At 42.2% G+C, this 144,179-nt stretch overlaps 1 protein-coding gene across 3 annotated transcripts; it reads left to right on the top strand.

Annotated features, from left to right (window-relative positions):
* The first annotated feature begins 45,995 nt into the window (after positions 1 to 45,995).
* On the top strand, positions 45,996 to 140,746 carry CHD1 (chromodomain helicase DNA binding protein 1). 3 transcript variants are annotated; one of them, XM_050945545.1, is made up of 38 exons: positions 45,996 to 46,358; positions 47,448 to 47,508; positions 48,233 to 48,441; positions 68,484 to 68,688; positions 69,720 to 69,821; positions 71,214 to 71,281; positions 72,858 to 73,007; positions 73,352 to 73,614; positions 75,879 to 76,104; positions 77,173 to 77,273; positions 78,334 to 78,512; positions 78,912 to 79,039; positions 83,794 to 84,010; positions 97,880 to 97,969; positions 99,077 to 99,267; positions 101,350 to 101,538; positions 101,995 to 102,157; positions 105,234 to 105,386; positions 105,782 to 105,853; positions 107,295 to 107,444; positions 109,801 to 109,949; positions 110,262 to 110,358; positions 110,451 to 110,546; positions 112,237 to 112,413; positions 112,560 to 112,720; positions 114,293 to 114,334; positions 115,194 to 115,324; positions 115,779 to 115,917; positions 116,725 to 116,875; positions 117,652 to 117,774; positions 118,130 to 118,267; positions 122,961 to 123,224; positions 123,537 to 123,677; positions 133,872 to 134,050; positions 136,861 to 136,957; positions 137,229 to 137,286; positions 138,379 to 138,592; positions 139,752 to 140,746. In XM_050945545.1, the coding sequence occupies exons 3-38, from the start codon at positions 48,389 to 48,391 to the stop codon at positions 140,095 to 140,097; spliced, it is 5,403 nt and encodes a 1,800-aa protein (XP_050801502.1). In that variant the 5' UTR covers positions 45,996 to 46,358; positions 47,448 to 47,508; positions 48,233 to 48,388; the 3' UTR covers positions 140,098 to 140,746. The 3 variants fall into 3 exon arrangements, with proteins under 3 accessions (XP_050801502.1, XP_050801507.1, XP_050801506.1); XM_050945550.1 differs by having other exon boundaries at positions 45,998 to 46,358; positions 138,382 to 138,592; XM_050945549.1 differs by lacking the exon at positions 45,996 to 46,358 and adding an exon at positions 46,756 to 47,340.
* The last annotated feature ends 3,433 nt before the right edge of the window (positions 140,747 to 144,179 follow it).

Raw genomic sequence — 144,179 nt, 5'->3', positions numbered from 1 at the left:
CCTTTACCAGCTATTTCCTGCCCCCTCCCAAGCACTAGTAGTGGTGTATATTTGGTGTAGTGGTTGATTGTGTTGGGAGAGGATAGTCTGGTGAAGAGTTATGCAGATTTGTAGTTAAAGAGATTGATGGAAATTTGGCATGTCTAGTGCGCTGAGTTAAGGTTATACACCACAAATGTTGTGGTAATGGTTTGCTGTATATTTGTGGATGCAGGAGTAGAAAGTATATGATGTTAGTTGGCTTAGTTTTCCTATTTGTGTGTGTGTGTGTTACACGTTACACAACCGAAACTGCTTCACCACAAAGTTGCGTGTATTGATAAGCCATTGCACCATGATTTAGTTATGTTCCAGGCTTGGTATCTCTTTATTGCTGATGCTCATCTTCCAATGTTGACATACTCATTCTATTCATTTCTGCAGTGGATCACAAAGCCGCAACATTGCAATTGTGATGCCGCAATATGTAGATATCTAAGAAAAACCCAAAACCTCTGTTTTCCCATTACCTAATTATCCCCGTTAGATCAGACTTAATCCTGTCTGACGACTCCTTTGGTTGAGGAAGTCACTTGGCATCTGATTCTGTTGCTCTCTACATGAAACTAGGATAATACCCACTTCATGTAGGCGTGGTGAGGATCAATATTTGTAAAGCATTTTGAAGAGAAGCACTGAGTGCTCAATAATAATAAGGCATGGAGAAGAGTTAAAAAAAATAATCTTACCAACGAGTAGGTAATAGGCAGGTGGATTTCTGCCTGAGAAGCAGATAATGTTAATGCACTTGCAGGTATTTTAGTACAAGCATCTCTCCAGTATTTATAGCTGGCATACTATATTGTAATAATTCTTGTTAGATACTTAAAATGGAGCACAGCTGATATTTCTTTCTGGCTCTTTTTACTACATTTGCAAAGTGTTGGCAACAAGTGTAAAAATCATATCCTTCATTTGCATAATCTATATAAACCAGCTGCAGTTATTTACAGACTCTTACTGAATAAAACTCCACTTCTTATGTTTGCTAATTATTTGGTAGAATGAACATGATCTGACACTCATGTTGTGAATGTCTTTAAACTACTACAGGCAGATTGGCAAAGGAAATATTTGCTAAGGGAAGCCTTCTCCCAGCCCCTGGCAATCCTAGGTATTTATATGCTCCCGCTCCCCCTGCCCCCGCCCACTCCTCAGTCCCTCCCCCCAACATCACTGTAGTATCTGAGCACTTCAGTCTTTACTAGCTTAGCATATTTCTCATCAAAACATTCTGGAAGGTAGGAACCACTATTATCCCCATTTTACAGATGGGGAATTGAGGCACTCACACTGCCCGGGACCTGGCCACCAGTCCGGAGGGCTCTGCATTTTAATTTAATTTTAAATGAAGCTTCTTAAACATTTTAGAAAACTTATTTACTTTACCTACAACAATAGTTTAATTATATATTATAGACTTATAGAAAGAAACCTTCTAAAAATGTTAAAATGTATTACTGGCACACAAAACCTTAAATGAGAATGAATAAATGAAGACTCAGCACACCACGTCTGAAAAGTTGCCGACCCCTGACATAGGTCATAGAATGTCACCCAATAGTTCCCAATAATTTATGACTGAAGTAGAGCCTATTTTCAACATACTGAATTGTGTTCGGCTGAGAACAGATTCCAGAGGGAGTGAAAAAAGTTTCTCCCACTCACTGATGCCATATTAAATTGTTTTGAGAGCTATCAGTTAACCAGCTTTCAGTCCTTGCAAGATGTGACATTGATTTTGTCTAGACTATATTTTTTAAATAAGGTGTCATACAGTACTAACTCAATAATCTAACAAAAATCAAAATATTAAATCTGTTACATTTGTCAGCCAAACTTGTGATCTCATCAAAAGCTGTGCTAGCTTAAGAACACCTGTTTTTCCATATGACCACATTCATTGGAATTAACTCTATTTCCATCGTTAGTTAAGAATTTTTTGTAATAGCCATTGCATTATTTTAGCCATGGTTATTCTGCTTACCTTTTATTGTTATTATAATATTGGCATAATATTAAATTTCTTCCATTTCCTCTAGAACTTCTCCACCCTTACAAGTGTGGCATACATTGACTGTCTTCCCTTCCTGCTGACCCCCAACCCTACCCCTCTAGTGGGTAGAGCCTAAAGAATAAAGTTTGAGTATGCAGGCAAGAGCTTATGCTTTTAGAGCCATAAACCCCAGGCTGTCCTTGCTGATAACCCCAAAAGGAGCACAGTTACATTTAAAAAAAAATTGAATAACAGTCCAAAGATCTCCTCAACCAACGCTTGAGCTGGAGCTGTTCATTTAAATGGCTTTGAATAGCACCTAGTAAAATGGAGACCAAGTCTTGATTGGAGACTATATTGGGTTCTACTCAGGGGCGGCTCCAGGCCCCAGCACGCCAAGCGCGTGCTTGGGGCGGCAAGCCATGGGGGGCGCTCTGTCGGCGCTGCGAGGGTGGCAGGCAGGCTGTCCTCGGCGGCTTGCCTGCAAAGGGTCCGCTGGTCCCGCGGCTTCAGAGGACCTCCCGCAGGCAAGCCAGCAGGAGGTCCGCCAAAGCCGCGGGACCAGCAGACCCTCTACAGGCAAACTGCTGGAGGCAGCCTGCCTGCCGTGCTTGGGGCGGCAAAATCCCTAGAGCCACCTCTGGTTCTACTGCAATATAAAAACAACAATCCTGTACAGTGTAGGGAGTACTTAGGAAAACTATAACTTGTCAGAAGGCTGCCTACTTTCTGCAGTATTTGGGTATGGCATATTGGAAATTTTACTATATCTTGAGGTAACTTTTTAAAAATAAAAATTGTAATGGATTTAGATGGAAGTAATCAGTTTATTATCCCTTGTGTTTGTCTGATAGTGTATATTAATATACAATATTTTGTTGCCTCCAAATTTTCAGTTGAGTGGCACAGATTTGTGTACTAAAAATATAGAATAAGTTTGCGCTCTTCGCTATATACTATGCAGCAAGTATAGGTAAATTAATGTCATGAACAGCATGGTGGGGGGCAAAGCCACACCAGTATTCTGAGTTTACTTTAGTTAAAGTAGATAAAGTATGAGTGGGAGCTCAGTCTTGGAGGTCCTGATGGATTTTATGTCATGTGTTCACAGGATACACAGTGAAAAAAAGTGGGACCGAGAAAGGAAATGTATTTTAATAGAGGTCATGTCCACAAGGAAGCCCATAGCCAGCCAAACAAGAGTTAGTGTAAGAAAACATGTATGTGACAGCTTCTTGGCATCCCCACCCTATTCTGATAAATGCCAGTGTGTATGCAGAATCTGAACTGTTGTAAGATAAGCTTTATAAAGAGGATGGGCTGTCCTGGAAAGTTTTTGAAACTGATTTTCTGCAAAATTATGATTCTGCCTTTCCTCCCATACGTGAGAGGGATCCATGAACATGGGTTGGAAGTTGTCTTCTTTTTCCCATTGTAAAGGAGAGGGAGATAGTGTGTGGCAGGGAAGAGGGAAACGGATCTTCTTAGAGGAGATGAGGATAGGTGATTCCCAGCTCATTCACCCGTCAGGTGTTTTTGCTGTTTCATCTTCTTGTGGAAAGAAGAAGAGCCACAGAAACTTTTCAGTTAGGTATGAGTTCCTGCTACTCTTCTTTTAGAATCCTTCTCCTGGTGAATAGATTCTGTACAGCACTAGCCAAAGAGGAGAGAGAGTTCTAGTTTCCTAAGCCAAGGAGAAAAAGGAACTCTCCTTCTACTGTTGGCAGTGAAGGAGTAGTATTCCCCTGAACATTCCCTTACTTTTATCTCAAAGCACAACACCAATAAAGTTTTGTATTGGCCTTTCTACATGTGATAGCTTAGTCCTGCTATAGAGGTTATGGCTTTCAGCTGGGGGACTAGAGCCTAGAATTAAAAGAACATTAGGCCAGAACTCTATTACTAAAATTCCTCAATAAGCGTCTTAAAAATATGGCTGGATTACATTTGAAAAGTTAAGTATTAATCCAAGGAACCAAAATATGCCTGTGAAATAATAAAGCTGCTCTGGGGGTTTTGCATTAAAATTCACTTAAACCCTGGTAAAAATTTATTAATATTTTAAATCTATATAATTAGTGCTCAGAATAAGGAAAGACAGTAGAATCAAGGGTCAATGTTTATTACTGTATGATTGAAGACAAACCAAGTATTGCTAAACAACTAGTTCAACTCTTTTTTGTGATTCAATTAGTTTGTAACATTATTCTACACTCATCTCTGGCTTCTTTGTAAGTGCTGGCCTACTCTATTATCAGTTAATATAAACATATCTATTTCACGTTGATTGAAGTTTGCTACATTAAGGGTTAAAAAAAGCCCTTGAAGACAAATGCCTTTCCCTTCAGCTCCAAGTATTCTTCCTATATTCCAAATAAGGAATTTATTTCTCAGCATCAGAAACAGTCATGTGCTGTAGCAGAGCCCATAAACACAAAAGTCACTATCAAAATAGTTTCTGTGGGGGATGATATTTTCTCATCATGCTGTGACAAGCACATAACTAATAAAGCTTCTAGAACTATCTTATGGAAGTTAAAATGTAGCAATAAAGCAATTTCACATCATGTCAACTTTTTCTGTTATTATACCATTAAAGTAATCTTGTTCATTTCCATAAAATTGGGGGTGGAGATGCACAATAATGTCATCCCGGTGATCTCTACAGCACCTATTGTGATAGTCATGGAGCTGCTATGTAATAACCTAAGAATATTGTGAAGTAATATTATAAAGCACTCTATGTTACCTGGTCAGTGAAGTAAAGTTATCATATATTGGTTATTTCTGCAGGAATGCATTGATCTGACTTAATAGTGTCCTGTAGGGAAGAATAAACAGGGAAACACCACAATAATTTTAGATAAACAATTTCCTAGCAAACATTGGCATGGAGATAGTTACAGGACAATGGCTGTACTTCCAGGCCCAGGCCAAAGTGACACTGCTGTTTTGTCAGTGCTGGGAATTAACAGATCAGAGGGCTAGTTAAAGAGTCTTGCTCAGGAGGGGAAGAGTGGTGGGAAGTGGTCAATTGCCAGGCACTGTCTAGAGGGACAAGCTGATAGAGACAGGCTCTGCAGAAGTAGTCTAAAAGAGCTGGGCCTTTCCAGATCCAGGGAACAGTAAGCCTTAGGGGAAAGCAGGCATTCATATAGAGCAGTTCATTGTTTTAAGATCCACTTTCTCATAAATCCTTTCGTTCTGTAAATAATACTTCGCTTTAAGTATGCAGTCTGGTCACAGGATACCACTGTCATTGTTCCCAGGGGGAACAGAACTGCAGACGTTGAAGGACAGGTCTGCAGAGGTAATTAGTTGACCACAAGGAAGTGTAGCCCAAGGGCCAATCTAAGAGTGTGGCACTGGAAATCACATGGATTCCACCCCAAGAGAGAGGTGATAGTAGGGGTATCCTTTAAGGAACCAAGATAGGTCAGAGGTGCTGCTATCCCCGTAACTGACACTTGTCACTCAATATCTGAGAACTAAATATGGGCAACAAGCTATTGAAATGCCCTAACCCATACTGTTTACTCTGTGGATGAATTGTCAATTTCCTAAATCACTCAGATTTAAAATTTGATTTACTTCCCTACATAAGTAAATTATACACAAAAAATATTTACGAACACGTTCATTTCAACAACTATGGGTCACGCAAAGACCACCACCCTTCCCATCCATCTTACTCAGCTTCTGTTTACTGAGAAATTAGAAAAAGATTAAAACTAAGGGGCATAACTTAGTTCTAGGTTTTTCAGTCCCCCTTTGCACTTAGGTGTGTAAGCTTCCCCTCCCTGCTTTCAGATTCTGTACTCACTCAAATACGTTTAAAAATAATCTTAAGGCAGCAAGTGCCCTCTGTCAATTCCACTTGCAAAAAAAAATGATTGTTTCTTATGAAACTTTAAAATCCTGAGCAAATAATCAGGGGTACATCTATTTGCATATGAAAAGAGATATGAGCTCAGGTACTTGTACCTGTAAAGCTTAGAGTTAGAGTATCTGTCATGGGGATGCGCTTCACTACTGTGATGCCACCTGCTGGCTTTCTTGGCAATTAGCTCTGCATGTTAGTGCACCCTCTTTAAGTGGTGCCTCATCACCATCACTCCTGCTCTAGGACCCTCATCTCTTCAAGGACCAGTGTTCTCTTCAGTAACACAGCCCTTCGGCCATGCCACACTTTGTGTTCCCCACTTCCAGGAGACCTGCAGTCCACTGTTCAGCCACTTCCCCTAGTAGCTACTGCCGTGAATTGTCTGGCCACTTCCTCATGGTCCCAGCATCCTCTTTGCTCTTGCCTCAGGGCCTCTGCCTCTGCAAGCCCCAGCAGCCAGCCAGTAGCTGACTCCCACTCCCCTGGTTCCTGCTAACAGAATGCTGTCAGTTATCTCAGTCCTCCAGAGAAAGTTTTTCCTCCTTGGGCTCCCAGTAGAGAACTGCTCTTCTCTGCCTTGCAGCTCCCTTTTTATATGAGCCTGCTTAGCCCTGACTAGCTGTTCCCTTCAGCCCTTCTCTGATTGGCTGCCACAAGCTTTTTAACCCCTTTTCTGCCAGTGAGGGGCAGCCAACCATCACAGTATCCATTTACTTTTATTATTCTTAATTATAAGGAAGAAGTTACCCTAGTGAGGCAGAAGTTAATTGCTGCTTAGACATTTGCACAATTACTGCTTAATTGTAGCTTTTATAAAAATCAATAACTTCTGCAATTTGATCCTGCAACTCTTACACTAGCAACTGTTAATTAACACACATAGGGGTTCATCTTCTGGATGAGTGGAAGACCTATGTGCATAGCTCATTAATGATTATTGTTTAAGCCTCAGGCAGATCTAGAAGAGTGTGTCTTTTTTTAAACTTGGCACCAAGCTGGGACAAACTTTCTATTTGCAGGAACACTAAGTTACCAACATTTGTGATTTTAATTGGGATTCTTGCCTTATTTCATGTTTCTTAAAGGTATGTGACATGCTGAGAATATTGGCTCCTCCCCCCACCCACCCCCCCACACACATACTTCTAGTCTCCTTGATCATGGAGAAAAGCTTCCACTAAGGGGGACACTCACCACTGCTATCACCTCGTGGTTGGGCAGGTAGAGGCAGGTTGTTTTCCTCCTGAACATCCCCCTTTTTACTACTCTGTCCTTCTTATGACTCTGCCCTCTGGCCAGGTCACATATTCAAGTCTGTCCCTTTCCGGGTATGTATATAAAGAGTCCAACAATGGGGGAGCCTTCAGGATTAAGCAGGAGGCCTCAAGGGATATGTCTTCACTGCAATTAAAAACCCAAGGCTGGCCCGTGCCAGCTGACTCAGGTTTTCAGGGCTCAGGCTAAGGAACTGTTTAATTGCACTGTGGATGTTTGGGCTTGGGATACAGCCTGGGATCTAGGTGAGAGCATTGCAGAGCAAGGACTGCAGCCCGAGTGACTATACTGCAATTAAACATCCCTTAACCTGAGCTTTGCGAGCCCAAGTCACCTGGCATAGGCCAACTGTGGGTTTTTAATTGCAGTGTAGACACACCTTTGGTTCCCCTTGCCATGGGTTGAGATTCATAGCCCCACCCCTTTTATCTTTAGGGTCATCTCCACCTACCCAAACTAGATTCCCCATGTCAGCGATAGACCTCTGTAGCTGTCCCTGTATCAGAATTGGTAGGGGAGCCCAGGCCCAATGGTAGGCAGCTAAGTCCTGCACTCTGTGATATTATGCAGCTGCCAACCTGGATCATTTCCTGCTAGTCCCCTTCCCTTCCCATGGGGTAAAGCAAAGACTAAATCAGCCTCTAACCAGAGAGAGTCATGGGTCCCTTCTTTTAGGCTTAGTCAGATCCCTGTAGCCAGAGCTCAGGCAGCACTGCTTCCCACAAACTCAGTGTGAGTCAACTCACCTTGACTGTCTGCCTACCACTGAGCTCCTCTGTTCCCATCCTCCAGCCTGGAGGTGCAGTGGGGCAGAGCCCCCTGGGTCCAGAGCAACTCTTTTAACTGCTTGCTTTCCATTGTTGAGTTCAAACACCATCATAGTGTCCATTCTGAAAACTCAAGAACCAGAAGCCAAATAAAAAGCAGACTATTTTAGGAACATCTGATGATTTTTAGCCAAAGAGGCTTTAGAGTTTTGGAGGGGCTCACTCATGATTTTCGATCACTTGGGGTGGCACGAACTGTGAGTTTAAGCTGAATAATTGAAATGCTACAACATTTCTTTACATAACGTAAAACATGCTAGTGCATGTAAATACACTTCATTAGTTTCAAATGTATAACTATCTATCGAATTAATAATAGTCTAATTCCATTACAACAGACATAGATTTTTTTTTAACATTTGGTCTGATTTCTATTGGTTGTGAAAGACTTATTTTGACCTGGGTGATGTAACTTCTCCATGGCATGACATTTCCCTCTGGTCATTGACTACTATAAATCATCCAAACATGATTCTGATCTCCACTTCTCTCATTCACTACTATAGTTCATGGAAGAAGATACATCCTATCTGTTCAATAACATGTATAAACTGATTGTCTCTCCAGGCACAGCCTTCAGGTGTGCTGTCCTGTACTTCTTATGGAGCCTCGCTTCCCTATATTGAAATAATTCATTTGCAGGATGCTACTCAGCCCTACTAGTGCCACTTACTCCCTGGTTAGGAGGAACAATGGGAGGAGGGGAACATCACGTCACTTTTAAAGATGTTGATTACACATGGATGTATAAAGTACTTCATAGTTATTACTATGTCTCCAAGTAGCATATAATATCAGACGTTAAGCTACTGCCTGCTCTGTGCGTGAGTAGGAACAGACGAAGGCACTGAGCATGATTTGGTAACTCATTTTTACATTACACTATACAGATTCCATCCTCCAACAATAGATATATCAAAATACTGACTAAAATACTTTGCCTTGTTTAACATATATACTTCAGTAGCATCTCAAGGCCACAGCTGTGTATCGGGTGCTGTGTTAAAGAACAGTGTCTCCCCAAATAACTTGTGACCTAGAAGACTTAACAGGTAAATGAGACAAACAAAAAATAAGGTAACAAATAGGATATGCATAATTCTTTGCCGGTCAGTATTATCACTGTTCTTCACCAGCCTAATCAGTCTTCATCAGGTTGTACTGTACCGTGTACATTTTTGAGCTGTTGAAAAACTGTTTATGGAAAAATGGATTTTTAACAAGATGAAATATTTATTGAAAGAAGTGCCATCATTCTGTGGAAAAAATACATTTTTTGGAGGGGTGGGGGTTTGAAAAACAGAATGCCTGAAAACCAAAATACTTTGATTTAAAAATGCAGCAAGGTGTGTTGTATTAATTTTGATGGAATAAAAATGCCCAAGAGTCAAAGATGTTAATATGATCCTGTCTTTGACCAATATTAAATAGTGTTAAAAAGGTTCAGAGTTTGGTATAGAGACCTCAGCCTGCTTAATCCCATAGCAAGCACAGTGTAAAAAAAAATCTTATTAAAGGTACAAAAAAAGGAAAGACAGTTAAATAGTTGTTAGATTTTCTTTTCCTCCCAAGATTCATTTATTTTAAGGATGCCAAATGGTAGTGATGGGTGGAATAGCCCCTTCCCTCATTTTGGTCACCAGTTAGGCCTAATTTCTGACAAACCAAAACTGATTGATTAATTTTAGATTCTGCACTTGTCTTGTTCACCAGACATGATCTTAACAGTACTTGAGTTATATCTGCAGGCCTTTTTGTTTCGACTAATTTAGTCTGTCTCCCTTTCATACCTTTTCCTATTAACATTTGTTAATGAACTTTTGTGTACTTTTCGTAATTGACCTCACAGTTTGGGCCTACACTTTACCCTATTATTAGAATAGATGTCTCATGGGAATTGTACTTTTGTTGCCTCACGTTTTTCTAAGGGAAAGGTTCCCTGTCTCCCATAATGCATTATGGCCAAGGATTCCCATTATTCACTCTCTCTCCTCTCCACAAGAACAGATGTGAAGCACCATGGGACATTTAGCCCAGCCTATAGAAGGGAAGGGGAGCATGAAGCACTTGCATTGCAACTCCCATGAGGTACTTCACCAGCATTTCCAGACTGAAATTTTTCTTTTTGGCCAAAATTCTTCAGTTTTTAGATTTCTACCAAAATATCAAAGTTTTTCCCCAGTTAAAAAAAAGGTCACCCTTTTTTATTTAAACCACATCTGGCATGTTTTTTGCATCCTTCCTTATTGTGTCCTTAGTGTTCTGCATTTTCACTTTTTTTTTGTAAAAAAAAAAGGGGGGGGGGATTTTTCTGTATTATTTTCCAAACATTAAAATTGGGATGAAATTGGGTTAAAAAAATAGGGGAAAATTGGGGGCGGAGACCTTTAATATACACATTTTACTACAGTATAATTGAAACTTTATATAAAAAGGTATTTTTTCTCTCTCATAATTATTATTTTTTCCGTAATCCCAGTTTGCACATGATCTCATAATTTTCTTCAAAGTATTCTCCCTCATGTTGAGCCTCTTGCTGTTGTGGAAAATTTTAAAAATAAGCAATTTGCATCAATAGATCCAGGGGATACACTCGAAGCTCACCATGCCACTTTGCTGAAGTTGAGAAGTGTGTGTTGACTGTTCTATAAAAGTCGCTTCTCTACATTGAAATAATTCACATGGTCAAAGTTAGGCTTGTTCATTTAAGTAGTAAATTCCCCTTTCAGATTTGAAATTTCATCTTCAGTGGCAAATGGTTGAAATACTGTGGGATAATGATCATAGTCTGCTGTAAAATTGACTTTGAGGAAGGAGTACAACATGTGGGAGACATTCCAAAAACAATCTTCACCATCAGATACATCTGGGTTCAGATTATGGACCACAGTCATCTCCCACTTCTCACTGAGCATTGCGTGGAAGGTTTTGAATGCTTTTTTGGTTTTCTTGTGTCAGAAGGATTTCCAGAAACAACAGAGTTTTTCTTGCCATATGTTTCTCCTGCAGCTTTTGTGCTCAATTCAGCTGAGATTCTGGTTATCAGAATCCAGTAAGTATCTCTACTAGCAAACATTTTGGTGGTAGTCAGAGAAAATTCCGGTGTTTTCTCTGCACCACACAGTGATTCCAACTTTTCAACAATGAACATTACCATCGTGTTCAGAATCTGGTGGTCATTTTGGTTATTTGGCAGTCTCTTTGGAGTCTCTGCTTTAGAACCAACAAACTCAGGATGCTCTAGGAGATGAATTAGCACAGTCCATGTTATTTACATGTCAGGCAGCAAAGTATAAGCTCATCCACTGATGTGGCATAACAGGGGTAGGTAATTGGCAGTTGGCTCTGCACTAGTCTTGCACTATGTAAAACAAAGCCTTCAACTTGTTGTAGAACTGATAAATGAAATTGTTTTTAATTGTTCACTTTATTAATGTAACTTCTGTTCACCATGCACTACACTTGCCTACACTGTAACTTCTGTTACATATTGTAATTCAAACCCCATTTTAAAACACTCACTCCATTTTGTAAAAGCTTCCTCCAACCTTCATTTTTGCAAACCCTGCTGTAATCTTATTAGTTTAGTTTAGATGTGTGAATGAGGTATGTATGAATGATGGAATCAACCTCCAGCCCCAGCCTGTCCTGATGAGATAAAGTTCAAATACCAACTGCTGAAGACCTAGACAACAGCCCTAAACAAAGTAAGAAGCATCCACCCTAAAAAGAAAAGGGCAAGAGAACAACAGAAAGAAGATCAAAGCCAGGTTCAAGGCTGAAAGTCACGCCTGCAATTGATGGGTGATCAATCTAAACCCAGAGGCAGCGTGACACAGCAAGACCTGTAGACTTTGAATCCAAACTAAAAGCCTATTAAAAAAGAAGGGTGAGATGAAAGACTCTGGGTAACATTCTGCTGCCAACATGGAAGAACATCGGTGCCTGCCCAACAGAGATCCAGCTCGGCCTTGTGCCCAGCTTTCCTGACCAATTAGCCACCACAAGCTATGAACCCAAGCTGCAAAATCAAGCCATGAACTTAAGCTATCTTCAGGACTGGTAACTATGCAGCAGCTGCAGAACACCTGATGAATGTGGGTGTGTGGGTGAATATGTGTGTGTGTGTGTGTATAGGTATTAGGTATAATGTGAATGTGTGTGTGTGTGTGTGTATAGGTATTAGGTATAGTGTGTGTGTGTATAAGAATTAAGATATTAGTTATTAGTCATAAATCAAATTGTTATCATAATAAATGTGGCATCTTTGTCTTGTCCCCTTTAATAAGATCCTGCTGGTTTTTACTGGTCTAATATAATTGATATAACATTGTTCACAACCTTGAAAATGGCCCTGAATCCAATGACTCGAGATTTTACGTCTTTCATTTCTTCTGTAGCAGGAGCTGCTGACAGTGCAACATTAATCAGGACAGTTAATACATAGCAAGCTCAACATCAAGGGCACAAGTCCTGCATTCAGTTCTATATGGGAAGATTTTGCCCTTGTGGAGCCCCACTGATTTCAGCATGGCTCTGCATAAGCAGTCTATCTGCATAGATCACATTGCAGGATCGGGGGCTGTCATAAACAGATAGCTGGGGGTTAATGTTCTTTTACCTGGAAAGGGTTAACAAAGGAACCAAACACCTGACCAGAGGACCAATCAGAAAACAAGATTTTTCAAATCTGGGTGGAGGGAAGTTTTGGGTGTGAGTTCTTTGTTCTTTGTCTTGGTTCGGTGACCCTCTCGGCTCTGAGAGTGATCTTTCTATCTCCAGGCTTTCTAATCTTCTGTTTCCAAGTTGTAAGTACAAGGATAGTAAGACAATAGGTTTATATTGTTTTTTTTGTATTTTCATGTGTGTAGTTGCTGGAATGTGTTAAATTGTATTTTTTTTGGATAAGGCTGTTTATTCATTTTTTCTGTTAAGCAATTGACCCTGTATATTGTCACCTTGATACAGAGACCATTTTATGTCTTTTTCTTTCTTTTTATATAAAGCTTTCTTTTTAAGACCTGTTTAAGTGTTTTTCACTGGTTAAGGCTAAGAAACGAAGGGAGGGGGAACATCTCTTTGTGTTAGATTTACAAAGCCTGACTTTGCATACCCTCTGGGTGAGGGGAGAGAGAGATTTGATCTCTCGGTACTTGTGTTTCAAGGACTTGAAGAAGGGAATCTCCTAGGGAACCCAGAGCGGGGAAATCTGGGAGGAGGTAAAGAGGGGGAAGGGAAGTGGGTTATTTCCCTTGGTGGTGAGACTCAGGGCATCTGAGTCTTGGGGTTCCCGAGGGAAGGTTTTGGGGAGACCAGAGTGAGCCAGACACTGGAATTCTGGCTGGTGGCAGTGATATCAGATCCAAGCTGGTAATTAAGTTTGGAGGTTTCATGCTAGCTTCTCATGTTCTGAACTCTAAGGTTCAGATCTGAGTAGGACAGTTATGACAGGGGCTTACCTGTCAGTCAGGCTGCAACAGATGTATTAAACGGACAAGGAGGGGAGGATGAGGTAACAAAATGCGCAAAACTTAGTGTGAATGCAGAAGATTCAGCCTGCCACTTACTAAGCAATTTAGAGCCTGATCCTACAAACTTAACTCCTGTTAGCAGTTCCATTAGTTTAAATGGGACAATTTGCATGAGTAAAGGCTGTATGATAGATTTATTCAATCTTATGCACGATCAGAATGCCATTATTGTTTCTTTGCATCTATCTAACCCCTATCATTTTAATGATTAATAAAATCTTCTTGATTTAGTTTATTCTGGTTTATTGTCTGGCTTAAAACAATATCGTCAAAACTGCTGCCTGTGGTTCACCTTTGGTCCTTCAAGAAATAACAAGTCACTCAAATCCTCACCAAAAAGTGAGTGATTATAAATTAAACACTTTCCCTGTGCTGTAAAATGCAAGAATCATTGTCCCTTGGCTACAGGGGTGGAGGTGGTGGGTTGCCAATGTTATGATATGTTGTTGTCTTCTTACAGGCTTAGGCCATTTTCTTACAATGTCCACTTCCAGACATGATAACTTATGTGTCACATAGGACTAGTGAACACTTCCAAGTCCTAGTTTCACTATCTCATTTTTTCAGACTGCTGTTTAAAATGAAAAGGCATGATCCATTTTCCTTTTTCAAGTTGCCTGAACAGGAATAAACTGCATCTGACAGATATTATAATCTTTTGGGGTTCTCTGCATTCGATTTCATGCTGGTTTGAAACTCAAAGCTATAGTGTTTCTTAAAATAACATGAAATATATTTGTGATTACTTTCTCATCCAAGAGTTCCTTTACAGAAATGATGCATAAATAAATAAATTACATTATGGTGAGACCTAATAAATAATCCCACAAAAGTGTATTTTGGAGGATTAATTTACAGCATCTGTAAATTAATTAATTTATATATATGTATTATAATTGGACTAGAATAGTATTAAATTCAGTAGCAGTGTGATTGACAACTATTCTCTAAGACATGCCTGATAAAAATCAATCTTTCACATTACTTTTTCCTCTGACTCTGAAGAAGTGTCAAACTGCAAAATGGGAGGGGAGAAGTCAGATTTGTATTAAAAAAACTAATAATAATGCAGTTGGTTACAATAACAGTGAGGACCTCAAAAATTAATCCATTCCTACGATTAATGTCTGACCTGAGGTGAACTCTTCCAGTCTGTCATGAATCCCTGGGAAGCTCCCTGTGTCTCAGCCATTGGAGTTTAATTACTGGGTTAGGTTTAAGTATACCAGTATAACTGTGTCTCTTACTCCTTCAAGTGAGAGGTTAACGCATTTGCTCCTATAACTCTATGACAAATGAAACTGTGTTTTGCATATAAATAGTTGGATACAGTGTAAATAGTTGGATACAGCTCTGTCTTCATGGCACAAGAACATTGGGATGTTTAATGAGTGCAGTTGGTCATGCATGCCCACATTGCAGTTGGCTTCTGGGGTGATCTTGCATGAGACAAAGGCAAGGTAGACACCCAGGGCACATAATTTAGGGGAACTACTGGAATAACTCCTTCCCCCACCCCACTGGAATAAACTTGGTGGTTCCCTAATAGACCAGTCCTCCTGAAATGCTCTTCTCTGGCTGCAGAATTTCTTCCCACCTACTTAGCCTTTAAAAGGGGATGTCCCTGTTTTGTTCTGTCTCTGGCCTGGTCTAAACTATGCATTTAAACCAATTTTAGCAGCGTTAAACCAATTTAATGCTGCACCCGTCCACACAATGAGGCCCTTTATATCGATATAAAGGGCTCTTTAAACCAGTTTCTGTACTCCTCCCTGACAAGAGGAGTAGTGCTGAAATCGGTTTTACCATATTGCATTAGGGTTAATGTGGCCGCAAATCGACGGTACTGGCATCCGGGCAATATCCCACAGTGCACCATTGTGACTGCTCTGGACAGCAATCTGAACTTGGATGCACTGGCCGGGTAAACAGGAAAAGCCCCACGAACTTTTGAATTTCATTTCCTGTTTGCCCAGCGTGGAGCTCTGATCAACACAGGTGGCGATGCAGTCCCAAATCCAAAAAGAGCTCCAGCATGGGCCGTACGGGAGATACTGGATCTGATCACTGTATGGGGAGACAAATCTGTTCTATCACAGCTCCGTTACAGAAGACGAAATGAGAAAGCATTTGAAAAAATCTCCAGGCTGTGAGAGACAGAGGCCACAGCACAGTGCTGTGTGACAAGCGTAACGGAAAGCCAAAGAATCAAATGGATGCTCATGGAGGGAGGGAGGGGGTACTGAGGACTCCAGCTATCCCACAGTCTCCGAAAAGCATTTGCATTCTTGGCTGAGGTCCCAATGCCTGTAGGGTCAAACACATTGTCCGGGGTGTTTCAGGGTATATATCGTCAATTTACGCCCCCTCCCACCTGGGAAAGAAAAGGGGAAAAAATCGTTTCTTGACTTTTTTATATGTCACCCTATGTCTACTGCATGCTGCTGGTAGATGCCGTGCTGGGGCAATGAATAGCAGCATCCTCTCCCCTTCCCTCCCTGGTGCCAGACGGTACAATATGACTGCTATCCATCATCATCATCAGCCCATGAGTGCTCCTGGCTGGCCTCAGGTGAGGTTGGCCGGGGGTGCCTGGGTAAAAATAGGAATGACTCCCGATCATTCCCGGTAGATGGTACAGAACGGCTGGTAACCGTCCTCATCATAGCAACTGGGGGCTGAGTTCCATCAGCACCCCCCCACCCTTTCATGTCTAAAGAAAAGATTCTCTAGTGCCTGGACTATCATAGCAGTGGGATGCTGGGCTCCTCTCCCCCTCACAGTTTAATGTCCTACCTGGACTATCATAGCAGCTGGAGGCTGCCTCCCCCTCATTTTATCTCACTAAAAAGTCAGTGTTTCTTATTCCTGCATTCTTTATTACTTCATCACACAAATGGGGGACACTGCCACGGTAACCCAGAAAGGTTGGGGGAGAAGGGAATCAAAGGGTGGAGTTGTTGCAGGGGCACCCCCCGTGAATGGCAAGCAGCTCATCATTTCTGCAGGATCTGACATGGAGTGGCTGTGCTCTCTGGTTCTCTGATACATTGGTTCTCTAGTACACTTGCCTCATATTCTAGGCAGGACTGACTCTATTTTTAGATAAACCATAAAAGAGGGATTGACTCGGGGAGTCATTCCCATTTTTGTCTTTGCGCCCCCGGCCGACCTCAGCCAGGAGCACCCATGACAGCAGCAGACGGTACAGAACGACTGATAAGCGTCATCTCATCGCCAATTTACAATGGCACAGCAGACGGTACACAACAACTGGTAACCATCTCTGCTACGTTGCAATGGCAAATGAATGCTGCTGTGTAGCACTGCCGTGCCGCCTCTGTCAGCGGCATCCAGTACACATACGGTGACAGTGACAAAAGGCAAAACGGGCTCCATGGTTGCCATGCTATGGCGTCTGCCAGGGCAATCCAGGGGAAAAGGGCACAAAATGATTGTCTGCCATTGCTTTCACGGAGGAAGGAATGAGTGACGACATTTACCCAGAATCACCCGCAACACTGTTTTTGCACCATCATGCATTGGGTTCTCAACCCAGAATTCCAATGGGTGGGGGTGACTGCGGGAACTTCAGGTTCAGCTGATCGCAGTGGTTTGCCGTTCCAGGCCAATGGCGGCTGCGGGAAGCAGCATCGGCCGAGGGATGTGCTGGCTGCAGCGAACTGTGGCCAGTGGGAGCTGCTATCAGCTGAACCTTTGGACGCTACAGGTAAATAAACCATCCTGGCTCACCAGCAGATTTCCCTGATGGGCTGTGTGCCAAAGGGTGCCAATCTCTGACCTAGCCCAATGGGGTCCTGATCTGCAACTAGGGCTTCTAAGTGGTACAGTAACACAAATAATAAATAACAGTAATTCAGCACTGCTTCAGCTGTAGGTATGTAGTCCTAGTGCCTCCTCCTAACTTATATAGCACCACCCCATGTGGAAGGAAGGCTGATTGTGGTGACTTGTCCTATTACTAGCTAAAGCTCATTAAGATGTGGGGGGTTGAGAGGAATAAAAGAGTTAGCAATTATTGTTCCGTAGGTTGTGAAAATGGTTGTTTCTAATTCTCTTCTACTTTCCTATCCCTGTTTTTGTTTTCTACCGAAAATATGAAACTTAAAACTTATGAGGAGAAGCTGAGGGAACTGGGTTTATTTCGTCTGCAGAAGAGAAGAGTGAGGAGGGATTTGATAGCAGCCTTCAACTATCTGAAGGGGAGTTCCAAAGGGGATGGAGCTAAGCTGTTCTCAGTTGTGGCAGATGACAGAACAAGGAGCAATGGTCTCAAGTTGCAGTGGGGGAGGTCTAGGTTGGATATTAGGAAAAACTACTTCACTAGGAGAGTGGTGAAGCACTGGAATGGTTTACCTAGGGAGGTAGTGGAATCTCTATCTTTAGAGGTTTTTAAGGTCCTGCTTGACAAAGCCCTGGATGGGATGATTTAGTTGGGGTTGGTCCTGCTTTGAGCAAGCGGTTGGATTAGATGACCTCCTGAGGTCTCTTCCAACTCTAATCTTCTATGATTCTATGAAAAACCAGACAACTAAACTTCATTTTCCAGTTTTGTTAGAAAAAAAGGGGGAAGTTTCAAGATAACTTTTCCACAACAGTTTCTGAATTAAAAAAAGGCTGTTTTTCAAACAACAAACACTTGTTTGAAAAACTTTTGGACAACTCTAATAGCAGCTCCTGTAATAAGAATTGTTCAGTACAGAGCTTAAAAACACAACAGAGCTTTAATAAACAGGGTTTAAAATGATCTGAACCTAAATACAGACTGTGAGAGAAGACAAGAAAATAAATATATTTATTTCTCCAAAACTTACTGACAACTCTAATAGCTTCTCAGAGCAGGGCTTCTCCAATTGCTCATTCTCAATATTGAACTTTAGTTTTTAGTGTACTTGAGCTTCCCTGAGAACTCTTCCTATACAGAACTTTCCCTCCTTGAGCACTTTGTATAGAGAGACTGTCAGCTATAAGCAAAAAGAACAGGAATACTTGTGGCACCTTAGAGACTGATAAATTTATTTGAGCATAAGCTTTCGTGGGCTAAAATCCACTTCATCGGATGCATGCAGTGGAACATACAGTAGGAAGAGATAAATACACCTCTACCCTGGTATAATGCTGTCCTCAGGAGCCAAAAAATCTTACCACGTTATATGTGAAACTGCATTATATCGAACTTGCTTTGAACCTCTGGAGCGCTGCTTTACCACATTATATCCGAATTTGTGTTATATCAGGTCGCATTATATTGGGGTAGAGGTGTATACACAGAGAATATTAAAAAATGGGTATTGCAATACTCACTATAATGAGAGTGATCAGTTAAGGTGAGCCATTTCCCAATGCTTATGTTCCCCCTTACTGTTATTCACACCTTCTTGTTAACTGATGGAAATGGGCCATCCTGATTTTCACTACAAAAGGTTTTTTATTTCTTCCTGCTGGTAATATCCCACCTTAATTGATTAGTGTTGTTATAGTTGGTATGGCAACACCCATTTTTTCATGTTCTCTGTGTATATATCTCTTCCTACTGTATTTTCCACTGCATGCATCCAATGAAGTGGGTTTTAGCCCACGAAAGCTTATGCTCAAATAAGCTCGTTCTTTTTGCTGATACAGACTAACACGGCTACTACTCTGAAACCTGTCTGCTATAACAATTTTCTTAGGTTGTTGTTGTTAAGAAAGAGCCTATGAATCACTTTTATATTCCCACTTCTACTAGATGGATACCTGGACCTCCCAGCAGCATTTCAAAGAGATAAAGGAAAGAGAGTCCTGAGATTCTGGAAAGTCAATTCTAAGGTACGTATTCCCAAAGGCTAATTCCTTAGGATAAGATTCTTTTTCTTTTTAAACTTCTAAGTCACAGGGACTCTATCAAATCATTCTATGAGTTAATTGTTGGTTCTGTTTTTCCTAGAATCTCCTACACATAGATTTTTTGGTACAGAGAGGTAGCTATAAGCAAGTACATTTAAACAAGGAAAGGGAAATGGGGAAAGAATGGTGTAAATACGTGAACAGAATATGTCAGCTCTTAAAACAGGGAAGTAGCAGAAAGGGAGAAGGAAGAATGACAGATTTATCTCTTCAAGAAGGTGTCTTAATTTTCTTAGGAGAAGGTGCAGGTTTCATGTAGGAGGGTTTCTAGTAGTGCAGCTGCACCAGATGGGGATTGGATTGAAAGCTTTGCCTATCCCCTCACTGGGACTCTGTTGATGTCTTTCTTTGGCTGCCTAGCTCATCTTCTGCCTTGGGAATCTGCGTGCATAAGTGTGTGCTAGGAAAATCTTTTAATAATCATAGCTCTGTAAGAGAGACTAATTATGTAGCATGATGTAGCTCTAGATTCATTTATATCAGAAAGAAGGATGAGGGTTTGCCAATAAAAAGAGCTCTGATGGTGTGCATAGACCCCACACAGGTGTGACTAGGTGCATTGGTTTGTCTTAACTAAACTAAACGTATTGCAGGGCGTCTCTTTTGGTAAAAGTGACTTCTTGTTTAACAATTATATGGATGTCTGTTCAATGGTAATAATTATGGTCATTTTGGGCTTCCATTTAAAAACATGCATAGTCTTGCAAATGACTGTTTTGGAACACAAACTATCACACTTTTGCTTTTGTGTTTGGAATAGGCCAGTCCCTCAAAGTTGAGATGGCAGCAGTTTGGTTAATGCACAGAACTGATTCTCTGGGGACAGCAGCATTGCATTAATCAAAGTTGTTATCTGAATAATTCAATATTTGTCACTTCCCCCAAACTTGATTCAGCTATGCATCTGAGAACATTCTTGCAATAAGCATGAGCTTCCAAAAATTGGTTTTCCATTTGGGTATCAATTCTGCCACTAACTTTCTTTCAGAAATGGTAGCTGCTAACTGACCATGTATACTGCTCACTCGTTGCATGATAAGTAATGTATGCAGTATTCTTCCAATCACTGAAGCCTTTGCAGAACATTCCCCACATTTTGGTATCAGGAAACAGGCAGCAACAAAAACAATACACTTTCTTTTTAGAAGGTGAATAGATGAACCATTCTCACTTGCCAATCTGTTTGTTATGCTTCACCTAGTCAAACACTGAATTGGTCAGATAACAATTTCGGTTGGTGCACTCTTGCTTTGTCAGTGAAAGGTCAGCATCTAGATTCTGGCATTTCTGTGGGCCCTACTTGGTCCAATATGCAAAGAGATCTTGAGAAGTCATGTCTTACTCGTCTGGATCATTGGAAAAAGATATTTTTGTATTACTATCACTGGGAAAATCTTCAGAGGAGCGGGGTGAGCAGGGCCGACGAGGGTGGGGGGAAGCCGGTACAAATTCCGGGGCCCGGAGGTCCAGAAAGGGGTCCGGGGCCTGGCTTGCCTGGCTTCGTCAGCCCTGTTTAGCTGGTCCGCCCTTACTGGGGGGGCCCAAAATTTTTTTTCACCAGGGCCTAAATCCACTCTCAGCAGCCCTGGGGATGAGACTGCAACTAGAGAAATCACAGGAGGTTCACTTGGGCTGGTATTCACCTGGACTTCCTCACCACCAGACTTAGTAGGAGGGAAAAACATTAGGAGAGAAGGAGTACCTTTCAGCACTACATCTTGTCTTTTCTGTCTGTCTTTCTGCCATCCTCTTTTTTTTTACATGGTTTTTATTGTCCAGTGTAGGCCTACAGTGTACAAAGTTCAATATTGCTTGCCACACAAACACCTACTTAGCCCACAAGGACAAAAATCACAATCACCATAAACTGAATTCACAATCTTGATGGATTCATTCATTTGTATAAAGCAATATTTAATGAGACACAAAATTTCTGATGGACCTGCTATCATCACTCAGCTGTTACTTCAATATGGAATGGAGGGCCTATGGTAGGGCCTAAAAATAGGAGGATTAATCCGGCCCTGCTTGCCCAGGGTTGGGGTGGGGCTGAAAGTGGCACCCTGCCCACGTCCCTGCCCCCCTGGTCTCCTGACCAGGGAATGTAGAGTGACCCAGGCTCCCCACAGCTGCCCACACCGCTCTGTCCCCGATCTGGCTCTGGCCAGGGGATGGGTCCTTGGAGTTGCAGCCTGGCCATGATAAGATATAAGAGCCACGCGGAGCTGCAGTGAGGACCCTCCACCTGTCCTGGGCAAGGGCTCCCAAGAACAGCCCTCGGCCCATGTCCCTGCCCCCCCAGACTGCTTGCCTAGGGCAGGTGGAGGGTCCAGGCCGTACCTCCCCACAGCTGTCCACGTGACTCTTACCATGCTGGGCTGCAGCTCCAAAGACCCCGTTGCCCCCTCCCACACTGGAGCCGGATCAGGGACAGAGCTGTGTGGGTAGCTGGCATGGAATTGTGGACCCTCCACCTCCACCTGCCCTGGGCCAGGCAGGGAGCTCGGGGTGTGGGGACACGGGCTGGGGACTCCTCCTGGGACTCCTCCCAGGCTCCTCACATCACAGGCAGGTGGATGGTCCACACAGCTCCCACAACTGCCTGTGCTCCCCAGTTGGGCTCCAGGCTGGTCTGGCCGAGGACCACAGGGGGAAGAGGAGGGGAAGGGGCAGGGTCGTGGATGAGTCAAGCCCATCCACTTTCGAAAGGGAAAAGGGTAAACAGTAAACAGTGAGGTGGCAAAGTTTGCTGATGATACTAAACTGCTCAAGATAGTTAAGATCAAAGCAGTCTGTGAAGAACTTCAAAAAGATCTCACAAAACTAAGTGACTGGGCAACAAAATGGCACATGAAATTTAATGTGGATAAATGTAAAGTAATGCACATTGGAAAAAATAACCCCAACTATACATACAATATGATGGGGGCTAATTTAGCTACAACAAGTCAGAAGAAAGATCTTGGAGTCATCGTGGACAGTTCTCTGAAGACGTCCATGCAGTGTGCAGAGGCGGTCAAAAAAGCAAACAGGATGTTAGGAACCATTAAAAAGGGGATAGAGAATACGACTGAGAATATATTATTGCCCTTATATAAATCCATGGTATGCCCACATCTTGACTACTGTGTACAGATGTGGTCTCCTCATCTTACAAAAGATATACTGGCACTAGAAAAGGTGCAGAAAAGGGCAACTAAAATGATTAGGGGTTTGAAGAGGGTCCCATATGAGGAAAGATTAAAGAGGCTAGGACTCTTCAGCTTGGAAAAGAGGAGACTAAGGAGGATATGATAGTGGTATATAAAATCATGAGTGATGTGGAGAAAATGGATAAAGAAAAGTTATTTACTTGTTCGCATAATACAAGAACTAGGGGTCACCAAATGAAATTACTAGGCATCAGGTTTAAAATAAATAAAAAGAAGTTCTTCTTCACGCAGCGCACAGTCAACTTGTGGAAATCCTAACCTGAGGAGGTTGTGAAGGCTAGGACTATAACAGTATTTAAAAGAGAACTGGATAAATTCATGGTGGTTAAGTCCATAAATGGCTATTAGCCAGGACACATAAGGAATAGCGTCCCTAGCCTCTGTTTGTCAGAGGATGGAGATGGATGGCAGGAGAAAGATCACTTGATCATTGCTTGTTAGGTTCACTCCCTCTGGGGCACCTGGCATTGGCCACTGTCGGTAGACAGGATACTGGGTTAGATGGACCTTTGATCTGACCCGGTACAGCCGTTCTTATGTTCTAAAAAGTGGAAATGCCATGGCCCACTGTCCCCCTCCCATTCCGGCACCACTGCTTGAGAGTACTTGCTGTGCAAGAGGGTATGTCTACACTACAAGATTATTCCGATTTTACATAAACCGCTTTTGTAAAACAGATTGTATAAAGTTGAGTGCACTGGGCCACACTAAGCACATTACTCTGGCGGTGCGTGTCCACGTACCGAGGCTAGCGTCGATTTCCAGAGAGTTGCACTGTGGGTAGCTATCCTGTAGCTATCCCATAGATGCTGCAGGTAAACAAACTGTCCCGGCCTGCCAGTGTATTTCCCTGATGGGCTGCATGCAATAGTTTGCCGATCTCTGTGCTAGGTGCTAGTTGCCTTTCAGCCTTGTTATGATGGGATTTTTCAGGAAATTTCCCACTGGTGTACCACCACCAAATTGTTCTTTATCTCTTTCTGCTTCAAGTGCACATTATTGGTAACCTCTCTGATTCTATTTATACTCTTTTCAGTGTGCATTTTGTTCTTTTGCTACCTTTCTTAGTTTTATTTTCATTTTGTTTCCTGTTTGTGCCTACAGATTAGTGCTGGCCAGCTTGAAGCATGTGCTGGTTTTCTCTCTCTCTCTCCTAGTCCTCCTGAAGTCATCTTCTTTTTCTCGTCCTCCTTTCCCGTCCCCCTTCTACTTCTCCTTTACTCCCATCCCTTTGACGGTCCCAAATATAGTAGTGCACTAAGAGCAGCCATTAATCAGGCTGAGTTGCTCATGCCATACTGAATCTTGACTTTATTCTTCTCAGCTGTGCAAAGAACAGCAGATGTTTCTCCTCTGGCTATCACACAGGAGTAGGTTGGGGAACATGCTGCTAGCATCTGGCTTTGCTGGGTAGTATTTCTTTTTGTTCTTCCCATTCTCTGTAGCAGGTGTTGTTGTATTCTTCTAGAACAGGCCTGCACAACTCGTAAAGCGGCGAGGGCCACATTACTCCAAAGAAAACAGCTGAAGGCCAAAACCCCCCGGCCCCGCGGAAACACCCCCTCCCCAGGACCTCCCGGCCCCGCGGAAACAGCCTGCCCCAGCACCGCCCAGCCCTGCAGAAACAAACCCCCCTTCCCCAAAGCCGCCTCACCAAAACAGCCATAGGCCAAAAAGGAAGGTTGGGGGTGGGGAGGTGATACTTAATTTTAAATCAGCCAGGGGCTCCCAGCTGAAGAGGTAGCTGGAGCTGTCAGGGGCAAATTAAAGGACCCAGGGCTCCGGAGTCTGGGGGAACCTGGAGCTTTGCGGGGCTAGGGCAGGGATTTAAAGGGCCCAGAGCTCCTACCGCTGAGGGGACCCCGAGTCCTTTAAATCCCAGCCCCAGCCAATCCGCTGGAGCTGCAGCCGGGATTCAAAGGGCTCTGGGCTGCCTGCAGCCGCGGGGAGCCCTGAGCCCTTTAAATCTCAGCTGCAGCCGGGATTCAAAGAGCTCTAGGCTACCTGTGGCGGCGGGGAGCCCTGAGCCCTTTAAATCTCAGCAGCGGCCGGGAATCTCTGCGGGCAGCCCAGAGCCCTTTGAATCTTGGCCGCGGCTGGGATTTAAATGTCTCTGGGCTCCCCGCGGCTGCAAGCAGCCCAGAGCCCTTTGATTCCCCACTGCAGGCCACATGTTGTGCAGGCCTGTTCTAGAACTATTGTTGGTGCATTGTAGGGCTAACCACACCTTTTCAGAAAACTGGTAAATAAATCCACAAAAATAACAATATAGGGAAACATGGGTGCCTGTGCTGAAGTAGAAGAAAGTGCCAGGATTTTTTTTTTTTTAATTTTCATAATTACTATTTAGGTGCTGGTATAGGCCTCATTACCATAGTATCCAACTGTCCCACAATTTTTAATGTGTTTATCATTGCAACACCCCTGTGAGGAAGAACTATTCCTAATCTCATTTTACTGGGGGACTGAGGTGCAGAGAGATAAGACCAGGTCTACACTAGAAACTGTTCATAGAATATCAGAGTTGGAAGGTATCTCAGAAGGTCATTTAGTCCAATCCCCCTGCTCAAAGCAAGACCAATCTCAAGACAGATCCCTAAATGGCACCCTCAAGGATTAAGCTCACAACTCTAGGTTTAGCAAGCCAATACTCAAACCACTGAACTATTCCCTGATCCCTAGTATAGTAGTGTTTGTTAGGAGTGTGATTTTTTTTTAAATGAGACAATTCCATACCAACAAGTCTTCTTAATATAGACACAGTTATATTGGCAGTGGTGCTTTTGTCAGTAAAGCTTATTTCACCTGAGGAACTGGTATAAGTTATACTGGTATAAAGTATAAAACTGCATCTACACTAGGGGCTAGGTCCACAAAGGTGACATAATCTCAGCATTTCAACCTTTAACTTTAGGCCTCCTGCCACCCAATGCAATCCATAGGCCTGAATTCGGTGCTCAAGCTCTCTACACAATGCATGGGGAAAGTAAGGAATCTAAGAATGATGGACTTCACAAAAGCCAGCAAGTTGAGCAAGAAGCCACCCAAACTAGCCAATAGGAAATGCCAAGGTTTAGGTCTCACTCAGAGGAAGTTACGTGTCTTTGTTCAGACAGGAGGAGCTCCTCCCTCCACAATCATGAACCATCCCCTAGAGATAACTGCCTAAACACTTTCGCACAAAAATGACAGTTATACTAGCATATCTTTTCTAGTATAGCCCTGGCTTAAGTGACTTGCCTTCCATCATACAGTAAGTTTGTGGAAGAGCAGGAAACTGAACCTTAGTTTCTAGCATTCTCAACTCTGGACCTTCCTTCCTTCCACAGGAAAGAAAAGACATTTGTATTAATGTGGTTGTTGTTAATTTCTTGTTTTGATGCACTAAGGAGAGGTCAGCAAAGTCTGGAGACAAGTGACAATGAGAAGCATAAGAATTAGGAAAGTCTTAAAACATATGTAGCACACTATTTTTAGAATACTGTTGAACTATTTCAGAATTGGTTCCCACGTGTTCAGTAATGAAATCATTGATGTAAAATTCAGACAGTGAAGAGAAGAAATATATCTGTGCAGAAGATAAAATACTAGAGATCCATCTCCAAGATAAGGGAAATTCAGAACTACATGGTTCTTTATTCTGTAAAGGGTCACATATAATACATTAAATAGCTTGGAATTATTTTCTCCGGTGTCTCCTGGTTGTGAATTGGAACCAAAAGTATTTCTCCACTAGAGGGACCCAGAATCTGTTATTACTTTTTGCCAGGCATCTAAAGCAGAATTAAATGTTATGTGTGTCTCATTCCCATTTCTCTAGTTCTTTATTAATTAGGGTGACCAGAGAGCAAGTATGAAAAATCAAGATGGGGGTGGAGGGTAATAGGAGCCTATATAAGACAAAACCCCAAATATCAGGACTGTCCCTATAAAATCAGGACAGCTGGTCACCCTATTATTAATAGTTATTGTGACAAACAGCAATTCAAGTAGTTAGCTGCGGTTTACCCAGTTACCTTCAATATCTGGTTGTTCCCTCTTGTCAGGAAGAAGAAAGGCAGATGCGAGGGAAAAAGGTACTCAGCCTCCTGGCTTGGTCTTACCCACAGTCCAGCCCCTTCTGTATCATAGAAGGTCGGAAGGGACCATTATGATAATCTAGTCTGACCTCCTGCACAACGCAGGCCGCAGAATCTCACCCACCCACTCCTTTATTAAACCTGTATCTGAGCCACTGAAATCCTCAAATCATGGTTTAAAGACTTCAAGATGCAAAGAATCTTCCAGCAAATGACCCATGCCCCACGCTGCAGAGGAAGGTGAAAAAGCCCCAGGCCCTCTGCCAATATGCCCTAAAGGAAAATTCCTTCCCGACCCCAAATATGGTGATCAGCTAAACCCTGAGTCTGTGGGCAAGACTCACCAGCCAGACACCCAGGAAAGAATTCTCTGTAGTAACTCAGCTCCCACCTCATCTAACATCCCATCACAAGCCATTGGGCATATTTACTGCTAATAGTCAAAGACCAATTAATTGCCAAAATTAGGCTATCCAATTATACCATCCCCTCCATAAACTTATAAAGCTTAGTCTTGAAGTCAGATATGTCTTTTGCCCCACTACTCCTCTTGGAAGGCTGTTCCAGAACTTCACTCCTCTAATGGTTAGAAACCTTCATCTAATTTCAAGTATAAGCTTCCTGCTGGTCAGTTTATATCCATTTGTTCTTGTGTCCACATTGGTACTAAGCTTAAATAATTCCTCTCCCTCCCTGGTATTTATTCCTCTGATATATTTATAGAGGGCAATCATATCTCCCCTCAACCTTCTTTTGGTTAGGCTAAACAAGCCAAGCTCTTTGAGTATCCTTTCATAAGACAGGTTTTCCATTCCTCGGATCATCCTAGTAGCTCTTCTCTGTACCTGTTCCAGTTTGAATTCATCCTTCTTAAACATGGGAGACCAGAACTGCATACAGTATTCCAGATGAGGTCTCACCAGTACCTTGTATAATGGTACTAACACCTCCTTATCTCTACTGGAAATACCTCGCCTGGTGCATCCCAAGACCATATTAGCTTTTTTCACGTCCATATCACATTGGCAGCTCATAGTCATCCTGTGATCAACCAAGACTCCGAGGTCCTTCTCCTCCTCTGTTACTTCCAACTGATGCATCCCCAGCTTATAACAATAATTCTTGTTATTAATCCCTAAATGCATGACCTTGCATTTTTCACTATTAAATTTCATCCTATTGCTATTAATCCAGTTTACAAGGTCATCCAGATCTTCCTATATGATATCCCGGTCTCGTTACCAGGAATTTTACTACAGCAATCACCATTTTCTTTGATGGTTTCCTGGTAACGAGAGAAGGATATCCCGGTGCTTCTCTGTATGGGCAATATTATCTCCATGTGACAGATAATGGGTCTGATTCTCCTCTGACTTTTACTCTAGTGACACTCCGTTGTCTTCAGTGAAGTAATTCACAAAATCTGAACCCAGATTCCCTTAGAAGCTTAACCACAAGACTATGCTTCCTCTCTGATTATGAAGTCAATCACTTATATTCAGAAAAGAAGAGGGATGGTCGTTTCAATTTCTATTTTTAGATGAGAAAAAGTTTTTTTTTCATAAGAGAGTAGAAGTCTGTCTTCAGAATTAGATAATTAAAATAATGTCCCCACTTTTAAATCAGATTTTTTAAACTAAGTTTCTGGATGCAATATTTTCACAGGCCCGGCCTACACTTAATTTAGATTAACATAGCTATGTCATTCAGGAGTGTGAAAAATTCACATCCCTGAGTGCTGTAGCTATGCTGACATAGTTCCTGGCATAGACACAGCCAGGTTAATGGAAGAATGCTTCCATCATCCTAGGTATCACCACTCAGGGAGGTGGATTATCTACAGTGTTGGCAACTCTCCTTCTGTCACTGTAGGAAGCATCTACACTATGGTGCTACAGCACCATAACTGTGCCACTATAGTGCCAAAAGTGTAGAAAAGCCCACAGTAACTTCCCAAAAGACTAAAACTGAAAATAACTCCCTTCCACTGCTGCCCACTCAACCCCGTGTACAAATTGTGACTTCGGAGAATGATGAGACATTGTTTTGTAACAACCTGATCGACGAAGGGAGGAAGCTTACCACAGTGGGTTGCGTAAAGATAAAATGCCTTGTAATTTCTTGTCTCTCTTCCTCCAAACAAGAACTATTAACTCTTATTATTCATGAAAGCTATTTTTCATTCAACACTGACAACATGCTTGATATTTTTAAAAAGCATAGGGCCCACCTATGCTACAAGAATGAGTATGAGAGCACACAGTTCTTTGCCTTGGCTAGAAGAGCTTGTGTTATAAATAATACAGATGTTTATTGCCAGTGTGGATGGGAAAAACACAGTTTTATAACTTTCTTAGGGAAAGTTGAGCTCAGGTCTTTGAACCACATTGTAAACAAGGGCAGAGGAAAGTTTCTGCAAGAGTTTTCTTACAAAGAATAACATTAATTCTGCTCCCCCTCTTAGCTTTAGAATCTCATCCTCACCAGTTTGGAGTGAGAGGGGAATTTGTTTTTATCCTTTTCAAAGGGGTCAATACTATCATTAGGAACAGAAGTCTGGGGAAGTAGTATGGAAGTACTGTGACTCCTAATAAATACCTTACTTTTCCAGAATAGCTCAAGATCTGATCTGAGTGCATTGAAACTTGCAGTGGTTTTTTGAGTTTTCTGCAGGTCTTTTCGGTGTAGGACATGATCTGATCCATAAAGCTTTGACGATCCTGTCAGAGGACCTAACAACTCTATTATCCACTTTCTAAAGTGGCTTTGAGGACTGTATTCTTGTGGTGTGGATACCATCTGAGAGGACCAGCATAGACCTGATGGGCCCCTTAGAGAAGAGTGCAGCACATATTAGACTATGCCATATGGTACCCTGAGGCAATTCCGCTCTGCTCCAAAAGGTGGCAGCCCTTTTCCCATAGCTCATAAAAATATTCACCCAGGTGAGGATCCTTCACAAGATAATTATGGATCATGGTACCAACTTTATGTCCCATATTATGAGGGAGTTGTGTGGCTTGCTGAAAATAAAATTCTGAAGGATGTTAATGTATCATGCCCAATTGGATGGTTTGGTGGGGAAATTCCATAAGACTCTGAAAAATATGGTGTGAAAGTTTGTACCTCTGGAGTTTCACCACTGGGACCAATTGCTTTCACCTCTTGTGTTCTCCATCTGCAAGTTTCCGCAATTCAAATTACTGTATGGAAGACAGCCAAGGGGAATACTAGACCTCCTTCGGGAGACCTGGGAGGAACAAAGTTCCAAAGCCACTAACTTGGTACAGTATGTGCTGTGGTTGAGGAAGAAATTAAACACCTTAGGTGAGTTCATGAGAGAGAACCTAGTGAAGGTAAAATAGAGAAAAGTGTAAGCCTACGGCAAAGGAACCTGCATCTGGGAGCTCTATTTACGGAACTAGATATTACTTATGCTCCCCACTTCAGAATCCGAACTGTTTACCATATCACAAGACCCCTTTTAAGTGATCAGATAGATTGGGCAGTAAACTATGAGAGTCGCCAACCAGGTAAGAGGGAGGACTCTACAGTATACTATGTCAACCTGCTAAATGCCTGGAAAGATTGGGGGGTCTCCAGGTAACACCATTTCCCCCAGAACTAGAACCTGGATCACAGGCCCCTGTAGCCCCCCAGTTCTGATCAAGCTGCAGTGAGAGGGGACTTGTAGACAGAATAAAAACAGAAGATCTGAAAACTTGCCCAGTTCTTCACTTTGATCTTTTCTACAGTGCCTGGACAGGCTCACCTGCTTTTCACCTGCTGTTTCACCACATAAATACTGAGCCGGGGGAAAAGTGAGAGAGTTTTAGACCATTGCTGACACGTGTGCAAAACAGTGTGGAAGGAGCAGCAGGCTACAGTACCTCAGAGTAGTCAAGTAGCCATGCAGTGTGCAGCAAAGTCCCATAGCATTGGTACCAGATTCTGCATAGACTTCCAAAAAGTCAATGCAGTGTCAAAATTCAACACCTACCCAATGCAAAGTGTGGATGAGTGGTTATAGGCTGCCAGTTATATCACCAGCCTCAGTAGATCCCCTGGGCCCCAGAATATGGAGAAAAGACAGCTTTCTACATGCCATTAAGATAATGCCCTTTGGCTTACATGGCACTGTAGTCACCTTCCAAAGGCTGATAAATAAGGTGCTTCAGCCTGATGACCAAAATGAGGCAGCGTATATTGATGACATCACCACCTATAGCAAGTCCTGGAATGAGAATCTAAAGCATGTGGCAGAGGACCCCAGGACTTACAGCTAACCCATTCATGTGGGTGGTGACATACCAGGGAAATATGGTAGTGAGGGGAATGCCTACACTCATTGGTGGGAAAGGTTCAAACCCTAGTGGAATGGCCCGAGACCACAACAAAGAGGCAGGAATAGCATTTCCAGGGATAGCATTGCCACAATTGTGACCCCACTGATGGACCTACTGAAGGATGAGCCCGCCCCCCGCCCCGCAAAGAAGTCCAGTGGTCTAAACACTGTGCCACAGTCTTCAGAAAATTTAAGAATCAGCTGACTTGGAAATCTATCCTGTTCCATTCTGATTTTTCAAAACCCTTCATCTTGCAAATGGACACTCTAACATCAGCCTGTCCCAGAATATGGAAGGAGATAACAAGAGTCTCGTTACCAGGAATTTTACTACAGCAATCACCATTTTCTTTGATATTTCAAGACCAATTTTTCTTCTGTCTCAGCTGAGGACTAATATTTCAGATTTGTTGATGTTGAATTTTATAATCCGATATTTTCACAAATTCTGTCCAAATATAAAATCATAGGGAAAGTGGACAGCAGATGTTCCATATATAAAGTTATATATGTGTATTTGAGATGTGATGGGATTTCTCATTGATTAAGATGCACATTTTCTGGGTCTGCAGTTCTGTAAATGTGTGACTAGTAAAGTTGAATCAGTTTGTAATTTTTAATATTAATGTTGTAAGTCACCATTTTACAACTGTAAATATAATGACTTTGTGATGCTTTGCATGGCTGTTAAAGGTAGTGGGAGTGCATTAATTGCGTATGCTAATGAATTGATTAAGAAACAGAGAAGTTTTTAAAAAGAAATGAAGCTGCAATTAGGGAAGGAGGTCTTGTTATTGTGCTCACTTTCTATGCCTTCCCTACAATAAAGGTGTATGAAAATGGCTATCTTGATGTCAAAATGCATATTTTGCAGAGAAGAACATAGCCTCTGATGAAGAGTGGAATTTGCAAGGCAGCAAAACTCTATTTCAGTGGCAGAATTAGGAAATGGAAAGGCTGTGATTCAGTGTATATTATAACTCCATTTAGGCTAGAGCATTATACTAATTACATACCAAAAACTGCTTTAAAAGAACACTGAGGCTGCAAAGTCAAGCACTCAAAAGTTAGGAAATGCCATAATTAAGGTTTCTTGTTCCAGTTTAATTTGGTCTCCTTATGCATATGGATTATCATACAGTCTCTAATTTCATGATCACACACTATTTTTGTCACAGGACCCCTGCCTCATTTAGTGCACAGAATGGATGGTGCTCAATGAATAAGCACTTATTCAGAATTCTGTTTTATCCTCGTGGTTCAGTGTGTGCTTTGTGGCTTATTTACTACACACTTTCAAACCCTGCTCTGAATACAGAATTATTAATTTCCCTAGGGGCTCATCCTTATAGCATCTGAGTGCTTCACAAATATTAATTAAGTTATCTGCACAAGATCCCTGTGAGATGCTTATTACTGTAACATCTGAGTCCTTCACAAATATTAATTAAGTTATCTGCACAAGATCCCTGTGAGGTGTGGCATATTATTATCCTTTTACACAGGGGGAACTGTGGCACAGAGAAATTAGGTTCAAAAGTATCCACGAATTTTGGGTGCCTAAACTGAGATGCCTATGGCCTGCTTTTCCTTAGCATTTTTATGGTGCATTATTTGTACAGAATACAACAGCTCTCCCTGTGACTGCAGTTGCAGATGTGAGTGAGAATTCTGCAAATCAGACCCCAGATGTCTCAAGCTGGATATCCGAAAATGGTTAGGCCAGGTCTATGCTACAGACTTCTGCCATTATAGTTTGTTGTTTCTATTACTAAGTGCTGCTGGCTTGGGGAGCTCCTGTGTAACTTTCACCAGCAGAGTGTGTTGTGTATTTGGTTGTTATGGTTTTTGTTCCTATGGCAACTGAGTTAGATTATTAGGGGATAGTCCAGCCAGCTTCGGCTGGTTAGGTGAGCTCTGTGTCTGTAAATAAATGGCAGTTTTGTTAGCTGTCTGCTGTCTGCTCTCAAGTGATTTCTTCCTAAACCAGCTGCCCCCAAGGATATAACAAGTGGTGATGGAGGATGGGATTCCAGTGCTGCTCCAGTAACAGAAGGAAGTAAAAGTCAAGGTAAAGAACAAACAAACAAAAAAACTGCTTGTTTGCACTGACTGTGAAAGTGAAACTAAAAATCATGGCTACTCTGACCGGGCCACTGGAACCTTTTGATGAGAATATAGTGCAGTGGCATGTGTATACTGAGCGTTTTGAGCTTTTTGTTATTGCAAATGACATTACAGAAGCGAAGAAGGTGCCAATATTCTTAAGTGTTGTAGGGGCTAAAACCTACTCCCTGCTACGCAGCTTACTTTAAGCCTGAGACAAAATCTTACAGTGACATTGTGGAAATCCTGGGGTCCCATTTTTCCCCAAAACCACTGGTAGTTGCTGAAAGATATCAGTTCCACAAAAGAGACCAAAAAGAAGATGAAACAGTTACAATTTGTAGCAATTTAAAAAAAGCTAGCAGAACACTGTGAATTTAAAGAGATGTTAAATGATGCCCTGCATGACAGGTTAGGGTGTGGCCTCTACAGTGAAGCTATATGGAAGCGCCTACTGACAGAGGCTCAGCTTACATTACAGAAGGCTGTTGATATTGCTGTCTCCATGGAACTGGCTACAAGGCAAAAAGTGTCTCAAGAACCTACCCACAAAACTGTGCAGAGTCAAGAATGTTACTGCTATGGTAAGCCAGGTGAACAGGCATCAGAATGCTGGTGTAAGGACCTGGTGTGTCGACACTGTGGCAAAAATGGACACATTGAGTGTGCCTGTAAACAAAAGAAAAAGAGGCCTATGGTCTGGCCGACAAAAAGAGGAACCCTGCATACCCTAGAGCAGACCCAGGATGATCAAGGTGACACCTCATCACAAGAGGAAGTGCCACTGCATGTTTTGTCTTTGGCGGTGGGCTCACATGAATACTGAGTAACCCCGTTGTTGGATGGCAAACCTATACTCATGGAACCGGACACCAGTGCACCCACTGTTTGTGGTGAGAGGTAACTACCCAGCCTTGATGGGTAGGTCTTGGCTTGGGAAGATTCAGCTGAACTGGGCAGAAGTGCACCGGATGACTGAAGAAGAAACCAATCTAACCCCTATACTAAGGAAACATGCTGCTGTTTTTGGAGATGATTTGGGAAGTATGAAGGGAATCACTGTGACATTGAACATTAAACCTGACAGTCCGCCAAAATATCTGAAAGCCTGAACTGTGCCATATGCCATCAGGCCAAAAGTTGAAGCAGACCTGGAGCGCCTGGTCACCAATGGAGTCCTAATACCAGTTACCCATAGCTCATGGGCCACTCCTATCGTTCCAATAGTGAAGAAAGATGGCTCTCTCCGGATCTGCGGTGATTTTAAAGTCACTGTCAACCCAGTGTTGTGTGCAGAGCAATACCCGCTTCCCTGCATTGATGACCTCTTTGCAAGCCTGGCTGGGGGACAAAAGTTCAGTAAGATTGATCTGAGTCAAGCATATTTACAGATGCACGTCGATGAAAAGTCCCAAGAGCTGTTGACTATTGTGACTCATAAGGGGCTTTATCGATACTGTTGCCTACCCTTTGGAATAACGTCTGCTCACTCCCTGTTCCAGAGGGCTATGGACCAGATCTTGTGTGGCTTGTCAGGAGTTCAGTGCTATCTGGATGATATCCTGGTCACTGGAAGGAATGAAGAGGATCACTTAAAGAATTTAGAGGCTACCCTACAAACAGTGGAAGAGTATGGCCTACGAGTTCGCAAAGACAAGTGTGAATTCTTCAAGCTCTCTGTTGAATATTTGGGACACATCATTGATTCTGCAGGTCTTCATAAGGCCCCTGCAAAAGTTAAAGCTATTGTGGAGGCTCCCCCACCTCAAAATGTAAGCCAGCTGGGCTCGTTTCTAGGACTACTGAACTATTATGGAAAGTTCATCTCACAGTTAGCCACACTGCTAAAATCACTTCATGAGCTCCTGGGGCAGAACAAGGCCTGGAAGTGGACTGAAGCCTGTGATGTTGCATTTAACAAAGCTCAGGAAGCATTGCTAAATTCTGAAGTTCTAACGCACTTTGATCCATCCTTACCTCTACAATTGGCCTGCGATGCCTCCCCTTATGGAGTGAAAGCAGTCGTGTCACACATTATGCCTTCAGGAGAAGAGAGACCTATTGCTTTTGCTTCACACACTCTAAGCAAAGCAGAAACTATCTATGCCCAAATCGAACGTGAGGCATTAGGAATTGTTTTTGGAATTCGGAAGTTTCATCAGTACCTGTTTGGGCAAAAGTTTACTCTTCTCACAGACCATCGACCTCTGATGTCAATTTTTGGACCCTACACAGGCATTCCCCCATTAGCTGCTAGTCGTATGCAACGTTGGGCATTGTTACTTTCAGCACACACATATGAAATCAAATATCGGAAATCCACTCTGCACGGCAATGCAGATGGCCTCTCAAGGTTGCCTTTGCCGGTCAAACATCAAGATAATGCCCCAAAGGAAATCTTCTACTATGAACAGGTAGAGAATACACCCATCACTGCTACTCAGATAAAGTAGGCAACTCGCGTTGACCCAGTATTGTCCCAAGTTATGGACCTGGTGATGCATGGAAAGTCTCGACAAACCTCTCCGGTCTCACCCGACCTTGTTACTTACATGTCCAGGAGGACGGAGTTATCGGTCCAATCTGGTTGTTTGTTGTGGGGGAAACGTGTCATTATTCCATCACCACTGAGATCACAGATGTTAGAACAGCTGCATTCCGGTCACTGTGGAATAGTGCACATGAAGGAAATTGCACGAAGCTATTTTTGGTGGCCTGGATTGGACAGTGCTATTAAGAGAAGGCAAAAGCTTGTATGTCATGTCAGGGTGTGAGGAACACACCCCAGTGGGCACCCCTACACCCATGGGACTGGCCTGAAAACCCATGGCAACGTATTTACATTGACTTCGCTGGCCCCCTTGAAGGAAGCATGTTCTTGGTGGCAGTAGATGCCCATTCTAAATGGCCAGAAGTCTCTATAATGCAGTCCACTACTGCAGAGAGTACTATCCAAAAACTACGGGGACTCAGTAGTCGTTCGGTCTACCAGAACAATTTGTGAGCGACAACGGACCGCAGTTCATCTCTCAGGAGTTTCAAAATTTTATGAAGGCAAATGGGATACTGTCATAACTCTCCTACTCAGATCTGAACCTTAGAGTTCAGAACATGAGAAGCTAGCATGAGACCTCCAAAGCTTAATTACCAGCTTAGATCTGATATTGCTGCCACCAGCCAGAAGATTCCAGTGTCTGGCTCACTCTGGTCTCCCCAAAACCTTCCCTGGGGGACCCCAAGACTCAGATTCCTTGAGTCTCACAACAAAGGGGAATAAACCATTTCCCTTCCCCCTCCTCCCCTCTAGGTGTTCCCTCCCTGGGTTCCTGGAGAGATATACAGATTCAAGCTCCGTGAACCTAAACAATGGGATTCCACCCTCTTTACCTCCTCCCAGATTTCCCTGCCCTGGAGACCCTAGGATACTCCCTGCTTCAAGTCCTTGAAACACAAGTACCGAGAGATCTAATCTCTCTCCCCCCTCACCCAGAAGGTATGCAAAGTCAGGCTTAGTAAATCTAACACAAAGAGATTTTCCCCCTCCTTTCGTTTCTTAGCCTTAACCAGTGAAAAACACTCAAACAGATCTTAAAAAGAATGAAAAAGGACATAAAAGAGTCTCTGTATCAAGGTGACAATATACAGGGTCAACTGCTTAAAAGAAAAATGAATAAAGAGCCTTATCCAAAAAGAATACACTCCAGCAACTACACACATGTAAATACAAAAAAAACCCAATATAAACCTATTGTCTTACTATCCTTGTACTTACAACTTGGAAACAGAAGATTAGAAAGCCTGGAGATTCCTGTGGTCACTCTCAGAGCCGAGAAAGAGAACAGACCAAGAACAAAGGACTCACACCCAAAACTTCCCTCCACCCAGATTTGAAAAAGTCTTGTTTCCTGTTTGGTCCTCTGGTCAGGTGTTGTTTGTTACCCCTTTCCAGGTGAAAGAGACAGTAACCCTTAGCTATCTGTTTATGACAGATACTCCACATCACGTCAGCATCATATCATCCATCCACCAACGGATTAGCTGAAAGATTTGTGCAGACAATGAAACACGCTTTGAAATCAGCAAGGGGACAACACTCCATTCAAAAGCGTCTGGATACCTTCTTACTTTCCTACAGAAACACATCTCATGCTACGACCCAGGCATCCCCGGCCTTTCTAATGATGGGACGACAGCTGGGCACTTGCTTTGATCTGCTGAAACCTTCTGAACCCTGACAAATTGTGCAACATTAGCAGCAATATCAAGTCATCAGATGGGCACCCAGAGCAAAAGATCGAAACTTTAGCCCGGGACAGCCAGTATTGGCTCGGAATTATACTTCCAGAGCTAAATGGGTCCCTGCCACGATCATCACTCAGACAGGACCTGTTTCCTGCACAGTCCGGACTGCAGAGAATCTTACCTGGCAGCAACATGTAGATCAGCTGTTGCCAGGTCATGCCAGTCCTCAGGATACATCTGCAGTTGAGTAGTCTGACTTCACCACTTCTGGTGAGACACTGAATCACAAATCACCTGTTCCTAACTGTTCTCCTCCATTACTGCCGGTGGCTGAGATACCCCTTTGCCCAGCACGAACTGATACCACCTCCTCACTTGTTCGTGCTGCGGACCCTGAACCCATTGTACTTTCGGGTGCAACAACATCAGAAGTTCGCCGTAATCCACCTAGAGACAGAAGGCCTCCTCATTGGCTGGATCTTTAGCTAGGGCGAACCCACGGTTGTGGGGCAAAATAATCCCCAGGGTTTAGCTGGGAATGGAGGCAGTCTACCCTCCTTCTCTAGTCTAGTGTGTATTTTATTTAGGGGATGTTCTTATTGCGGCGGAGGAATATGTTGTATATTTGGTTGTTATGGTTTTTGTTCCTATGGCAACTGAGTTAGATTATTATGGGATAGCCCAGCCAGCTTCGGCCAGTTAGGCAAGCTCTGTGTCTGTAAATAAATGGTAGTTTTGTTAGGTGTCTGCTGTCTGCTCTCAAGTGATTTCTTCCTAAACCAGCTGCCCCCAAGGATATAACAGAGTGCAGTGTGCTGAAGTTACAGGGCATGTGGTGACAGAATCCCTTACTGAACTGGAAGATCCCCAAAATATTACAACCATCTTTTCTCTTCTTGAAATCCCCTGCCACATTTACTATTGCCTGTGGCATTGTGGGCAGGGCTTGCCATTGCTGCTGTGGCTGCTGCTAGAGGAGGAGGCAGCTGCTAGCATTGCTGCTGTGCTACCCCATATTTCATCCATTCTTGCTCCTGGTGTTGAAGACCATCTGCTGGCCTACTTCCTTGCCAGCCTCCATCACCTACCCTGGGACTACTAGTGCAACAGGGACTCTTATAACAAGCACATGTGGATGCACATCCCCTCCCTTGGATTTTCCATCCCCCTCTCTTCCCCCAGTTTGCATTTGGCTGAGGGGCCGCCTTCTTTTCCTTCTGTCCGTGCCTGCCCACCAGACCCCCTTTGTGGTTGCAACCCCTCCAATCTTGCACAACCTCCCTCCCCTATGCAGTTCACTGCCCCCAGCTCAGGTGCTCCCCCTCCTCAAAGCTTGCTGCTTTCCCCATCCCCCAGTTTGGTATCTGCTTCTACTGCCCTGCCCTAGGCCCCCATTGCTGTATATTTGCCTGTTCCTCTTGCCCCACACAGAGCCCCCTTTGCTATTTTGTTACCTGCCCTGCCCAGAGCCCCTCCTTCACTGTTTGATTCCTGCCCCACTCAGGCCTCTTCCCTTTGCTATCTGGTACCCGCCTTACCCATGCCCCTACCTCATGGTTTTGTATTCACCTTCCAAACCCAGCCCCCTCCCCTTTTGCTATTTGTTTCCTGCACCACACAGGCCCCCCCCTTGCTGTTTGTTCCCTGTCCCATGAAGCCCTACTTGCCCCCATGCTGCTGTGATTGCCCCCCACCATTTTGTTTTATCCACTGTTCTCTGCACTCCCCCACATTTACAGCTGCCACTAATCCAGTGCAATCAGTAGTAATTCCCTCCCAGCAACACGGCTCATTGTGCCCTATGCCCTTCTTGCTTTATTTCATTAACCCCTCCAGTTTGTTTGCACCCTTCTCCCCTACATATAGTCTCAATTTTCCTTACCCTGACCTGACCCTTTCCTTTATCATTTCTACCCTCCCTTCCAATGGCTCTTCCTGCCACCTGCCCTCAATGGTGGATACTGACTCAACCACGCATGTGACTTTTGCTTCGGTGGCCTCATCCATGGGGAGTCTGAGGGAGGGGAATCCCTGGCCACCCCTTGGTGCATGGCACAGTAGGCTACCTACTTGTGGTGCACCACACTTTATAGCTAGTCAAATACTGCTGGTGAGTATGCACAGCGCTGACACAAGTAGCCAAGTATTCATATGCCTAAGCAATACAGAAACTTTGATGGCTGTATTTCAAAGTAATTTAAGTTGACCAAACTTTGTACTGTAGACATGGCCACACTATCAAGATTGCTGAACTCCCTGGAACAAATAGGACAAGTCAGGGCTGGTCTACACAGAGTTTTTCCACTCATCTAATTTACTCAGTTTAGCTAACGTGGACACACTTCAATTAAAGTTGTTTTGTATCAGTGTAACTTGCGTTGGTAAACCAGGATAAGGCCATGTCTACACTATGGCAACTATACCGGCACAATTATGACATTGTAGTGAGGGCAGCATATATTGTGTTTTTTATTTAGATAAAAATAGTGCCACATCATTCACTCTCTGTGCATGACTGATCATATTTCATATATTTTAACAGATCCCATAGCTACTTTTAGAAGAGGAAAAGGTTTTTCCCTGTCTTTGGCCAAAATGTAGTATTCTCCACTCCTCAGTACTGAGCAATGAACAATTAGGCCCTAGATGAGAAGGGGAGTCCAGGGAGAAGAGAAGTGAGAAGAGACTTGAATGGCAAGAAGGGAAGCAATTGAAAGGACTAGAATAACAAAGTAAATATGAACAATAGAGAGAAAGGTAAGAAAGACGAACTACTTCCATACAATGACAAACACCTAGATAAATTACCATTGTGGAGCTCCAATGGCTATATAAAAGAAAAGAGAATGATGCTGGAAACAGAGAATGCAAGACTGAATGTAATAGCAACAGGGGAATAGAAGACTGACAAGAAAATAGACAAGACCTTGTTTAAGGCCATGTAGACCACTGATTTTCAATCTGTGGGTCGCGACCAAGTACTGGGTCGCAGAATGTAAGGCACTGGGTCGTGGTGGCTCTGGTCAGCACTGCCAACCGGGCTGTTAAAAGTCCCATCAACAGTGCTGTCTGGCTAAGGCAGGCTAGTCCCTACCTGTTCTGATACCACACTGAGCCCCAGAAGTAGCCAGCAGCAGGTCCGACTCCTAGGCGGGGGGCCCACGAGGCTCCGCAAGCTGCCCGCACCCCAAGCACTGGCTCTGTAGTCCCATTGACTGGGCTGAGGGAGGTGGTACCTGAGGGCAAGAGATGCTCGGAGCTGCTTGTGCACGTCCGTCTAGGAGCCAGACCTGCTGCTGTCTGCTGGCTGCTTACAGAGTGCAGCGTGGTCTGCGGTGTCAGGACAGGCAGAAGCCTACCTTAGCACCCCCGCTGCGCCACTGACCGAGAGCCGCCCGAGGTAATCCCCCACCCCAACCTTGTGCCCCAGCTTTGAGCCCCCCCCCAAATCCAGAGCCTCTTCTTGCACCCCAAGCACCTCATCCCCAGCCTCACCCCGGAGCCTGCACCCCCAGCCCAGAGCCCTGATGCCCTCATGCACCCCAGTCCCCTGCCCCAGGCCAGAGCCCCTCACACATCTCGAACCCCTCATTCCCAGCCCCACCCTGCCGCCCTCACCCCCACACCCCAAGCCTCTGCCCCAGCCCTGAGCCCCTTCCACACCCCAAACCCCTCATGCTCAGCTCTGTTGGGTCGCGGGCTTCAACAATTTTCTTCAACTGGGTTGCCAGAAAAAAAAGTTTGAAAAACACTGATGTAGACAAGACTTTTTACTTAAACTGTAAGCTGTTGGTGATAGAGATCAGCTTTTTATGATGCTTGTATTATGTGTAGCACAGATAATTAATAACAAAAGACGTAATAAAGAAATGGAGGCACTACTTTTCAAAGAAAAGGTACAACGCTAAACTAATGGTGTTAAAAATCTGGCCCAAGGGCAGGTATACTTATTATTTGTGTAAGTTATTTATCTCATCCCATTAAAGACTGCAGCCTTTAAGCCTTCATTTTTAAAATAAAAAAGTATTTATGCCTATTATGAAGAAAAGCTTTGTAATATGAACTGATTTTAAATCAATGCAAAATTGTCTTCCTTCATCTGCAGATAGTCAGAGAAGTGTGAACTGGCACCTTTAATATCAAAAGGATATTACATTTAAATGATAACTTCAAGAGACAGATTTTAAAATAATTTAAGTGTTAAGTGCAAATCTGTGCCCCAATTGACAATGTGTGTGCAAAACATGCAATAACATGCTAACAATCTAATAAACAAAAGGCAGAAATAGCCCCTGGTTTTAGGAGTTTTGTATCACTTTTCCTAATGAGTGATGCTGTATGCAACAGTAACGTCATTAAAGTCCTGATCCTGGAAACACTTAGCATGTGACTGCACTAGGAAAAAGGGCATGTTCTTGGGTCCTTTTAGAACATACAGGGTAACACAAGTCAAAAGCCCAGCAAAGACCACACACTTTGTAGCTTTCACATGTTAGCAAGTTAAGGTAAAGACTACGGGGAAGCATTTTTTCCCAGTGAAGAAAAGGCCTTAAGCATTCAATTAGCCTACTCACTTGCATGAAGTTATACACTTGCTTAAAGTATTTCCGGGCTAATGCTTTGATCCTTCAAAGAAAACTTTGCAGGTGCAGCCCCAGTCAGCTATGTACAGATGGTTCTTTTTCCAGGATTGGAATTTACGTGAAGAAATTTAGATCATGTGTGACTAAATCATTATATTTTTACTTTTGTTTGAAAATGTAATTTTTTCCAATTAATGATGGTATGGATTTTTAAACTAATCATTTTATTTGGAAATAGTGCCTGATTTCCATCTCCTCTATATGACTCTGTCATCACTGTAGATATAACTGTAGATTTAAAAAAAATAATTGTTTGGCAATAGGCATTTATCCAGTGTCTTTAACACACACCAGCTTTGAATTTATTTAGTTTTAGCTATCTTTTCTATTGATAGCTAATGCTTTTCTACATATACACTTCTGATTTGGAACAAACAGAAATGTGTTTTGTTTTGGATAATCAGGAGCATATAAAAGATTTTAGAACTGAGATGGGAAAGTAGAAGGATTTGTTGGACTAGCATTTGGCAGGGCAGCCCAGAGGATTCAGGGGGCTTGGGGCAATTTTGGGGGCCCCTTCCATAAAAAAAAAGTTGCAATACTATAGAATACTATATCTCATGGGGGCCCCTGGGGGCCCCGGGCGGCCTGGGGCAAATTGCCCCACTTGCACCCTCCCCCTGCTCCCTCCAGGCGGCCCTGGCATTTGGTATCTTTGGTGGCAGTTAAAGTTTGGATGCTTATTAAAAGAGCCAACTGTATCTGTAATTAAATAATTGAAGTTGTCTTGGCTGTCCACTTTTTGTTGATATTGGTAGGAATTTGTTTTCTTCTTCCTTCCTTGGGCACTTTTGATATATCTTTGGATTAGACACAATGTAAGAACTGCTTGATGCCTACAGTCCCTTTCTCTTTAGTGGATACCTTTTATTTCCTTCCTCTGCTTTTATTTAGGGGTGCATGCATTTCTGAGGGTCTGCTTACTTTCTGAAGGTGTTCATAGTTCTGTGGACCATGTTTGTTTGATAGAGATGAACTCAGTTAAGGCTTGTTATTGCACCATTGATGCTGGGGCAGTTTTGCAACTGACTTCAGGGGGAGCAGGATAAAATCCTTTACAAACTCATCATCATGACACCTGAGACCCTCACAAATTTATCAACTGTACTTGTACAATTCCATAATCATAGATTTTAAGGGCAAAAGAATCATTATGATCATCTAATTTCACCTCCTGCATAATACAGGCCATAGAATTTCCCCAGTAATTTCTGCACTAAACCTATAACTTCTGGTTGAACTAGAACATATATTTTAAAAAGACATCCAGTCGTGATTTAAAGACTTCAAGTAATGGAGAATCCATCACATCACTAAGTAAGTTCTTCCAATGGTTACTTTTCCTCACTTTTCTTTGATAAGAAGTTCAACCTATTTAGTTTAAGTCTCTTGTAAGGCAGATTTTCAAGGCCTTGAATCATTGTTTTTTGGGGTGGTTTTTTTTCTAAACACTTTAAAATTTTTCAACAAATTCCTTCTCTCTTCCCTTCAGGGGCTGGGCTTTCTTAATTTTGTTTTGTCTTTCAGTGCTGTTAGTGTAGTATCACTGTAAGGTTGTGAGGAGTGGAATGGTGGCTGCCCCTTCCCCAGTCTCTATCTCCACTTTGAAACCTCTTTGGTTGAGGTGGCAACTTCATTATAAGCTACAGCCAATCAGACATGCCCAGTTCCAAGATCAGCTCTAGAGTTCTAAAGAGGGGCTGTTGGAGATCCCAACTGTAACCTCCGTGGATGGTGGACAGTTTAGTTGTCCAGTCTCTGCAGTGGAGCAGCCAGGTCTGGGCTTTCCAGCCACATCCCTTCACTTCCTGCCTAGCCACTGCCTGCTGCCTACCCTACCCTTCCCATCCAGCTGGCTGTCACCCACCCTCCCATCCCCTGCTGTCGCCTGCAGTCTACCCTCCACTTCCCTTCCCTGCTGTTGCCTGCCACCTACCCTTCCCTTCCCTGCCATCACCTCTTGCTACCAACCCTATCCTCCCCTGCCAAGGCCGGCCACCTACCCTCCCTGTCCTGCCCAGCTGGCTGTCACTCACGCTTCACTGCCATCGCCTACCCTCCACTTCCCTTCCCTACCCATCCGCCACCTACCCACCCTTCTTGCCCAGACATCTGTCATCCACCCTTCCCTCGCCTACCCTCCACTTCCCTTCCTGGCTGTCACCTGCCACCTACCCTACCCCTCCTTCCCACCCAGCTGTCACTCACTCTTCCTTGCCATCTCCTGTCACCTACCCTACTCCTCCTGCCCAGGTGGCTGTCACCCATCCTTCCCTTCCCTGCTATCGTCCACTGCCTGCCCTTCACTTCTTACCCCGCCAGCTGTCAACCACCTTCTCCTGCCCAGTCACCTGCCACTTATCCTTTTCTTCCCAGCCCCTACCCTTCCCGGCCATTGCCCACCGCCTACCCTTCCAGAGAGGTAGCAGCCATCAGGTACGTGACAAATATCTGACTCCATATATTCAGTCTGAAAGGTTCTTTTGGCATTAGTTGCTGCTGGCTCAGACTGTGCTGCGCTTCTGCTTTCCAGACCAATAGAGCCCAAAAAGCAGAGAAATATTGTACAACTTCTTCATTCCAGTTACTCTAATAATCCGGCAACTCTCTTCTAGTACCCACTTCATGATACTTCCCTTTTGCTATCTTCCTGTCGATTGGCAAACAATACATTCTTCTGACCCTGCTCAACCCTTGAAGGGAGAGAATAGAAACGCATATCTCTGGTTACTAAATATCTAGTAACACTATGAATGAGACCTTTTCTTTAAGCATTTGTGATAAAAGTTTTAATAGCTGTCACCACAATTGTCCTATGGCGCTGACCCCGTAAGTAACAACCACCAGGTAAGTAACAACAGGAAGATGGAGTATTACAGAATATAAATCTATATAATTTTTGAAGGTACAAAATGGCAGGTGCATAGAGACAAAGGCCAAGTCTGCACTAAAGTACCAGTATACTATCCCAAGAGGTGAGGACTCTATCCTGGCAAGCAGGGACTCTCAAAAAAGATTTGGGGGTCATGGTGGAGAATCTGCTAAACATGAACTTCCGACGTGATGCTGTGACTAAAAGAGCTTATACAATCCTGGGATGCTGAACAGAGGAATCTTGAGCAGGAGTAGAGAAGTTATTTAACCTCTGTATTTGGCAATAGTGCAACGGCTGTTGGAATACGTGTCCAGTTCTGGTGCCCACAATTCAGGAAGGATATTGATAAATTTGAGATAGTTCAGAGAAGAGTCATGAGAATGATTAAAGGATTAGAAAACATGACTTAGAGTGATAGACTCAAGGAACACAATCTATTTGAGAAATGTTGGTCTCCCTCATGAAATCTGTGTAGTAGGATAAAAGCACACAGAAAACCAGATTTCATGGTCTGTGACACGTTTTTCACGGCCATGAATCTGGTAGAGCCCACATATAAACCCAGAAATGGTGTGGGAACTAATGACCTTCCTGTTCTACTGAGGTTCCTTGCAAACCTGGAAGAAGACAAATGGAGATAAACAATTTTAAGCTTGTTTTTAAGGTTCTTGGTAAAAAGCAAAATTGAGCCATGATTTTTAAAATAAGTGAGGTTCACATTCAGAGCAGATTAAAGTTCCTTAAAGCTGGTACATTGCAACAGGCCAAGCTTTAAGGTTCCCTTTCCTGGCAGCAGCACTCGCTGGTTCCCTGGCGCTCTGGAGGTAGCAGGCCCAACAGTGAATACCCCGCTGACTTTCCCCTGCCCTGTGCCCTTCTTTCTGATCCCAACCGCCTTGCCGCCCTGCAGAGTCCGCCACCCTCTCCCTTGGTCCCCGCCAGGCCGCCAACTTCCCCTCATCGCTCGCTCTCCCGACTGCTGAGTCCTGCCCCCTTGCCTAGCTCCTCCCTCCGCTCACACTGTCCCAGGGCGCCGGGCTGACATCACGCCCGGGGTTTCCATCGGGCCGAGGGAGGGGGAGACTAGACTGTACTGAGCGGCGGTAGCGTGATGGCGGCGGCCGGGAGGACCTAAGCGGTGGCGGCAGCGGCGCAGCGCGCACCCTGCTTCTCTTCCCCTCCCGGTTCGGGCTGCATTGTGCGAGCGCCGCGGGCCAGCCCGCCGTGTAGGTCAGCGAGGGGCCCAGTGCGGCCGGCGGAGGAGAAGCGGCCCAGGCCTGGCCGCGGTGGCCGGAGTAGCCCCCGAGCCCGGGCTGCAGGCAGCACTTTCCTCTCCACTGGGATAACGCTGTGTCCCGGCAGCGCGGCCCTGGGGAGGCGCGGCCGAGACACGCGCAGGTAGGAAGCGGCCTGTCCGCGCCGGGCTCGTTAGTTTCTCGCAGGTCTGGAGCTGGACTCACGGCGGCTGCCGGGGCTCGGCGGCCAGGCCGGGGGCTGAGTGGGAAGAAGCCGGGAGCTGGGCCTGTTTACCGCTGCCAGGCGGGGCGGGGGTGATGATCGCGAGGGAGCGGGGCTCGCTGGCTCCCGGCGGGGGAGCTGCTTGGGAGGTGAGAGCGCGGCCCTCACGCTGCCTTGGCGATGTGAGGAGCGTGCAGTGCGGGGCCTGAGTCGGCCGGGGAGCCGTGGCCAAGAGGGGCGCCAGTGCAGGCCGCGCCGGGAGCGGGGAACTGTCCACGGAGGAGGAGGAGGAGGGAGACCGAGCATTGCCCGGCGGGGCCGGGGCCAGGGCGGTTCTGACCCGGGCTGTCCTGGAGGGCGGGTGGTTGGGAAAGGAAGAGGCCGCTGCGTTTCTGGGATTACAGCCAGAGAAGCTCTTTGGCCCGCGGGTCCCCCAGCACAGCATGGTGCATGGTGGGGAGAGAGAGCTGCGCCCACCGGCCTGGGCGGGTAAATTTGGAAAGCTGCCGAAGGCCGAATGGCTGAGATGGGGATGCCGGTGAGTGGCTTTGGGATGGCAGGGCCGAGGAGCCCGGCCCGCAGCGGGCGCTAGCCAGGCCTCCTAGCGGGCAGCTTTGTTGAACCACTAGACTCCCCAGGTCTGTAATCGACAGGGGCGCTCCCGCCGCAACAGCGCCTGGAAGTGCTGCATCGCCCCATGGACGCGCTGTTCCCCTTGTCTCTGATTCCCAGTCGGGTTGGGCTTGTGGCTGGGGCAGGATTATCGGGTTCCTTGGTCGCTCATACCCTCCGCCATGTCCTTTGTGTACCGGCCTGGATGAGAAACTGTGACGCCTGAGAGTAGTAGTAGCCTGAGGAAACCCCAGCAGCACAGACTCAGTCGGATCACTGCGGGCAAACGAGGAGGTGGAGGGGCGGACGGGTGAGCTGTGTATGAAACCCTCTTCTCATTCACATCCATTCAGTGCCTTCGGGGTACTCTTCATTCGTTGATTTGTTACAAGGTTTATCATTGTATTCCTACTGTAGGACACTTACAGTGACCTCTGATGCTTCGGATACTTGAGTGCACACAGCTCTGGTTATCGTGGTATGTGAAATATTGACCATTACAGCTGTGGGGTCTTGAGTTAAGAGTTAGCCAATAACAAACCTGACAAGCATAACTTTTTAAATGTGTGGCAGTTAGGGTGGTTGATAATTAGAGAAAATGTTATGCTTGAACCTGGAAATGCTTTTACAGTATGTTTATAGTATTTCTTTACTGATTTGATTATTGTTCCATCAGTTGAAATAAAATACTTGCCTTTGTAACCTGTACTTGTTTAAAGTTTATTATACAGTAGCGCTTAAAAGCCAGGTAGGTCTAGATCACATTGTTCAGCCCTTGATACATACAATAAATTACAGTTCCTGTCCCAAAATGTTGACCAGTAGTATCTTCTCACTTACTATACATTAGAAAAATACTTTAATTTATTTTCAGTTTGTGTACTTTTTGTCACAGTATTTTCAGTTTAACAGTTCCTTTGTATAGACAGTCCTACTCTGTTCTTTGTGTGGGCCTTTCATGGAGCAATGGGAAAGAGAAATGTTCTTTAAACGAGAAAGTGTTGTTACAAAAATATCAGCAATTGCAGCGGGTAGTGCCAGAAAGTACTTTTAACTTTTTTAATGAAGTAGATTTCATATTTGATCCTTTTAAATGTTAGTTTGTTAGGTCAGTTATCTTTAGCATCCTTAGAGGTTGTATGAAACCAGGCAATATTTAAAATCATATTCTTAACACTTTTGTGTATCTAACTGTGTTTTAGGTAATTTGGGAAAGGATCTTGAATACCTTCAGTGAACAGTCGAATAAACAAGTCACCTGTAAAACACGTGGAGTACAAGGAAGACTATAAAGGGAACTTTTAATATCCGTCTCAAAAACTGAGTGGACTTATATTTTAAACTTCTTAATATTTACAATGAATGGGCACAGTGATGAGGAAAGCATAAGAAACAGTAGTGGAGAATCAAGGTAAGCACTAATCATTTCAGATCTATGCTATATAGTCTTGTTTGAAGACAGCTTGAGTTTATAACTTTATTGTGGACAGCTGAAACTCTTTGGCATAGATGCAGAACTTAGTTTTTAGGTCTCATTCTATTCTCTTCAGATTCTTACATAATGCCTGTCACCTTGGTATTTTAATGCATGTTATATTATAAGCATATAGTTAGCGCAGGCTAAATACGAATAAACTATCTACATTTGAAAAAAAAAAAACCAGCTGTCTTGGCATTCTTTATTAACTGTCAGCATTGTTTTATAAAAACTGTAGACCTTAGTATAGGAAGTTATTTTAGTGTGTTAAATTTAGTATTAAGTAATATAGTTAGTCCAAGAGAAGAGCTTTACTGTTTATAAAACCAATTTTTGTCCTGCCTAATAAATTTGAAGGTGGAAAAATGTATTCAGAATATCAAAATAAGCCTCGGATATTGGAAATTCAACCTGTGCACTCAGATACCATGCTGATGGGTGCAATATAAAAGCCCAACCTAACCTGTAAGGGGAGGTTGATCTTTGATTTTGTTAGGTAATCTGTAGTTTTTCTTAGTTGCTGAGCTACAAAAGCTTTGGGGGCTTCACCAGTGTGAAATAACCAGGCAGCAAAATTGCCTGCTCAAGTACAGCTATTGATTCATTGCCATTTTGAATTTAACAATCTGTAATCTAGAAGTTACTAGTCTCAAACTTTGTTTTGGTGTTTGAGAATGTATACTGCTTTTAGTTGTTTAGAAGGCTTTCCTCTTGCTATAGGGAAGTTTATTTAGTATAATACAGAACATGTCTTTCAAACCAAGCAAAACAGTCCTCATGGAACCTCAAAGGCTGTTTTTTTGGTTTTCATAAATTAAAGTAAAATTAAAACTTTGTGTGTATAATTTTTATAAGTTATGTAACTTTAAAGTCTCTCTGGATTTCTGATAACCTCCATGGCTGTTTTCTGTAGTAGAAATACAACTTTCATCTGAAAGCTTCTCTGCTTGGTTGGAGAGAATTTGAGCCAAATTGTTCCTTTTAAAAAAAATTTTTTTTTTCCATCTTCTGACTGAAATAGTTGTGAAGGAGGTTTAAACTACCTCTTTCTTTCAGTAGGATGTTAACTAGTTCTCATTCAAGCTTCAATGTGTAAATATTAACTATTTAGCTAAAATCAGTTTAACAGAACCTCCCCGTTAATGTATTTAAGCACTATGGGCAGGAATTAAAATTTGTTATCCTACAAATGTGCTTGGTATGGTGTGCTTGGGGATTGGTCCTTTTGTGAGCAGGGGGTTGGACTAGATGACCTCCTGAGGTCCCTTCCAATCCTGATATTCTATGATTCACAGCTTTGTATGACTGTAGGAAGTTCAAAGATTTCTATTTAAATTAAAGTAATATAATACATGCTGCACATGGGAGGCGACAAGACATACAAAAATGTATTTACACAGTAAATGTTATCATGCCTCTGTGTAATGAGAACTTCAGTAATACCTAGAATTAATAATGTATATGCATTTTAAAAAGACAAGTTTGAAATTGTTGTTTTAGTGCCTGATAATGATAATGATTCCCTCTAATGTTTCTCAAGGCTTACTTGAGTGAGTAGACAATTAACTTGCTTTTATTGGAAGCAGCAAGGTTGTGGAATTTCAGCTGCAGCTTAATACCATAACATTGCACAAGTTCAGAGCTATGCTTATTTTCACTTTCCCAGAAGAAAGTAGTGTCAACAAAGCTTGTCCTCCTGAATTTCAAAATGTTGTAAATCAAAATTCAAAAACTGTGGCTAACTTGTGTGGAACATCTCAAATGTTTTTGCAAGTGTATGGGATTGCATTGCCTACTTAAAAAGAAATACAAGCCATCCTAATTAAAGATAATGTAGGAAGAGAGATGCCTCATATCAAACTGAAACACTGCACCTGCTGTGTAATGTATATTGAATAGCAATGTATGTGTGTCTTCTTGTTTAGAAAAAGGTAACATACATGAAAAATATTACTATTAAATAAGCTGTTACAAGTATTTCCAATAACCTGATTAAAAGTGAATATCAAGCAGAGATTCTAATATACTTAATCAGCTTGATTATTAACTGTAGAGTCAAATTTCATTCTGCATTTAAACACAGCTTGTTTAAATGTATTATTTATTAACCATATAGCCTAATAATGCATGAACAGAGCTTAAACAATCCACCTGCCTAGTTGCAAGCAGGAAGATTTCCTTTATGAATGGTAGATATACATTTTCACTGTAAAAAAGTTTTGAGCCCTAGTTGTGAAGGTAATCTGAACTGAATGTAAATTCCAGCAGTACAGTCTAGCTAAAATCTAACAAAGGGTTCTTAAATGTGTGGTCCACCCATGTAGTTTTGTTATACTGTAATGCTTTTCAGAGTCTCCAGAATCTAAGCTTTTTTAAAAGGGCATCTAATCCTCTTTGTTGCACAGATAAGCTTCCAAATGTAACCAACGCAGTGATATCTGCATTCAGCCTATAACCCAGAGATATGAACTCCCGTGTTCCCTTTTAATCTGACTAGAAGATCAGCGTTAAAGCCCAGCGATGACACTTCACTGTCAACATTAACTATTTAATCACAGATCATTTTAGTGGATGGAATGGAGTTGGGAATAAGAGTGAAGCACACTGGTTAGGTAATTGGGAGTTGCTTCAGGGAAGGAAATGCAGAGTAAAGGACAGAGGAAGCACTCAAAGACGGGAAATGGGGGCGAGAAACTGATAAAAAGAGATTGGGGAAGGAAGAGAAACAAAGAACAGATATAATGGTGAATCTAAAAGGGTCTTTTATCTTCTTGGTGACAATGCAACAAATAAGGCATATTCTCCCCTTGACCCCTGTACAAACTTTGTGATATTGCTGTGTGTTGCAGGGAATATGTAGACCTCAATGTATATCCTGGTCCATGGATCATAATTAAACATAAAATGAGTCCTCTCCAAGTGAGTTTGTCACTCTTGATCTAGAGTGCTGTTACTGGTTGAGAGAGTTGAGCGGTGACTGAGTACAACTGGACCTAAAATGGAGCTTGTAAAGTAGCAGCCAGGAGGCTGGGTAACAGTAGATCATCAGATAACCTCTTTTGCTGTCTATCACAATAATTAGAAAGCTCTAGAGTGGGAGGAGCAGAGAGAGAATTCAGCTTCTTCCCAGAAGAGAAGGGTACTGGGGGAAACATTAGTTATGGACTTCAAATTTCACACATTAGCAAGAAGTTGTTGCGTAGGTGACACTCTCAAAGATTGTTCCAGCAGCAGCCTGATAATGGAATTCCAGCTGTCTTCCATTTCCCTCTATTGATGATGGGGAAGGAAGGAAACAGGGATCTTGCTTATGAAGAGTACAGATCTCCCTTACTTTTGTGTCCAGTCTCCACCCCATCCAGAGGCTGATTAAATTTATCATCTGGCTTTTATATCCCTGTCTACCCATAGCAGCTGCCAGTTAGGAAAACTTTATTTTACCACTCATGAAAAAAAATGTAACTTATGTTCATAGTCCAAGCATTTGCCAAGTATTGCATATGAACCTTGTCTATGGTAGCAGCCTTTGTGCTTATAATTTACTGCTGGTGCTGGCAATGATGGAAGCTGTTGGTTGGACAAGACTAAACATCCTATCATCTAACCCTGCTTTCTGTCATCCCAGTGTTCTGTTACATAATTATTATGGAGACTTCTTTTCTTCCTGCTTATTCTAGTATGTAAAGACAAAACAAAGGATTATGGAATGTGTCCAAAGCAGTTAACTGTAACATCACAAATTGTTGTTCCTCTGAGTAGGAAGGAAGCATGAGCAGATAAATTCAGTAACAATAATACTGTCTTTGTGCAAATGGCCTTTGCTATAAAGAAGGAAAGAAACTTTTTCAAGAACACCTGATTCAAACAAAGTTTTCCTTAGGAGAGTGATAGCTCTTTATGGGGGCTCAGCTACAATTGTCTGCTAGTTAGTGTCAAGAAAAGCTTAGCGAGCAAATTAGCGCAGCCTCTCTGGGGAACTTCAGTACTGCATTACCTACTCTTGAATTGCATAAGGATAGTATCAACACTAATGGGTTGAACAGAGGGTTGCTGTGATCTGGATTCCATTTTTTCTAATCTTACTGTGTGCTTCAGATAGAACAGGGCAGTGAAGCATTGAAGAGTGCATGGGGAAGGGGGAAAGGAGAAGTGTCATTCTCCCCACTAGTAGTCAAGAAATTACCCTGGGTAGTGTTGTCCCTGAACCCCTCTCTGTGTGATCATTGCATACACTCATTAGCCAGAGAACTAATTCTGCTAAATGAGATCCCATACTTAAATTCTACTTTAAAGCCAACCCATTCCCCTGGCCCAAACTGGAAACAGATTTTTGGGGGAAATGGGGAAACAAAACACCTATTACTACAGACAAGACATTCTGTGGAATTCCAACACAAATCAGAAAGTAAAAGCAGTTTGTGACACCTTTCCATAAAAAGATTCAATATTTAAAAAAACCCATGAAAGAAGATGCTATAAATCTAAGGGCAACCTATGGTCTTCATGGACCCTGCTGATTTTCACCGCAGTCCTCCATATAGGGGAGAGACTCTTTCTCTGTTGCTTAGTTACCAAGAGGTAACTATAACAAGACCGCTTGGAAATAGTGACCATAATATAATAACATTTAACTTCCTTGTGGTGGGAAGAACACCTCAACAGCCCAACACTGTGGCATTTAATTTCAGAAAGGGGAACTATGCAAAAATGAGGGGGTTAGTTAAACAAATTAAAAGCTACAGTGACTAAAGTGAAATCCCTGCAAGCTGCATGGATGCTTTTCAAGGACACCATAATAGAGGCCCAACTTAAATGTATACACCAAATTAAAAAACACAGTACAAGAACTAAAGAAGAGCCACCATGGCTTAACAACCATGTAAAAGAAACAGTGAGATAAAAAGGCATCTTTTAAAAAGTGGAAGTCAAATCATGATAAGGTAAATAGAAAGGAACATAAACACTGTCTAATTAAGTGTAAAATGTAATAAGAAAAGCCAAAGAGGAATTAGAAGAACAGCTAGCCAAAAACTCAAAAGGTAATAGCAATTTTTTTTTATGTACGTCAGAAGCAGGAAGCCTGCTACTCAACTTGTGGGGGCCCTGTACGATCGAGATACAAAAGGAGTGCTTGAAGACGATAAAGTCATTGTGGAGAAACTAAACAAATTCTTTGCTTCAGTCTTCATGGCTGAGGATGTTAGGGAGATTCCCAAATCTGACCCGGCTTTTGTAGGTGACAAATCGGAGGAATTGTCAGAGATTGAGATTCACTAGAGGAGATTTTGGAATTAATTGATAAACTTAACAGTAACAAGCCACCAGATCTATTAACTATGGTTTGTAACCTGTCATTTAAATCGGCTTCTTTACCCAATGACTGGAAGATAGCTAATGTAACGTCAATATTAAAAAAGGCTCTAGAGGCAATCCCAGCAATTACAGACCGGTAAGTCTAATGTCAGTACCGGGCAAATAAGTTGAAACAATAAAGAATAAAATTCAGACACCTAGAAGAACATAAATTGTTGGGCAAAAGTCAGCGTGGTTTCTGTAAAGGGAAATCGTGTCTTACTAATCTATTAGAGTTCTTTGAAGTGGTCAGCATACATGTGGACAAAGGGATCCAGTGGACATAGTGTACTTAGATTTCCAGAAAGCCTTTGACAAAGTCCCTCACCAAAGGCTCTTACGTAAATTAATTTGTCATGGAATAAGAGGTCCTTTCATGGATTGAGAACTGTTTAAAAGACAGAGAACAAAGGATAGGAATAAATGGTAAATTCTCAGACTGGAGAGGGGTAGGACCAATCCTATTCAACTTATTCATAAATGATCAGGAGAAAGGGGTAAAAAGTGAGGTGGCAAAGTTTGCAGATGATACTAAACTGCTCAAGATAGTTAAGACCGAAGCAGACTGTGAAGAACTTCAAAAAGATCTCACAAAACTAAGTGATTGGGCAACAAAATGGCAAATGAAATTTAATGTGGGTAAATGTAAAGTAATGCACATTGAAAGAAATAACCTCAACTCTACATACAATATGATGGGAGCTAATTTAGCTGCAACAAATCAGGAAAAAGATCTTGGAGTCATCGTGGATAGTTCTCTGAAGACATCCACACAGTATGCAGCGGCAGTCAAAAAATCAAACAGGATGTTAGGAATCATTAAAAAGGGGTTAGAAAATAAGATGGAGAGTATCTTATTGCCCTTATATGGTATTCCCACATCTCAAATACTGCATACAGATGTGGTCTCATCTCAGAAAAGATATACTGGCATTAGAAAAGGTTCAGAGAAGGGCAACTGAAATGATTAGGGGTTTGGAATGGATCCCATATGAGGAGAGATTGGAAGAGAGGAGACTAAGGGGGGATATGATAGAGCAGTGGTCCTCAACTTTTTTGTCTGGCAGGCACCAGCCGAAGACCACAACAGTGGCGGAGGACCCGCAGAAATGCCACAGCGGCGACGCCTCTTAATGGTGCAACTTGCCGTCAACATGTGACGTCATCAAGAGGCGTCCCTGCCGAAATTTGGGAGCGACGCCTCTCGCTGACATCACTTGTCGGCGACAAGCATCGTCATCGAGAGGCGTCCCCACCGTGGCATTTTGGCGGGTGCTCTCCCGGGGGCAGGACGCGGCCGCATTAAGATGCCCCTGTGGGCGTCATGGTGAGGACCACTGTGATAGAGGTATATAAAATCATGAGTGATGTAGAGAAAGTAAATAAGGGAAAGTTATTTACTTGTTCCCATAATATAAGAACTAGGGGCCACCAAATGAAATGAATGAGCAGCATGTTTAAAACAAACAAAAGGATGTTCTTCACACAGCACACAGTCATCTTGTGGAACTCCTTACCTGAGGAGGTTATGAAGGCTAGGACTATAACCGCGTTTAAAAGAGAACTAGATAAATTCATGGAGGTTGAGTCTGTTAATAGATATTAGGCTGGATGGGTAAGGAATGGTATCCCTAGCCTCTGTTTGTCAGAGGGCTGAGATGGATGACTGGAGAGAGATCACTTGATTATTGCCTGCTGGGTTCACTCCCTCTGTGGCACCTGGCAATGGCCACTGTTGGCAGACAGGATACTGAGCTTGATGGTCTTTTGGTCTGACCCAGTACGGCCATTCTTGTGTTCTTACATAACATTAGTGTTAGCGAATGGAGTTTAAAGTGTGTTGGTGAGAATTAGTACCTCTGTTCAAAGAGCCTCTTAAGTTTCAAGTATACTATCACAAGTGGTTTTGTTTTTGTTCTTACACTCCATTACAGTAAAGTTAAATCAGTGAGAAATTCCCCATATGTCGTCTGATGCCAGAGTTCTTTTTTTTTTTTTTTTTTTTTTAGGTTGGAAAAACTCAAACTGGGTATTTGAGATACAAAAGTTTTTAAAACAAAGTGAGTTTTTCACTTCTGAGGTATTAGTAATGCGTGGTAATGCTTATCTCAAACAATCAGAACTGGCCCTTCCAATTGTATTTAATTGTGTTGGATTCAGTAAGGACTGGAACCACTGTCTAGTTTAGGAGTTTAATTTAGCTATTACACAATGTATTCAGCTGCATTTGCTCTGATACAGGTATTCTAATCCTGTGTAGGCATGATCTAACACAGAGGTGGGCAAACTATGGCCCGTGGGCCACACCCGGCCTGCGGGCCCCTCCTGCCCGGCCCCTGAGCTCCTGTCCTGAGAGGCTAGCCCCTGGCCTCTCGTGCTGTGGCCCCTCTCCTGCTGTTTCCCCTCCCCAGCAGCCTGAGCTCACTGCGCTGCCGGCGCAATGCTCTGTGTGTTGGGACTGTGAACTCTTGCCCGACAGGACAGCTGCAGAGCCAGTCTGATCTGGTGCTCTGGGCAGCGCAGTAAGGGGGCAGGGAGCGGGAGGGTTTGGATAGAGGACAGGGGAGTTCAAGGTGGTGGTCAGAGGGTGGGGGTGTGGATAGGGGTCGGGGTGATCACATTAAGTGGGGAACAGGGGGGTTGAATGGGGCTGGGGTGCTAGGGGGGGAGTCAGGAAGAAAAGGGGGGTTGGATGGGGAGGCCAGGGGCGATCAGGGGACAGGGAGGGGTGGATGGGGCAGGAGTCCCATGGGGGCTGACAGGGCACGAGAAGCAGGGGGGGGTTGGATGGGGTGGGGGTGGTCCACACCTACCTGTATGGGGAGGCGCAACTTCCCATAACTGGCCCTCCGTACAATTTGAGAAACCTGATGTGGCCCTCAGGCCAAAAAGTTTGCACGCCCCTGATCTAATGGGTGTAGATTGTGGGCCATGGACTTCTCATGGCTGTCTTGTGAGCCGATGCTCCTCTCCATATATGGAAGGCCAGTGAATTTGATCAGGGTGGCAAATGGATGGCAGGGAGCCTCATGGAGATAAAGGAGTTTAGTGGGTTGGGGTGGGAGGGAACTGGGAAGCACAATAAGAGAGCCATATGGGGGTTTTATTGGGTTACATGGAAATGCTGTGGAGTTTTTGAAGTATGTGGTTAAGAGGGGTGACTGAATTGGGAGGATATCTGTAGGGAGGAGCAGCAGAGTTAGTGTTTCTGCATAGGAGCAAAGCAACAGATGCTCAGTACAGAAATTATTCATGCTGTCATTTATTTTGGAAAAAAGTTTAAGCTTGAACATTCTTATTGGTAACTTCAGAGGAATATGGCTTAAGGATACTGCTTTTTTTAAAGTTTGGATAATGAAACTTAAATTTACACTTACATTTTTTTAAAAGCATTGGAAGTATGGAAGTGGACACTACTGTCTTGTTCCCTTTGTGCCAGGATGCTATATCTTACATAATGTACTTTCACACAGATAAGTTAATTTAAAAACTCTTATGAAAAAGTTTCTAGATGAGTTTTCAATTTTTAAGCTGCATGTGTCTGCAAAATTTTGTCTACGAAATTATGTCAAAGTGGTGGCTCCATCATACTCACATTTCAAATTTCAGTTTAACAAGGATGTAGTAGTGGCTTACTTATTCTGGATATGGGTGTCTCACTCCCTCTGTTTTCCCTTCCTGAGGTCTCTAATAATAGCATAGTCTTTGTCGTTCAAGTACATTCTCCTTGGGGTTCTAGTTTATTAAAATAACAGTTCAGTGTGAATGAAAGTCAAAACCTGTTTTTTCCCAGCTCCTACATTCTTCAGCCAATTGTTTCTTCTTTTGGTTCTCACTCCTATCTGAATTCACGTTGCCCTTGTATCCCCCAGCAGACCTGGCTTCTAGTCTCATACTCCTGTCAGGTGACCATGATGCGGAGTGGTAAACTAAGTCTCGAGTGAGGCAGAGCCCAGGATTCTCAAAGGGCAAGCTCAACCTGTGACAAGGAGTTGAATCTCATTGAAATGGCAGTTTAAAAAAATGGAATGTAAACTGAGTAGTATTTATTTTTCATTATAGTTCAATGAAAAATGGATTGACACAGAAAGAATAAATTACTGCCAACTTTTCACTGGATTGTCATGCTTTTCTTTTTACCCCTTTTTTGCAAGAAATCTAAACCACTCTGGGAAATGTTCTTTTTTCCACACTGTTGCTCCTCGTGCTGATTCTGAAAATATCAGTTATACATGTGAAAGGGTCTTTTCAAACATTGAACATGAAATGAAACTTTTTAACTATACATTGTGCACTTGTGCACCAAGCTCCACTTGATGACATATAATAGCCATTGATGGCTCTGTCCTCCATGAACATATCTAGTTCTTTTTTGAACTCTGTTATAGTCTTGGCTTTCACAACATCCTATGGCAAGGAATTCCACAGGTTGACTGCTATGTGAAAAAATACTTCTTTTTGTTTGTTTTAAATTTGCTGCCTATTAATTTCATTTGGTGACCCCTAGTTCATCTGTTATGAGGAGGACTAAATAACACTTCTTTACTTTCTCCACACCAGTCATGTTTTTATAGACCTCTATCATATGCCCCTTTAGTCATCTCTTTTCCAAGCTGAAAAGTCCCTGTTTTATTAGTATCTCCTCATATGGTAGCTGTTCCATATCCCTAATAATTTTTGTTGCCCTTTTCTGAACCTTTTCCAATTCCAATATATCTTTTTTGAGATGGGGCAACCACATCTGCACACAGTATTCAAGATGTGGGTGTACCATGAATTTATATTGAGACAATATGATGATTTCTGTCTTATCTATCCCTTTCTTAATGATTCCCAATATTCTGTTTGCTTTTTTTTTGGCTGCTGCTGCTGCACATTGAATGGATGTTTTCAGAGAACTAGCCACAATGACTCCAAGATCTTTCTTGAGTGGTAACAGCTAATTTAGACCCCATCATTTATATTTATAGTTGGCATTATGTTTTCCAACATGCATTACTTTTCATTTATCAACATTGAATTTCATCTGCCATTTTGTTGCCCAGTTACAGTTTTGAGAGATCCTTTTGTAGCTCTTTGCAGTCTGCCGGGGACTTAACTATCTTGAGTAATTTTGTATCATCTGCAAATTTTGCCACCTCACTTTTTCCAGATCATATATGAATCTGTTGAACAGGACTGGTCCCAGTACAGACCCCTGCAGGACACAACTATTTATGGTCTCCATTCTGAAAACTGATCATTTATTCCTACCCTTTGTTTCCTATCTTTTAATCCATGAGAGGACCTTCCCTGTTATCCCATGACAGCTTACTTTGCTTAAGAGCCTTTGGTGAGGGACCTGGTCAAAGGCTTTCTGAAAAGCTAAGTACACTATATCCACTGGATCCCCCTTGTCGACATGCTTGTTGACCCCCTCATGGAATTCTAGTAGGTTGATGAGGCATGATATCCTTTTACAAAAACCATGTTGATGCTTCCTCAACACATTATGTTCATCTATATGTCTGAAAGCAGCAAAGAGTCCTGTGGCACCTTATAGACTAACAGATGTTTTGAAGCATGAGCTTTCGTGGGTGAATACCCACTTCATCATGCATCCGACGAAGTGGGTATTCATCCATGAAAGCTCATGCTCCAAAATGTCTGTTAGTCTATAAGGTGCCACAGGACTCTTTGCTGCTTTTACAGATCCAGACTAATGCGGCTACCCCTCTGATACTTGACATCTATATGTCTGACATTTTTGTTCTTTATTATAGTTTCAACCAGTTTTCCCAGTACTGGAATCAGGCTTACTGGCCTGTAATTGGCAGGATCACCTCTGGAGCCCTTTTTAGAAATTGGTGTCACATTAGCTATCCTCCAGTCATTTGGTACAGAAGCTGAATTAAATGATAGTGACAGACTACAGTTAGTAGTTCTGTAATTTCACATTTGAGTTCTTTCAGAACTCTTGGGTGAATACCATCTGGTCTTGGTGACTTATTACTGTTAAGTTAAGGTTCCAAAACCTCTTCTAATGATACCTCAGTCTGGACAGTTCCTCAGATTTTTCACCTAGAAAGAATGGCTCATGTTTGGGAATCTCCCTCACGTCCTTAGCTGTGAAGACCGATGCATAGAATTCATTTAGTTTCTCCTCATTGGCTTTATTGTTCTTGAGTGCTCCTTTAGCATCTCAATTGTCCAGTGGCCCCACCGATTGTTTAGCAGGCTTCCTGCTTCTGATGTACTTAAAACATTTTTTGCTATTATTTTTTGAGTCTTTGGCTAGCTGTTCTTCAGTTTCTTTTTTGAGCTTCCTAATTATATTTTTACACTTCATTTGCCAGAGTTTATGCTCCTTTCTATTTTCCTCACTAGGATTTAACTTTCACTTTTTAAAGGATGCCTTTTTGCCTCTCGCTGCTTCTTTTACTTCGTTGTTTAGCCACGGTGGCACTTCCTTGGTTCTCTTACTATGTTTTTTAATTTGGGGTATACATTTAAGTTGATCCTCTATTATGGTGTCTTTAAAAAGTGTCCATGCAGCTTGCAGGGATTTCAATTTCTGTGCTGTACCTTTTAATTTCTGTTTAACTAATTTCCTTATTTATGTGTTGTCCCCCTTTCTGAAATTAAATGCTATTGTGTTGGGCTGCTGTAGTGTTTTCCCTGCCACAGGGATGTTAAATTTAATTATATGATGGTCACTGTTACCAAGTGGGCCAGTTATATTCACCTGTGTTCCACTTAGAACTAAATTAAGAATTGCCCTCTTGTGGGTTTCAGGACTAGCTTCTCCAGGAAGCAGTCATTTAAGGTGTCAAGAAACTTTATCTCTGCATCCCATCCTGAGGTGACGTGTACCCAGTCAATATGAGGATAGTTGAAATCCCCCATTATTATTGAGGTTTTTTTATTTTAATAGCCTCTCTAATCTCCCTGAGCATTTCAGTCACTGTCACCATTCTGGTCAGGTGGTTGGTAACACATCTTACTACTATATTATTATTAGAGCATGGAATTACTATCCATAGAGAGTTTTTGGTCTCAGTAGATGAGACTGACATATACCTAGTTTCACTCTGTTGCTGTTGTGTTTAAGAACAGCTGAAGCAAAGATACAATCCTCTCCATTGCTGCTAGGAGTTCTCTGAAGTGAGGGGGAGGCAAATGAACAAACTGACGATGACATCTTTTCTTTCCACTCTCCTCCTCACGTAAGAACACCTCCAGCAGCGGCAGAAGGTCACAATCCCAGCAAGAATAACAGAATGAAAACTTCAGGTTCAAGTTAATTTCCTGATTTTGAACAGCATGAAACAGATATGATCCTGGAGCAGTAGGAGAAGAGTTGAACCCAAATAGAAGTTAAGGGAAGAGGCAAACATGGAGAAACTTGCATTGGTGAACTAAAGCATATTCATTTGCAGTAGTTCTATTCAAGGATATTTATCCCTGTGTCAGACTGAGTGACAGCATTTTGAGCTCCTGGGTGAATGAATGTTTCAGTGGTCTCTTGAACTATGAGAGTGAGGGGTACAGTTTTGGAACCTTAACTCATAATGAGCAGTACCTGTTCAGGTGAGTTTTCCCATACAGCTCAATAGGACTGCTTGCATGAACAGGTAGTATTCATTGTGAGAAAGAGTTGCAGAATTGGGCCTAACTAAAGAGGCAGAGTTGATAACAGTGACCAATATCCATCACTCTTCAGCTGGGAAAGGGAGTTGCTGGCATAAAATGCCTTTGGAGAAAGTGGAGAAGGGTAGAAAAAAGAAAAGGAAATAATATATTAAGGAAGGAACCCTGCTTCTAAAGCAGGGCAAACCTCAAGCAAAGGAGGCATTAAGATATAGTTTGGATTCACACCTTAACATCGTTGTCACAAAGGGAGCCCACGTACCGTTTTATTGTAATGTTAACGTGGCTGTCATGTTGTTGTTCTCCAGTAAAACAATTATTTTAAAGGTCAGGTTTGATATAGTGTGAAACACTACCAGTAGTAGTTCAGTTAAAAATGAAAGCTTGTAATAATTCTTTCTTGAAACATATTGATCACTTCCCTTCTAACATCACATCTCTCCTTTTCCACTTCAAGAAAGATTAAACCACTTCTGGCACTGTCACACAACTTAGAGAGAGAGAGGGGTCTTTTAATTCTATAAATTCAGCTTGTCCATATTTAAACTTTTTTTTCAAACTGATTTAGCTTTGGGAATAGTTTCCTCTTTCTCTTCTGTAACTAAAACTGTTGGAACCGGAAATAGTTTGGAAGATGAAGTAAATCTCATTTGTGGCACTAGAAATCTGGGTGATGGATTTCTGATATCCATTTTTTCTGATCTCATTTTTTGTTTTAAGAAAGCTTAAATGCTAAGTTTCTTCAACCACTCAGCAAAAAAATTGAAAATCCATTCAAAAATTGAATGGATGCACTGCTTTCCTAAGGCCAGTCAACAGTGAGGATGTTGGAGATGGAAAAAAGCACTGGTCTAGAACCATATTATGTCAAGGCAGTTGATCAAGATAAGTCTTGTATGCTGCACTAGGAAAACTTCAATTTTATTCATTCTGTGGATCACTTAGCACATGTGTACATACAGAAAAACACTTTTTGGGTGGGAGTTAGTGTTATGCTAGAATGTCTTTACTCATTCTTCACTGACAGTTTTGATGGCTCAGACTACTGCCTCTATCATCTATCTGTCAAGCTGACTGCAGATTGGCATGCAAGCTGCTCAAACCCAGTCTTCCTGTCCCAGTTCAGTGTTTGCCTGAGACCAGCCAAGATGGAACTCTACTGAAGTTGGCTTCCGTTGACTTCCAGTGGATGCATTCCCCATTCCATCTCACAGAGAAACAATGAAGGGCACAAAAATAGCTTCAAGTGCAATGTAATTTAAACCTGTAACTTCTGGTATGTATATTTTGTTCATGGAATTCCACCTGGAAACATCTCTCCTCATGAAATGAGTATTTCAGACACGAACTCCCCCTCTCCCTATACGAGTGGGACTGCTACAACTTCCAAACCTTTCTCTTAGGACCATTTCCCATATCCCTAATCTCTGAAAAACAGAACAGAGGCTTTAATATGTATACCCCAGACTGTCTTTTCACCCTTCATCTCTGACTGCAATCTCAGCCCCTTGTTTGCCCATTTCCGGTTTTTTTCTTCTTCTTCTCTCTTCTCTGCCTTCCCACCTAAAGCAATGGAGGAACTGGGTGGGGTGCATGGAATGTGGTCAGCAGAGGTTTAGGCTTTTTATCATGGTATCTGCAGTGAGTAGGAGGGCATAGCTTCTGCCCCTCAGCATCAGATGAGCAATTCCTCCTGGAGGACAGCACCATTCAAAAGTGACAGCTAAAACAAAAGTATGTGAATAAGTGCACATACATACACACACTATATACTGTAGAGATTATACACCTGCTGCAAAGTGCTCTGCTGGGAAATGTGGAATAGGTACCCAGAGAGGGAGAGATGTGTCAGCGGCCAGAACACTAGTATGCACATGGGACAAAAATGCAAAGAAGCTACCGTTGAAATAGCATGACTGATGTGAATTCACTGCATTGTTGGTACTTAACGCTGGTGCTGGTTCACTTTCCACTGCTTCACTTACCAGTGCCTCAATTCCCTTTTTTGTACATGTTGCCTAAGAGAGCAGGTACTGGTTAAAGAGAAGGCTGGTGGGAATGGAGAATAGTAGGATCTATTCTCCAAGTCCTAATAGACCTGGGGAGGAATGCCAAAACCCTGATCTTCTACTCCAGTCTTACCATCCCAACTCTCCAAAACCTTCCCAGTGCACACAGAAAAACCCTGCAGTCAACCCTCTACTTTTTTTTCCCTCCAGACAACCCCTGCATCTTATGATGACTTTCTAGGTCTTGGAAAACTTGTCAACTCTGCTTTGCTACAAAGGTTATTTCAGAATTAAATGAGGTACCCCATGAACACCAATGTTTGTTGACACAAATTACACACTGTTCTCAGACCCTACAAGCCTATGAAGTGGGAGTCTTGGCTAGAACTATTTCTTTGGAGTGAGATGTGTCAAAGTTTATTTTTAACCTTATTAATAATTTGAATGATTGGCTCTTCATTACTGTTACTAAACTGCAGGAGTAGATGAAGTAGACTTTCAAAGTAAATAAATAAATCCCTCTGACTTTTGCGAACTTTCCAACTTAATTCTGTTCCTCTCATTTCTTCCGGTGATATAAATGGATTCTTCTCTCTCCTCCGCGCACCTTTTCTTTCCTCTTTCTTTTCTCCATCAGCTTGATTGGGAAGAACAAATCTCTCAGCAATTGTGTTAGCTTGAGAAAAATAATTACTGTCATATTTTAGGCAGAAGCTGTGAATTGAAATATGGATGGAGTGTTATTCTTCCTAAGATAAATCCCTTCCTCCCCTCTCACCTGCACACACAAAGTAAATTTTATAACTTAAACTTTCATAGTACATTCATATCTCAAAGCAGTTTACAAATGTAACTATACTTTGGGTTGGATTGTTCTTGGGGGAAAAAAGCTAACTGTCCCTTTCCAGATGTGAAGGGTATTCTACCATCAGAAGAGAACTTGTCAGGTTTCAGTGATTCAGTAGAACTCGGGGACAAAAACGAAAGGTCAGTTGGGGCTGTAGTATCAATCCAAAGGGATGCTACAGTGGTCCATGTTGGCATAAACTATTTATCAGTTCTTCAGTGTACTGCAGCAGAATAATCCCCCTATTAAAGGTAAACTGAAAAGGGGAAAAAAGGGTTTGTCTGTTGAATTTTTTTTTACATTAGAAACTTAGATCTGCTGGAGGACTGCCTCTGTTGTGTGTTTTGTCTCATGTTTCCAATCTAGGAAATGACAAGCCCTTGAGCAGGGAATGGGGAAGTTTAGGAGCAATCTTAATGCCTTGTTTTCTTTCCTTGGCAAGGATGCAGAAGCTCAATAGCATGTTTCTCCACACGCCCACTTCAGGGCACTCAGGCCTGGTCTGCACCTAAAACTTAGGTCAACCTAGCTACGTCACTCAGGGGTGTGAAAAGACCCATGGCCATGAGCCCAGAGCCTAGGTCAACTGACTTAGCTTGCAGGGCTTATGCTGCAGCACTAAAAATATCTGTGTAAATGTTGGGCTCGGGCTGGAGCTTGGGATCTAAGACCCTCCGCAGGTTCTTGAGCCCCCAATATCTGCACTGCTATTTTTAACCCTGCAGTGTGAATCTAAGTTGACTTGGGCTCTGAGACTCACCACCTCCTATTTTTCTCCTGTGGAGACATACCCAATGAGCACTTTATAGAAATAGTTAATTGTTCCTCTAGGTAACAGAAACATTGTTTCTCTCCCACTGGGCTAGGCAAAGGTAGGAACAGAGGTAGCTTTTAACATTGTCCTTTAGACTCAGGGTATGGCTACACTTGAGACTTAGGCAGCGCTTTGAAGTATGCGTGTGGTCGCAGCGCCAGTGCTGGGAGAGAGCTCTCCCAGCACTGCACGTAAACCACATCCTCTACAGGTGTAGCTTGTAGCGCTGGGAGCTGTGCTCCCAGTGCTGCGGTACTGATTACACTGAGGCTTTACAGCACTGTATCTTGCAGTGCTCAGGGGGATGTTTTTCCACACCCCTAAGCGCAAAAGTTGCAGCGCTGTAAAACGCCAGTGTAGCCATGGCCTTACTCTAGGATAAGAGACCAGGAGAGAAAAGCACTGTTGGGCTTCACAACTCTTTATGGGGCAGTTGTAGATAGTAGAGCACTTCCCTTCATATCCACAACAGCTACAACCACCTACATTAAGAATACTTTATGCTGCATATGCAGTGTTGTTGTAGCCATGTTGGTCCCAGGATATTAGAGAGACTAGGTGGGTGAGAAAATATCTTTTATTGGACCAACGTCTGTTGACGAGAGAGACAAGCCACACAGAGCTCTTCTTCAGGTCTGGGAAAGGTATTCTGAGCATCACAGCTAAATGCAAGATGGAATAGACTGTTTAGCATAAATAGTTAGCTCATATTCTAAGGGACCATTCAAGGTAGAGTGGCCTGTTAACACCTCTGTATAGGACTAAAAGAGGGGATTTAGTGAGTTAAAGATTGTTATAATAAGCCATAAATCCAGTGTCTCTGTCGTATGCTGCATATGGCACTTTAAACTGAGGATATCAATGTTTTTTTTTCCTAAAGTTGGATATTGTCCCCTTTTAGACATGGAAAAAGTAAGGTGCAGTGGTTAAGGGCCAAATTTTACACGATTGCCTCGATTTTAGGATGCCTAATTTTTGAAGGCTGAGGTGCTTTAAAGTCAGAGATGCCGAGCATGCACAGCTCCCATTAACTAATAGCTAATTGTTTAGTGCTAATATTGGAGGGATTCACTCTCAGTTCATATTTGGAATGCTTTCTTGGCATCCATGAGGGCATGATTTAAAAAAAAAAAAAAAAAAAAGCATTGCTCCAACCACATTTCATTGTAGAAAACATGCTCTTAATAAATATGCAATTAGATTACATAGACTTTGGTGTTTTTGTTTGTTTTTTAAAATAAAGCTTCTAGTAGTCTTTAAAATAGTTACTGCATGCTTTGTAGTCTTATGTATTCATCAGTCACTGATAGAGAGGCACGCAACTTGCATACATTGGTTCAAATAGTTTTAGCACAAGGGAAAGTTTGTTTAAAGTTATATGATAACAGTTTTTTTTTAAAACGTGATGCAACTGAAAGTCTGTTAAGAGGATGGATTGACTTTTGTAATTGGTTTTTTAAATATTACCTGTTGTATCAAGATGCTTATTTACAGTCTAGTATACATTCTTTTTAAATTATTCAGGTACTTTAAAGGCAAAATTGTCCCTATAATGCTTTCCATCAAGATGTCTGTCTAAAAATATTGGGGCTTCCATGTTAAATTAATACAACTCTACCCCAATATAACGCTGTCCTTGGGAAGCAAAAATCTTACCGCGTTATAGGTGAAACCGCGTTATATCGAACTTGCTTTGATTCGCTGGAGTACGCAGCCCCGTCCGTCCGCCCCCCCCGGAGCACTGTTTTACTGCGTTATATCCTAATTCGTGTTATATCGGGTTACATTATGTCGGGGTAGAGATGTATTATGGTTTTTGTTTTTTTTTTTAATTGTTTTGAGAAACCAGATTTGTTTGTATCTTGAACATAGTTCAGCATATGTGCATATAAAAATACTGTTGCAAAATGTTATGTACACTAATTCATTCTTTTTAAACTAAATAAATTATTTGAAGTGTGATGTAACTAAAGGAGGAAGAGAGAGAGAAGGGGGCAGTCAGTCATCTCAAGCATAACTATGTACGTAGGGCAGGTGACTTGGTGGTGGTTATGCAGTAGTTTAGTGGGAGACTCTGAGCTTTTTTAAATGGGGAATTTTACTGGCATAAGTATGTCAACATGGAGAGTTACATTTGGATAACTATACCAGTAAAATCATGCAAGTATAATTATCTATGTAGGTGAGCCCTCAGGAATGGAATCCAAGGGTCCTGATAACTTTTCGTGATAATCCTGTCTTTGTATAAATCACCAAGTCCAGATTTGCAACACAAGGCCTGAAATGTGACCTACAAAGGATTTTATTTAAATTTAATGGTTTGTCCTATTTTGGTATCTTTATGAAATATAAAGAAGGGCTGAAATATGTGTGGTTTTTTAAAAGTTTTGAAGTTTTTTCTTTTTACTTCAGAAATATTAGGAAAGATAATCTGATCTATCCTGCTTTTGCTGGAAGACCTCTTTGCCTGACAGTTATGGGTGATACTGAAATTATATAGATATTATTTAAAACAAATAATTGAGATGGATGTGAAATGCAGTGCTATTAGCATTCTGCCTGCTTGGACTGTTTGCCCTGATCATGGATGACCTGTCATATCAGGGTGCTGTCCCTGGTCCTTGCTTGAAGCATAATCTTTTCTACAAGGTTTGGCTAATAGCTCTGAGTTTATCAGACCCCTTTCTCCTTTCCTGTTGTCTGGAAGGAGGAGGGATATCTCTGATCCTTTCTTTCCATCTCAGTTCTCCTTTGTGCATTAGCTGTTAATTAACTGCAGGGTGAAAATCATAGTACATGTCTCTATCAGAAACCCATCGTATAACCTACACTATACATGAAAGCTAGAACTACCTATCCCAAAGTTGAACTTTATAGAAGTTGTGTGTAGGGCTTTCACAGTAGCAAGATGATCATTCTACAATTTCCTCTTACAGGGAATAGGTGGATACCTCTCACTTTGAATTTGGCCCTATTTATAAGGATAAGCAAGGCATGTTTGTTTTCCCCATTCCTTTCAATGAAAGTAAAACTGTGGAATTTAATCAACTGGCAAAGTCTTTTTTCCTCTCTGAAGCTGTGGGCTGCAGGGGAGCATATGGATATATTATTAATTGACCCAACTTGTGAAGTGCTCCCAGTTATAACAGCATGGAGGTCCTATAAATGGATGTAGTGTGTTATTTAAGAGTAGGCTATTATATGCATGCTTGGCTAATTTCAGAGTTAATTTTACAGGTGAAGCTAAATTATTTCTTCTATCTTCACTTCAATTTTATTCTACTACTCAAAATGCTGTATAATATTGTTTTATGTCTAATTACAGCCAGTCGGATGATGATTCTGGTTCAGCATCAGGTTCTGGATCTGGTTCAAGTTCTGGAAGCAGTAGCGATGGAAGTAGCAGCCAGTCAGGTAGCAGCGACTCTGACTCTGGTTCAGAGTCGGGCAGTCAGTCAGAATCAGAGTCTGACACATCTAGAGAGAAGAAACAAGTTCAAGCAAAACCACCAAAAGTTGGTGGAGCTGAGGTAAAATGCACAAATAAACATTCTAGTGAAAGATATTAGACTTTATGTGGTTATCTCCTATAGCTGTTTTCACTATAGATAAACTATAGATAAGAACTGGAATGAAAGACTTCTTAAACTGTTAGGATTTGAGCTTGGATTGATTAGTAAAATATCTGCATACCATGACTAGAATATCCTGGAAAATATTAAAGCCAAGATTTTCAGAAATAGATACATGAAATTATGCTCTTAAATTCTTACCAGGGTACCTAAATAAATAGCCTGATTATCAAAAGCGCTGAGCACCCAACTGCTCCTGTTGATTGTAGTAGATTGATAGTCCGCTTTTCAAGATCAGGCCACTTATTTAGGCCCCTGCGCTACTAAATCCTTTCTTAACTCTATTCATTTTTGAAAATCATATCTGTATATTTTAGCTTGCCGTTATCTGATAAACTGTTGAACTGGAACACTTCAAATTTGCATGTAGTTAGTCTTCTATGAGGAAGAAGTTTGCAAAATTTCAGAAGAAAATCTAAATTGTTCAGAAAATTTCTTCTGAGCATATCCTGTGAGATAAAATAACCTCAAATTTGCTCTAGTTGCTTCTGTGTGTAATATATAAAATTTGTAAAGTATTATGACTCTCCTTGAATGAAAGTATAATAAATGTAACAGAATATTAAATAACATAATTCTGCTTAAAACTCAATTTTTCCTCTTCATTCATTTTTTTGTTTGACAATTGTACTAACTACATTCTTCATTGGAATTATGTGAGTTATAACAACTTAAAATTGAAATGTGTTAGCAATGGCTATAGTATATGTATTCTTCTGTGTTAATATAATGGTTCTTAAATTTACTGTAAAGCATGCTACATTTTGCATTAAAATGCTGTAACAAATTGAAATATTCTCCTCATTCTTTAAACCGAAAATAGATAATTTTATTAGCAAAACTTCAGTTAGGGAATTTGACTGTATTAAATCATTGTAAAGTTTCACCGTATTTGTCTGCATGACTCTTCTATTTCACTTCTGTTTCAGTTTTGGAAATCAAATCCAAGTATTTTGGCTGTACAGAGATCAGCAATGCTCAGGAAGCAGCAGCAGCAGAAAGCAGCTTCATCAAACAGTGGGTCGGAAGAGGTGAATAGTTTATTTTGAATCTATGCTTTACATGTAAACAGAGAGGTTTTATAACTCGCTTCGTATGTATGTGTGAAAGTCTGTTTGATGGCAATAAGCACTGTGTACACACATCTCAGGAGAGAATTTTGCTTTTCTAGAGAAATGTTAAATCATTTTTAATTTCATATATTTGGGTAAGTGTTGCAGAAATTACCTTTCTTAGAAAGCACTTTAACCAGATGTTGTCAAATTGTGATCCGTGTACCAAGCTGGCAAGTCACGTATTACTGACTCTCATCTTGTGTTTCCAGTGACTAAATTACTTAAAAGCATAAAAGTACTTTCCAAATATTACTTTTCCATGTAAGCAATTGCTGTCATTTCTGAAAGTATGTTATGCAGTAGTGAATGGGAGGAGATGTAGCTCCATGCCAATCCCTGTGAGAATATGGTCCACGCTATTTATTTTAAAAAAGGTTGAGAAACCTTGGCCTAAACTTGTCAACTCTTCCAAGGAATCACATTTTCTTCTTGTAGTGATTTTAGAATTATTCAAATAGAAGGTTTTAAAATCTGAACAGTTGATTTTATTTGAATCTAGGATGCGAACATATGTTTAAAGGGGATGCTAATGAGGTTAGAGAGTGAAAGTTATCTGTTAAGCAAAAAAGTTTGTGGCCATCTCTCCTCAACTTCTAAAGAATAATTAAACAGTATGGTCAGAAGTATCTTCTCTCATAATTTCTCCCATTTTCTTCTTCTGTTACCCTGGACTTCTGTTTTTGGATGATCAGGTGTTTTCATTTTTAACTGTTTGTTTAGTTTTATGGTAAATGTAAGTTAAGATTTTCTATGTAAACACTTACAAAATCTTAAGTTACAGCTATTGCTAAATGGTTCTTTCTAGAAGTTTCTTTTCAAGGATGAATTTTTTCCAGAACTGTTCTCTGCCTGAGTGAGAATTATTTTAGGGAAGTCTGAGCTGATATGGTCCATCCAATTTTTTGGAGAGTAAAGGTAGTGAGGAGTCAGATATATTTTTGCCTTTCTTAAAAAACAGTTTAAACAGTTCTAGGGCCTGAGTGGGTAAAAGGGTGATATTTGGTACAGGGCTTATCTTTAAACTACAAAGATTTTCAGTCTCTTGATGGAAGTTCATTTTGACTAACTTATGACAGATTTTAAAAAGATATTCCAGTAGAATGCATAGACAACTGTGATGGATTTTGAATCATACTAAAGTGTTGAAACCCTAGTCATATTCAGTGCATCATTGTGTACTGAAGGAGACAAGTAATCAAACATGAAAAATAAATGTATACCAACTCAAGAATGGAAGCCAGATTGCTAACAGTTGCACTGCTCTTTTAATATTTGATAACAAATTCTATATATTTGCTTTCTCTGCAGGATTCCTCTAGTAGCGAAGACACTTTGGATGACTCATCCAGTGAGACCAAGAGGAAAAAACATAAAGAGTAGGATATTTTACATATAAGAATACTGCATAAAAATGTCCTTTCTACTTGCATATTTTAGTATTTATATATACTTCATCTAATATATAAAAGTATTTTAGTTCTACTCTGACTTCAGGTTGGTTTTTGGACTTGATTTTGTCACTTCTCACTCTTGATTAGAATGTTGGGATATTTTCTAATACATAGATATTTAGATGCAACATGTATTTCAAGTTGAGTCCTATATGTAAAACAGGATGTTAAATTCCCCAGTTAGTACAATACCCTGTACCAAGTACACTTGTATTGATAGTGTCTGTTCAAAAGCACCTTCAGCAATGCTTTGTAGAATCTTACAGTGCAGCGTATTAGTTGTAACATACTTTTTCTGCTCAATATCCTATCCTGAAAATTATCTATATATGGCCATGGTAATTGGGAATAGTTATATAGGTCATTTTATCTCCAGGTCACTAGTTGGAATTAAGCAGATAATGACAACGTTGTTACAATTTGACATCTTTTTGAAATATCAAGGGCAAAAATGACCATCATGTTTGATACTGATTGTCAACCTTATTGGTCTCAGTTCAGCAACCAAGGATTGAATGACCTATGGAAATTAAAATTATCCTATTAGCCTGAGAAGCATGCCCTTCACTTGGTCAGCGTTGAGGAATGTTAGAGGTGCAGTGTAGGGAAGCTTGTACTGTCATTGCCTGTCTGATACAGGTTCTGTGGAAAATAAACCCCTTCAATTTCTAGGACTGTCAATCTGGCACTTTTCAGGAACTCTCTTTTTTTATAACTCTTTTAAAGTTAGTGTGTAATTTTGTATGTTTAGTTCTTTTTGGTTGTGATTGACTAAAGTTATTTATTTTCCCCTATCCTTTGTAATTTTAAAAATTCACAGAAATATATTAGAGTATGGAGAACCAAAAACTACTGTTGAATTTTATAGATCTAATTGTTTTGTTCTAAGAATATTTTAACTAGCGCATTTGTTTGTGTCTCTTACCAAATACCCAGAAACCTCTGTCCATGTTTCTTGAAAGACAAATTTTCATAGCTGTTTCCTATTTGTCCAAATAGTCACTTGCCAACCTGCGTATCAGTTTGTCAGGATGCCCAAAATCAATATCCATGCTAGAAACCCTGATTATAGTAGGTTCACGTAACACTATAGCATTAAACTCCTGAACAATTGTCCATTTACTGGACCACTGAACATTGGAAAATATAATCTATCTTGTTTCTGTAAGAGGTGAAGGAAAGTGTTTCTAGCATCATTCTATTACAGATGCTTAATGAAAAGGCATCTGACATGGTTTTTATTTTCCAGAAATTGGATGGTGTTCCTTGTTTCCAGATGCAGTATCCATGTTTATGGCAGTAGAGAGATCAATGAGTTTCATAACATTTCTGTCTGTTCTTAGTAATTTTCTATCCTTTTAATGACCCTGAATTATTAACTGCCTTAATGCTTATTTCTGTCAACAAGATTATTCGTTTTTGGCGTTCATATATACAGACTTCACTGTGATGCTTAATATTCTAATTCTTGACTTTTCTGCCTTTTAATAAATATATGCAGTGAAGACTGGCAAATGTCTGGATCAGGATCTGTCTCTGGGACTGGTTCAGATTCTGAATCAGAGGAGGATAGAGAGAAAAGCAGTTGTGAAGAGAGTGAATCTGACTATGAGCCAAAAAATAAAGTGAAAAGCAGGAAACCTCCAAGCAGGTAAGAATTCTGGAAATTAAGATACGTTATGATAAGATTTCTGATGAGAATATGAATGTCTTTTTTCTTTCTCGGTCTCTCTCTGTCTCTCAGTTCAAATCCAAATGTAACTATTTATTAGTAGAGTTCTGTATCCCAAGAGTGGAAGTTGTTTTTTGAAGTTACAAAAGATGTTATCACAGCAGTGAGTCATAGTGAATGTTTTCCCCTACATTATCTAATTGAGTATGGTACAGTTGAACAATCACTGTGAACTATTAATTTTCTGTAAGAAATGGCAGAACATTTGTGGGTATTTCTGTATTGAAAACATCTTTGTTTTGTCAACTCTTGTTCTTTTTAAGAATTAAGCCAAAAAGTGGGAAAAAGAGTGTAGGACAGAAGAAGAGGCAACTCGATTCATCTGATGAGGATGAAGATGATGATTATGATAAAAGAGGATCTCGCCGCCAGGCAACAGTCAACATTAGTTACAAAGAAGCTGAAGAAACAAAGACAGATTCAGATGACTTGCTGGAAGTCTGTGGAGAGGATGTCCCGCAACCTGAAGAAGATGAATTTGAAACAATAGAGAAGTTTATGGATAGTCGTGTTGGACGAAAAGGAGGTATTTTTGACCTAGATTTTCAAAATGCTACTTCAGTGAATCCAAGAGCAGTTTTTACAACTTTTATGTATTTGTTACAGTTTCTGCAGCATCGAAACTTTCATTTAAAAACCAGTTTCTAGCTTAATAAATGCAAAGATAACTTCCTTATTTTGAATTCAGAGTAAACAAAAGGAGTATTTTTGCTCACGCATGCATGCTTGGATACATGTTGGATGTTAGCGCCAAAGTGTAATGATAATGGCTTATGTATCTGCGTTAACTGTTGAATTGCTTAGTAGTTTGGGGGGTAAAATGGAGAAGGGTATGGGAATGAAACCATTGAAGGTGGGAATTGGAAGTTGCTTCCGGGGAAAGAAATACAGGTGTTGTCTTCACTAAGAAAAATTGTCCTTTTTAACGTGTGTTAACTGGTCAAAGAAAACCCTAGTCTCAGCCCTAGGGTTGACCTCAACTAGCTAACATTTTAAAACCACAATTTACGCTGTCTGTATTAGGATTTTAACATGTGTTTAGTTAACATGTGCTAAAATACACCATTCTTCCTAGTGTTGATATGGCCATGAGGGAATGGGGGGGAGAGAGGATGAGAACAGAAGGTTAGAAAGAATGATGGTTGTAGAGGTGAGCATACTTCCCCACTGAGTGATGCTGAATGTGACAATAAGATAATGAATAAATAACTAAAACTTTAGTTAAGACGTAAAATACATATTTTAAATTTTTGTGTGTGAAAACTTTCCTTTGATACTAGTGGGAATGTTATGTGGATTATGAGGGTAGTATATGGAGTTCAATATTTGTGCCCTGTCCCACAGCCATAATTAAAACTGCAATTTGGCTCTGTCCAGAATGAGTTTTTGATAATCCTGTTTTAAATTCTTTTTAAAACTTTTGTTGTAACTTACAATTAAACAAAAAAAATTTTTACATTTCAAAATATGTAGCGTGCATAACTTTTTTATGTTTGTCATCTTCCTCCAAAATAATGTTAACATACCTTAGATTTAAAACACATAGTGAATTATTTCTCCTTGCTAGTGAAGTATTAAGAATTTTGAGAAAATACAGCTTCATATTTTCAATTTCATAGAATCTTTTCTTCTTTAGACTTGATAGGCCAGTTGGAAAGGGAATTCACAAGCGCATGTATGTAGTGTGGGAGTTCTCAAACTTTATTCAACCACAACCCCCATCTGACAACAAAAATTATTACATGACCCCAGGAGTGGAGGACCGAAGCCTGAGCCAGCCTGAGCCCTGCTGCCCAGGATGGAGGGGAGGGGGGCAAAGCCTGAGTTCCAATACCCTGGGCAAGGGGGCCAAAGTTGAAGCCCAAGGGCTTCAGCCCCAGATAAGGGACCTGTGATCTGAGCCCTGCCACCCAGAGCTGAAGCCTGTGGCCTTTGGCTTCAGCCCTGGGTCCCAGCAAGACTGAGCCAGCTCTGGTGACCCCATTAAAATGGGGTCACGATCCACAGTTTAAGAACAGCTGACGTAGTGAATAACCTTGATCCACACCAGAAATTCACCACTGCTGCTGTCCCCTTACATTTTAATATGTGCTGTTTTATAAATTATTTAAATTATAAATATAAAATCACATTTCTAATTGGATGAGCCTAAACATATAAAGAAACAATAAACTTCATAATCAAAGATATGCCAAATTTAAGTTCAGATATGGGTTCTGTATCTTCCTTTTCAAAAGTCTGTGGATGATACCTGAATGGATACCTAATATGGTCTATTGATTTATTTATTTCCTTTTTTATCAACGCTTTGCATTATTAGTGCTCTTCCAGACCATATTCAAAACCAGTTCAATCTGCTTTACATTTTCTATGCAATTCCAAAACAAAATAAAATTTCATCACAAAAATGTGAATTCATCCACTCTTTCTAAAAGGAAGAAGGTTACATGTAGTAGCAAAGCCTTGAACATGTTAAGGGCTGTCCACCGCGTCCTTTCATCCACTCTCCTTTCACCTTCAGTTAATTTAGATGCTCAGTTTTATTGGTTAAATTGTCTTATTATTAAATCAGGTCTTTGAGACTATTTATTGACTGGCATATACTTCTACAGCAGAATTATGCAGATAACACTAGGGGGAAGAGAACTACAGAAGTAATTAATCGTGTTGATAAATGCTCATATTATAAAAAAAATTTACCAATTGAATTATATTAATATCAAATTCATTGTTGGGTGATTTACCGGTACTTATGATCTATTAAAACTTACGTTGTGATTTCCTTTTCAGCCACTGGTGCTACAACTACCATCTATGCAGTTGAGGCAGACGGTGATCCAAATGCAGGGTTTGATAAATCAAAGGAGCCAGGAGAAATACAGTATCTGATTAAATGGAAAGGCTGGTCCCATATCCATAATACATGGGAGACTGAAGAAACCTTGAAACAGCAGAATGTTAAAGGAATGAAGAAACTGGACAACTACAAGAAAAAGGATCAGGAAACAAAACGATGGTGAATGTTATCAATAGCCATCTTTCATAGTACAGATTTTTTTACCAGCATTTGTGCTTATGTAGTATTGCAAGGGGATTGATCTGCATATGAGAATATTTTTCCATAGTGTATGTTCAACAAGAAGATAATACATGATCTTTTTATTGTTAAAACCACCTCGCGTTTTAAGTTCCTGCAAGGTGTACAGCATCCTCAACTTCATTCCATTGCGTGAATGATGATATGCAGCATCTTGCAGGATCATGCCTTTAATAAATAGCTAAGCCTGCTTGGAAGTTATTTTTCTTAAATGTTTATAATTCGCATAGTATAAATAAAATATTTACACCATAAGCAGTATGCATTGTTTACTGTTTACTCAAATGGCCTACCATTTGCTTTTCTTGACCATGGTACTTTAAGCAGAACTGTTCATAACATTCTCCACAGTAATACTTAAATCTTTTTTCTTAGAAATTTACCTAAATTCTATTGCTATAGCTTTCCAGTTCTGTTGTCTCATTTTTCTGCCCATTGTCTGGATCAACACACACTCTCCATCAGTGTTGTTAGAAGTCCTGAACTAAATGTTTGGGGAAAATCTTTACCTTCCGCTGCCTTCTTTTGATACTGGTTTCCAGTGGGTTATTCAGTGTCCTATATGAAAAGTGGTGGTTCTTGTCCTTTTACTTTTAGGAATGGTTGAGATGGATTTCTCTGGATTTAACCGTCTTCAAGTGTTCTGCTCATTTAAATGAAAAAAGTGTCCTACAGAGTAAAATACCTTAACAGTTGGGAGATGATGTTCTGTATTATACATACATTAGTTATTTTTTTTATCAGGTGTAGCTGCCACTAGTAGTCTTTCAGTCATTTTCCTCAGCTTCCAGGGAGGGAACCTAATTCAGATAAGGAATTTTTGTAGCCGGTGTTTTTTCTCCACTGAGTTATCCCTTAGTTCTTTTCTCAAAGAAGCGTTTCCTGCAACTTTCCTCTGGTGCTCATACTGAAACCTTTAGGACTGTCAGATTGTTTTAGTTTTAGAATGAAACAATGGGATGACTATTTTCACAATTTCCATTCCAGGTTGAAAAATGCTTCTCCAGAAGATGTGGAATATTATAATTGCCAGCAAGAACTTACAGATGATCTGCATAAACAATATCAAATAGTGGAGAGAATAATTGGTAAGTGACAAATTGGAGACTGGAAATAACAATAAGGATAATATACTGTCATTGATACTATTTTTATAGATTCTTAAAAATGTAGGGCTTGAAGCAACCTCAAGAAGTCATCAAGTCCAGCCCTTGGTGCTATGGCAGGACCAAGTAAACCTAGACCATCCCAGGTGTTTGTCCAACCTCTATGGTGGAGATTCCATAGCCCCCCTTGGAAGCCTATTCCAGAGCTTAATTACCCTTGTAGTTAGTGCGTTTTTCCTAATATCTAACCTAAATCTCCCTTGCTGTAGATTAAGCCCATTACTACTTATCTGACCTTCAATGAACATGGAGAACAACTGATCACTGTTCTTTTTATAACAGCCTGTAACATATTTGAAGACTTACCAGGTCTCGGTTCAGTCTTTTTATTTTAATTTTTCCCCTCAATACTGAATATGCCCAGTTGTTTCGACCTTTCCTCATGAGTCAGGTTTTCTAAACCTTTTATCACTTTTGTTGCTCTCCTCATTACTCTTTCCAGTTTGTCCCCATCTTTCCTAAAATGTAGAACCCAGGATTGGAAACAGTACTCATGCCGAGGCCACACCGGTGCTGAGTAGACTGTGACAGTTACCTCCTATGTCTTACATATGACACTTCTGTTAATACAGAATAGTAGCCTTTTTTTCCTGCTCCATTGCATTTTTGACTCATATTCAATTTGTGATCCACTAAACCCACAGACTCTTGTCAGTAGTAGTACTATCTAGCCAATTATTCCCCATTTTGCAGTTGTGAACTTGTTTTTTAATTCCTAAGTGAAGTACTTTGCACATGTCCTTATTGAATGTCATCTTGTTGAATTAAGATCCAATTGTCCAAATTTTATATTTTTGGATAATACATTTATTAGAGTTCTTAATTATTTTACTTTCAAATTAAAATAATATGGATATAAATTAGGATGAAGGTTAATTATGAGTTCTTTAATTCTGAGCACTTTGTCCCTTGATTGTGTCACAAAAATGAATTAAATGTCTCATCAAAATTATTAATGAAGTATCTCAAATTTATTTGACAGCTCATTCAAATCAGAAGTCAGCAGCAGGTTATCCAGATTATTATTGCAAGTGGCAGGGTCTCCCTTACTCAGAGTGCAGCTGGGAAGATGGTGCTCTCATTGCCAAAAAATTTCAGTCATGCATTGATGAGTATTTTAGCAGAAATCAATCCAAGACAACTCCTTTTAAGGACTGCAAGGTGAGTGAGATTTAAGATAATTTTCATAGACATCTGAGAATTGAAACAATAAAAATGTTTGTAGCTGGCTGTATTGTTCCTGGATTAGGGATGGTATACATTATAAACTTTATAAAGTTTTTCAGATCACAGAATGAAATATTAAAATTGCTTAGGTTAGTAATGACTGTTAAGGTATATAACTTGAGTCAGTGGTCTTATTAGTTCTAAGTAGACAAATGTCCCCATTGTATTTATTTTCACTCAAAAGTGGAATTATGTTAACTTTTAGAAGTTAAAATAGTAATGTATATAAACATAATTTAAATTATTTTCGATTTTCTCCTGCAACTTCAGTAAAACTATATCTTATCTTAAAACATTCAGTAGTAGGGCTAATGTTCAGTTTCACTTTGATAGGTTTTAAAACAGAGGCCGAGGTTTGTTGCACTGAAGAAGCAACCATCATATATTGGTGGGCATGAGGGTTTAGAGTTAAGAGACTATCAGTTAAATGGACTAAACTGGCTCGCTCACTCCTGGTGCAAGTAAGTACTTCTGAAAGTCTGATGCTTTTCTGTTGCTTGTAAATGATAGAAATTCATAAAACCTTTGCAGAATGGATTATTTTGTCATTGGAGTAGTAAATTTTAAAGTAAAGATTTGAGAGGGATTGCTTTCACCTGCAAATACATAAATTTAGCACATAGTTGATTTGTACAGGCAAGACTTCCATGGTTTTCCTTTTTCCCTCTGGTGTGCTTGTAGGTGAAATAGAAAATAAACTACATTTATCCTCAAATATCACACATTGAAGTTTATTTTTAAAATTCACGCACAAGAACTATTTAGTAGCTTTATGTAGAACAAAGTATCAGAGAGGTAGCCGTGTTAGTCTGGATCTGTAAAAGCAGCAAAGAATCCTGTGGCACCTTATAGACTAACAGATGTTTTGGAGCATGAGCTTTCGTGGGTGAATACCCACTTCCTCAGATGCATGTAGTGGAAATTTCCAGGGGCAGGTATATATATGCTAGCAAGCAAGCTAGAGGTAATGAGGTCAGTTCAATCAGGGAGGATGAGGCCCTGTTCTAGCAGTTGAGGTGTGAAAACCAAGAGAGGAGAAACTGGTTCTGTAGTTGGCAAGCCATTCACAGTCTTTGTTCAATCCTGAGCCAAACTGGACAGTCTTTGGGTGCTGAAAGTTAGGTTCTCCATAATTCTTTACTGAGATGGACCTTTGGTTCTCTTGCGCTTTCCACGAGTCATCCAATTCTCTGTTTGTAGAACAAAATTTATCTTGGGACCCTTTTTACCATTTGGTTAATAAAGGATTTTCAAACTGACAATGACAGTAATTAAGATTCTTCTTTGAATGATTGCACATGTCCATTTCACTGTAGGTGTCTGTATGCTCCAGTGCACATTGTCAGAGAGTTTTGCCCTCTAAGGTCTCGTGCACCATGTGCAGACATAAAGGGCTGAGCTGCCCTTGACCCCCCCTCAGTTCCTTCCTGCTGCCCATGTTGGTTGTTAGAGATCCTTTTCCTTCTGAGTCTGTACCTGTTGTTGTCCTGTATTGTTAATATAGTTTAATAGTCAGAGTAGTAAGTAAATATATATTTTTTTTTTAATTGTGAGCTTGTGTTGATTTGGCATCCCATCTGGATACTGGGGTACCAGAGATATGTCTTGCTCTCTGGGTTTCAAGCTTTGCCACTCTTGTGGTAAGGCAATACCTAACAGTGACCCTCACCTCAGCTGCCTTAAGCACTTGGGGAAGGCTCATTTGAATGACAAATGTGCTAATTGTAAGGGCTTTAAGCCCTGCTCCAAAATGGACAGGACAACTAGACTGAAACCTGCTGCTGGAATCAACGCTATGTCCTCTATCTCAGCTGTCTACCTCAATCCAGATATTGTCATTGCTCAGCACCAGTAGCACATCTCTGGCATTACCAGCAGAGAAAGGTAGATCGGCATGGCTGTTACCAAGGAAGAGGCACTGTAAATTGGACTCGGTACCAGAATCTTCGAAGGATGCAAGGAAGTTGAGGTCATCTAAGGACTCAGGAGGGTGCTAAGGACTCTAAGCAGGAGAGGGCCTGTTGAGACTGGCTCTCAAAGCACCATCATTAGGATTGCCTTACTCCCCAGTACTGGAGAGTACTTTCCCAGAACCATCTACTCTTGAGGCATTTGAGGCTGTGAGAGCATTGTTGAGTCTTGCCTGGCACCAGTGCCCAAGATACTGGCATTAGCAGCTTTCCCTCTGCACTGGGCAGATCCAGCTGATTTGGTCATCAGGGTACCAATCAAGATGGTACGGTCTAGGGAAATCTAGGTGATCTACAGATCACACAGAGCTGCCTCCCGCCAGGGACTGCGAGACGTGCCAGCAGCTGGTCGTTTCTGCGAGTGGCGTGGGGCCATGGCATCCAAGCAGCCTGCTCAAGTCCTGCTGTGCTAGGACCCCTCTTACCCCCCTGGGCTGCAGGCCCTAAAGTACCTGCATTAATCCAGCCCTGTCTACAGTTGTGGCATGACCTCTGCCATCACGATGAGGCACTCATCTGGGTTATGCTCTTCTGGCCTCCCTCCAGAAATGCAACCAACAGTCCAGGACCCCAATTTGAAGGGCCATCACTTCTATCACAAAAAGCTGATGAGAGGAGTCCTGAAATCCCTGCACATTTACACCCTTACAGTGAAGCAGAGGGTATTCTGTCCTCACCAGTCCCAGCGTTTTCAGTGGTTTGCCCCTTGATACTAGGATCTGCCAAAGAGAAGGAGCAGAATTTATAGAAGACACCCACAGCCACCATCTGCTTCTGCATCTGCCAGTTTATTAAGGCAGATGGCATCATCCATTATGTTTATGCTGAACAACTTCTCTGTGATGTGGATCAACCTCTTATCACCAGTCATCCCGGTAAGGAAAGACATCCCCTGACCACCAGAGAAATGCTGCTACCATCGTCATACACTTTTTAAATACGTACAAGGCAGACAAGAGACCAAAGGGGAGCACTGGGAACTGATAACGATGACTGCTGACAGTGAATCTCAGAAACTTTCAGTGTCTCTGGTGGATTGTCACATGGAAGTAAACGTCCTTTAAATAGAGAGCTCATTTGATGGGTGGGTCAAGAGCAGCCTACCCCTTCAAAGAGTTCCATTTTTTTCTTCCCCAGTTTTTGCAAACTGCCTGTCCCATTAGCATCATTCTTGGGCCCACATCAAAACAATTTGGTGGGTTCTAAGCATGGTGGATATACACTCCAGTTTATTCCCACACACTCTCTTTGCCCATCCCTCTTCATGGACCTCTCTCATAAGGCAGTTTTTCTGCAAGAGATACAATCACTTCTCCTTGTAGAAGCTATAGAAGAGGTCCCTCTTTTGTTCAGGGGAAAGGGGGTTTTACCCCAATATTTCCTGATTTTGAAAGCAAAAGGGGGACTCCGGGTTATTTTAGATCTAAGGGAGTTAAACAAACTCCTAAAAAAAAATTGAAATTTCAGTCACTCTGGCCTCCATATTCTCTTTACTGAGGCCAGGGGACTGGTATGCTGCTCTTGACTTAAAGGACGTTTACTTCCATGTGACAATCCATCAGAGCCACTGAAAATTTCTGAGATTCACTGTCAGCAGTCGTCATTATCAGTTCCCAGTGCTCCTCTTTGATCTCTTGCTTGCCTGGCATGTATTTACACCCACAATCCCTCTTCCGCCCAGATCAAGCAGGATGAGGCCAGTTTTACACTGGTTGCCACTGTGTGGCTTTCACAGCTCTTAAACCTCTCAATTAGTCCCCCACTGTTACTCCCACACCATGCAGATTTGATTTCACAGAACTATGGCTGCCTCTTCCACCCCAGCCTTCAGGCCCTTCACCTGACAGCAAAGAGGTTTCGTGGTTAACTTAGGCAGGAGTCCTGCTCTAGAAAATTTCAGAATATGCTGCTGAATAGTAGGAACCATCCACTAGAATTACTTACTTGGCTAAATGGAAGACGTTTTCCTCTTGTTCCAGATGGAAAGGGGTTTCCCTCTGTTCTTGCTTCTGTTCGGCACACACTGGACTACTTTCTGTCCCTGAAACATCAAGGATTAGTGATTATCTCAATTAGAATACACATAGCATTTATCTTGGCATTTCACCCATCTGTGGGTAACTGTTTTCTTTTCCAGCCTGATGGCTGGAAGATTTTTAAAGGGTTTGGACAGACTGTTTGTGTAGGGGCCTTCTTTCCAAACGGTCAGTAACAATATTGCTCAGTTAATATGAAAAATAATAGTAAGTAGTAAAGGAGAGGAGAGACTACACACTCTGTCTGGATGATAGAAGAGTTTTAGCATTTTATCTAGGACAGACTAAGCTTTTCATGTCTTTCTCCCTATTACTCATTACATTTGTGGACAGAAAGAAGGGTATTCCTGTGTCCACACCAAGGATTTTGTCTATATTTGACTGTGTTACCAATTGGCTGTGAAGCTGTCAGATAGTGTGTTGGTTCATTTGACTAGGTCCCAATTGACCTTTGTGGCTTTTCTGGCTGATATGCTCATATTGGATATTTGCAAAGTGGTAACTTGTTGTTCATGTCACACGCTTGCCTCTCGCTACTCTATCCCTCAGTAATCTAGAGATGATGTTTTTGGACAAGTGGGCCTCCGGTCTCTGTTCAGATAGACTCTGAAATCACCTCCAGTTGAGCCTGCTTGTGAGTCACCCATAGTGGAATGGACGTGTGCTGTCACTTGAAGAAAAATGGTTACTAACTTTTCCATAACTGCTGTTCTTCAAGGTGTGTTGCATATGTCCATTCAATGATCTGCCCTCCTTCCCATCTCTATCCGAGTCTTTTGGTAAGAGAGAGCTGAGGGCAGTTTTGTGTGGCTTGGCTCTCTGTGCCTCTGCGTGAGGCAGCAGAGGGCACTTGTGCTGCCCTGATGGGTGCCACTAAGGGAAAAATTCTGTCAACTGTGCACTGGAACACTCCAGTTGAATGAACACGTGCAGTCCATCTCAAAGAACTACCATTACAAAAAAGTTTGTAACCACTTTTTTCTGAATTGGTAGCATGAAAACATTCTTTGCTTTATTGCTGAATATACAGTTATAAGGAATAGTCCTCATAATCGGTGAGCTAATTAAATTTCCTCAGAGGATATATATTTGAAAAATCTTGCAAAACATCTTTGAACTTCTGTTTACAAATTCTTAAAGGAATGTAATTTTTATCCTTTTGATTAGCAGTATGGTACTATATAAACATTTTTACGTTTCATTTTGCAGAGGGAACAGTTGTATTCTTGCAGATGAAATGGGTTTGGGTAAAACAATACAAACTATTTCTTTTCTGAACTACCTGTTTCATGAACATCAGTTGTATGGACCTTTCTTGCTTGTTGTGCCGCTTTCTACTTTGACATCTTGGCAAAGAGAAATTCAGACATGGGCTCATCAGATGAATGCTGTGGTTTATTTAGGAGACATCAATAGCAGAAACATGGTGAGTACATTTGAACAGTAATGAAAAGCACAGTACTATAAAAAAGGGTTCTTTCAAACATTTGCCTAGTATTCATCTTTGATGTGTTTGGTTAAAAATTAGAAAACGTGTATTTGCCTGAAATACAATATTTAATATGCAAATTTGAAAGTTTAGATTTTATGTAAAATAATTACTTTCATATGTTCTTTTATTTTCTTAGTCTCTGCTTGCTACAATTAGGGAGCCTGTTAAAAAAAAAATCTAAGCTTCCATTTAAAAATAAATTTTCTCTCACCCTTGTGGTTGAGAAGATAAAATTGTGAACAGAGTGTAAAGTAATACAATGGCATCTGTCCAGGTGTGGAGACAGTGTAAAACAGTAACTTTAAAAAGTGCAAACTGACCCTATTCACATCAAGGGATTGTTAACTAAATGTCATAGTTGGCTGTTTCATTGCTGTTCACAGCACTTACATAAGATCTGATGTGAGTGGAGTCACAGGGTTGAGTTTTGTTTGTGGCTAGAGTTTGGAAGAGAACCACTTTTTTCCCCTTCCAGTTCAACCTCTGGCTGTAATGTTCTGAGTTGTGAATTTCTTTCAGAATGGAAGTTTAAAAAACAAGAACCTTTAATTTTTCATGTTAGCCTTTTCATCTCCCAGGAAATTCATGGAATGTTCTGTAAGTAAGCACTCTCCACATATCACCTATTACTTTTTCTCCTTTGCAGTTAAGGAGGCTTTAGCCAGTTCTTATTTTACTAAAGTAACAACGAAGTAGCCAAGTTGTTGTCTTCGAGTGATTGCTCCTGTGTATTTCACAGTAGGTGTGCATGCTCGCCACATGCACTGGTGCTGGATGTTTTTCCCTTAGCAGTACCCGTACGGGGGGAGCACTGCTGTGACCCCTGGAGTGGTACTTCTATATCGCGCTATAAGGGGAGCTGCACACTCCCTCCACCCTCAGTTCCTTCTTGCCACCAGTGAAGGTAGTTGGAACTTTGTGCTCCAGCTTTGCTGTAGCTCTTCTGGTAGCCTTAGTAGTACTCAGATTCTCCGATACTTGGATAACTTCTTAGCTAGTAGCCTGGTGTGGGGCATGCCCCGTGCCCCAAGCTTCAAGTCGTGCTACTCCTGTCGCAGTTGTATGCCAAGAAGCAACCCGCACACTCACTGTCTTTGCTGCTTGGGAGAGACTCACGTAGCCGATTGCTGTCAGATCTGTAAGTTGTTGAAGCCGCGAACTAAACGTGAGAGAGAGATCTGACTCCAGGCCCTGTTTATGGAATCTGCATTGGCCCGGCACCGGCGCACCGATCGGACTCGGCACCGGGTACCGCGTCCTCAGTGCAGAGCAAGGCTTCCTCCACCAGCCGGCACCACTCCCCCCTTCTAAGAAGCAGGGGAAATCTCAGCAGTGTCAGCAAAAGGACAGAGGTGAGGCCGCACCAGAGTTAGGCAGCCCATGATCCCCCTCGGGACCCAGACCTCTTACCCGTGCTGAGCGGAGTAGTCTGGTCTCGTCCGCACATACCTCTCCCGTGGTGAGGATGCCGTTGATGCCGGAGGCTGCACAGACTGCATGTGACATCCTCTCCCTTCTGCTCCTGGGTGCGCTGCTCAAGACGGGCCCCCGGTCCCTAGGGAAGCTGCCATTGGGAGCACATCAACCCTCCCCGGCAGGACACAGTCCACGCTCCGAGGACCGTGTGCTGCCCTGCTCGGCGAGGTCCTCACATAGCTCACGTCAGCCCCCCACCCCACTCAGACTGGCTGACTCGCCCGCACAGGAGTCCCGAGGGTCCTTCACTCCCCATTGGGACCACAGGCACCATGACAAGAGGCATTGACACTCTTCAAATCGGAGCTACAGGAGTAGATCTCGACGCCACTGTTATAGATGCGCAGGCTCGAGTACCCGCTCCACCAGACATCATGTTCGGAGCTCCCCTTGAGCATTAATGGCATCAAGGCGTCATAGCTACGATCGCCGTGATGACTGAGAGCAGCACTTTGGTTGAGTACAGCTCCTCATCTTCGTGAAGGTCCAGATATCGAGGTCGGCACCGGCGTGACCATACACTCTCTCGCCGCTCTCAGGGTACCATGCAGTTGACTGTGGCCTCGGCACCTAGCCGCCTGTCCCCTAATCATACCGCTCCCCAAAGGCAACCTCCACCACTCGGCGCCCAGGCCGGTCAGTGGCAAGCGGCACTGTGGCAGGGCTAGTGGTGTCAGTGGGCACCGTGGCTGCAATTGCCTGTCCAGGCGAGACCCTGCTCAGTAACTGGAGCGTCCCAAGCCCATTCAGTGTCGTCCCCCGGACAGAGTCAAAAGTCAACGGGCACTGGGCCTGGACATCGGCACCTCCCGACGCGCTGGGAGCCGTGGTAGCCCTGGCACTACCTCTCCACCAAGGGGTAGCCAACTTATCCACCACCCTGTGGCAGAGCCCAGCTTCCTTGGTGCCCATGTCCAAGAAAATGGAGAGAAAATACTTTGTTCCAGCTAGGGGATATGAGTACCTGTAATCCCACCGGGCACCCAACTCTTGGGTCGTGGAGTCAGTTAACCATCGGGCACGCCACGGTCAGCCTGCACCCACCCCCAAGGACAAGGACTTGATTCTTTTGGCCGAAAAGTTTATTCTTCCGCGAGCTTTCAACTTAAAGTGGCCAACCACCAGGTCCTGTTGAGCTGCTATGATTTCAATTTGTGGGCCTCGCTACCGAAATTCCAGACTCTTCTCCCGGAGCAAGATAGAAAAGAGTTTAAGACTCTGGTCGAGGAAGGGTCAGCTGCGGCGAAAGCAGCCCTCCAGGCTGCCTCAGATGTGGCTGACACGGCAGCCCGTTCGATGGCCTCGGCCATATCCGTGAGAAGGGCGTCATGGCTTCTCCTGTAGGGTCTATGTGCAGAGTCCCAGTCACTGATATAGGACCTTCCCTTTGACGGGAAAGCGTTGTTTGCGGACCAAACTGATGTTCGCCTGCATGGGATGAAAGACTACCACCCTACAAACTTTGGACCTATATGTCTTGCCAACAAAGGATAAACCTAGGCCACAGACCTCCATTCCTCCTGCTAGGGGCAAATATGAACTCCTTCCGAAGCGACTGAGGGAGCAGAGACACAGGTCTCAGCGTCAGTCCCTCTCAGCCCCGTGAGGCAAGTGGCAGGGGAAGAGGTGGTTTTGACTCTTTGCTGGGGGCCACTTGGCCTGTTACCATGGATGCCCCCCCATTTACTAAAGTTTGTGTTTTGCAACTGTTTATTTGCATTCTGGGCACAGTGGTCCCATATAACATCAGACCAGTGGGTCCTCAGCACGATTTCCAGGGGCTACATGTTGCAGTTCGCCTCACCCACCCTCCACCTCCTCCAACCCCGGGAGAATCTCGGGGACCCAGAACATACTCCCCTTCTAAACCAAGAGGTGGAGTGCCTCCTCATCATGGGCATGGTGGAGAGGGTACCAGTAGAATTTCAGGGCAAAGAGTTTTACTCCTGCTATTTCCTGATCCCAAAGGCGAAAGATGGGCTCCGGCCCATCCTGGACCTGTGGAACCTCAACAGGTTTATGGTCCGCTACAAGTTCCGCATGGTATCCCTGTCCTCCATCATCCCCCTCCTTGGACCCAGGGGATTGGTTCGTGTCCCTGGACCTCAAGGATGCGTATTTCCACATCCACATTTTTGAGGGTCACAGGCACTTCCTCCGCTTCCTGGTAGGGTGGGACCATTACCAGTTTGCGGTCCTCCCTTTTGGCCTTTCCACGGCCTCCAGGGTTTTTACCAAATGCATGGCAGTGGTAGCAGTTCATCTCCAGAGGAATGGGCTGCAAATTTTCCTTTACCTGGACTATTGGCTCCTCAAAGGCAACTCCCGGTCCCAGATACAGGCCCAGATGCAATTCCTGCTGTCCACATGTGCAGGTCTGAGCCTAGTGGTGAATGAGACCAAGTCCACACTAGTACCGGTTCAGTGCATATACTTGATAGGGGCTCTGCTAGACTCCCTAGAGGCCACAACCTCTCTTCCCAGGAACAGGTTCGAGACACTTAGAAGTCTCATAGCCTCAGTCACGGCCTTCCCCGTGAGAACTGCAAGGGTGTGCCTTCAAATCCTAGGCCAGATGGCAGCATGCACGTCCGTGGTGCGACATGCCAGACTCAGAATGAGGCCTCTCTAACTCTGGTTGGCCTACCAGTATTCCCAGTCCCGGGACAGCCTGGACAAGGTCGTCACTATGCCACACGACATGGCAGCCACTCTGCAGGTGGAGCCTATATATGGGATATTCAAACCCAAGACAGATGGTTGACCTTGGAATTGTCTGTGCACATAAACTTTAGGGAGCTCAGAGCAGTGCGCCTGGCTTGTATAGCATTCACTTTGCACTTTCACTGGAAGGCGGTCAGAGTCCTCATGGACAACACAACCACGATGTATTACATCAACAGGCAGGGGGGCACGCATTCCTTGGCCCTCTGCTAGGAAGCCCTGGATCTATGGGAGTTTTGCATAGCCCTTGATATCTCACTACGGGCTTTCTACCTACCTGGCACGTACAATGTGCGAGCCAATCACCTCAGCAGGGTGTTTTCCCACCAATATGAATGGTCACTCCATTGGGAAGTCACCCACAGCTCTTCTGAGAGTGGGGAGTTCCCCAGGTCAATCTCTTCTCTACCGCTTAGAACCGACGTTGCCCCCAGTTCTGCTCCAGGGCAGGAGCAGACAGGGGGATGGTCTCAGACTCATTCCTCCTCCGGTGGTCAGGCCAACTGTTCTATGCCTTTCCACCTTTTCCACTGATAGGCAAGGTCCTGCAGAAAGTAAAGGCAGACAGGTCGAGGGTTATCCTCATAGTCCCGGATTGGGCCTGCCAGCATTGGAACAGGACCCTCCTGCAACTGTTAGTGGCCCCCGCGCAGAGACTGCTGCTCCACCCGGATCTCCTCTCCCAGCAGAGGGGATGCCTTTTCCACCCCCAACCTGGCTGCGCTTCACCTGACAGCGTGGTTGCTCCATGGTTGAATGAGGAGGAGGGAAAGTGTTCGAAGGATGTCAGACAAATTCTGCTGGAGAGCAGAAAACCGTCCACACGATGGACCTACCTTTCCAAATGGTTTAGGTTTTCTAGGTGGGCAGGGGAACGGGGCACTTCCCCGTCATCTGCGTCCGTCCAACTTATTCTGGATTACCTCCTGTCCTGTCAGGGTGCATTTGGTGGCCATATCAGCCTTTCACCCTCTGGTGCAAGGTCACTCGGTTTTCTCCCATGAGATGACCTCCTGCTTTTTAAAGGATCTAGACCATGCATTCCCATACGCCAGGGCCCCGGTCCTGCAATGGGATCTGAACCTAGTGCTATCCCGCCTCACAGGTCCTCCCTTTGAGCCCTTGGCCACTGTAATAACCTTAGTCCCAGATTTGGACCTTAGCGTCCAAAATATGGGGGTTAGCATGAAAACCTCCAAGCTTAGTTACCAGCTTGGACCTGGTACCTGCTGCCACCACCCAAAAAATTAGAGTGTTTTGGGGCACTCTGGTCCCTCTGAAAAACCTTCCCTGGGGACCCCAAGACCCAAATCCCTTGAGTCTCACAACCAAGGAAAATAATCCTTTTTCCCTTCCCCCCTCCAGGTGCTCCTGGAGAGATACACAGACACAAGCTCTGTAAAACTACACAGAGTGACTTCCCCTCCCTGTTTCCAGTCCTGGAAACAAAAAGTACTTTCCTATTCCCCCAGAGGGAATGCAAAGTCAGGCTAGCAATCCAACACACAGATCTCCCCGATTTCTTCCTCCCACCAATTCCCTGGTGAGTACAGACTCAATATCCCTGAAGTAAAGAAAACTCCAACAGGTCTTAAAAGAAAGCTTTATATAAAAAGAAAGAAAAATACATACAACTAATCTCTCTGTATTTAGATGATACAACACAGGGTCAATTGCTTAAAAGAATATTGAATAAACAGCCTTATTCAAAAAGAATACAAATCAAAGCACTCCAGCACTTATATTCATGCAAATACCAAAGAAAAGAAACCATATAACTTACTATCTGATCTCTTTGTCCTTACACTTGGAAACAGAAGACTAGAAAATAGAAACTACTTCTCCAAAGCTCAGAGAAAGCAGGCAGCCAGAAAAACAAAGACACAGACACTCAATTCCCTCCACCCAAAGTTGAAAAAATCCGGTTTCCTGATTGGTCCTCTGGTCAGGTGCTTCAGGTGAAAGAGACATTAACCCTTAGCTATCTGTTTATGACACGCCCCCCAAATTGCAGACAGTGGGGAAGCTCACTGGCGGCGATTTCCTTCTAGAACTTGAAAATAAACAGATTAATACAACACATGCACCTTTACATATACTACTAAGTATATAACTAACAGACTTCTACATTTTAAGAACACTTTTTAACTACTGAATTTTGGGAAACTCTCACGGGAGAGTGCATCAGCTACTTCGTTAGAAGCTCCTGTGATGTGTTGAATTTCAAAATCAAAATCTTGGAGAGCTAAACTCCAACGAAGAAGTTTCTTGTTGTTCCCCTTGGCAGTATGAAGCCACTTTAGTGCAGCATGGTCAGTTTGTAGTTGGAACCGCCGTCCCCAAACATATGGGCGTAGCTTTTCCAGGGCGTACACAATGGCATAGCATTCCTTTTCACTGACTGACCAGTGACTTTCCCTCTCAGACAGTTTCTTGCTGAGAAACACGACAGGATGGAAGTTGTGATCTGTTGCTTCCTGCATGAGCACTGCTCCTATACCACGCTCAGATGCATCCGTGGTTACTAGGAATGGCTTGTCAAAGTCCGGGGCCCTGAGCACAGGGTCAGACATGAGCGTTGCCTTAAGTTGGGTAAAGGCCTTTTGACACTCATCAGTCCACTTAACTGCATTTGGCTGGGTCTTTTTGATCAGGTCGGTCAGTGGGGCAGCGATTTGGCTGTAGTGTGGTACAAATCGCCTGTAGTATCCGGCCAAGCCTAAGAAGGATTGGACCTGCTTCTTTGACTTTGGGACAGGCCACTTTTGGATAGCATCCACCTTGGCCTGTAGGGGGTTTATGGTTCCTCGACCCACCTGGTGCCCCAGGTAAGTCACTCTGTTTTGGCCTATTTGACACTTTTTGGCCTTAACAGTTAGTCCTGCCTGCCTGATGCGCTCAAAGACCTTTTCCAGGTGTAGTAGGTGTTCGGGCCAGGAGTCTGAAAAAATGGCCACATCATCGAGGTAGGCAACTGCAAATTCTCCCAGTCCAGCTAGTAGACCATCTACCAGCCTCTGGAAGGTGGCGGGTGCATTTCGAAGGCCGAAAGGAAGGACATTGAATTCATACACCCCCGCATGGGTGACGAATGCTGACCTCTCCTTGGCAGGTTCATCTAGCGGTACTTGCCAGTACCCCTTGGTTAAGTCTATTGTAGAGATGAACTGGGCACGTCCCAACTTTTCCAATAGCTCATCGGTGCGTGGCATTGGATAGTTGTCCGGACGAGTTACCGCATTTAGCTTACGGTAGTCCACGCAAAAGCGTATTTCCCCATCTGGTTTGGGTACCAGAACCACTGGAGATGCCCATGCACTGGTAGATGAGCGGATTATACCCATCTGTAGCATCTTCTGGATCTCCCGTTCTATAGCAGCTTGGGCATGAGGAGACACTCGGTAGGGTGGGGTTCTGATTGGGTGAGCATTACCTGTATCAATGGAGTGGTATGCCCGTTCAGTCCGTCCTGGGGTGGCTGAGAACAATGGGGCGAAGCTAGTGCACAGCTCCTTGATTTGTTGCCGCTGCAGACGTTCCAGGGTGGTTGAGAGGTTCACCTCTTCCACGCCACCGTCTTTTTTTCCGTCGTAGTAGACACCGTCAGGCCACTGAGCATCATCTCCCTGGACTGTAAACTGACAAACCTGTAAGTCTCTGGAATAGAAAGGCTTGAGAGAATTAACATGGTACACTTTAGGCTTTAGTGAGGAATTGGGAAATGCTATGAGGTAGTTTACAGCTCCCAGGCGCTCTTGGACCGTGAAGGGCCCTTCCCATGATGCTTCCATCTTATGGGCCTGTTGCGCCTTCAAGACCATAACCTGGTCTCCTACCTTGAAGGAACGTTCTCTGGCATGTCTGTCATACCAGGCCTTTTGCTCTTCTTGAGCATCCTTTAGGTTCTCTTTAGCAAGGGCTAAAGAGTGTCGGAGGGTGCTTTGTAGGTTGCTTACAAAGTCCAGAATGTTAGTTCCTGGAGAAGGCGTAAAACCCTCCCATTGCTGCTTCACCAACTGTAATGGCCCCTTAACCTCGTGACCATACACAAGTTCAAATGGTGAAAACCCTAAACTGGGATGTGGTACAGCCCTGTAGGCAAACAGCAACTGCTGCAACACTAGGTCCCAATTATTGGAGAATTCGTTGATGAATTTTCGTATCATGGCCCCCAAAGTTCCATTGAACCTTTCCACCAGGCCATTGGTTTGATGGTGATATGGGGTGGCAACCAAGTGATTCACCCCATGAGTTTCCCACAGTTTTTCCATGGTCCCTGCCAGGAAATTAGACCCTGAATCTGTAAGGATGTCAGAGGGCCAACCTACCCTGGCAAAGATGTCTGTTAGGGCCAGGCACACAGTGTTAGCCCTGGTGTTGCCTAGAGCTACTGCTTCTGGCCATCGGGTAGCAAAGTCCACTAAAGTCAGTACGTACTGCTTTCCTCTGGGCGTCTTTTTTGGGAAAGGGCCCAGAATATCCACAGCTACTCGCTGAAATGGGACCTCAATTATGGGGAGTGGCTGGAGAGGGGCCTTGACCTGGTCTTGAGGCTTTCCCACTCTTTGGCATACCTCACAAGACCGGACATACTTGGCAACGTCCTTGCCCATCCCCTCCCAGTGGAAGGACTTCCCCAACCGGTCCTTGGTTCTGTTCACCCCAGCATGGCCACTGGGATGATCATGAGCTAAGCTTAAGAGCTTCTCCCGGTACTTAGTTGGAACCACCAACTGTTTTTGCGGCTGCCATTCTTCCCGGTGTCCACCAGAAAGAATTTCCTTGTATAAAAGTCCTTGGTCTATAACGAACCGGAATCGATTAGAAGAGCTGAGAGGCGGTGGGGTGCTCCGTGCCGCCGCCCAAGCTTTCTGAAGGCTGTCATCTGCTTCCTGCTCAGTCTGGAACTGTTCCCTTGAGGCTGGGGTCACCAGTTCTTCCTCAGACTGTGGACTTGGGCTTGGTCCCTCTGGAAGCGATGTAGGTGATGGGGTTGTTTCCGTTGCTGGTGAACCGCTCTCCGCTGGTGCACCTGAGGGTATTTCAGGCTCTGGCTGAGCCTTTTGGGTATGGCTGTCTTTTGCTTCTGCCAGTTCTGGCTCGCTGGCGCCCTCTGGCGTTGAGTTTGAAGATGTGGTTGCACTTGCTGGTGCTGGTTGCTGTTCCAGTTCCGGGCCTGGGACTGGAGGTGCTGTGGCTGTTTCAGTGGTTGGCATGGAATCCGGGTCCACAACCTCTGTCTGGGTCTCCGGTAACACAGACGGGGCCTCTGTGGACGGTTCAGGAACAGGAATGGGTCTGGAAGCTTGCCTGGTTTGGCTACGTGTAACCATTCCCACTCTCTTGGCCCGCCTCACCTGGTTGGCCAAGTCTTCCCCCAGTAGCATGGGGATAGGATAATTGTCATAGACTGCAAAAGTCCACATTCCTGACCAGCCTTTGTACTGGACAGGCAGTTGAGCTGTAGGCAAGTCTACAGCTTGTGACATGAAGGGGTAAATTGTAACTTTGGCCTTTGGGTTGATGAATTTGGGGTCAACGAAGGATTGGTGGATAGCTGACACTTGTGCCCCCGTGTCTCTCCACGCAGTAACCTTCTTTCCGCCCACTCTCAAATTTTCCCTTCGCTCCAAGGGTATTTGAGAGGCATCCGGGCCTGGGGATCTTTGATGTGATGGTGGTGTAATGAATTGCACTCGCATGGTGTTCTTGGGACAGTTGGCCTTGATATGTCCCAGTTCATTACACTTAAAGCATCTTCCATCTGATGGGTCACTGGGCCGAGGTGAGTTACTGGAGACTGGTGAGGTTGAAGGGTAGGGTATCTGTGGCTTTACTTGGGTGGTATGTGGGGTCTTTGGCTGTCCTCGGTTGTAGGGTTTATGGTCTGTGTGCCCCCTGGGGTAATCGTTCCCCTTGACAGTAGCTTTCTTGCTTTCTGCCAGTTCCATCCATTTGGCTCCAATCTCCCCCGCTTCAGCGATATCTTTGGGATTTCCATCTTGTATGTACCGTGTGATGTCTTCAGGAACACCATCCAAGAACTGCTCCATTTGTATGAGGAGGTTCAGTTCTTCCAAGGTTTGAATGTTGTTTCCTGTTATCCAGGCCTCATAGTTTTTTGCAATGTAGTAGGCGTGTTTGGGAAATGACACCTCGGGTTTCCACTTTTGGGTTCTGAAGCGCCGACGGGCATGATCTGGGGTTATCCCCATTCGGTATCTGGCCTTGGTTTGAAAAAGTTTATAGTCATTCATTTGGTGCTTAGGCATTTCAGCTGCCACCTCTGCTAAAGGTCCACTGAGCTGTGACCTCAATTCTACCATGTACTGGTCTTCGGGAATGCTGTACCCAAGACAGGCTCTTTCAAAATTTTCCAAGAAGGCCTCGGTGTCATCACCTGCCTTGTAGGTGGGAAATTTCCTGTGCTGTGGAGCAATATTTGGCGCCGGGTTGTTAGGGTTGGCTGGAGTCTGTTGCTTAGCCTTTTCTAATTCCATGGCCTGTTGGTGGGCTTCCCTCTGGAGTTCTATCTGTCTTCTGTGGGCTGCCTCTTCTTCTGCTTGCTTCCTTCTGTGGGCCACCTCTTCTTCTTCTTGCTTCCTTCTGTGGGCCAACTCTTCTTCTGCTTGCTTCCTTCGGTGGGCCACCTCTTCTTCTTCTATTTTTCTTTTGTGTGCTGCCTCTTTGATTTGTTCTTCTCTTTCTTTCATCTCCATTTGTCGCCTGTGTTCAGCTTCTTTGAATTGCTCTTCGGCCTTAATTTTTTCCTTAGAAGTCATGATTCCTGTTTTCTTGTGTTGGGGTGCCCTCCGGTGTTTATTTTCTGAACTGCAGGTTCTCTGTTGCCTCCTGAAGTCTGCCTAGCAACAGTGTTTTTTTCCTTTTCTCTCTCTAGCTAATGTTCAATGAAGGGAAACCAGAAAAACCACTTTATTTGCATGCCTATAAGTGCTGGTACTTGCCTCCTAATGGGAGGGCTATTGCATGACAAAAGACCCTTAACATGCAAGCCACAAACTGCGAGAGAGAGCAGAAAAAAAAAATTCTCTCTGGTTCCCTTTTAAAACCAACTGCTTCTCTCTCTGCTAAAAAGCCCTTAGCAGAGAAAAGAAAAATATAATATTTCTACTGGCTTCCGGATTCTGTCTATATCCCACCGCTGCTACACCATGTAATAACCTTAGTCCCAGATTTGGACCTTAGCGTCCAAAATATGGGGGTTAGCATGAAAACCTCCAAGCTTAGTTACCAGCTTGGACCTGGTACCTGCTGCCACCACCCAAAAAATTAGAGTGTTTTGGGGCACTCTGGTCCCTCTGAAAAACCTTCCCTGGGGACCCCAAGACCCAAATCCCTTGAGTCTCACAACCAAGGGAAATAATCCTTTTTCCCTTCCCCCCTCCAGGTGCTCCTGGAGAGATACACAGACACAAGCTCTGTAAAACTACACAGAGTGACTTCCCCTCCCTGTTTCCAGTCCTGGAAACAAAAAGTACTTTCCTATTCCCCCAGAGGGAATGCAAAGTCAGGCTAGCAATCCAACACACAGATCTCCCCGATTTCTTCCTCCCACCAATTCCCTGGTGAGTACAGACTCAATATCCCTGAAGTAAAGAAAACTCCAACAGGTCTTAAAAGAAAGCTTTATATAAAAAGAAAGAAAAATACATACAACTAATCTCTCTGTATTTAGATGATACAACACAGGGTCAATTGCTTAAAAGAATATTGAATAAACAGCCTTATTCAAAAAGAATACAAATCAAAGCACTCCAGCACTTATATTCATGCAAATACCAAAGAAAAGAAACCATATAACTTACTATCTGATCTCTTTGTCCTTACACTTGGAAACAGAAGACTAGAAAATAGAAACTACTTCTCCAAAGCTCAGAGAAAGCAGGCAGCCAGAAAAACAAAGACACAGACACTCAATTCCCTCCACCCAAAGTTGAAAAAATCCGGTTTCCTGATTGGTCCTCTGGTCAGGTGCTTCAGGTGAAAGAGACATTAACCCTTAGCTATCTGTTTATGACAGCCACGTGTTCCTGGTCCCACCTGTCATGGAAAGTGGCATTTCTGGTGGCTATCATCTCAGCCTGTTGTGTCTCGGAGCTTAGGGCCTTGACCTCGGAACGGTCTTCCATAGGGAAAAAGTCCAGCTTCGCCCATGCCCTGCGTTTCTCCCAAAGGTGGTCTCCGCCTTCCACATGCATGAAGACATTTTCCTGCTGGTACTCTGTCCTAAGCCCCATTTCTCCAACGAGGAACACCGCCTACACACGCTAGACGTACGACGGACGCTAGCCTTTGACCTGGACCGAACCAGGCCATTCAGGAAATCCTCACAACTATTTGTTGCGTTGGCTGAGGGGACAACCAGTTTCTACCTAGCGCCTTTCCCGCTGGATCACCTCGTGCATGAGCATGTGTTATGACTTGGCAGGGGTTCCCCCACCACCTATCGTAAAGGCGCAGTCTACGAGGGCACAAGCCTTGTCGGCCGCCTATGTAGTCCACATCCCTATCCAGGACATATGTAGGGCTGCCACGTGGTCCTCTGTCCACATCTTTTCCTCACACTGTGTGATCGGCTCCCAAACGAAGGATGATGCAGCGTTTGGTAGGGCGGTACTCTGTCCTGCTAACCTTTAAATTCCTACCTACCTCCATCAGATATAGCTTGGAGTCAAGAGTGGAATACACAGGAGGAATCACTCGAAGAAGAAAGGACAGTTACCTGTTCCGTAACTGGCGTTCTTCGAGATGTGTTGCTCCTGTCTATTCCACATCCTACCCTCCTTCCCCTCTGCCGGAGTTGTCTGGCAAGAAGGAACTGAGAGTGGAGGGAGTGCACAGCTCCCCTTATAGCGCGATATAGAGGTGCCGCCCCTGGGGTCGCAGCGGTGCTCTTCTCTCCCCCTCCTCCCCCCGCCCCCCCCCCCCCCCCCCCCCCCCCCCCCCGCAGGTACGGCTAAGGGAAAAATTTCCGGAACCGGTGGACATGGCGAGCGCGCACACACCTACTGTGGAATAGTCAGGAGCAACACATCTCGAAGAACGCCAGTTACGGAACAGGTAACTGTCCTTTTAGCTACAAACGTGCTTTAGGACACAGATTAGCGATGCACGATGAACATACAATAACTTTTTAAATAATTTTTATAATACTAAATAGATTTGTATCGTTTCAGGGAACAGATTTTATGAGTTGATTACTGAATGTTTACATGAGAAATAAAATCATTTGATGGCCAGAAATAACATTATAGCTTGTCTAGGCTATTATTTTGGAATACATTGCTAATGTATCTGAAATGTTTTAGTAGACCGAAGGTGGCATATACTTCAAAATGGAAAATAGTTGACCAATTCTTTCTTCACCTTTCTCCTTCAAATGCTACTTCTAATTTTAGAGGAGCAAATTATCTTCCTGGTTTTCTTTGATCACTTTGACATCTATTTTGTGCTTTTTTAATCACGTTATTGTATATTATTTAAGATTCATACTTCTGTAGCATTTAAAGTTAATCAGGTTGAAAATGACCATCCCAACTTTCTATCTTAAATTTCTCATGAATTTATAATATTTCTTTGTAGATAAGAACTCATGAATGGATGCATCCACAGACCAAGCGGTTAAAATTTAATATTCTTCTGACAACTTATGAAATTTTGCTAAAGGATAAGGTAAGTCATAATTTTAAATTATTTTATTTTATTTTCCATTAATAGAGATCACCATTTATCCTGTACTACAACATATAGAGTTGTACTTGCCGTTACGTTTATTTTGGTTCCTGGAAGTGTGCGTCCTTTATTTTATAAACATGATAGATTTTCTATAGCAGTTTAGATTTGTTTTTCTTCAAATTTCTGAGACACATTGATTTGTTTCTCCAAGCTATTAATGCTACTACTACCCACTGCCATTCTTTCAATTTTGATACTGAACCTTGAGGAGTGACATCAGAATGCCACAGATACGGCACAATATCCTGTAATTCAATTGCAGTGTTTTGTCAATGTGTGTTGATGATGACCGGCAGTGTTTTCATACATCACTTTGAAGGCACTCTAATTAAACATGTGGACTTCAGAGTACTTAGAACTTCACAGTTGAACTTTAAACAAATAACTGGTTTACACCTTAATTATCAATACAAACATCACAACAGCATGTCAGAGCACCATGCCACAATTATTTTGTGGTTAACTGACAGGTTTTTTTCTCTTCTTCTTCTCCCTATTCCTAGCAGCAAGTGGTGTGTTCTCTCCCCTTTTTCTGTTTTATATATTCTGGGAAGAAGGACCATGGTTATTTCTTTTTGTACTGTACTTTGTACTGCCTCATGTGTAATAGATAACGTTCCTGTGAATTCTTGCAGAACCAGAGGAAGCTAATTGAAAGTCTGAGCTAATGGAACCAGAGGAAAGCTAATGGAGGCTAATGATGTATTGAGGCCTGAGTTTTTGTTGGTATAGCTCACACTTCAGCTAGCTATAATATTTTAACAATTCAGAACTCTTTTTCTGCTGTTGATCCCAGCCAACATAGTTCAGTATTAAAACACACTGGTGTCCATATACCATTAATTTAAAGGTTTGATAACAAACATTATATCCAGTTATTGGTTACTTTGCTTTCTATTTGGTGTGTGAAAGGGACTGGCAGAACTAGCAGTTAGTTTTTTAAGATATGAATTTTATTTATTTATTTGAGAAAAATAATATAATATTGCCATAATTCTAACTATGAAATACTTCTTTAACATAATTTTCTTTTTTTTTTTTAAGTCTTTCCTTGGTGGTCTAAATTGGGCATTTATAGGAGTGGATGAAGCTCATCGTTTGAAAAATGATGATTCCCTTCTATATAAGACGCTAATAGACTTTAAGTCGAACCATCGTCTTCTTATCACTGGAACTCCTCTGCAAAACTCCCTCAAAGAGCTCTGGTCTTTGCTGCACTTCATCATGCCAGAAAAGTAAATAAAATTTTTCAGACTCTTGTTAATATAGTTATAGTATTCTTAAACAGAAAATTTCACAGTGAAAAATATTTTAAAATATATAATATTTAAACATGTAGCGCATGCATTTATTTTTCATGCCACATCTGACAAATAACTTGGATAATACTTTTAAAACTTTTCTATTTTAGAAAACCATTGAAATAAATGGATTGATGATACTGGAAACCAAATTCCGTAATGTGGGTTACAACCCTAACAGTATGCCTCACCTTGTTTTGGAGGATAGTCTCTACACAGTTAATTCTCAACATCCTTTCAATCATTGTCTTTGAGACAGCTAATAAGGTTATCAGTTAATGTCAATTATGTTTGCATAGCAAAGGTCTGTCTGTCACACACTCCTCAAATAGAGCTTATTTTTGTCCATAAAATACAATGGGAAATACAATGTCATTGGTTCCTATGTAGAAATCTGTATTGATTCAGAAACAGTGATGCTGTGTGGCCCATTGCACTGAACTAAACACTATTGAAAATCATTGCCTAAACCTCTCCCGCCCCACCAAAACTACATTTATATAAAAATGCAAGCAATCTGAACAGTAATTTGGTTTTCACTGTGCTGTTAATATATTTGCGTTTCTCTCAGAGCTGTTTGGGAGTTTTCCATTGAAATGATTTTCTTCTAGAAAATGTAGTTTCTGCAAACTCAAGTTTTTCTACTGTGAAAAATTCAGTGTTGGTGAAATACTTTGATTTTCTGTTGGGAAAATCTAAATGAAATATTTCAGTTTTGGTCGGCTTAACCCGAATTGGATTAATCAATGTTTTGTTGAACTGATCTGAATCCAAACGAAACTGCATTTCCCTTTCAGTGCATTGCTTAATGGGAGTTCTAGTTCTGATCCCCATTCTTAACGATGGGCTGGGCTCCTCAGAGGACTTATGTCTCCCATAATGCAGTGTGGATTTGTCTCTGAGCTGCATGATGCATTATGGGAGTAATGTGACTGGATGAAGTACAGGAAATGTAGTCTAGACCAGGGAACCTGACCCATAGAGGAAGACTAGGAGCACCAGGCTCTCATACTGCAGTTCCCATGAGGCAATGTACCACTCTGAGCAAAGGCAGTTTATTTATTGAACTAACTCAAAATGAAGCATTTTCAGTCAGTTAATAAACCAAAATGAAACATTTTAGTTTGCGGAATATCAAAATGTTGCATTTCTTGATCAGATATGTCAAAAAGAAACATTTTTGTTTCCTGATCAGAATTTCCTTTCCACAAAAATTTTTGAAATTTCAATTTTTAATCCTAATTTGGGATTAAAACAAATATTGAAAAATTGGTGTCTTCTACAGGAGGATATTGTAGGTGCCAGTTATAATAGGCCCAGGGAGACTCAGCCTCCTCTGCAACACAGCCACTGACCCCTGCCTTTCAGAGCACAGATGCCTTGGGCATCTGCACTCTGCCTCTTCCCATCCCTGCTCCCACCACTTGCCCCTGGCTGCGCTCCTCCTCTCCTTCACCTCCCTCCCCCCTAAGGCCCCCTCCGCTCGGCATGACCCTCTTCCTGCTGAGTAGTAAGCGGCAATTAGGTGTATCTGGGGGCAGCGAATGCTCCCCTGCAAGTTTTTGTACTTGTTCGAGTCAGGTGGGAGGGGTGGAGAGTGCCAGCCTTGTGGGGGATGGGGGTGGAGGAGAGGAGGGACTTGGCCAGCAGCAGGTAGGGAGATCTAAGGGAGGGGGCAGAGCAGGAGTGGAGAGTGGGTGGGGTCTCGGTGGAGGAGGCTGAGTGGGCCTGGGGTTTCAGGGCAGAGTCCTGTTCTGGGCTCCGGGGGAGCTTCCAGCGCTTGGGCTAGCCTCCCCAAATGCGAGAGACATGCGCCGCCCATGGAAGATATTCTGAATTTTGCTCCAATCTGCTCTTAGTTTGCTTAAATGACTAGTCATTTTCTTTTCTCCATATATTCACTTTCTAGTCCATGTCCCTCGCAGGTCATCCACAGTGCATCAGTGCTTAATTTTTCAAACATTACAAAGGAACAGAAAAACTTTATACCACTAAAATCTTTTATGTTACCTTAAGGTTTTCTTCCTGGGAAGATTTTGAAGAGGAGCATGGCAAAGGGAGAGAATTTGGCTATGCAAGTCTTCACAGAGAACTTGAGCCATTTCTGTTACGGAGGGTTAAGAAAGACGTAGAAAAATCTCTACCTGCCAAGGTTGAACAGATTTTGAGAATGGAGATGAGTGCATTGCAGAAGCAATATTACAAGTAAGTGGGCTACCATGAAATAGCCAAAGAAATCCAACAAAAACAAACACATAAGTGTTTGCCATATTTTATTGAGTCTTTGCATGATGCTAATTGCTAAACAGATATTTTTCAGCATGTAATAAAGACTTGTAAAACCTGCTTAGGTAAAATCCTGGTCTTATTCAAGCCTGTGTTATTTTTGTCATTGACATGAATGGATCCTGGATTTCACCTTCAGTATATGCACTCTGCTTTTCAGATTTGTTTTAGTGGAATTCATATTAATTTAATTCCTTTCAATCAGTTTGTCTTATATGGGATACTTGTGAGTTTAATGTTTTGGAGCTTCATTCTTTTCATGCAGTTACTGCATATTTTAATAGCTGCCTGCCACCTTTTGTCGTCTCTTTGCTCCTTCCCTCCACCCTCCAAAAAAATGTGATTAGGAATTACACTACATATTCTCTATCATAGGTGGATTTTAACCAGGAATTACAAAGCCCTGAGTAAAGGTTCAAAGGGCAGTACCTCAGGCTTTTTGAACATCATGATGGAACTCAAGAAGTGTTGTAACCATTGCTACCTCATTAAACCACCAGATGACAATGAATTCTATAATAAACAAGAGGCCTTACAGGTAAAAACACTTTTTTAATAAAATGGTTCTCTTAGTTTTCTTCTGTTTCTGAAACTTGCATGCAAATGGTTTATACATTATTTAGCTATTTATCAGCTGTCTTATTGAAGTATACTGTGTAAAGTGAATACTTGAACTTGTGATGTGCATTTTGTATTATAGATATGTAATTGAATAGATTTTGTGTTGTAGTTAGTATTGTGATGTTTCCTTTATTTCCGAATAAAAATAGAGCTGATTTGATTAAATTCAAAGGAAAGTAGTCTATTGGGTTGAGAATTTGGGACTGTGTTTTGAACCAAAGCAAAACTTGACAGATTTTAAATCAATCTGAAATAGAAAAAATGAAAAGACCAAGATGCCTCTGTAATAACTACTTTCTAATGCTGTATAAGTATAAACCTATGTGAATTTGTAGCCAAGTAGACCATAGAATAACTGATGACAAATATAGCATTCTAAACAATCAGTACAGTACACCCTTGCTACAACAAACCCCTGGAGATTGAAGCCATTTGGTTGTTCTGGGCAGGGGTTCGTTAAAGGGAAAGAGTCCTGCTGTGGGGATGAGGGTATTGGCTGACACCTCAAGCCCCGCAGTGGCTCCTCCGGCCCTGTGGCTAAGACAGACAGCTCCTTCAACCCCTGGACTGTGTCTGAGGCAGACAGCTCCTCTGGCCGCAGGACCTCAGGAGCACTCTGCCACATGGCGGGAGGAGTTTTTGCCATAGCCCCAGTGCTGGAGGAGCTGTCAAACCCCTGACTTGCAGCCCTGGAGCCAGAGGAGTTCTCATTCCTTCACAGCAGTCCTGGGGTTTGAGGTGGGATCCATGGACCAGGTTCGCTATAGCCCAAGGTTTGCTATTGTGAAGGGTGTTATAGCAAGGGCGTACTGTAGTGACAGAAGTGTGGGCCTTTTTGTATGATTTTGAAGATCAGAGAGGAAAAATTATTCATTGGCTCTTTTCTCATATTATATATTTTTCACAGAAGTATTGAATTCTGCAGTGACAGCCCATGGTTTCAACCCAGTCTGCATTTTAAATTAGTTTCTAAGAAGGCTGAAAGATAGTTATCTTAAAATTTGGCATATTGAGTGTAAATCATACAATAATCGTAGGCCATGTTTGTCAGAAATACTGCTTCATTCATCATTTTAATAAATGCATATTCAAAGTGCTTCCCTGTTCCAGTTTAATAAGATAATGAGTTAGCATTAGTGAAAAACTGTAAATGATGTGCAATTTCCATCTTAATTTTACGTTAGGATATTTCTTATGCCCTGATGATACAGACACTTATACTTGTGCTTAAGTGTATGCAACTGAGTAGTCCCATTGATTTCAGTGAAGCTGCTATCATGCTTATAGTTAAGCATGTATGTACATTTTTACAGGATTAAGACCTTAGCTGATCATATCCTTGTGTAAGGTGCCATGCACCAATTTCACTGTATAAATATTAATTGCTAATGAATGCATCTTTACTATGTACAGAAGATAATGGTGGGCAACTCAATGTGCTGCTGTACCTAGGGGACAACACACTTTTTCCAGGAACTCAGGAATACCCTACATTCCCTCAGGCTAGTAAACTAAAAATTAAACAGATCCAACTAGTTGTAGCATAATTTTAAAAAAAAAATTGTAAAGGAAATGAAAGGATTGGATGTAAAGAGATAGGGGAAAGAGAGTGTGAGAGGAAAAAATACTGTACTGTTTTACTTTTAAGGCACTACTTTTATATTGTTTCAAGTTTCACCATGATATTGTTTCACTTTTAAGGCATTACATTGTTTTATTTTTGTTTTACCTTAAAAGCACTCGGATACCATAGTGATGTTCTAAAATACCCAGATAACTTCTCCGTTATCTGAACATCCCCTAGGGTAGTAGCGTATTCCTGTAGCAATTGTATTTAGCTACAAAGGTAACTCTGTATAGTCAAGATCTTTTGGTTTTGATTTTTGTTTTATTTAAAATTTCCCAGAAAAATATCAGTATTTATTAAAAACTGGCGAAAATTGGTGCCAAATGTTGATTTCCCAGTTTTCTGGATAAATAGTGGGTTTAATATTGGGGGACAGGAAGGCAGAAAAATGCAACAAATAGAGTAAAAATAAGAGTATTGAAAGGAAAAACAGTGTAATGCAGTGATTGTTTATTTAATGAAGTATATGTAGCTGCATAATACCATATTACTGTATATACTTCTTCCTGAAAAGAGAGGCATCTTGTTACCCCTAGGGTCAGGTCAGATCAGATTACCAGCGCTGCATCTCTTCTTCCGTATCGGGGAGACAAGTCCAGAGAATTCCAGCACTACTTTTCTTTAGGACTCAATCACTGACGTATACACACACACATCCCATTTGTGCGTATATGTGTGTATATGACACTATGCTGCCTTACGCTTCCTTACTTTAACAGACAGCCTCACATTTACACTTAAGTTAATATTAACATACACACATTCACCTAATATAATATATTGGATTTTCTTAACATAATCAATATTTTAATATACTTAAGTGGTCCAAAATTCAGGTGAAAATTATTTAAAAAAGAATAGCTTTTGTAACATCTGGGGATTTTTTAAAAATAAAAATTAAAGGGCCTTATGTATAGTATACCAAAGTGAATGAGTTCCTTAGCTGGAAGTTCTAGGGAAGTTTTATATTAAGATGGCATGAACATTCCTCTGACTGCTGCTATTGACCAGGACAGCCCAGCAAATTATATTTTAGGGAGTGAGGAGTCATTTTAGATTAAATGTTTAAAGTATCAAGAAGTTGCAAGTGTATGTATGATGTGAAAGGTCTCATCAGCTGCCTAGCAACCATGGCTCTCACTGCACACCTTTGTCTGCTTTAGGCAGGCTAAATTCATACTGTCCTGTTATACTGGGGTGGAATTGAATACAATATCCTGATTATTTTGTTCATTAATTATTCAACTTTTGATTCATGCATATGGTACACTGTCTACAATATAATAAACAAAAAGTACTCTTCTTATCACAGAATACTTATTTATGTGGATTCATTTTGTAATAAAGAATTTTAATATTCCTGCAGCATTTAATCCGTAGCAGCGGGAAACTAATCCTTCTTGACAAGCTACTGATTCGCCTAAGGGAGCGTGGCAACAGAGTTCTTATTTTCTCTCAGATGGTGAGGATGCTGGACATTCTAGCAGAATATTTGAAGTATCGTCAGTTCCCTTTTCAGGTAAGAGTTTAATCTTGTTCTTGTACTGGCCTAAGGAGTCTACATTCTCTTTTAGCATTTAATGTCTTAATGTCACCTTTATTTAGCAGAAAATGCCTTGCCAAATGACCTTACAATTTTGCTTAAGAAAAATTAACCAATGTTTTATATCCTTCTTGAAGACTGAACTTATGAACAGAAGACTAAGACTAGTAATATAGCCTAAAACTTATTTTGAAACTGCATTGCTGGATTTAGGGGGAACGTGAGGTGGAGTGTGAGATTTCAAGTTACTGTATTTTTTATGACTGTACTTTTGTCAGTTCAGAATTCAAATTTACTATAGTTAGTGGTACATTGTAAGGACTAACCTTTATATAGAATTGTATTTTAACTGGAGCATTCGACCTTTCTAGAGACTAGATGGATCAATAAAAGGGGAATTGAGGAAGCAAGCACTGGATCATTTTAATGCAGAAGGATCAGAGGTAGGCTGCTGTGTGTTTTCATTTATGGAATTTGCTATGTCTTTTTCTATTACTTATATTTTTTGTTTCTTGCTATTAATAATTATGATAAAAACCATTACAGTAAAAGTCAAGATTTTTAGGGCTTAAAACCAAGGAAATTTAGCATTAAGATTGAAATGTCATCCTTATCTATCTGGAACATAATGTTTACAACTGTTAATAAATCTTCTAAGTAGAACTTATTATTGGAAACATTGACAAAATAATTATTATAGTGTATTGGGCATATCATAATACCTCACACTTCTTCAGCACCTTCCATCCAAATATTTCAAAACACTTAACAAACATAAAGCATTAAACCTCACGTGTGTGGGATATGACTTCTAGTTCTGTGCTTTTGCAACAAGACTATGCATCTTCTTTTATCATAAAATATGATCCTGATTACTTGTGTAAAATAACACTTTCTTCAGCCTTAAGAAAAGTATATACTTTTACACTAGATCTGAATATTAGTTGGGATTATCCTTTTGTTATCTAACAAAACACTATAAACTGATTCTTATAAAAATAGGATTTTTCTTACATTGAGTAGAGTTTATTTTCTTTATTGGATTTTACTGTGTACATAACAATTCAATGTGTGGAGTAAAGTTCTGTACTTGGGAAGCTGTTTCCCCTCACCTCAATTTTTCCAGAAAAGTCTATTGCAATATTGTTCTAATTAGATTTCTAGGCATGTAGCTAAAAATTCATTTGTTAAAAACAATTTGGATCATGAATCTTCTACTGTTTCACATCTGTTTGTGTATACATTAAGTGCCCATGATCATATTATTTAGGTTTAAATGAGACCTACAACTAATTTTATCCAAATGGTCACAAATATTCTCCTTCATAGTTTAACTATTTCACTTATTCTTTCTGTTGGTGTCTACCTTCTAGAATTCTGGCTCCTTTTGTCATCCAGCATTAGGAGATGACCTGCACCACGAGATGAGTCATCTAAATTTAGCAAGACAGGTTCATCCTTACCTTTTGCAATAGGGAGTCCCATGTCCTTGGGACTTTGATCAGCATGAAAATCTACCTTAATTTTTACTAAGAAAAAAAGTGTGTGTGTACACACACACACACACACACACACACACACACACACACACACTCTCTCTCTCTCTCTCTCTCTCTCTCTCTCTCTCTCTCTCTCTCTCTCTCTCTCTCTCTCTCTCTCTCTCTCGATCCAAACTTATTGGTGGTTAATTATATAGTGGTAGCAGCAGGAACAAGCTCCAGTTACGGACCCAGGATCCTACTATACTAGGCATTGTACAAATACACAATCTAAAAGATGATTCTGCCCCAAAGAGCTTGCACAATCTAAATTCATTTAAGTTCAGATTGATTTTTAGCTGGATTTTGATACTGTATTTATGATGCATTTTTTTTCTACTTTCAGGATTTCTGCTTTTTACTGTCTACAAGAGCTGGAGGGCTAGGTATAAACTTGGCATCTGCTGACACCGTAGTTATATTTGATTCTGACTGGAACCCACAGAATGATCTGCAGGCACAAGCTAGAGCTCATAGGATTGGCCAAAAGAAGCAGGTATGTATTTCAGCTCTAAGCCCCAAACCTGCAATGAGGTTCTGTCAGTTGCAGGATTGGAGGCCGAAGTCTGCATACATTTTTTAGAGCAATAAATATTGGGTTCATAGTTAACTCTCAATACAATGTGTTTGTATATTTTTGTGTATAATACATGTAAAATCTGTGTAAGTAGGATGCTGACTTTAATAACAATAACCATGTTAGTTGCTAAAGAATTTTCATTTTGCAAAATACACATTGGAACAACTAGAGAGACAAAGTGGGTGAAGTAATATCCTTTTTTGGACCAACTTCTGTTGGAGAGATGTGCTTTCTTTGTCTTTCTAATATCTTGAGACTGACTGGGCTACAACAGCACAACATTAGAATACAACATCATACATGAGAACAATAACAGATCTAATGAGAAAATAATTGTGTAAACAATTTTTTTAGTTAATGCTTATTGTCACACTAGTAAGTTTGTAATAGTGCTCCCTAAATCAAATATAATGTGAAATTTCTGCCTTGCAAGAGCTTAAGAGCCTTATATTGACTAAAATAGAACTTTTTCATTGAGCAGCTGGAACTTGCTCCTTTATGGCAATGAATACCAGGTGACAGCTGCAAAGTAGTATAGGGGAAGCTGTAGGTCTGCCACCGGGAGTTAGCCACTTTCCTGAGCGGCTCCCTGGATGGCGAATTCGCCCGGGACGGGGGCGACATTGCTTCGCTGTGGTCCCGTGCCCGCAACGCCATGCGCCGGCTGGGAAAATGACTGGTCTGCCGCTGGGTATGGAGCGAGGAACGACAGGAGCTGGGAGTCTTGGTGCCACGGATCGAGACAGAGGGCAACACCATCGTCAGCCCCAGAGCCAGAGGCATGCTAGAGAAGTCACTGAAGGCCGCTGTCCACGCGCTTTATGTGGACACCCTGAGGGAAAAACCCGACCAGGGCAAGGCCTTTGAGGTGACCAGCAAGTGGGACTCCAGCAACCACTTTCTCCCCGCTGGCAGTTTCACCCGCTTCGCCGACTGGCGGTTCATACACCGCGCCCGCCTGAACTGCGTCCCGCTCAATGGAGTCGTCCTCCACGGGAACCAAGACAAGCGCTGCAGGAAGTGTGGGTATGCCTTGGAGACCTTGCCCCACGTCCTGTGCAGCTGCAAATCCCATGCCAGAGCCTGGCAGCTGCGCCACAACGCCATCCAGGACCGGCTGGTGAAGGCCATTGCCCCACACCTGGGTGAGATCGCAGTCAACCACACCATCCCCGACACCGACAGCCTGCTGCGCCCGGACATCGTCGTCACGGACGAGGAGTGGAAAAAGATCATCCTCATCGACGTGAGGATCCCGTTTGAGAACAAGACCCCAGCCTTCCGTGAAGCCCGAGCCCGTAAACTCAAAAAATATGCCCCCCTGGCGGACGCCCTGCGGGCAAAGGGCTACGAGGTTTACACCGATGCCCTGATTGTCGGGGCACTGGGTGCCTGGGACCCCTGTAATGAACATGTACTTAGGGCCTGTGGGGTGGACCGTTGCTATGCACGGCTCATGAGACGTTTGATGGTCTCGGACACTATCCGGTGGTCTAGGGACATTTACACAGAGCACATCACCGGCCACCGCCAATACCAAGAATGAGCCGGCGTGGCTCTGTGCACCCATGGGGGGAGGAGGCCTATAAACCCCCCCTACTGAACCATATCCCCTAAGCCCTAAACCCACCGATCTAGATTCCACCGTGTGAGGGTCATCCTGTCCCCATTACCCGGCCTGCTTACTTATACGCATGACTGCCTGTAACCCACTGTATGAGCGATGTACCCTCACTGCTTCCCTACTGCTTCTCGATCCCACCCACCATACACCCCGCATTGGGGGACCTTACAGAGTGTATATGTTATGTGCTAACTAATTCCCAAATACCAGCGTCCCCCTATACTCTGTATGTTGCCCCCAATGACCAACAACTGACGCTTTGAACTCTTTGTATCATCTTTATTTAAATATTTTCTAATAAACTTTTAAATCTTGATTTAAGCATGAATTGTGCATGGATGTTGTTCTGGAAGATAGCTGAATCTATGTGCATCATCACTGGAGTTTGATTAAAAGTTCTGGAATTTCACTATTTAGGAAACTGCTTATGGAGATACTTGAGTGAAAGAGCTGACTCAGTCTCTAAACTGAATTTAAATCTGGAAACACAGATCAACAATGATCAGGACATTGAAAACAAAAATTTGCTATCTTTATTTTTTCTTCCCCTTTTTACATAAGTTTTTTGTTAGTCTTAGATTAATTTAAATGTAGTTTTAATGTGTAACTTCCAAATGTTTGTCAAGTTTTTAATGTTTTTGTACGTAGGTTAATATTTATCGGCTAGTCACAAAGGGATCAGTAGAGGAAGAAATTCTTGAAAGAGCCAAGAAGAAGATGGTGTTAGATCATTTAGTAATTCAGAGAATGGACACTACAGGGAAGACTGTACTCCACACAGGTTCCACTCCTTCAAGGTATATTGATACACAATCCAGAAAGGGTGATAACTTTTTAATATATTGGCATCTAATTAAAATAATTTTACTTTTTTAGCTGTTGAGTGAGGAAGTATATCTAGTGAACTTGTATATGTAAAATTTAAAGAATTTTTAATTCTGATTCAAAATTACTTTTGCTACCTTCAAAAACCTTTTTTCATATTTTTCTAACAGTGCACTGAGAAGAAAACTGGCTTGAATCACGATGAAAAAATTTGTCTCACTAATATAAAGTTAAGGTGTTTTCTGTAAATAGTAACAATGAAATTTAATTTCCTGTATTTTCAGCTCTACTCCTTTTAATAAGGAAGAGTTGTCAGCAATTTTAAAGTTTGGTGCTGAGGAACTTTTTAAGGAACCAGAAGGAGAAGAGCAGGAGCCGCAGGTAAGCAGGGCTAACTTTCTACATATGCTGGACACATCAATCTAATCTTGTTTTCAGTCTTTTAATGATAACAAGAAATGTTATTTTTTCAGGAAATGGATATAGATGAAATCTTGAAGAGGGCTGAAACACGGGAAAATGAGCCAGGTCCATTAACTGTAGGAGATGAATTGCTTTCCCAGTTTAAGGTACTGTTCTCTATTTATTTCTGTTAGTGACAGTTTCCTTTACAATACAGATATTTGTTAATTTACAGAAATACCTGAAATATCCATCTTATCTTTATTCATATGTAAAAACTATATCAAATTAAGGAAATTCATTAAACTTTTTTTCACAAATCGCTTTTTGCATGCACAAGGTGGTTGTCTACAACATGAGGTTTTAAAAAAAACCTAAACTTGACTTATTTTGCCTGATCAGTAAGACATCGAGTAATTCACCTGCTGTCCATTCAGTTGCAGCTTTACTGTGATATCTATAAGCTGTTCATATTAAGACTGGCATATACATCTAACATTGTTTAAAAAGGGTGTCGGGGTAGTGGGAGCTGGTCGCATCCTCTAAATTTAGGTTGCTTAATACGTTCATTTTTAAAAGCTCTGTGGTGGTTTGTTTGGAGAAGCTTTAACATCTTTGAAGTTTGGCATGGAGAAAGCTCTTGGGCTAGAGAAGTATCTTTTCTTTGTCAAGTGAAATTCCATCAGATTTAGCTGAATTGTAAACAGTTAAAATAACCATTTACCAGTCTTGGCTGAATTCCTGAGGAAAATTTTGGCAATGTCAAAATAATTCCTGAGGAAAAAGCTCCATCAAAACGGAGTTAGGTTCGAGAGAATGTATCTGTAGTTTAAGGGTACAAAACATTACAGGGACCTTGTAATTGTCCCCAAATCAAGCATTAAAAGGCTAAAAAATAGAGACAAAGTTACACTTAAACAAAGTTCAAATATATTAAGATAAGACATGTACAATTAGGGCACCAAAACAACCTTAACTCTGCCTTATAGTGATACCATGAAATGGCCAAATGACAATGATTAAGGCTAAGATTTTGTCATGCATATTTTTAGTAAAAGTCACAGAAAGATCACAGCAATAAAGAAAAATTCACGGAAGCCCGTGACCTATCCGTGACTTTTATACTAAAAATATGCATGACAAAATAGGGAGCTGCAAGTTCCCCACACCACCCAGGGGTGCCTGGCTTGGCGCTGCAAGGTTCTCACACCAGTGGTGACTCCATGTTTAGGGCACCCCCACCACCTGCAGTGGCTCTAGCTTGGAGCTCCCAGGCACCCCCACTGCCTACAGCGGCTTTATGCTCCAGGTGCTGTCCGTGGTGGTCAGGAGCTGTGGGAGGGCCCACGGTGGCAGGGAGCTGCAAAGCAACCCCACTGCTCGCAGCGGCTGGGAGCTGCGGGGCATCTCTGCTGCCTTCTGTGGCTGGGAGCTCAGGCCCTGCAGTTCCCAGACGCCAGGAGTGGTGGGGACCCTACAGCTCCTAGGTGGTGGGGGTTCAATTCACAGAGGTCTCTGGAAGTCATGGATTCTGTGACCTCCATGACAAAGTCGTAGCCCTAACTATGATTAAGGCATTTTAATGTTTGTACTCCATATTTTTTTCATACCCATCCCACCACCACCACGCAGTGTCACTACAAGGCAAGGCATTGTGTGTCATTCATGCACATGTGAAAAAAGAGTGTATAATGTATACATTATATCTAGGCATAATTGGAGTGAGTTGTAAATATAAAAGTATGCGTATGCTGTCATGAATATATGAAACATATTTTTCTAATATTATAGTTTGTGATGGTGTAGAAGTAAATTCCTATACTCTTACTGGCTCTTAAATGTGTTCTGCTTTACAAGGTGGCCAATTTTTCAAATATGGATGAAGATGACATTGGGTTGGAGCCCGAACGAAATTCAAGGAACTGGGAAGAAATCATTCCAGAACTCCAAAGGCGAAGATTAGAAGAGGAGGAAAGACAGAAGGAGCTTGAAGAAATTTATATGCTTCCAAGAATGCGAAACTGTGCAAAACAGGTATCTTTGAGTTGTGAAGAAGAGTTTGTCATTTCTCTTTCCTTATTTTTTTTTAATTACAGTGTATTTTAGATAAACGAAGAAACATTTTATTATTAATTTTGGCTATGTAACTTTATGTGACTTATTCCTTTTCAAAATTCCAGATCAACTTCAATGGAAGTGAAGGGAGGCGTAGTAGGAACAGAAGATACTCTGGTTCTGATAGTGATTCTATCTCTGAAAGAAAACGACCCAAAAAACGAGGAAGACCACGCACTATTCCACGAGAGAATATTAAAGGATTTAGTGATGCAGAGATTAGGCGGTAAGATTGGGGCGGGGGGGGGGGGGGACGGAGACTTCTTGTTTATAGTTGTGAAATGAAATTTCAACAGATTATAGTTTAAAACTATGTAACAAAGTCAATTTTTACTGAATTTGAATTAAGAATTTTTATTCTAGGCATTTGGGTGTTCTCCTTTAAGTACTTATATAGTGCTGACATAATGGACTATTAATACATACACAGTGAGATCCCATTTTAATATGGTATACTATTAAGTTGAGTATGATGCCTGATTTGACTTGTTTCATAGTATATAGAGCTCCTAATCCCTGCATTCTCCTGACACTGCACTTTCAAAAACCAGTTGTTACAATGGTGAGAAATTTTTATAAAATATGTATGCGTAGGCTAAATATTTTCATTTTCATAGTTATTTGTATAAAACCATAGGTGGAGAAAGAGCCTTCACATCTTTGTGGGAAGACCTACAAGAATCTGAGTGGGTTTTGTTTTGAATTTCTCACCATTTGTAATTGAGTTCCTGTGACATGATGCTTTAAGTTTTTTAAGCCGTAAGAAATCACTTAAACTAAGGGATCTTTTGACGTGATCCTTCAAATAGTTGGGTTGGGAAACAATGTTTAGCATGAGGGAGAAAAATAATTACACCTCCACCCCAATATAACGCTGTCCTCAGAAGCCAAAAAAATATTACCATGTTATAGGTGAAACCGCATTATATGAAACTTGCTTTGAGCTGCCGGAGTGTGCAGCTCCGCCCCCACCCGGAGTGCTGCTTTATTGCGTTATATCCAAATTCGTGTTATATCGGGGTAGAGGTGTACTTTTTTTAATCTTATCTTTTCAGCATTTTGTAAAATGCTGATTTGTTTCTATAATTTAAGTATTTAAATTTCTCTATTAAAACGATTGTAACACTTGAAAAACATTTTGGGTTATAAACATAATTTTAAACTTTAAGATCCTCATTCTCTTTCCATTTCATCTAGCAACATTAATGGATTGCTGCTTTTTTCCCAAGGGTGCTTTTGTGACTACAGTAGTAACTCGGATTCTGATCATGTGCAAAAAGGAAATTGAGCTGCTTTGCTTCCTCTCTTTATCCCAGATGTTTCATATTTCTTAATAACCTACCATCCACATGTGATTCTTTTAATTGTAATAATATTCCTTCTCCTTTCTGCCATGTATCTTAAATCCTAATTGAAATAATCTGTCTTGAATCATTACTCCTTCTTAACTACACAAGAAATAATACCTCTGAATTCACTATTTACTGTAAATCCACATTTGATCTTATGACTAAACTCATCTAGTTGCTTTGAATGTCTTGTGAAACTAATAAAATAATTTCTGAAATAAATTGTAGCTTCTATTGTTTTATTTATATTATCTAGTAAACTTAATGAAGCATTTGTTTTTAAATTTGGATTATCTTGATTCATAAAACTGCCCTAGTGATTTTTCTTTTTAGCATTATCCATATAACTTTGGTTTTTTATATTGCAGTAAGCATATTATTCACTGTAGTTTTTAAATCGTGATTAGTTAAGCTTACACTTAAACGGTGCAATTATTTTCTGTTGTTAGGTTTATCAAGAGTTACAAGAAATTTGGTGGCCCTCTGGAAAGGTAAACCTATTTGATTATAGTTACATAGCAGTTTGAAATTTTATAAGATTAAACATCAAAACAGTGTACCAAGAATCCATATCTTGAAAAGAGAACACTGTGCTAGTCTGTTACCTTAATAATAATAATAATTAAGAAATTATCTGCGTATTTTTTATTTTTCTTTTTTCATATGTACTGAATGCCAAAAGGATACCACAGGTCATTTAATCTGATCCATTTTGCAGGACTGTTCACTATGTCTTTCTGAGTACTATCTTACTTAGCACAGTGTTAAGTCATCTTCAGTGATGGCTATTCGGCCACCTCATTTTTTAAGCTATCATAAAGCCTGTTCAGTGCCTATTCAAGTTTATGAAAAGACTCACAATGGTCAGGCCTAGTTGCCCAGTTAGTGTTACTGTTAAGTATGCTTTTCTAAGGTCAGTCTTCATTTTTCTTCTTAAACTGTATTACTCCGCATTATGTGAGCAATTCATCTCTTTCTTTCTGTCCTTCTTTCTGTAGACTGTGAGGTCATGTTACCAGTCATTGTCAGTGTGGGTGTGTCTGTCTCAAACGCACGCTATGTACACACTCCAATACTGTATAAGTAAAATTAGCTCCCTTATTGTTCCTGTTTGTCTTGTTTTCTCATCTTTAGATCACTTTTACTGACATTTTTACAATTTCTCTAGTTTTTCTATAGCATTTCTAAACTGTATTGATCAGAACTGCAAACAACATACCAGATATGCATGCAGTAGGATGAATGCAGATTGACATTACCTCTCTAGTTTCATATTTTGAAGGGGTCATTAACAAAGTTTCAAAGTTTCAAAGCTTCAGAGGTGTAAGAAGAACTTGTGTTTTATTACAGGCTAGATGCTATAGCTAGAGATGCTGAATTAGTTGATAAATCTGAGACAGACCTTAGGCGATTGGGGGAACTGGTACACAATGGATGCATTAAGGCTTTAAAGGACAATTCCTCTGGACAAGAAAGAGCAGGTACAGTATGTTTGAGCAAAACAGAATGAAATAAAAAGGACTTATCAATAATAAGTTACATAAAGCAGTTAAGTATGATATCAGAGTTACTAATTTGAGTCTAACTATTGCAGATACACTAGAAACATCAAATAGGTGGATTGGACAATGAATACCAGTGTGTGTAAGGTTTTTTTCTGGGTGAATTATAAGGGTAGACAGTACATTTTCACTTTATTCAAAAGTTTAAATTAAATCTGGCAATACTTGAGATCCTGGGGGTTGATTGGAGTTTGTTTAACCAAAATTAATTTGAGTAGATGAATAAAATGTTACGGTGCACCGCTGCATGACGGACATTTAAGATCAAAATCTTGCTTATTTTTTCTTTAAACTTGCCAGTAGATAAAATACACTTAACATTTATCCATTTTATGTGCAAGATATGTTACATTGTTATGGTTCTTAATTCAAGGGGGCAGACTTGGAAAAGTTAAAGGCCCAACATTCCGAATATCAGGAGTACAAGTGAATGCAAAGCTAGTCATCTCTCATGAGGAAGAGTTGGCACCATTGCACAAGTCTATTCCTTCAGATCCAGAAGAAAGGAAACGGTGAGTAGTAGTAATTTGTTTTTAATATGAAAAATAACAGAAAATAGCTTAACTTATATTAAATGCCTTTATATACTGAGTTATGCAAACATTTTTAGCACCCAGGCCTGATTAAAGCAATCTGGATTTTAGGCAGATTTAGGCCCCCCTGAGGGGCAGCTCCCCTGTGGTTCCTTGTCCTATATTTAGAATGCTGGTGGGGTGTTCCCTTCTTTTCCCTTCCAGGAGTGATAGCAGGGGGGCCCTTCTCTTTCCCTCCTCCCTTTCCCATCACTGAAGAAGCATGGGCTGTGGTAGTACTTACCCTGGCTACTGGAGTGTATTTACTTGGATGGCTGCGATGGGCATTTATCTCTAACCACATGCTGAAGCGTCTTCTTGAGTGGTAATGGCCAGGCCTCCCAAAGCATGTGGCTTTTGAGTTAAGTTATTGAGATTCACACCTTTTATAGTTATTGTTTTAGTGTGTCTGCAGACACTGAATTGGTTAGACTTAGGTCACATTATCAAGATTATATTCACAGCTATCTGAAGTTAGAAACTTTAAAATGAGTGCTGAGAATGTAATGAGTCACATGACTTCAGGAACAGTGATCCCAGATACAGGCCTTATAGTGCCTCTGTTTAATCTTGGCCTGTTTAGCACACAGATCACAGCACTAATTTAATTAAATAAACTTGTTGTAAAGTGTTTTTGAAAACCTTAGAAAATACATCTGAGTTACTTTCTCATCAAGTCAAACTATTCTTATTTTTGAAAACTAAAAAGGTTAGGTTTTATTTGTCTTTCTGATTTCTTCCCTCTAGATATGCCATTCCATGCCACACTAAGGCAGCTCATTTCGATATAGATTGGGGCAAAGAGGATGACTCCAATCTTTTAATAGGCATCTATGAATATGGGTATGGTAGTTGGGAAATGATAAAAATGGATCCTGACCTCAGCCTGACACACAAGGTATGTCCTGTCATCCAGCTGGTGAGCATATTTTAAATTCATTTTGCTTAGTTGATAAGGAGGAGCCATTGAAACTGTTTGTTTTATGGTAATTTGAAATCTCACAAAAAGTATACGTCAACTCTGCTTTATTGGAGACCCCCCCTCTTGTGGTTGACTGGTAGATGTCATGGCCATCTTTACTCCATTGTGCCATGTCCTGATACAATGTTTATCTTCCTTTTTCAAACCATTAGCACGCTCCACTTCTATTGTCTTTTATCCGCTTTCTTTTTTGGCTGTTTGCATTCACTTTTACTCTTGTTTTTTGCTCCCCATCCCTGTTTGCTCACCTGACTCATTTCCCCCACTCATTAGAAGCAAGTATGCTATTTGAGGTGGAAGTTCCATCCATTGATGGCCATGTGACGCAGGAGCCCAGCTTCTCCTAGCTGAATTATGTGTTATGTGAGCAGAAACACAAAACCAGGGCTGATAACTTTTGTGTTGGTGAATTGCTTTTGAGGCTCCTATATTAGTGTACGTAGTGGGAAGGAGCAAAAAGCTGAAGGTGGGTTTCAAGAAGTTTTCCACTCCTTCAGGCACACCAGCACATTTACAGTGTAGTGTCAGAGTGGATCCAGAATCATGCAGTTTTTTCCCACCTCCAGTGCTCTTCTGCTCTGTATTTCTGCTACTCCAGTCTGCTGCTGCTGCTGCTGCTTCTCCATTCTGGCGTCTTCCAAATTGGAAATACTGGTGGTCATACTTGATGATGTTTTTTATTCTCCTCTCAGATTCTACCAGATGATCCGGATAAAAAACCCCAGGCCAAGCAGTTGCAGACCCGGGCAGACTACCTCATTAAATTACTCAATAAAGATCTTGCAAGGAAGGAAGCACAAAGACTTTCTGGTGCAGTAAGTGAAATTTCAGATCTTTAACAATGATAAAGTAGTAATCTGCTTGTTAGCAGATCATCATCCCCACCCCCTCCAGTTGTTCTGCACCCTCTGTTTAATCAGAGCATCTCTGGCTAGCTCAAATAATGATTTATAAAATCAAATTATGTAGGGTTTTTGTCTTTAGTTTGTATGTGCTCTTTATTATCAGACTGGCTCCCTTTCCCATTTCTGGTCTAACAAGGTAACTTGTATATCTGAATACCATTTAATAAAATCAACTTCTATTTAATATAGAAACAAATCTTTCTGAATGGCTCGTGGCAATGAGGCATTTCAGTTGACAGAATTAAGATGATGTTTTTGTATTCAGGGAAACTCAAAGAGGAGGAAGACAAGAACTAAGAAGAATAAAGTGATAAAACTTGCAAAAGTTAAAGAGGAGATAAAAAGTGATTCTTCTCCACTGCTCTCAGAAAAATCTGATGAAGAGGAAGAGGAGGATAACAAGGTGGGCATTTTTGAAATGTGTTCTTAAAGGAACACGTTTCTGTAGTTCATTTTGTTCCATCTCACTTAAATATTGCTTTTACGCAAAATAGTTAGAATGGTATTTTCCTAGCAAAGCATATTTAATTTGAGTTCTTCTTCATATTTTCTGTGATAGCTCTTGTTAATCTTATGTTAGTTAAACATTATGGAGGAGCTTTAATCCCTTTTAGTTTAATTATAAATAAGGTCCTACCAAATTCATGGCCATGAAAAATGTGTTATGGACTGTGAAATCTGGTCTTTTGTGTGCTTTTACCCTAAAGTATACAGATTTCACAGGGAAGACCTACATTTCTCAAATTTGAGATCCTGACCCAAAAGGAAGTTGCAGGGGGGTCGCAGTATTGCCACCCTTACTTCTGAGCTGCCTTCAGAGCTGGGTGGCCAGAGAGCAGTAGCTGATGGCCAGGCATCCAGTTCTGAAGGCGGCACCCTGCCAGCAGCACTGCTGAAGTAAGGCTGGCAATACCATACCAAGCCATTCTTACTTCTGCGCTACTACCTTCAGAGCTGAGTGGCTAGAGAGTGGCAGCTACTGACTGAGAGCCCAGTTCTGCAGGCAGCAGTGGAGAAGTAAGGGTGGCAATACCATATCATGCCATCCTTACTTCTGCGCCACTGCTGGTAGCAGCTCTGCCTTCAGAGCTGGGCTTCCAGCCAGCAGCCGCCGCTCTCCAGCTGCCCAGCTCTGAAGGCAGCACCGACGCCAGCAGCATCAGAAGTAAGGGTATGTCTACACTACCTGCTGAGTAGTGATCAATCTATTGGGGATCGATGTATTGTGTCTCATCTAGACATGATACGTCGATCCCCAAATGCGCTCCCATGGACTCCAGAACTCCACCAGGGCGAGAGATGGGAGCAGCGGCCATCGATTCCCTGCCGCAGGGACACAAAGTAAGTTGGATCTAAGTCGATCTAAGATATTCTAAGATCTATTCTCGTAGCTGAAGTTGCGTATCTTAGATCGATTTCTCCCCCCTCCACCCCCCAGTGTAAACCAGGCCTAAGAGTAGCAATACTGCAACCCTCCTTGCAGTATCTTTTTTACCACCACCATCACCCCGCACACACCATTCCTTTTGGGTCAGGACCCCTACAATTACAAAACTGTGAAATATCAGATTTAAATAGCTGAAATCATGAAATTTACAATTTTTAAAACCCTATGACCATGAAACTGATGAAAATTGACCATGAATTTGGTAGGACCCTAATTATAAAGAAAACTGCAGCTGTGGCAGTATTGATGGAATTCTGAATTCTTACATAATAAACTAATTATAGTCTGAAAAATGACATTGTGTGATTTCAAAGGTTCCCCACCAATGACTTAAAATTTGCTAGAAATACTAATCTAGCATTGGAGCTATAGATAAAGCTGTACTGCTTTGTGCCTAGGGCATCATTACTAGCTGTACTGATTCTTCAAGTGGACTTTTTTTAACAGTTATGTTGGTGCCTGAACTAAACCCTCAAAGGCCTGATCTACACTACGCGTTTAAACCTATTTTTAGCAGCTTTAAACTGATTTAATGCTGTACCCGTCCACACTACGAGGCTCTTTATATCGATATAAAGGGCTTTTAAAATCGGTTTCTGTACTCCTCCCCGACGAGAGGAGTAGCGCTAAAATCGGTATTACCATATCAGATTAGGGTTAGTGTGGTCGCAAATCGACGGTATTGGCCTCCGGGCAGTATCCCACAGTGCACCACTGTGACCGCTCTGGACAGCAATCTCAACTCGGATGCAGAGGCCAGATAAACAGGAAAAACCCCGCGAAATTTTGATTTTCATTTCCTGTTTGCCCAGCATGGAGCTCTGATCAGCACGGGTGGCAATGCAGTCCCAAATCCAAAAAGAGCTCCAGCATGGACCATACAGGAGATACTGGATCTGATCGCTGTATGGGGAAACAAATCTGTTCTATCAGAGCTCCGTTACAGAAGACGAAATGCCAAAGCGTTTGAAAAAAAAATCCACAGGCTACACAGTGCTGCGTGACAAGCGTAACGGGAAGCCAGAGACTCAGATGGATGCTCATGGAGGGAGGGAGGGGGGTACTGAGGACTCCAGCTATCCCACAGTCCCCAGCATTCTCCGAAAAGTATTTGCATTCTTGGCTGAGCTCCCAGTGCCTGTAGGTTCAAACACATTGTCCGGCGTGGTTCAGGGAATAGATCGTCAATTTACTCCCCCCTCCACCCCCCTCATATGAAAGAAAAGGGAAAGAAATCGTTTCTTGACTTCTTTCATTGTCACCCTATGTCTACTGAATGCTGCTGGTAGACGTGATGCTGCAGCAGTGAAGAGCAGTATCTGCTCCTCTCCCCTCCCTGGTGGCAGACGGTACATGCTTGATAACTGCTGAATACCCCTGGCTGGCCTCGGGGGCACCTGGGTAAAAATAGGAATGATTCCTGGTCATTCCCAGTAGATGGGACAGAATGGCTGGTAACCGTCTTCATCATAGCCACTGGGGGCTGAGCTCCATCAGCCCCCTCCCTTTCCTGTGTAAAGAAAAGATTCTGTCCTGCCTGGACTATCATAGCAGCGGCGTGCTGGGCTCCTCTCCCCCGCACCGCTTAATGTCCTGCCTGGACTGTCATAGCACGGGGAGGCTGCCTCCCCCTCATTTTATCTCACAAGTTACTGTTTGTTATTCCTGCATTCTTTATAACTTCATGACACAAATGAGGGGGACACTGCCACGGTAGCCCAGGAAGGTTGGGGGAGGAGGGAAGCTACGGGTGGGGTTGTTGCAGGGGCACCCCCCGTGAATGGCATATAGCTCATCATTTCTGCGGGATCTGACACAGAGCAGCTGTGCTCTCTGATACACTGCTTCTCTAGTACACTTGCCCAAATTCTAGGTAGGACTGACTCTATTTTTAGAAACCATAAAGGAGGGATTGACTCGAGGAGTCATTCCCAGTTTTGCTTTTGCGCCCCTGGCCGATCTCAGCCAGGGGCACCCATGATAGCAGCAGACAGCACAGAAGGACAGATAACTGTCATCTCATTGCCAAATTACACTGGCAGCAGATGGTACAGAATGACTGGTAACGGTCTCTGCTATCATGCAAAAGCAAATGAATGCTGCTGTGTAGCGCTGGAGTATCACCTCTGTCCGCAGCATCCAGTACACATACAGTGACTATAAAAAAAAAAAAAAAAAAGCCTAACGGGCTCCATGGTTGCCGTGCTATGGCGTCTGCTGGGGCAATCCAGGGAAAAAGGGTGCGAAATGATTGTCTGCCGTTGCTTTCCCGGAGAAAGGAATGACTGACGACATTTACCCAGAACCACCCGCGACAATGATTTTTGCCCCATCAACTGCTAGGCTCTCAACCCAGAATTCTAAGGGGCGAGGGAGACTGCGGGAACTATGGGATAGCTATGGAATAGCTACCCACAGTGCAACGCTCCGGAAATCGACGCTAGCCTCGGACCATGGACGCACACCGCCAAATTAATGTGCTTAGTGTGGCCGCGTGCACTCGATTTTATACAATCTGTTTTATAAAACCGGTTTATGTAAAATCGGAATAATCCCGTAGTGTAGGCGTACCCAGACACAGCCAGTTTTAGCACTTGAAGCATTTTCAGTCAAATGCTCAAATGACAATGAGTAATGCTTGCTTTCTCCATTTATCTGTAGGAAAAAGTGAAGCACAGCAAGGTTAAGTAACTTTTCTCACACATACCTTCCCAACCTCCAGGCTTCCTTGCTACCATTTGTTTGTTTTTAATGTAAACCAATAAAAAAAGATAAAATGTATTTAAAGTCTAAGGCCTTGTTGCACATGTTTAAAGATGTGATTTGTAAACCAATATTGAGATAAACCGGTACATTTATGGGATAAACTGGGCAATTCAGTTTGGTTTGAGTCAGGCTTATTTTGGTTTAACTTCAGTAGATTAGGAATTGTTTTAAACTAAACTTGAAATAAGCCACCTTTAAACTGAAATAAGAGCATCCACGTATGGTTTCTACCAGTTAAACTAAGCTGGTTTTTAAAAAAATGTGTTAAAGTCTCTTGTATAGATCAGGACTGCATACAAATACAACAACAAAAACGGATGTAAAGAAAACCAAGATTATTTACTATAAGGATCAATACTTAATTTTAGTTAATAATTCCTGTATGTATTCCCTTTTGATTATAAACAACCACTAAGACCATGTGTAAAGGTTGTTTTTCTCCTCCTCCAATCAGCCTTGAAATTTAGGGTACAGTCACGCTATTGCGTAGCCTGAGCAGCCCTTCTGGGAGGATCAGTGGAATCCTAAAGTTAAATAATGACTTTTCAGTCCACATCCCAGATGAGCCAAGCAAAGGATCCTTTAGACTGCCCAACTGACTTTTCTATTTCCTTCTCAGGAAAACTTCTAGAATGTGATTCCCTTATGTTCCCATAAAGCTGGTATTGACCAATTCAGCGTTCTCTGGCACATGCCTATTAAACTGCAGAAGTGTTATTGTTTTTTACAGTATCACTGTGTGGTTTAGCTGCACTTTATAGGTATTAAAGTTTAAAAAAATCATACTTTGAGGAAGGATGGTATATTTTTAGTCTGACTACTGTAAAATTTGTAAAGCTAGGAACTGAGTTTGCAATGTGATGCCTATGCTTAAATATTGCAGGATGAGATCGCTTCAATGAAACATTCAAATAAAAAAATTAAAGCAGAAAAAGAAAATGATGAAAAATCTGAGCCAGATATTGGTATAAAGAAGGAGGTTGAAGAAAAGAGAGAAACAAAAGAAAAGGAAAACAAGAGGGAGCTGAAAAGGGAGAAAAAAGAAAAAGAGGATAAGAAAGAATTAAAGGAAAAAGATATGAAAGAAAAGAGAGAAAGCAAAGTAAAGGAGTCCACACAGAAAGAAAAAGAAGCAAAAGAGGAGAAGGTAATTAGATTTCAGTATATTATGTAATACAATTTTAAAAAGAAACAAAAAAAAAAACAAAAAAACAGGTTGGTTTTGAGGTAGACAGGCATTTCAGATCACTTAATGCTCTGTTATTGTTACTGCCACATAGTTTACCTGGCTGAAAGTGCAAGTGAGATAAGAAACATTCACACTCCTTTCTGCATCCCTAGGCAAAAAAATAAATAAAATTAAATATATGTAAATGGTCAGTATGTGTAGTAAGATAGTGTAACTGTAGAACTAAACTGCAATTCCCTTTTCAGATCTATTTTAATATTTTATTTATAGATAAATGAAGTCAAATCTGACAACAGAGACAAAATCAAGAAAGCTACATCAGCAGATACTCCAGTTCATATTACTGCAATTAGTGAGCCAGTTCCTATATCTGAAGAATCTGAAGAACTGGATCAGAAGACATTCAGTGTAGTAAGTTCCTTATTGCCATCTTAATGCTGATATTTAACACAAAAAGAATGACGTTCTGAATTAAAACTGCTTCTATGTGCTCGGTTAACGCCAATGCGTTTAGGCATTGTTGCACTTGATCCCTTGCCAGTGAGGACTCAGAATAGCACACCAAATGTGTGGATAAAATATATATTAAAGATTCAGTTCTGTCTTCATGCAGACAAACATAACAAAATTTCTGCACAAGCCCAATACCAGCTTTTTCAGATGTGTTTGCACTTCTGAGTTATATATTGAATATGCACTCTCCTTTTTAGCGAGGTCCTATGAAAATATGACAGTGATCTCCCAATGATATTATGGTGCCTAAATATGCTACGATCTCTTCACAGATCATTTGATATGCATATGTCCAGCACCATATAACATTTAAAAATGTGAAATCCTGAGATTTGTATGCTTCACAGACAAGATAGGTTAGAACCAGTTGGGATTGTTGCAGGCGTATGTGAGGATCCTTGTTGTAGGTCTATGTGAGGAATGGACGAATGTAATATTTCATTTTTATTTAGTCTTGTCTCGATCATTGAGGTTCTGTCTTTGCAGGCCACAGCTCCCTCAGCAATCTTTAATATGGGCCTGTGTTTGTTCAGGAGGGATGGATGTACTGGGCCCATTGCTTGGCCATAACACGTGCATACTGAAACACAATATGCCATGTTCATTCAAACCAGCAGTCAAGTTCATGCCCAAGAAGCATTTCTTAACACTGACTATCATGCTGATTGTCACTCGGTTTCTCATCTTACCTTAGTAGAAAATGTTAATGAGGAAGATTGGGTCAGATTACCTTAGGTGCGACATGGAGTTCTCAGACTGCCTAGACTCCCTGAATTGAATTTTCAGACTGGGTGTAGCACATGTCAGATTCAGAGATGATTTACATCTTTTTTGCTCTCTCTGTGTATATTGTAACAGTACAGACTCTGACTAACATCCATACCCAATTTATCAATGTGTAGTTTACACACCCTTTTACATTCCCCCTGAATTGGGCCCACTGAATCTAAAGGAACCCAGATTGGTTTAACTCATAGTTGGGGCCATAAGAGAGAGAGGTAACAAAAAAATTAACTCACCCCTTGGGTCTTTTTTTCCTCAAGACTAAACATGCCCAGTTTTTTCAACCTTTCCTAAACCTTTTTCTAAACCTTTTATCATTTTTGTTGTTCTCTGGAATCTCTCTAATTTAGTCACATCTTTCTTAGTGTGGTGTCTAGGATACTTGTGCTAAGTGACGTGGGATAATTACCTCTTGTGTCTTAAATATGATCCTTCTGTTAATACGCACGAGAATATTAGCTTTTTTCACATTGTTGGCTCATACTCAGTTTGTGATCCATTATAATCCCCCAGATCCTTTTCAACAGTGCTACCGCCTAGACAATTATTTCCCACTGTGTTTTTGTGCATTTGGTTTTTTCCTTGTAAATGTAATACGGAGATTCCACTTAATAGTAACCTGAATATTAACAACTTCCAATTAATAGCAACATGTTGCTGAGAACCAATCCCATCCCATTGCCTTTTATGTTAAGGGGCTTCAGATGTTGGCATCAGCACGCAGCTTATTAACAAATTAACAGCATTTTTTGGAAGAGACACAACAGCTGCAGCTAGGGAAGAAAATGCTGCGAGAACGTGCCTTCCCTGGCTGTCACCCCACAAAGCTGCCTGTGACCAGTGCTCAGCATGTTCCAGTGCTTCTTTCTGGGACTACAGCCCCACAAACCTGCTTGTGCATGGGAACATGCATGAGGTCAGGGCTGTGGGCTGGGAGGGGAGGCTGTGAGCAGGGCATTAATATGAAGTGGGGCTGCAGCTTGGATGTCAGACCACTCCCTGACTTTCCTGGCTTTGCCTTGTTGGTGACTGCGTGCAGGGAAGAAAACACTCGGAAATGCTGACCCCAATCCCTGGAGAGCATAGGGGAAGTTATCATACAGCTCTGTGGTCCCTCAGCACCCTCTGTTTCATATAGAAAGCCCCAGAATCTGAGTTTCAGTCCTTCCTCCACACTGGCTGTCCTAACTGCAAGATCTGTGGCCAGGGAAGGGACGTCCCAGCACTTCCTTCTCCAGCTGCAGCATTGTAAACCTCCCTTTTGCTTATTGGCAACTGCCAGATAATGGCAACTTTGCTAGCAATGGAGGGGTTGCTGATAAGCGAAATCTATTGTACTTCTCACTTCTGTTTTATTGAATTTCATCTTGTTGATTTCAGACCATTTCTCCAATTTATCAGGGTTGTTTTGAATTCTTTCCTCCAAAGTATTTGCAATCCTTCCCAGCCTGATGTCATCCACAGATATTATAAGCATACCCTCAACTCTATTATCTAAATTATTAATGAAAATATTAATGCCACCAACTCAGGACTGATCTTTGTGGGGCCCTACTAGATACATTCTCTCAGATGGACAGTGAACCATTGATAACTACTCTTTTTGAGTACTGTCTTTCAGTCAGATTTGTACCCATTTAATAGCAATTTTATGTAGACCGCTTTGCCCTAGTTTTCTTATGGGAATATTATATGGGACTATGTCAAAAGCCTTATAAAAACAAGATTTATCATGTCTGCAGCTACCCCTCCATTCACTAGGCCAGTAACCCTGTCAAAGAAAGGACTTATTTTGGTTTAGCACAATTTGTTCTTGACAAATCTATGCTGGCTTTTGCTTATTCTTCTTCGAGTGATTGCTCATATGCATTCCAGTTAGGTGTGTGCGCGCCGCGTGCACGTTCGTCGGAGAAACTTTTACCCTAGCAACACTTGGCGGGTCGGCTGGGCGCCCTCTGGAGTGGCGCCGCTGTGGTGCCGAATATATACCCCAGCCGACCCGGCCACCCTTCAGTTCCTTCTTACCGCCCGTGTCGGTCGTTGGAACAGTGGAGTGCGGCTTAGCTGACCTCCACCTTCCCTAGCTACTCGTAGTCTCTTCTAGTTATATTCGTAGTATAGTTAACTGTTATTGTATATATAGAGAGAGATATAGTTAGAGTTTGTTATAGTTCATAGTTATAGTTGTTAATTAGTAAGTGTTGCGGTGTTCGGGGGGTAGCCCCTTCCCCGCACACGGTGCCAGAGCTCATGCCTGGCTCACCAGGTTTCAAGCAGTGCTCGGCCTGTCATAGGCCGATGCCTACAGGAGATCCCCACGACTCCTGTTTGAAGTGCCTAGGGGAATCACACTTATCGGCTAAGTGCCCAATCTGCAAGGCTTTTAAGCCAAGAACAAAAAAGGAGTGGGACATTAGGTTGAAGCAGCTCCTAATGGAAGCGGCCCTGACACCGTCGTCCTCGGCACCGAGCACGAGCCAGTCGGTGAGCAGAGGCACCCCTACGGCACCAGGCGTTGCCGGTACGCCTAAGGATTCCCAGCACCGGCCACCGCCGGCACAGAAATCAACTCCACGCCACTCCCTCTCCCCGAGGTCAAAGACGGCGAAGGGTCAGATGGCGACACCAGCGTTGCAGCCAGAGACTGCACCTAAGTCTGACCACCCGGCACCAATACCTGCTGCGCCACAGCCGAAACCGGTACCGTCGACTCCAGCCCCACGAGGGCAGTTGAGTCCGGCCCCTGACAGCTCCCCGGCACCGGCCGGGGTAGAGCTCACTTTACCATCTACCCCGGAGACCTTCTTCGCGGTGAGGGACTTGATCACCATCACTGAAGCGGCACCGCCCCTACCCCTGGCACCACCGGTGCGGGCATTGCAGTCCCTGGGCAAGCCGACCCTGACCAGACCGCCGTCGGTCCGCGTAGCGGACCGGCACCGATCAAGATCGTGGTCCCGCCGGCGCTCTGAGTCGAGACGTCGCTCCCGATCTCGACGTCGCTCTCTGTCCCGGCACCGGTCCTCACCACGACACTGGTCGGACTCTCGGCACCCGTCAGTCTCACTCCCCAACCCGCTACTCGCGGTACTGCTCCAGCTCCTGGCACTGTCCCAGGCACCGTACCTCCCGGAGCAGGTCAGGACGCAGAGACTCGAGATCCCGGTCGACCTCCCAGCACCGGGCCAGTCGTAGGTCCCGGTCTCGCTCTCGGTACCGCTCTGCGTACCAGCGCCGGTCCCCACGATCGAGGGGTGCGAGATCAGTCGAGACTTCGGCTCCAGGCTTTTCTGCCCCACCATGGCCGTCCAGACACACGTCCACATCCTCCCAGGCTGACAGCTGTTACGACCGGGACCGGGAGACAGAGGTACCTGCGGGGCTTTTCCAGGACTCTCGGCCACAGGACTTGGGACCTCAGCAGTGGTCCTTCTGGACACCCTGGGCATACCACCAAGCCCAGGGTGCTCCTCTGGTCCAGACCCACTCTGCTGCCTCAGAACATCGGGCACCAGAGGCCACCATTTCCCACCCCCCTGCGGTTGAGTCGGAAGAGCACGCAACGCATCCTCCGGACTCCCCGGGGCAGCTGGAGCAGGAACTGTCCCAGGAGCAGGAGGCCGTCCCGGACCCCCTCATTCCCGGGGTATCCTCCTCCTCCTCACCGGATGAGGCTGTGGCAGGGACCTCATCATCAGGGCCCCCGCCGATAGACCTCAGGGCCCATCAGGACCTCCTCCTCAGAGTGGCCCTCAACATCAACCTCCCAGTGGAGGAGGTCCCGGAGGTCGAGGACCCTGTAGTGAGCATCCTCACTGCCGATGCTCCCACCCAAGTCGCGCTGCCATTCATTAAGACCATCCAGGCCACTGCCGACACCCTCTGACAGTCTCCAGCCTCCATTCCACCGACGGCAAAGGGAGTTGAGAGAAAGTACATGATACCCTCTCGGGATGAGTACTTGTACATTCATCCTCCTCCCTCCTCCTTAGTTGTCCAGTCTGTCAACGAAAGGGAATGACATGGCCAGCAGGCGCCGGCCCCAAAGTCCAAAGAGGCCAGACGGATGGATCTCCTGGGTCGTAAGGTGTACTCAGCGGGGGCCCTACAGCTCCGGGTGGCCAACCAACAGGCTCTACTGAGCCGATACAATTACAACACTTGGGCGGAGGTGGGTAGGTTCTCCAAGCTGCTACCCCAGGACTCACACCAGGAGTTCAACGCGTTCCTGGAGGAGGGGAAGAAAATGGCCAGGACCTCTCTCCAGGCCTCCCTAGACACGGCCGACTCAGCAGCCAGAACTTTGGCCTCGGGGATTACTATGAGGCGCATCTCCTGGCTCCAGGTCTCTAACCTACCTCCGGAGCTGCAGTACACCATCCAGGACTTACCCTTTGATGGCAAGGGTTTGTTCTCTGAGAAGACTTATCCCAGGCTGCAGAGCCTGAAGGATAATAGAGTCATCATGCGCTCGTTGGGGATGCATACCCTCGTAACACAGCGTAGACCCTTCAGGCCCCAAGCACACCGCCTGTATTTTACACCTCGCCAGAGACAGGACCTCAGTAGAAGGCGCGGGCGGGGGGGCCGCAGACGCCAGTCCAGTTCCCAAGGGGGCCAAAACCACGGGCCCTCTAAGGCTCCACAGGGCCCCAAGTCCAACTTTTGAAGGTGCACCCGGGGACGGCGTACCAGCCTCAGGACAGGATCCTTTCCCTCCCTTCTCCAACTGCCTCTCTTACTTCCTCCCGACGTGGTCCCAATTGACATCGGATCTTTAGGTTCTGCGCACAGTGAAGCAAGGATACCACCTCCAATTTGCTTCATCACCACCCTCCCGCCCCCCCTTCCCAGTCCCTCTTCAGGGACCCCTCTCACGAGCAAGCCCTCCTACAGGAGGTCCAATCTCTCCTCGCGGCGGGAGCTATAGAGGGGGTACCTTTTAGATGAGAGAGGAAAGGGGTTTTACTCCCGATATTTTCTGATTCCCAAGTCCAAGGGAGGCCTCAGGCCTATCCTAGACCTGCGCGGACTCAACAAATGGATGCTCAAGTTGAAGTTCCGCATGGTCTCCCTGGGAACGATTATCCCATCCCTGGATCCTGGAGACAGTATTTGGTCCTGCCATGAGGGCAGGGGACTGGACTCGATGACCTCTCGAGGTCCCTTCCAGTCCTAGAGTCTATGAGTCTATGAGACTGGTATGCCGCCCTCGACGTGAAGGATGCGTACTTCCACATTGCCATCTTTCCACTGCACAGGAAGTACCTTCGCTTTATGGCCAACCACCAGCACTTCCAATTCACAGTCCTCCCCTTCGGCCTCTCCACAGCCCCAAGGGTGTTCACGAAGTGCATGGCCGTCGTTGCCGCCCACCTCCACCGGCAACAGATACATGTGTTCCCGTATCTGGACGACTGGCTCCTCAAGGGGTCCTCCCAGTCTCAGGTACGGCAGTATGTCAATATAGTTACGGACCTATTCTCCCGGTTGGGACTGCTCCTCAACACCGAGAAATCCACCCTGGTCCCCACGCAGAGGCTGGACTTCATAGAGGCAACGCTGGACTCCACTCAAGCCAGGGCATACTTGCCTCAGCCCCGCTTCCAAGCGATCGTATCGATCATACGAAGCTTACAGGCCTCTCCAATCACCTCAGCTCGCACCTGTCTCGGACTCCTGGGGCATATGGCCGCATGTCCTTATGTGACAAAGTATGCCAGGCTCCGCATGAGACCCTTCCAAACGTGGCTCCATTCGGTCTTCCGCCCGGGCAGGGAACCTATAGACGTCCTGGTGACAGTTCCCCCCAGCCCCCTCCACTCCCTCGATTGGTGGCTAACTTCATCCCTGGTATGCGCGGGGATGCCGTTCCATCCACAGCCGCCGTCGATGACCTTAACGACGGATGCGTCATCCCTCGGTTGGGGGGCCCACTTAGGTCGCCTGCATACCCAGGGCCTTTGGTTGTCCCAGGAGCTGACACTCCATATAAACGTCCAGGAGTTGAGGGCAGTCCGCCTTGCCTGCCAGGCGTTCCAACTTCATCTGCACGGCCATTGTGTTTCGGTGTTCACAGACAACACAACGACCATGTACTACATCAACAAACAAGGAGGGACCCGCTCGTCTCCCCTGTGTCAGGAGGGCTTTCGACTCTGGGACTTCTGTATAGCCCAGTCGATAGATCTAGTGGCGTCCTTTCTTCCGGGTGTCCGGAACGCTCTGGCGGATCGGCTCAGCCGGTCCTTTCTATGTCACGAATGGTCTATAAGACCGGACGTCATCCATTCACTCTTCCGGAGGTGGAGATTTCCCCGCATAGACCTGTTTGCCTCCTGCGCAAACAGGAAGTGCCAGGAGTTTTGCTCCTTTCAGGGTCTCTCTCCGGGGTCGATCACGGACGCATTCCTCTTGTCGTGAAGGCATCACTTGTTGTATGCCTTCCCTCCATTTTCCCTGGTGCACAAGGTCCTGTTAAAGCTCCGCAGGGACAAGCGCATCTGATCCTGATCGCACCTGCATGGCCCAGACAGCACTGGTTCACCATCCTGCTAGATCTGTCAGTGGACACCCCAATTCCCCTCCCTCTCCTCCCAGACCTGATCACACAAGACCACGACAGGCTTCGTCACCCAGACCTGCGAGCCCTCCACCTCATGGCGTGGCTCCTGCATGGCTAAACGCGGCATAGTTGAGCTGTTCCGCTCCGGGTGCAGCATGTTCTCCTCAGCAGCAGGAAGCCTTCCACCTGCTTCATGTACTTGGCAAAGTGGAAACGCTTCTCTTGCTGGTGCGCAACTCAGGGCGTTACTCCTTCAGAGGCCTCAATCCCCACGGTCCTAGACTACCTCTGGTACCTTAAGCAACAGGGCCTGGCAACATCCTCTCTGAAGGTGCACTTAGCGGCCATATCCACTTTCCGGCCAGGTGAGGGCGGCCACTCCGTGTTCTCCCACCCCTTGGTCTCTTGGTTCATTAAGAGCCTAGAGCGTCTCTACTCCCCCGTACGTCGCCCTGCCCATTCCTGGGATCTTAACTTGGTCCTAACCAGGCTCATGCTCCCACCATTTGAGCCACTAGCGACTTGCTCGTTCCTGTACCTATCATGGAAAACAGTCTTCCTGGTGGCCATTACATCGGCCAGGCGGGTCTCCGAGCTGAGAGCACTCACGGTGGACCCGCCATACACTGTCTTCCATAAAGACAAGGTTCAGCTGCGCTCTCATCCGGCGTTCCTCCCTAAGGTTGTGTCTGCCTCCCATACCAACCAGGACATCTTCCTCCCGGTCTTCCTTCCAAAGCCCCACTCTTCTCGGCGGGAGCAGCAGCTACACTCCTTAGATGTACGCAGGGCACTCGCCTTCTACATTGAGCGAACAAAGCTGTTCCGAAAGTCTCCCCAACTGTTTGTGGCGGTTGCAGACTGGATGAAAGGCCTGCCACTCTCCTCCCAGAGGATCTCCTCCTGGGTGACTGCATGCATCCGCGCATGCTATGACCTATCTCATGTCCCTTCGGGCCACCTTACAGCGCATTCTACTAGAGCTCAAGCGTCATCAGTCGCCTTCCTGGCGCGCATGCCTATCCAGGAGATATGCCGTGCAGCGACCTGGTCATCGGTCCACACCTTCACCTCACACTACGTGCTGGTCCAGCAATCTAGAGATGATGCAGCCTTTGGCGCAGCGGTTCTGCATACTGCCACATCTCACTCCGACCCCTCCGCCTAGGTAAGGCTTGGGAATCACCTAACTGGAATGCATATGAGCAATCACTCGAAGAAGAAAAGACGGTTACTCACCTTTGTAACTGTTGTTCTTCAAGATGTGTTGCTCATATCCATTCCAAACCCACCCTCCTTCCCCACTGTCGGAGTAGCCGGCAAGAAGGAACTGAAGGGTGGCCGGGTCGGCTGGGGTATATATTCGGCGCTATAGCGGCGCCACTCCAGGGGGCACCCAGCCGACCCGCCGAGTGTTGCTGGGTAAAAGTTTCTCCGACGAACGTGCACGCGGCACGCACACACCTAACTGGAATGGATATGAGCAACACATCTCAAAGAACAACAGTTACAAAGGTGAGTAACTGTCTTTTATCCTATTTACCCTCTCGGTACTTACTCTTTATTCAACTATCAATTTGTATCTGTTGAGTGCTCTGGCCATGTGAGGTTTTTGTTGTTTTTTGTTTTTTTTTAAATACACTCTTCCCCATATTCGTCATAATAAAAAAAGGATAAAAGAGTAGTCCAGGTGCTTTTAGAGCTCAAGACACTGAACAGGTTGATGAAGGAGACAAAGTTGTATTGGAGATCATAGCACTTCTGCTGCAGTCTCTCCAGAAGTCCTCCTAATAGTGAACCAGGCAGGAGCTTATCTACATAGTCCAGTCAGGCCCTGCTTTTGACAGTTTCTCCTATTCACCTACTGAAAGCATCACTTCCACTATAAGATGTTACAGTTCAGTCTGTCCTCTTCCCCTTCCCTCTTCTCCCCACTTCTCTCTTTTCCCTTAGAGACTCAAGATAGGTACAAGGAGAGCTTTTTCTTACTGGTTCATGAAGAAATGAATGTTTGGGAGGGCTGGATATGGGACAAGGAGAGCCAGCCTCTTCCACTCTTCCTCATGCAAGGAAAGCTTGAACTGAGTTTCATCTGTCTGTCCATACTAGCATCTCCTTGGTAGTCTTAGCTTCATTCATAGGGATCAATCTGCTGGCAAGATTATCTGAGAGAGAGCTGCAGAGATTTTTCTGAAGGGTAGGGAACCACGCCCAACAAGAGAGGAAGAGGAATGCAGTTCCTTTCCTGAGTGGAATGTCACTTTGCCTCTGGGCTGCAATTGTTTCAGGATTCATCTATTCTAGATTTATTGAATAGTCATTTATGATCTTGACACTGAATTTGTATACAAGTTTCTTGAAAGTAACACAGGTCTAGTACTGTGTATTTGTGCTGAAAGGTCAACAACAAAAAAGACGACAGATTAGAATTATAATACTTAGTCATCGTATCTGTTTGTAATATCTTATTTCTAAGAAAAATATTTTCTTAAATCTTAAATACAATCTAATGCCTTCATAAAGGAGCTAATATCGCATTGGTTTAAATTATTACTTTTCCAAAGGAAGCCTGTAGTAGAAAAGAAAATTTTAAGAGCTGTGAGCCAGAGGCTTGATATTTCATTTGGCTTAGAGTAGCACTGTCTTTTCCTGTGTAAATAGCACAGTAGTAAGGTGGGTCATGTTGTAGAATTTGCTTTTCTCCCTTCCCTCCTGACTTGTATATTCCTTTTTCCACTTTACAGTGCAAAGAAAGAATGAGGCCTGTCAAAGCAGCGCTGAAACAGCTAGATAGACCAGAAAAAGGTCTTTCAGAAAGGGAACAGCTGGAGCATACTAGACAGTGTCTGATCAAAATTGGGGATCACATCACTGAATGTCTAAAAGAGTACACAAATCCTGAACTTATTAAGCAGTGGAGGAAGTAAGTAATTCTACATTTTTCATGAATGAAAGGGAAAAATCTATCACTGTTTCTATTAACTAGAGTGATTTCTGTCCATTTTTGTTGGTTTCCAGCTCTCACATTCTTGAATCTACTTACAGATGTTTTAAAATACCATATGAGGACCTATAAAGAAAAAATGTGAATTGTGTAGTGGATTTTGAAGCCAGCTTCATGTTCCATGTGCTGAATTGTGTATCATTGTATAAGCTTAGAATAGTCAATAGGAGAACTGTCGACCAGATCCAGACCGCCAGATGCTTTTTAACAGATCCCGAAATCTTTATTTACTTCTTATTATCATTATTGTTATTATTTTTGTATTATTTTCTCTGGAGTCTGGACATTGACTATATTTTGACCAAGAAATTTGGACCTTGACAAAAAACAATTGACTACCCCTGCAAGCTGTACTTTGTCCACTAGGTGGAGCCTCCTCCTGGTTTTAAAAAGGACTGGAAATTAGCGAATCAGAAGTTCCTGAGTAATTTATAAATAACTTTTAGTGGCAAAGAACTTTTATCTGTAAAGACAGAAGATGGCATCTAATTTTTAATTTTGATTATTATTCATTATGCTTTCATAGTGAATACTTCTGAAGTTTTGCCTATGTAAATTTGCTTAGAGCCTCCATTCTAGAAAAATACTAAAATATATTGTGAAACTAGATTGCTTGTCAGCTATGGCTTTACAATGAAGTATTAACTTTGGCACCATATAATAAGATGTTTTAATTTAAAAAAAAAAATTACTTAATTATTAATATTAGCATTAAAATTTCTAACAACTGCAAGAAAGGATCAGAAAGAATCTCTAAATGTGTTTTTGTGCTTAATTATAATCCAAAGACTTCACTTTACCTAGTTTATACTTTCAAATAAAAAGTTAGGGTGATATTTTTCAGCATTTCACACAATTCTAAATAGATTTTAAAAGTCCTCAGTCATTAATTCTAATTGGAAAAAAAATTCCTCAACTTCTAGAATGCTGTTGCTCTTACTCAATTATTGTATTCCAACTTGTGTTAAACACTTTAGATGAGTATGAAAGCAAGATCCATGTCCCAAAACCCATACAATCAAAATAGACAATTGTATTCTATTTTTAAGGGAAAAAATTGATAAACATTCACACTTAAGATCATCCATGTTACCTTATCTCTACCTTATCACTGCTATAAAAACTATCAGCAAATGTTAAGAAATGTTATCTATCCATAACATGCATGGTGTTTGTGGTAGATTATTTTATATTTAATTATACAGTGGCTATGCAAACTCTGGCTTCTTCTTGGCCATACATAAGGCACTGAAAGACAAACTACACCAATATCTGACTGGACACACAGCATGCTAAAGACAATCATTCCCTTCAGTTCTCAGAGATTCCATGTGTGACCAGTTATACAAGTGTCACTAAACACAGCTATTGTATGTACTTAAGTAAAGCTTATAGGCCAAAGTAGTAGTAATTAATCACTTGCCGGAAAAAGCAAAGTTTAGTGTACTGAAGAAGTAGTAAACTCAGCACTGAAGATGTATTTTGGAACCCTGTGAGAACATCTATGAATGCTCTGTGGTTTGTGTTTTCAGCAGTACATCAGCAAACTTCACAAGTACAGTTTCTTCTCCAGAACTGATATATGTATGACCATATGTATGACCTTTTTTTAAAAGGATTCTGGCCTCTCCACAAGAACTTGGGCTGCACCTCATTACTTTCTTCCAAATAGTGCTAGGTAATTCAGAATAGTTCCAGGCTTACCCTTGCCATTTCCCCGCTCTATTTCAAATTTCTCTTTCAGCCATGAAAATTAAAGAGGCAGTTTAATGTGTCTACATTCTATATTGCAGTCCTGGCTTTTAAAGTTGAATTGGGGACAGCAGTAAGGAAATTTCTCTTGCCCGCTCTCTTTTTTGAATCAATAGGGGCCTGAAATTTCAAGGACTTTGTTCCCCTCATGGGACCTCCAATCAAACTCTGTATCACCAGTTGTTCCCTCTCCCAGTCTGGACAAGCATCCAGAAAACAAATTTGGATTCATTTCCACTAGTATCTTTGTGATTACTCAGTTTTGAAAATTCATGTGATTTAAAGGCAGTAGATGCATGACCAACCCTTGGAATCATATAGTTGCATCCTATCTGCCTCTGCTATTTTCAGGAAATTAGGCATGTGGCACAAAAGTCTTGCACTGCGGGAAAAATCAATCTTGGAAGTTACATTGAGTAACACAGTTTCCATTTTAGAGGGAATTTTCAAAAAGGGGCTTTTGACCTTGAAGAGATCAGAGCTCAAAAGTTTGTCCAACACTAACAATTGGTCTAACAAAAGATATTACATCACCCATTGTTTCTCTTAAGAGAATTGAGCACTCAACTCCTATTGTAAAGTCAGGTCTATCCCACCCTTAACTAGCAAAGTTTTCACTGATGTCCATTACTTCTTCATGGTCATATCTGCATTCTAAACTAATTAATATAAACATCCCACAGCAGTAAAGAAAAAGAGAGGAATTAATAATACATCTGTAGCATTTAGTGCTTTATATCTTCAGAGAATTATGCAAAATTCTTTGTTGTATTGCTAGATATGCTACCTTCGCATGTGATGGGACCTGATTCACCACTGCAGTACAACTCCATTGACTTCAATGTAATTACACCAGTGTGGCACTGAAATATCACAATGGTGTATCAGGCCCATTGTATACAAAATGGTATAAAGGAAAACCAGTGTATGCAGGAAGGCTAACCAGTCTTTTTGTTTTTTTATTTTCCTTTCTCTAGAAATTTGTGGATTTTTGTTTCAAAGTTTACAGAATTTGATGCCAGAAAGTTGCACAAACTATATAAACACGCAATCAAAAAACGCCAGGAATCTCAGGTAATATATTATTTTTATATTTCGAGACATTCTGATTGGATATGGATATAGATATAGATATATCCAATTTTTTTTGGATTTATTAAAACTTGTTTTATGAGGGTAAAGTGTTAATGGATTTTGAATTTACCTTTTACAAATGAAAATGTCTGATTTAAAGGATTTCTTTTGTGTGTTAATATCACCTTTTTGATCAGATGGAATGTTTTAGCACTTGTATTTGTAATTTTTGAGATTTAGCAATGCCAATTGTTGTATTTATTTCTCTTAGCAACACAATGACCAGAACATCAGCAGCAATGTGAACACACATGTGATTAGAAATCCAGGTAAGAAGTTCTGCATGGTGGTGGTGTGTTGAAATGTTTTCTAGCAGGGTATTTGAAACTCTGAAACCTTCTAAAACTCCTCCTAGCATTAAGTGAACTTGTCCCTACAGATAGATTTATTAGTGAGACCCAGCATACGTACTTTTGCTGGTGAAACTAAGTCAAGCATAAATCCAACTGCAGCTAGTGTTTTTAAGAGTTATTTGCTATTTGGCAGTCCTTTTTATTAGAACACATTTGAAAATACACTTTTGTGTTTAATTATGTGAAAAAAGAGAAATGCTTGATGCCCCTAGACTAGTTCCAGACTCCAACGTGGGTTTTTTCTTTTTTTGTTTTGTTTTGTTACAGGCTTTTTTGTTTCGTTTTTTGTTTTCTTGCATCACTATCATGAATTCTAAGGTCTTCACTTAAAGCAGGGACCAGCAATCTATGGTGTAGGATGTAATATCCCTTTTGTCATTGACAGTGACATTATCTTCCCAATCTCATGAGCGTGCAGCCACAATGCAATATTTGGCTTCTTTGTTTCCTCTCTCACTATATATATGTCCAATCATTCATGAAGCCATAGTACTACTTCCTCTGAATTACAATAAAATACCATTGTTTCATTAGTTGCACTATTAAAACTTTTGTCCATGCCTTGGTGATTTCTCACCTTGAATACTATAACTTTCTCTGCTCCCCCTACTACTGTTCAAAATTCCGCTAGTAAAGGCAACATCACCCACATTGACCTCTCATTGAAACACTTTGTTGGGTTCCTGTCCTTTAATTAATCAAATTGAACTTTTCATCCATTCATTCTAGATCCTACATAATCTCTATCTGTCCACCTCTAAATTCCACTCTGCATTTCTATTCTTGTTTCTGCCTATTCAACCCCAACTTCTCTCAGTTCACACATTTTTGCTCCCATTGTCAGCTGCTGTTGCAAATCATTGTATTTCTCTTACACAGTTAAATCTAAGAGGTCGAAGCGTTGTTCTGTACAATAATCCTTTCATACTTTTCAACTAGAAATTTTGTAGTATATGAAATTCCCTTACGCAGAAACACACATTCAGCATAGCTATCTATTTTATTAAGCAGATGTGGAAAGACTGAAAGAGAATACAAACCACGATGACAGTAGCAGGGACAGTTATTCCTCTGACAGACATTTGTCACAATACCACGATCATCACAAAGACAGACATCAGGGAGATGCTTACAAAAAAAGCGACTCTAGAAAAAGGCCCTATTCTGCCTTCAGTAATGGAAAAGATCACAGGGACTGGGATCACTACAAACAGGACAGCAGGTGAGTTTTGCTAATAATCCATAGAAATCTGGGGGAGGGATTTTTTGTTTTTTGTTATTGTTGGTATTGTTTCTGGGGATTTTTTTAATTGCATTTCACTTAAGTATGTGGTTCATACCAAAAACAAATTGCCAGTTTGCTAGGTCATTGTAGATACTTATCCAACATGTTCTCACATAAAAATATTTCAGAAGCTTAGTGAAAATTGATTAGAATACTGTGCTATAATTAAAACGTGCCGCCTTCTACACTTAGCCAATACTATAATGCCTCTCCTGAGTTCATCCACAAGACCACCTACCCTTTGTGCATTTAAATCCCTCTTGAAGATTGTTTAATATTGTGTGAGAGTGTGTGTGTACGAGAGAGTTGTGTGTGTGTGAGATGCAGCTAAGCACCATTTTGAAACTCTAGTAATTTCAGGATCAAACCAATAAACTGGACACCTCCATTCCCTTATGCATATACATATACAGATCCTCTGCTTCTGTACTACTTCCCCTAGTCTCTATCTCTTAGATTGTGCGATCCTTTTGTCAAGGACTTTGTCTTCTATTCTTTTGGAAAAACACCTAGCACATTGTGTTCTGCTATAAACTTATCATAAATAGTACTATAGGTAAGATTTGAAGTCAGTTCAAGGGATAGAAATTCTGATAAAGAGTGAATACTGTGACCCTTACCAAAAAAAAAAAAAAAAGGACAGAAAACAACAACATAAGACAGGATGGCTGACAATGGAAGTGATAGGCAATCAAAATGAGGGAAACTGTGTTGGATGGGAGGAAAAATTGATATTCTAATATCATAAGAGGTAGACCTATTTCAGTAACACTGGACAAGTAAGTCATCAGTGATGATGGGGTATGAGAGCATGGAATGAAATATGGTTACCAGGCTCGTTGGAATCTCTTCATTTTATAACACTTTCATCTTTTCTAATTGAATTTGACAAAGTATATTTCTCATCGGTTTTTTATATATATGCTTCCTCTGACAAACACAAGAATATCCAAGTTTCTGAGCACCAAAGCTTAATTTTTGTGTATAGTGCAGAATTTCAAAGAATGAGCTCTTAATGTAATTCTACTAGATTGCCACCATTTTAACCTTTGTTTTTATTACTGTTACCAAAATAACAATTTATCCTATCTTTCAGATACTACAGTGATAGTAAACATAGAAAGCTGGATGACCACAGGAGTAGAGATCACAGATCAAGCCTGGAAGGAAATTTAAAAGACAGTCGGTCTCATTCAGACCACCGTTCTCATTCAGACCACCGGATACACTCAGATCACCGATCCAGTTCAGAGTACAGCCATCATAAATCTTCCAGGGACTATAGATACCACTCAGACTGGCAGATGGACCATAGAGCTTCCAGTAGTGGCCCAAGGTCACCACTAGATCAGAGGTCTCCTTATGGCTCAAGGTCTCCATTTGAACACTCAACAGATCACAAAAGTACACCTGAACATGCATGGAGTAGCCGGAAAACATAACACAGACTAACGTTTTCTGGACTTTGTTTTAGCCATATACAGTAAACTAACACAGTAATTGCCTTACATGACTTGAAAGACATGGACTGGATATTCTATCAGTAGCAGTATTGTTACTTCTTTCCAGGATGCAAGGTCTATTATCCCAACAGAAGAAAAAAATATTTTTGTATTTAAAGTTTATGCTGCACTGTGCTGCAAATGTTGTGGCACTTTTTTTAAGAAATGGAAGATGTTTACTTTTACAGGGACCTCAACACTGCCCCATTGAGACTGGATCTTATTATAAAACTCTTCATGTCAAAGTGCTTTTAGGCTGAATACAGTTTAAATTATGTTTGTAAATGAACTTTTACACACTGACCTGTGATCGTGTATCAGGAAGGAATGAGGTATTTGGGTTTTATTTTGTTTTGGTTTTTTTAGTAAAGAACTCTCAAGGACCTTGTTCACTTTCCAAAGCTACTTGTTTACATTGTACACTGCGACCACCTTGCCGCTTTTCATCACAAGCTTGAATATTTAAATTCTGTACCTAGAACTGTAAAATAGCCAGGATTTCTCCTGTTTGTGATCAATTGTAATGCCTTTTTACAAAAAAAAGCTGTAAATTATTGTAAATTAATTAAATGAGCTTTTTCCCCTCTCAGGCTTTTTTTGACTGTTCCTTTCCTCACCAACTCAGGCCTTCTTGTCACAAGTATGAAACAAAATCAGTGTGTTACATTTTTGAATAAAATATCTTGATGGAATCACTGTTCAGAATGTAAAATTGGGGGAAGGGAACACTTTTTATTCCATTTAGTGCTCTTTTTGTTGTTGTTTTGTTTGAGATACTGTGTGCGATATGTTTTGTTTTTTTCTATTAAACTGTCCATGTTGTGATTGTTGTAATGAAATGGTGAGAAATATACAACTAAATTAGGCTCTGAAAAAAAATTTTGGGGGGTGTATTTGTTTTAAAAGGAGAAGGATAGTTCAACACCTGAACCCTTCAGAATCCATATCAGCCAAATTTTACTGTAAATCCATTTGTTTTCCCTCTTCAGTATAGGCAATAATGTCAAATGTGCTATGCAGCCAGTTAATATTTTAGAAGATTTGAGTGAGTTTATTAATAAAAATTGTTACAATACACACTGATTGTAAACAGATAACTTCTATCTGACAAATTAAATTTAACTAAAGGATATATGGGCTCTTGTAGTTTTCTGATGCTGTTTTCCTATGGTGTTACGTTCCTTATAAGTTAAACATTATTAAAATGTTTTACCCTTAAATGTATACTAATTTTAGTGATTATATCAAATTTCAGAATATTGTAGCAAAATCATACTTTAAAATGTGTGGCGGGAGGGATAATTTTAATAAGGTTAAAAACCCACTGACTTGATGGAATACTTCAAATTATATCTTTAGGGTGCTTAGATTATATTTTTTTCTTTATTTTCCAGGGTGGTTTTTAGGCCATATGTCTAAAACCAGGATCTCTGTTTAGTTTATTTACTTTATGTTCTGTGATCCCTGCCTACAATTTGTGGATTTTTTGTTTTGTTTTGTTTTTTACATTATGATCATCGTCTGAACTGCAGTTATTTGTGAGGTCACAAATAGAGGTTATGAGTCCAGAAGGATAATAAGCAGATGCAATCTAAGAAAAGTCAACGATCCCGGATGTTTATACAAATATCACTAATAAAATGCAGAAGACAAATTACAGAAAAAGGTATGCAAGCAGAATTTTTTCCTAAACTTTTTCCTGAAGATGTCAGTTACTCATTTTTGTCTGTTAAAATTTTATCCTCAAAAATCCAATATACTTAGACACAAAGTGAATAAGTTGAGGTTGAGATCTTGACGCTGTGTGTGTGTATATGTATGTGTGTATATATAATGTCACGTTTGAAACAAATAAAAAATAATTGATAGTTGCTCTATTTTTAACCCACAATCTATCTATCGGCTGGCTTTGTTAGAACAGAATAAATCTAAAAAAATAAGCTGTTCCCTAAATAATTTGATTGTATTATAGAGCGAAAATAAAACTGTACTATAAAATACCTCAGAACAGTTAGGTCTGGTTTGGTAATTGTGCATGACACGGAATTTATCATCCCTACATTTCAGACTAATGTCAGATTAATTATATATTACTCAGATTTCTCATTCTGATCTCTAATTGTATAAAATAAAACTTTCCAATTTCTGAAAATATTAAAGTTGAAATGAAGGTTCTTCAAGAATTGGCCCACATGAATCCCCCTGTAGGTTTGTGTACCTTGTGCGTGCAAAAACCTGGAATCTTGTTGCCAACAGCCTTTTGGAGCCCCATATATCTCCTATACTACTTCATGCCCTTTGCAGTACAAGTACAAGAAGCAGAGCAGCTCCAGCCACCACTCAGTTCTTTCTCACCGTCGTGGTAGATGCTTGACTTTTAAAGCCCATCTGGAAATGTGGAAAAGTGAAAGTAAGGACTAGCCTTATCTGAAAACTCATGGCTTCAGTATGGGGTCTTGATGTCCACATTCTTCAGACACTGACTGGAGCACTGGTATACTGGACTGCTGAACATTGCGCACCACTAAACTGTTTTAGAACATTGCATTGCAGATACTGTCATATACCTTCGGAAGAGAAGAGAAAATACACAATGAGACTGTGGTTACCATTCACAAATTATGTACCAAATTGTAAATCAGTGCCTGATTTGATCATGTCAGTGGCCTCTCAGACTTACAAAGCCATTTCTGAAGCTTCCCACTGACTCGCTAATCTGGACTTCATTATCTGAATGTTGATAATCACCTCTCTTGCTGTACATTTGAAGAAGAAAAAAAGGAGCTTCTGTGTCCTGCTTACTTTGTATCTTAGATGGTATTATTAGCAGGTAGTTTAGGTTTTGATTGATTATTTATTTAAGTACTTTGGCTATTGAATATTTTTACGTTTAGTCTCACCATGGTTCTGAGAACTAAGTCCAAAGGTGGAGACCAAATTTACAGGTTTTAAAATCTGCTCTGCCTGTGAGATTGCTTTGCTTGCTTAATGATGCACATTCTAATTGCTTATTTTGTTCAGGGGAGTCTCACGTCCCCTGTAAGTATACTGTGCCATCTGTAATTCTTTTTCAAAGTGCACACAGAGGGCTTATGCTCATTTAAATTTGTTCCTAATAGAAAAATCTACGTGGAGTGTGCCTAACTCAGACGTACCCCCTGAGCAGCAGTTTGTTCCTGCTTCAAAGCAGGTTTCATTGAGTGCTTTAGCTCCCAGTGATGCCAAACTAAGTGGTAAGCAATCTACTGGCTCTAAGACTCCTAATGCTGCTAGAAAACATATAGCCCTTCTGTGGTCAGTCAGTGGCTCCTGCTGCCCAGAGCAGGGAAGACATACCTCCATCTCTTGGATAGGAATTGAAAGACTGAGTCTAAGTTCAGGTGTTTATTAAAAGTGTAGTCCTTTTGACAGATCTATTTGCTATGAACACGAAGCATTCAGTGTTCTGTTTCTGGGCAGGATTAAGCCTGGGGTCTATGGGTGCATTTCTAATTCAAGGAGGAAATAATCTGTTCCTGTCCCTGTCCCTTTTTTCCCCCATTCTCTTAATCCCGAGAGTCCTAAGGAAGATTAATTAAGACAAAACTAAGGTAATATAAATAATTCCAGCATGGGTGCATAAATTTTGGTACTCCGTCTTGATGCAACTAATAATCAGTCTACTTCCTCCACCTCTGAACCCATAAGACATCATTTTGCAGAGCCAGGGCCTGGTACTTTGCCTAGCCCCAGAATCCCCTCATTTGACAGAATGGAGGCTTAGTTCTGTGGGCAGAAGCTCTTCAGTATACAGTGTGTTTTGGTACAGAGCAGGAAGGTGTCTACCAGAAAAATATATCTAGCCATGTGGAAGTATTTTTGTGGTCTACCCAGAATCATATTCAGCCTTTGGAGTCTCTTGTTTAAAATATCTTTTATTATTTATTGTCATTGAACATGGTTGCTATATCAGTATATAATCCATCTGTTGACTGTTTCTTGATGTTTTCTCCCCCTATCCTAAGGTTTCTAGGTTTTTAAAA

Source organism: Gopherus flavomarginatus, chromosome 3, assembly GCF_025201925.1.
Source record: "Gopherus flavomarginatus isolate rGopFla2 chromosome 3, rGopFla2.mat.asm, whole genome shotgun sequence".
NCBI lineage: Eukaryota > Metazoa > Chordata > Testudines > Testudinidae > Gopherus > Gopherus flavomarginatus.
Note: the sequence above shows the minus strand (reverse complement) of the source record. Positions and strands in the feature narration are given on the sequence as shown.

Coding starts and splice junctions, on each gene's coding strand:
- CHD1 (XM_050945545.1), top strand. CDS start 48,389: ATGAATGGGCACAGTGATGAGGAAAGCATAAGAAACAGTAGTGGAGAA. Junction 68,689..69,719: donor CAAAAGTTGGTGGAGCTGAG/GTAAAATGCACA, acceptor CTTCTGTTTCAG/TTTTGGAAATCAAATCCAAG. Junction 116,876..117,651: donor ACCTCAGCCTGACACACAAG/GTATGTCCTGTC, acceptor TTCTCCTCTCAG/ATTCTACCAGATGATCCGGA.